Genomic DNA, 143,463 nt, shown 5'->3' with positions numbered 1-143,463 from the left:
CTTAAAGTGGTAATTGCTTGGACTTCATAGGTCGGATTTCCATTAGAATTGATTTGATGCTGACCTATCTGACCTTGATTTTGTTGTCTACTAGGGTTAGGCACTGGTTGACTAGGTAGTTCACCTTTCTTCCTATCCCCTAGAGAGTTAGCTATTTGGCTCAGACTAACCTCAAGTTTTGCAATTGCTTGCGCATGGAATTGGTTAGTCTGGGCTTGGGCTGTATTGGTCTGTTGTTGTTGCTTGATAAAATCTTGTTGTTGTTTCATCATATTAGCCATCATGGTTTCTAATTGTGAAGGTTGCTGTGGGATAGGGGCATTATAAGGAGGTACAGATGGAACCAAAGGTTGGTTCATTTGTGGTGGACCTATCCTGCGGAAGTTGTTTTGAAAACCTGGCGGACCACTTTGATGCTGAATAGGTTCATTTTGCTTGTATGAGAAATTTGGGTGGAACCTATTATCAGGGTGGTAAACTGGGCTGAACGAGTTGGGAGTGGGCTTCTTAAAGGCACTATATGAATTTAGAGCATTTGCTTGCTCGGCCTTTATGATGGGCAGATTAGGGCAGCACTCCACTAGATGCTCCGGACTGTTACACAAGACACACAAACTATATGACTCGTGTTCCACTTTCATGATGGGATTTGACTCTTTGTATGAACTCGAACTAGTGGAAACAGTAAAAGCATCAAACTTTTTACTTAAATTGTTCATCCCATTCACTAGGTTGGACATAACATTTTTGAGTTCTGGGTCTGTTTTCATTTCATAATTACCTGGTTTTCTAGACCCGAACTCATCTCTATTTACTTCCTCACCATAGCTACTCCAATTTTGGGCGTTCTCGGCTAAGTCAACAAGAAATTCATAGGCTTGATCCGGGGTTTGGTTCATGAACCTACCCTTGTGCATGGACTCAATCATGTTTCTATGTGCCGGAGTTAGTCCTTTGTAAAAGAAATGTACTAGATCAGCCTTGTCAAGCCCATGGTGCGGGCACTTGACTAACAGATCATGGAATCTTTCCCAAAGTTGGAAAAATTCCTCCTCAGATTTTTCTCTAAAAGTTCTGATGGCATCCTTAATTTTTTCAGTTTTTACCATGGGATAGAACTTAGCCATGAACTTCCTAGACAACTGTTCCCATGATGTGATGGAATTTGAAGCAAGGGAATACAGCCATGCAGCAGCACGATCTTCTAAAGTCATGGGAAACAATCTTAATTTAATACCCTCTTCATCTAAGTTTTGATTTCTAAATGTTTGACAGATTGTCAAAAACTTGTTTAGATGAATATAGGGTTGTTCACTCTCGAACCCATGAAACTTGGGTAACATGTTTATGGTTGCAGCCCGAATTTCAAATTGGGCTGCATTATTTATTGGCAATACTATACATGTAGGTGGACTAGCGGATGCAGGAGCGAATAATTCATTCAGGGTTCTAATATGTTCACCCATTGTAGAGATCGACGGTTGGTTTACAGTTCGCAGGTTATGATGAAAAGTTCTGTCAATCTCAGGATCAAATGGGGTTAACTTATCCCTTAATGACCTTCTACCATGCATACATTTTCCACAACTTAATTAGATTCAATTTTTTTTTTTTTTAAACGAAATCCTAAAAGATAAGAAGAAGGGCTAGACCAAGATGACAATCAACACCACACAATAATTTGACCCTATTAATTTTAGAGCTAAGTGAGGTTTAGTAGCTTCTTAAATCTAGTTGCATAGAGACTTATCAGGTTAAAAAAAGTTCCTGAAATTCTCTCTAGATTAGACAGCTCCTAATCTCCCTTTCAGATTAAGCTTGAGCTTACCAGTTAAGTGATCCAGTAACTAGTGACCAGGAAAGTCCCGGGGTGTGCAGTGGTGCCAGAAGGGATACACCGATACCACAATACCCGTAACAGTTCTCACTGTTGTAAAAATTTCCTAGACATCACCAATTACTAAATCCTCACTGGAGTGGCTTTCAGCCGCTTCTTTCCAAGAGCCTAATTGAGCTCGAAAACCCTAAGGCCAACGTCTAATTTGATTTTAATTTAATTTGGCTTAGGATAAGTATGCAAGGTGGTGATTTTTGGGCTAAGGACAGGTAATGACTTCCCGACCTTATCTTTTTAATGGATTTTGCCCTTAATTACTTTATGCAAATGCTTAATACTAAATGCAGCAAATAATCAATATTTTTTTAAAGTTTATGCAATGTCATTAGGTTGTACTGATTAAATGAGCAAGCAAATTTTTTTATTTTTTTTTTATTTTTTTTAAATTTTTTTTTAATTTTATGTTGTTTTTTTTAATATAGGAATAACTTGAATGTAAACTAAAACTAATCCTTATGCGTCAGTCAATCTCCGAATGCCCGTTGAATAAGCTCTGGAGATTACTCCGTGAGGAGCCCCAATAGAGGTATGATCACCTCGGGGGATTGCACCCTATCAATTACTAGCAAAAATAATATTTTTTTTGAAATTTTTTTTTAATTTAATTAACTTTTTTTTAACTTTTTTTTTAAATTTCAAATTTCGAATCACAGAATTCAAATTTTGAATTTAAATTTTTGAATTTTTTGAATTTTTTCATTTTTTTTTTACCTTTTTAGAAAACTTTAAATTTCGAATTTCAAATTTCAGAATAACTAATAAAAAACTTATAATAACTAATAATAACTACAAAATTACTAACTAAAAATAATCAAAATAAGAAAAATTAATAAAAATAAAACTTACTACAGAAGTACGTTCACTCCGGGTATCCAAAATCCGATTTGATCTTCGTGATCGTTCTTGCTTCTCGATTTGCCTCCCCGGCAACGGCGCCAAAATTCTGTTCGACCGATTCCTGTCTACCTAAAAATATGCTAGACAGATCGTTGTTAGAACCGACGAACAAAAGTTAAATTAATTTTACTCTTACCTTTCCTACTCGAAGAATAGTGGTTGTAAGAGGTCGATCCACAGGGAGGCGATTGGAGTTGCATAAAAATTAGAACGTTCACTCGGATTTGAAATCGATTTTTGAATGATAAAAGGAAAACATTATTTTGAGGATGTTGAATATTTTCTAATTGAAATTAACTAAAAGACAGGTACTTAGATTCGAAAAATATGTATTTAATTAATAAAAAAAAAGAGTTTTGGTATAAATTAAGATAGACGACACTAAGAAGATTGAAGCCTGAAACATAAATTTCATAAAAGAAAATTAAATATATTGCATCAAAGAAAAATTAAAAGATTGCATAAAAAAATAGAAATTAATTTGAATCTAGAACAGGGATTGCATGAAAGAAAATTGATGGATTTCATAAAAGGGAAAACTGATTACAAATAAAAATGGAGATTAGAGGCCTAATTCTCCTTCTATTTTGCAAATCAAATAAAGAAAGAAAAATAAAAAAAAAACAAATTACTTCTCTTTTCCCTCTCCCTCTTTCTCACGGTGGAACATAAAATACTAATTTCTCTTTTTTTTTTTTTTCTTTCTTCTTCCCAAAAGAACAGAGCATCCCCTGTTCTTTTCTTTCTCTCTTCTCTCCCAAGCCGATGGCCTCCCTCCTCCCTGGTTCTTAGCCTCCACCGAGCACACCCCTCTCTCTTCTTCTTCCCTCCTTCTTATAGCTCTTGGAGACGCGTTGGGGACGAGCTGGGAACGTTGATCACGGAGCTCGGACGCGGCTCTGGACGCTGGGAGGAGGCGATCGCACGCGGATGAGGCGGAGGGAGCTGATCTGGATGGTGATCCGTGGCTGGGGCACTGCGGGAGGAAGAAATGGAAGGGAGGAGACGCGTTGGATCGCTGATCACGGGACTGGGAAGAACGTGGATCCGGTGGAGGGGGTGGTGATTCGTGGGTTTCCTTCTTTGGATCATGGAAGGATGGGAGCGTGGAGATGGGAGGCGAGATGGGCTGGCAGCGATTGTGAGGCGCTGGGATCACGGGATCATTGCTGGCTGCGATCGACGGGCGCGAGATCCGTGGAGGCGTGATCGTCGGGAGGAGCCATTCATGGAAGAGCTGGGATTTGGGCGCTGCTGGTATGGTGGCTGGCACGCGGTGGGGACGCTGAAGATGTAGATGGCCTGGCACGGATGCAAGGAAATCTGTCTTAGCTGGGAGGGGGATCTGATGTGGAATGATCGCGGTTGATTTGGAAGGGATGCCATGGGACCGCTCCTGGGATTTTCCTTGGGAGGGATCTGATCTGGATCATTGGATGCGGACACGGAGATGCTCGCGATGTTGTGTTGTATCGTGGGATGAAGTCAGGCAGGCCCTGGAAGATGACTTGAGCTCGGGCTGCCGGGCATTGGGCTCAATCCTAATGTTAATTGGTTTCTTGGATTACTGCACTCAAACACAAATACCACGTTAATTAGTTAATTTTATTATTAATGATTAGCTAAAATACTAATTAAAATAGTCTGACGATTGCACTTTTGTGCTCTCATCACCGATGCATACGGGATTTTTGACATATTGAGCTCCTCCACCCGCGTCTTCGGACTTTGTCCTTTTGAAAGCTTTAAGTGGGCACCTAGTGGTGTGCCAACAGGTTTGGCACCCTCCATGCAGAATCTCTTGAGTACTCGGCTGATGTACTCCGCCTGAGATAGTCTGAGGATATGTTTAGACCTATCTCTGCTTATCCGCATCCCAAGGATCTGTTTCGCTGCTCCTAGATCCTTCATTGCAAATTTTCTTGACAGCTTCAGCTTCAATTTTGCAATCTCATGCATGCTAGCTCCTGCAACTAACATGTCATCAACATATAATAGCAAGATAATGTAAGATGTACCGAAGTTCCGGAAGTAGCAACAGTGATCCTCCTGACATCTCCTGTATCCTATCTCAAGCATGTAACTATCGAACTTGAGATACCATTGCCTGGGCGCCTGTTTCAAACCATAGAGGCTTTTCTTCAATTTGCAAACCAAGTCACCCGTGCCAGCTGCAATGTATCCCTCCGGCTGCTGCATATATATCTCCTCATCGAGATCTCCGTGAAGAAAAGCTGTCTTCACATCAAGCTGCTCTAAGTGAAGATTCTCTACTGCCACCATGCTCAGCACCGCCCGAATAGAACTCATCTTGACTACAGGAGAAAAGATCTCCGTGAAGTCGATACCTGCTCTATGCTGAAATCCTTTTACAACCAGCCTGGCCTTGTACCGTTTCTTCCCATTCTGCTCTTCCTTCAGCCTGTAAACCCATTTGTTTGACAGTGCTTTCTTCCCCTTGGGCAGATCCACCAAATCTCACGTTTGATTCTGCTCCAATGACTCCATCTCATCATCCATGGCCAACTCCCACTCCTTCCTGGTATCAACCTCCAATGCCTCCGTGAAGCATTCAGGTTCGCCATTATCTGTGAGCAGCAAATAACTAAGAGTCCCATCATACCTTTGAGGAGGCTTCCCATGAGTACTACGAGTGGACCTTCTTAGTTGTGGAGAGGGTGCCAATACTTCATGTTCTTGCTCTGACTGAGTCTTCTGACCAGAATTTGTAGACTCCTCTTCAGGATCCACAAAACACGGCTCAACAGGTTTTGTTTCTGATTCAGTGCTCTGCTGCATTTTCTCATTAAATACCACATCATTCCTACGAATGATCTTCCTGTGTTCGGGATCCCAAAATCGATACCCAAACTGTTGACCTCCGTATCCAACGAAAATGCACTTCTTTGATTTGGCGTCTAGTTTGCTTCTTTGATTGGAATCAACATGGACATAACTGGTACAACCGAATACTCGTAAGTGCGCCAAATCAATCTTCTTCGCTGTCCATGCTTCCTCAGGAATTCCAAATTCAAGTTTCTTTGATGGCCCTCTGTTGATCAAGTAGGCAGCAGTGTTAACTGCTTCTGCCCAAAACTGCTGTGGCAATCCAGCATGTATCCTCATACTCCTGGCACGCTCATTAATTGTTCTGTTCATCCTTTCAGCAACTCCATTTTGTTGTGGTGTCCCTGGAACTGTCCTCTGCCTGACAATCCCAGCCTCTGCACAGTAGTCCTCAAACTCTCTGCTACAATACTCACCACCGTTGTCTGATCTCAGGCATTTTAACCTCCTTCCTATCTCGAGTTCTACCATTGCCTGCCATCTCCTGAAGACCCCAAATACCTCTGACTTGTGCTTCAAGAAGAACACCCAAAGCTTCCTGGTAGCATCATCAATAAAAGTAACATAGTACTGAGATCCACCAATGGAAGAAACCGGTGCAGGCCCCCACACGTCCGTGTGCACGAGATCTAGCTTTTCTTGCTTCCGAGGTTTACCTTCTTTGTTGAATGAAACACGCTTCTGCTTTCCGAGAATACAATCCTCACAGAAGTCCATCTCAACACTCCTGAGACCCTGCAGCTTTTCCAACTGGTGCATCACCTCCAGTCCCTGATAACTCATGTGCCCAAGTCTGCAATGCCATAACTTGGCGTCCACATCTGCTGCAGCAACTCCAATAGAGTTTTCCGTGCCGTTGGCGATATAAAGTGTCCCAACCTTCTTGCCACTAGCCACCATCAACGAACTCCTGGATATCTTCCACTGATCAGCTGTGAAAATAGTCTTGTACCCCTGGCTCGCCAACTGTCCAACAGAAATCAGATTCCTCTGCAGTTGAGGCACGTGCCGTACGTCCTCAAGCTCAAGTGAAGATCCAGAAATCAACTTCACTTCCGCGCTTCCCCTTCCTTGTATGGTGCAAGGCTCTCCATCCCCTAAGTAGACTTTGCCGAAGTCTCCCTTCTCATATCCTCCAAGAAGCTTCCGTTGGGATGTAGCATGGAAAGACGCGCCCGAGTCTATCACCCAAGACTCGTCACCGGTAGATAAAGATAGAACGAGGGCATCCATGTCACCGTTTTCAGCAAGATTTGCCAGATCCTTGCTGACTCCTTCGGTGTGGTCGCCTTGCTTCCCTTTAGGAGATTTGCAGTCCCTCCTAAAGTGCCCCATCTTCCCGCAGTTCCAGCACTTCGCTCCCTTGTTCTGAGGTGCTCGAGACCTGCTGGATCTCGACTTCGAGTCGCTTCGAAATCGACCGTCCTTCTTTTGTCTTCCCCGGTTAGAGATGTTTAGTGCACTTCCAGACGACTCCGTAGCTCCAGAAGATTTCCTTCTTGCTTCTTCACTCAGAAGCACTTCCACAACGTCATCAAAGATCAACTTCCCCGTCGCCGAAGAGTTGCTCACCGCCATCACCAGGCCCTCCCAGCTATCAGGCAGTCCGGAGAGGATTAGCAATGCCCGAATCTCATCGTCAAAACTAATCTCCACTGACTCCAACTGGGCCGTGAGTCCATTGAACTCGTTGAAGTATTCTGCTACGCTGCCGCCATTTTTCATACGAAGATTAAACAACCTCTTCATGAGAAATACCTTGTTTATGCTGAGGGTTTCTCGTACATCCGCGACAATGTTACCATCAACTCCATCGTCGTCTTCTCGTTTTTGATGTTGAATGCTACTTGGGATGCAAGTGACAATCTAATGGTGCCGAGCGTCTTCCGATCGAGGACCTCCCAGTCTTTATCGGACATCTTCTCTGATTTCTTCGCTCTACCTCCAAAAGGTAAATAGAGATCCTTCTGGTAAAGATAATCCTCTATTTGCATCTTCCAAAATCCGAAGTTCGTGCCATTGAACTTCTCAATTCGCAACTTTCCTTCATCCGCCATTGCAGAATACCAACCTGGCTCTAATACCACTTGTTGGCAACGCCCTGCACCGGAACCCACTCACACCGGTACAACCACCAACGTCGGACAAGCAAAGAGAGAAGCAAACGGATAAGCACTCTCTCGCTCCCTCGACACCGGACTCAAGGATCACCGCTTCGCTTCCGCTACGAAGGGCAAAAGATTACCCCGTGGTATCAATAGGGTAAAACACTTGAGCACCGCAGCAGATTATCAAACCAAAGGAAGAAGAAATAGGAAGAAAATAGCAAAGCAAACACAAAGATGTAACGAGGTTCGGCTACAAGTAGCCTACGTCCTCCACCGCTCCAAATCTCAATTAGGATGAACAGATTACAGAGATAGCACACACCCGAACGATCACACGCGATCGCTCTACAAGAGATTCACACAGAATTCCCTTTGCACAAGAAGTAGGATCTCAATCCTCTTCTTCTCTAGAACCCTAGCCGCACAAAACAAGAGTCTCTCTCAAAATATCCTTGAATATCTCACCTCCTAGGGCTCTCATGAGTCCTATATATAGTCTCAAGACCTTCAGATGATCATAGCCGTCGAAACGCTACCAAAAAATACCAAAAGAAAATCGTCCGTACGATTTTCCGCGAGCCCGAGTCGACTCGGCTGTGGTTCGAGTCGACTCTGGCACGTCTGGACAAAACTGGCACGATCTAGGGTCGACTCGACTGTAGCTCGAGTCGACTCGACGATGCTTCGAGTCGACTCGACTGTAGCTCGAGTCGACTCTGACAGTCCAGATAGAAACATGATTTTCTCGGTCTTCTGGCCTTTCTCCTCCCGGGTCGACTCGACTGTTCCCGAGTCGACTCGACTGTTCCCGAGTCGACTCGACTGTAGCTCGAGTCGACTCCGACAGTCCGCCAGACAGAATTATGCAGAATTGATTCTCCTTCAATTCTCTTCATCACCAATGGTCTCCACATACCCCAACAGGTCAGAGGTAGTTTCGGCCTTCTATCTCCATAAGAATCTCTGCCCGGGGTGCATTGAGGGGAGTGTAGTTCTCGTACCTCCCCGAGGGCATCCGTGGCCGAGGTGGAGATCTCGGTCGAGGCGGGGATCTCGGTCGAAGTTGCGCCCGTTGTCGAGGTAGACTCCTCAACCGAGGAAGGTTCTTCTCTCGACGGAGAGACCGGTTTCTTGGATGGCCGCGCTTCTCGCGGCGCCTTTTCTGCTTTTTTGAGGCTTGCTCGGCCGCGCCCCGCCTGGAGGCGATAGCTTCCTAGGCCTTCGCGTACTTCCGAGCTTGGGCCATTATCTCGATGAAGTCGGCGGAAAAATTCTTCTCAATGGAGAAGAGAAACCTGTTAGACCGAGCTCCAATCTTCAGTGCTGACATGGCTATCGATTGGTCGAGTTCGCGGACCTCCTAGGTTGCGGCGGTGAAACGGTCGAGGTAGTCTTTAAGAGATTCTCCCTCCTTTTGCTTGATGTCCAGGAGGAAGTCCGATGTTCGCCGCTGGCATTGGCTGGCAGTAAAGTTGGTGGCGAACTGTCTGCCGAGCTGCTCGAAAGAGGATACCGTGCTCGGCTTCAGTTCGGAGAACCAAAGCCGGGCTGTTCCTCGGAGAGTCGCTGGGAAAGCCTTGTAGAGCACGGCCTCCGAAGACCCTTGCAGTGCCATGAGGGCCCGGTAGCTTTCCAAGTGGTCGAGGGGGTCAGTAGTTCCATTGTAGGGTTCCACTTGGGGCATTTTGAACCTTGGTGGGACCGGTTCATCCTCAATCTAGCAAAAAAAAGAAGACTTGGTGGTGGACTCAAAGTCACCCTCGCGCCTTGCCTTCTGGCTGTGGAGCGCCTCAATCTGGCTCTCGAGCTACTTGACCTTCCTGTCGAGTTCCTCGCCCTGGAGGATCGCCACGGTGGTCTGCTCCGGCACTGGTTGTCCCGGGGCTGATTCGGCCTCCGAAAATTGTGGCCTTTTGCCCTAGTTCTTCCCTAGCGGCTCTCTCCGGGGGGACGCTCGGGTTGAATCTTGGTAGCAATATCGCTCTTCATTGTTGGCCCTCGAGGAGCCATGGAGATTTTGGCCTTGGGACGCCGGTTCGTTAGGAGGGAACGCTGACTGGACCTGAACCTGTGGAGGTGGCATGAGAGGGGCCTCCATACGTTGCAGGCCTTGGACCGCTGCTGCCAGAGCTTGAACTTGCTGCACCAAGAGGTTGAACTGTTTTGGCTGGACTCGGGGGACTGGGTCCACCGGAAGTCTTGGCAGTGAGTCCTGGACTGAGTGTCCAAGACTTAGTGCGGGATGCTGGGAGGCGTTAGAGGCTCCTTTGCTTCTTAGCTTCATGGTCACAAACTCGAGCCCTTTCTCTAGCGCCAACTATTGCTGGAAATTGGATCCGGGGCGACCACTGGCTGAGAAGGGGTAGCTCCGGCGGGTGGCGTGTCGGCGGGCGGCATTCTCCGGGGACCCTGCAAGAAGCCGGTGGCCGGAATTTCCAGCGCCGGCCCTCCGATGCTTAAGTCAGAGGGGGCTAGAGTTTGGAGAAGGAGATAGATATATTGTCAATGGAAGTCAGAAAAAGAACTTCCTTTCGAGGGGAGGGAGTTCTCCTTTTATAGGAGTGCAGAGTTACCTGAGATGTGACTGAGCGAGTTAATGAGTTACCATCATGATTGAGCATGATCGTGCGCATTAATGGGTTTTCGTGGGTGACTGAACGTGATGGAGTGGGTCAACGAGTTGCCGTAGATGGCCTGAGATTTTGAGTAAGTTGGAGGTCCGTAGAGATCATGCGCATTTAATTGCTGTCAGTTGTTCAGGCGGAGATTGTGGGATTAGATCCCAGGTGAGGAGAGGAGGAGCTTGATCCAGGCGGAGTGGAGAAGTCGGCTTCACCCTTTGATAGGGTCTGCTTTGGACTGGAGGTCGACCGGGCTCAGCTCAGCCGAGATCAAGGCTGCGGGCTCCGAGGTCAGGCACCTTGAGGTCGGGCGCCTTGGAGGGTTACTGCCGTTATGCCCGTTTTCACGTGCCGGCAACGTACCCACGTGTTTTGGGCACTTCATTTTTCCCCCAACAATACTTGCATTAGAATGACAGCAAAAAATCCATCCGAACCTTTGATTGCCGATCGTAGATAGATAGCTAGCTAGATAAATAGATGGATAGATGGATAGATAGATATGATTGCCGGGCTTCGTCCGGCTTGGAAAACTGAAGAGCTAAATCGTGTGCAATCAACGGTCCTTGTTTCCTAACCAGGTCGTGTGCATTCAGAGAAATGTAAGATAGCCTTCCGCAAGGACATAATATGTTGCAGTCGTGTGCCATGCTAATTAGCAAATCCAAGCACGCAGCCTTCGCGGAAGCTAGTGAGGACCTGTAGACCGGAGAGGACAGGTCGTTGGTCGACGTCGGCGGCTCTTGGGCGATCACTGAGAAACGAGGTGATGTGCTTGGAAAGCAAGGCCACAATAGCCAATTTTCAGTTGGCGATAAGGACGCCGTGACAGGTACCCAACCGGTCCAGAGTAAAAATAGTGCGTTCCAGTCCAGAGTTCAGCTGCGACCTCTAAATGTGACACTTTTGACCGGCATTGTAGCCTTCTTATTTGGCATCCAAATATCTAATGATCTCAGTTGCCAACTCTTGACGAGTGTTATTACATGGAATCATAGAATACAGTAATTGATAATTGATGGCAGTTAGATCAGCAGTAGGCCTTTGATGCTTTTCCACTGGTTAAAGCGTGACGCATGGGGACATCGCTGGTATGCTTTGGTGGCCTCATACTTAATGCTTATAAAGATGTGGCAGTAGGGTCTTTGGAAGTAAAGCTTTTATAAAAAGCTGTTTGCTGTTTAGTAACTATATTTTTAAAGTATTGTACGAATTTAATATGTGTTTAGTAAACAAACTAACAAAGTATTTTTGGTATGACAATAAAGAACATTGCATTATATTATACAACAGAGCATAATAAAATATAATATATATTAATACATACATATATGATATAGTATAATATTACTGTAATGTAATATAATATTATTATAATATAATAATATAATATTGAATACTATAGCATAATAATGTATTATGATATAATGTAATATAATATTATATTTATAGTATAATATAATAATAAAGATATAAAATATTAGAATTATTAGTATAAATTATTTTTTCATAATATAACAAATTTTCTAGTTATGTGATAAAATTGGTTAAATAATTATTAAAAGAATATTTTGGATAATTATTATATTTTATCACAAGTATTTTGGTAAAAAAAAGCTTTCCAATCGGACCTAAAAGTGATTTTTTAGAAAGCTCCAAAATAAAGCTTTTCTTAAAAAAAACTATTTTTAGCTTTTTGAGAAAGTTAAAAAAAAAGTGTTTTTTGGTCCTCCAAAATTTTTGTCCAAACGGAGCCTAGAAAACCAAGCCAAAAGAAAGAATGAAAACAAAGTGTAGATATTCGTACTTGGTTTATTATTACTATGAATAATAATATCCCCAGAGATCACCCTTGTAGCAATCAAACCGGCAGCCTTGTTTCCTTCATGATAGTATGGGTTACCTTGAATGCAAAACCGGTTCCTTTCCAGCTTATGATGTCCTTGAGTAAAGGATTGCTTCCTTCATTTCCTTGGTGACCTGCATAAATTCATGTAATCACTGTAGCTAAATCTCCTTCGACCCATATTTGAGAAGCTTGAAATTGGGTCACAGCACATGTTATACCAGCTCCGGCAGCCACCAGTTCTGCATATGGAACCGAGCAAAATGTGAGCTTCTTACTAGCAGCCCATACAATTCTTGCATCCCGATTTTTTTATACAAATCTTGTAGCAGATTTGGAGCCATTAACAGAAATTTTCTAGAGCTCCCCACAAGAATCAACCAAGTGCCTGCTCCTAGTCTTAGTAGACATACAAATAAAATAATAAATTTTAGCAAATAATAAGTATTAAAAGAAATAACATCGCAATTAATTTTTTTTGCTATTAAGCCAATAATTGAACATTTGTATAACATATCCAGCATATAATAATACCAACGTGACCTAGTGGCTCTGGTACAGAATGTCATAATGTCAGAATGACAGCTTTTTTTTTTTTTTTTGGCTAAATTGACAGCATTTTTTGCATATCATAAGGGAGGTTACATAGGGACTCCGAGATTAGATGTGAGATAAATACCTTTTAACTTTCTCGAAGGCACGGATACGTTAATTTTATTTTTTTTTATTTTTAATTTTTGAAAAGAGGAGACGGACAAGTAGATGAGGAACCACCGTTGGGAGTGGTAATTTGGTCGGCTCGGATGAGGTATGAGTCGAATTAGATGCGGATCGAGTTAAAAATTTATCAATCTAAATTTTATCTATTTATTAAATAGATCAAAATTTTAAATCTGAATTCAACCTATTGGATAGATAACTTGATTTAATCCAATTAAATAGGTTAAACGGATTAGACATATTTTTAATAAATTAAATGAATTTAATCATGTTAAATAGATTAAATTGGTCAGATTAAACAAAAAAATAAATTAAATATATTTTAAATAGATTAAATAAATTAAATGGGTCTAATGGTTTAAATTTGAACTCAATTCATTTAATCAATAAGTTTAGATGGATTAACTATTTACTATCTAAATTATTTAAAACGGATCATTTATAGGTCAGATCGATGGATCGGCTCCTAAGTGCCGCCCCAGTCTGAAACCACCACGAACGGCTCAACCAACGTCGCCTTCTCTATTTCTTTCCCCTCGTCTGGTTCATAGTCTCGTAGATCACCCGCCACCATCATCATCATCTTCTTTCCACTTCTCCTTTTCTCTCTCTCCTCTGTGTCCTTCACGGCCGTCAGGTGCCGGATTCAATCGCCAGGGCGAGGCCAAACTCTCACTCCCCTCTCTTTCCCTTCTCCTGCGCCTGTTTTCCTCCTTGTTCCCCTGTTTTGCCATGGCCGATACCTGCACCCTAAGCAACGCCGGTGAGCCTCGCCTTCTCCACTTTCTCTTTTTTGTCTCTCTCTCCTTGTGCCGGCCGCCACCAAGGCGGCCGATGGGCCATCGCCAGCCGGCTGCACCTTCTCCCCCTCTTTCTTTCTCTGTTTTGGCTGGCGGTTGAGAGTGTCGCCCAGCATCGAGCACCGAAGAGGCCGCCATAGGCTGTCGCTCCTTTGTCCCCTCTCTCCTCTCCCTCTTCTTACCTGCGAACGGGTTGCCCCGCCCCCCCAAAAACCCTTTTTCTGTGGGCAGTAAGCTTTTCTCCTCTCTGACCCGATCCATGATTTTTTTTTAAAAAAAAGAATTTTCCCCATCCAGAAATCGAGATCGACATTTCCATCATCCTTTCTTTCTTCAAATTATTTCATAAATAAATGAATAAGTACCCATAAAATAAGGTTCAGATACATCCGCTATCAAATATAAGATCAATATAACACACTCCAAAATCCCACAGGGCCCTAGTGGTGAAAATATTCAATAAATGTCTATTGATGCTGCATCAAGCTGGCGTTGCAAAAGATGGTAGAAAATGGAGTTGGGCTTGCTAACCACTTGAGGAACAGAGTTTGGTTATACCATTGAAGTGTATTTCTGTTGAGCAATCTCAAACACTTCTTGACTTATTTTGTAGCATTCACTGATCATGGAAAGTTTGATGGTTGAGCAGAATGTTCATGTATGATGACTTCTTCCCCCCTATTTTATAAGAATTACTCTCTGGTATTTACATATTGACAAATAATTGTTTTAGATTCAATGTTGGTTCTGATAAGGTATTGCATACTGGATACCGACTTCCAATTTGTCATAAGAAACTTAAGGCCACTCTATAGTAGGAGGATGCAAATCTTTTGTATTTTGATTGCAAATCCAGGACTTGTATTACATATGGAACATCTGGCATATGACCAAATCTTCTTGTCCAGCTATCATTCACTTAAGCAGACTCTGTGAACTGCTCTTATTTTGATTCACATTAGATTCACTTCTCTTAGCTTTGGAATTTTCTTAAGTTGTTAACCTCCCCTGTTCTTGGGCATGTGTTCCTTGTTTCCAGTTACGGGTTGACTTCTCCAATCATTTATTGGACCAAACATGTTCTTTGTTGCATGGGCACTTAGATGATGTGTTTATTAGGGAGTTGCTCTCATCTTGGTGGCATTATTTCCTCTCTGATTATGCTGATCCATTATTTGCAAGGCGGTGGCAGTTATAGTTGAGAAATTTAGCAGTCCACCCCATGAATTTCCTGGAGGCATGTCAATTATAATGTAAGCAGTGGATCATGGTTAAATGATCGACATGTGATTACAGTTCCTAGACGAGACAGAAAAATTCCTTGGTAGGAACACTACCAAAGCTGCATATTTGGCGAGTCATATACAGTTCAGTAGTTCCAAGTGACTTTTGTTTGAGATCAGGTTGTACGAGGCATTAAAACATGCTAGTGTGGCCAAAAGTTCAGCAATTTCTTTGCAAGCTAATGCTATAGAGAGTGCCTACATCGGTCGAAGTTTAGCAAGCTATACAACGATCTGATGTGGATTGCGGAATGAGTCAGATTCCTTTTCTTAATATTCTGTGGAAATTCATCTGGCTTGTATGCCTGACCAGCAAAAGTTCAGCTTTGTAGTGGCATGCCAATTAGAGGCCTTGAGCAGGATGTTCAGAGCTAACATTGTTGCCAGATGGCCCAGATTGGCATGCCTGCAACTTGATTAATATGTTTGCTTGCACTTGCTGCTTCTTGTTATACTCTACGCAATTACTGTGTGATTGGATGGTCTTGATCCCTGTACAAGGAGAATAGACAGGTTTGCCTTTAGCTCGAGATCATGTAGCTTTGGTCTGTTGTTTAATTTGTAATAAAGGATGCAGAACACCCCAATAATGCCAGGCTGTCTGCTCTGTGTTGCTTGATAGAAGTCCCCTATGATGTTTCAGAAAAAGAATGATAGAATTTCATTTTGAGAATTGGAATTGGTTCAGCAAAACCTAATTAGTGTTGATTTTTTTTAAAAAAAAAAGCTACATCCTAACTCTGCGCCATGCCACTATGTCTAGTTCTTTAAAAACTGTATTCTTGATCGGGATTAACATCAGGAGCAACTTCCCGGATCCCCTGTGATGCTTGATTTATAGAATGATGTTAAGTATTATTTTTTCTCACCAGAATTTGGTAGCAAAGTGTTAAGCTTTTTTTTTTTTTCCACAAAAGAATTCATTAACTTGTGATTAGGGGTGTGAAAGAGTTATGAGTTCGGTTAGAGCCCCTCTGTGTCTAAAGAAATGATTAACTCGTGATTAGGGGTGTCAAAGAGTCGAGTTCAGGTGGAGGAGGTTTCGATTTTGAGTGGCATTTGTCCTTACTTTGACCCTAATTAGCAAAGGCTTAGTTTTGCAAACTCTAGCTTGGTTTGCTTGGCAGCTTAAAGTATGGGTAGCTGGTGGTTTTTAAGCCCCTCCTAATCTTAAAAAGAAGGATTAGCTTGTGATGAGGGTGTTAAAGAGCTTAAGTTCATTTATAATTTATCCACCTAATATGTATGTGTTCCAAACACAAACCCAAACCCAATTTAAACTATATATCCATATTAATAATGGAAATAAAGGAAATCAGATAGCAGGTTGAATTTGGGTAGTAATTAGGAATTCTAAAGTTATTTTGCTATACTTTTTGGGCCATCTTATCGGATTATTTGCTACTAATATCTTACTTCATTAACTATAAAACAGGAAAAAGAAGTAATAATGTGGAGATAAAAAATGTTTAAAAGAAAATAAGGTAGCTGTGTAGATTTTATTTTCATTATCTAAGCCCCCATTTAATTAAAAGATGCGAAAAGAAATTTTTTCAGAATAATCAATTTTGGCACAATATTCTTTTGCTGAAAAACAAGCTGAGTATAAATATTTACATCGCAATAATTATGTAGCACTTCCTCATAAAACAATTATATAGTAAAAGACCAAATTTTAGCAAGAGCTATTAATTATAATCACAAATGCCACGAATAAAATTTTGGTGCAACAAAATAAGCTATGACTTGATTACTCTACTTATTTTCTTGTGTGCATAGCAGGTATTATTTTGGTTTTTTTTTTTTGGCATAGATCCATTTTAACCCGAGCCTTATCTAATAAGACTTCAGGCCTAATTTGAAAATAAATAAGTAGGGCTGGAAATGGGCTGGGCTGGAACGGGCCACACCCCTATCCAAGCCTGGCCCACAATTTTTTCGGGTTTCCTGCCGGTCTTAGCCCTGAAAATTTTTCAAAACCTCATGCTTGAGCCCAATTGGGCCAGCCTGATGAGACTCCGCATTATAACATTGTATAACATCCTGTCCATCTTCCTGTGAAGCATAAGTTCCATTCTAACAAGGCAAGGCAATCAGAACATGTAGTTAAGGGAAAATTACACATGTGAACCACATCTTGATGTCTGTCTATGAAAAATAATGAATACATTGACATATGGATTTATGTTTCTTCACATGTAAATTTTCTCTCTTTCTAAACACCAAGTCAAATGGTTAAAAGATACCATATACAACAGCATTGGCACCAAACATTACTTTTACATGTTTTATCTATTTGATTTACTCGGTCATCTGTCTAATATTCCTACAATCATTTATATATAACTATCAAAATACCATTACAATATGACAAAGCATTTCATCCTTTTAAAAATATCCTGCATGCCACCCCATTTATGATTGAAAGAGAAAAAAGATGTGGCAAAAATGAAACAGCAACCACCAATTTCAGAAGGCAGGATTACAATTTTTTATAAATATAGACACCTATCACCTGTTAACTCCTTTATATCTGATATTCTTATTAAGAGCAACATTCATGTTACATAGAAAAAGAAAAGAATTAAAAGTATTGAAGCTGAAGGATCTGATAAGCATTATAAGTCAATACATGCTGACGGTGGCCCACAGATTACACAACAATTTAACAAATCAAAACAGGTGCATTAAAAACTGGTTTTTAAAGCACATTTGCAAATAACCAAGCAACTTACTACCATCATTGCAGAGTTAAGTAGGAGGATTAAGGGAAAACAAAGCAGATAAATTTTTACAGGTTCCTACAACTCCAGAATAGAGGCTTAAAGAATAATGCAATATGAAGTCAGAAACCCACTCAGCCCCTAAGCAACCCATGTTAGAAGAGCAATGCTAGAGAAGCAGCTCAGGAAACTAGTACATTTGCAAGTTGCAACTAATGATATGGATGTGTATATGCCCAAATAACTATGTCATTATCTAGCACTTGACTTCAAACCATAAACATCTGTCTGAAACTGCTGCTGACAATCCCATCCTTTTACTCAGATCTCTCTCTCTCCCTCTCGTTCTGTGTCTGTGTGTGTTCTTGATCTCAGGTATTTTTGAGATGTAAATTATACTAAAACCACAAAAACTAAATAGCATTAAACTTTCAGTTTGGTATTCACAAAATCATCAATCTAATAAAAACAGAGTTAGATATCAAGCCTTCACAAAAACCAAATAGTATTAAACTTTCGGTTTCAGAATTTCAGTCTATAAAAAGCATCCAATCTGGGGTCTCTTTTCCCCTGCAGCTAATAAAAACAGAATCTGCCCTGAAGAGGAGAACAACAGCAACAACACCATCAATAATAAGAGTACCCAAAAACAAGAAATATATAGTTTGCCTAACCATTACACTAGATTGCTTAGAGGGTGCGACGAAGGAATCCCAATTTTTTCTCGTTGTCAAAAGCCAATGTAAGGCATTGATTGGATGAATTCTGAAGCTTGCAGTTGGGTTTTCAGGAAAGTAACCTGAAAACTCTAATTTGTATTCTAAAAAATGCAGCCTTTTCTGGCTAACCAAATTTAATAAATAACATAATAAATAATAATCATACTGCTAATCTTTTTATCTCTTCGCGACCCTCTCTACAAATAGCCTTGGAATATGTCCAGCGACTAGGTCGTATCAAGAATCGTGGCAGAATTAGATGCCAACCACCATATCTGACGTGATGCTGGGCATTGAAGAAGTACCTGGCTCATAGTCTCATTTTTCTCCGAGCAGCAACCACGACGAGGAAATATGAGGGAGGGTCCCTCTCCAAAGCAAAAAGCTATGGCAGGGAGATGGTCCTTGGATTTGACTTTGGAGGAAGCTGACCAACAGCGCAAGTTGGGGCGGAGAACTTGGAAATAGATCTCCGGATCATATTGTCCCCTTCCTATTCTATATTTCTATTTCAAAATTAATTTTTTAATCTATGTTGCAGATCATTGGCTAATCGTTGGCTAACTAATAAAATAACAAGCAAGCCAAGTTCCCTGGATATCAGTTGTCATTATGCGGTCTTCTCTACCAGTGTTGCCCCGCAGGAACGTGAAGTCAAAAATTGGGGGGTATTCGTACCCGAGGTCGCGGACCAGAAATTCCACGCGGCGAGCACGGAAGTCTCGTCAGGCTACGCGACGCGTTTCGTTCCATCGCCTGCGGCAAAGCCTTTTAAGTACTCCAACGTACTCCAACGTACTCCGGTCAGGGGATCCGGACTCCGACGAAGACTCCGTACCCCACAACATCCACCATTTGCGCTTCCTCTCGACTCCTTCCGACGACACGATAGCATCGAATCTACCGATGCCTGCCAATCTTCTCCCTAAACTCCCCCAAATCCTCTTCGTCTCCGCCTTTTTCACTACCGTCTACGCCCCCTATTGGGAGAGCAAGAACACCTGGTACGAGTGCTCCACCGACTCCAACTATACCACCAACAGCACCTACCACTCCAACCTCAACCTCCTCCTCCCCTCCCTCTCCTCCGCCACCCTCTCCACCGGCTTCGCCACCCTGTCCAAGGGCCACCCCCCCGACCAAGTCTTCGGCCTCGCGTCCTGCCGCGGCGACGTCTCCCAAGACGAGTGCCAATCTTGCCTCTCCACCGCCGACGGAAACCTCCTCCAGCTCTGCCCCTCGGGGAAGTCCGCGGCCATTTGGCCTGCAAGCTGCTTTCTCCGCTACTCGAACCGCAGCTTCTCCTCCTCCTCATCCGATGACAACTCATTCAGAGAGATCCTCTACAATGTTGGGAACGTGTCGAAGCCGACGAGGTTCGTGGACTTGGTGCGCGAGCTATTGAACAACTTGACGCAGCGGGCGGCGTACCAGTCGGCGCGGATGTTCGCAACCGGGGAGGCCAAATTCATGACCTCGACGACGCTGTATGGGCTGGTGCAGTGCACGAGAGATCAGTCGGGGGACGATTGCTATCGGTGCCTGACGGTGTCGGCCGGATATATACCAATATACAGTTGGGCGAAACAAGGAGGGGCGGTCTTGGCATACAATTGCTTTATGAGGTTTGAGATCTACAGTTTCTACGACGAGTCTGTTGGGGCAGCGCCGCCACCTCCTCCATCGGCTGATACGGTCTCACCGCCGCCGGAGGCCATCACTCGACCAGGAAAAGAAGGGGGTAAGCAAGAGATTTTGTAACCATTTATTCTTTTGATAGGAGAGCTTATTCTATGCTTCCAGGGTAACTTGCTGCTACCATTCCATCAGATGAAGCTAGCTGTCTCCCCTGACATGCACAAGGATTACAGGGATTCAGATGCTAAATCATCTACCGAATTACCAGGGACAAGTGCCGATCAAAATGATAGCAGCATGCTGCCCTGGTTCCACCACCTAAACCTCACCACCAATCCTGGTGGCATCACAGTAGGCGAGATTGGAGTTAGACATCATCTGATTGACCCCTTGATTCGTGTAACAAAACCCTCAAAGTTTTATTCATCAAGGACATGGTTTAAAGCAATCGAGATGACCAGAAAACTCTCCACCTCCCTTCCATCAAGGGGGGAAGACTCGTAGCCAGCTCCTGTTCCCGTTTTATATGGGGCCTTTGCTTCCTTTTGGTCAGAGCAAGGAACCTTCCTATCCCCCCCCCCCCCTCTCTCTCTCTCTCCCCCCTCCTCTCCTCTCCTCTCTTTATTTCATCGCAAGTCGGTGCCTTTTTGCCTTCTCCCTTCCTTCTGTGGTTATTTTCTCTTTGTCTCCCGGAAGCCTTCCTTCGGGCGGAGGCCTTCCTTTTTTATAGATCATTTCAGTCAAAAAAAAGGTAAAAAAAAATGCGATAGAGAGAGAAGCGGAGATGCCTGGATCCCTGAGGCCTCTCGGATCCCCGCTGATCTCGGCCGTTCGACTTCCGTCACCGCCAACGGCCGCTTGTCGCCTTCGGACTCCTTTCCTATGCTTGCTAAAAAGGAGAGTGGAAAGATGAGAGAGATCGGAGCGGAGATATGGGAGAGGTAACGACTCGAGCGAAAAAAAAGATTGAGGGATATTTTTGTCATTAATTTTCAACCTAGGATCACTGCCCAGGGGTGATCTTGGATTTCCAACCTCAAAGATGGATATCCCATCACCGGGTTGAGCGGTGATTTGAGGAGTGGAGGTGATTTAGGATCACCATCATGAAAGATCACCGTGGTGCAACCAAACGCGGTGATCTCATCACCTCCACCCACATCACCCTTGATCCCGAGACAATCACCCCATACCAAACGCCCTCCTAGGACTAATGAAGCAAGATTCACCAATCAGTACCATTCTTTTGCTTTTCTTGCCAATCTTGCATCATAGCATACTACATCGGTACGAGATTACTTGCAAATGCTTTCTGATAATATTGAGAATGCCAGTTGGATTTATGGGTGAAAGATTGTTGATTTCATCTACACAGCAAGATGCTGTTCATAATCTTCATCTTTAATCCATTTGTCAGATGTCTTAAAACTCAAAACTAGCTGCAAATAATTGAAATAAACTTTTCCATAACTACGAGTAATTCTCTCTTGATTAAGGTTATAGTAGTATTTGAAATAGGAACATGTCTCGATTAGTCCTGCATAGGCTCGTCAGAATGTGAAGGTTAGTAAACTTATGAGGGCGAGGTGGAGAAAGCTACCCTGTTTTGGTTGGTATGAAGGAGAAAAAGGATTTGGTAGGGTATTTAGAATGAAAATTCTACTTTAAGAAAGGAATGCAAGGAGATGTTTGAGATGAAAGATCTCTTTTTATTTTTCTTTTAGTGGATTCAACTTTGATAGTTGTTGCCAATGGATAGACAAACGTTACCCTGCACATTCTTCATTTACTTTATGTCATTTCATGCTTTGTTACTTCGCATACATAATTTTGTTTAGCTAGAATTGAATTACATGTTTGGTTAAGGTGTTGCTTTAGAAGACTCAGATAAACAAAAATTACATGAAAGCTTGTATCATAACTTCATATTCAATAGAATTTGGAAAGGATTCGGTTTTTTTCCCTTTTATTGCACTATCACAAGGAGCAATCTTTCATATCTCGATAACAATTATTCACATGACATTTTTAAATGGGCACGCTATTTATTTAGTGATTTTTTGATTAATAGCAGATCACCTTGACATATTGACCATCAATGGTAGTTTAGCAGTGGTAGTTAGTGAGCAGTAATGTGATAAGTTATAAAATTCTTTTCCATGAGATAGAGGTATTTATATTTCTAAAACATTTTCATTTTGGTTCAGGAAAAAAGAACAATGCAGTGATGATTGTTCTTCCTGTTGTCTCTATGGTTGGTCTGCTGATGGTCTTCTCTGCCATTTTCGTTTGTTTGAGGAGGAGGAGAAAATTTACAACATTATTTAGTAAGTATTCTGCCAAACAATTTTTTTATTTAGATATCAAAGAAGAATATCTGTGCTTTGTTTTTTGTTAAAAGCTCAAATCCAATTCATGGTTTTATGTAAAACATATGTCAGGAAATCCAGCTACTGGAGATGAGGAGAACAAAAATGATGGATCTGTATTACTTGACTTGAGTACACTTAGAACTGCCACCAATGATTTTTCCGACACACATAAGCTTGGACAAGGTGGTTTTGGACCAGTTTATAGGGTAACGGAGTATTCTATGGGCTACTAGACTTCTAATTTATATTATGGTTGGTCTCTATTCAGTTTGAATTTAACATAAATGTTTTCTTCTGTTATTTTGATTTTGCAAAAGGGAGTTCTACCAAATGGCCAGGAAATAGCAGTGAAAAGACTTTCAGCATGTTCCGGGCAAGGGGTCTTGGAGTTTAAAAATGAGGTTGTTTGCCTTGCTAAGCTTCAGCATAAAAATCTTGTAAGATTACTGGGTTGCTGCATCGAGCAGGAAGAAAGGCTCCTAGTCTATGAATTTCAACATAACACAAGCCTTGACAAATTTTTATTTGGTATGCACGGCTTGCATCTTCTCCTCATAAGAAAAACTCACACTCTTTACAAGTTGAAAATGCCACTAGTTTTACTAATAAAGAAGTAATATGGTTAGGATTTTATGTATCACTATGCCATGTATTTTTTCACTAGCCTTTGCTATGTAAAATATCATATAATTTAATTATTTTTAGAGGTGGACTAGGATCATTTGAACTAGATTCAAGTCCGATCCGATTAGTCTTTGGTGAAAGACAAGGGTTCGACACTGATGATGTGAGCCATTGGATGTGATCACCAAAGAGTCATATGATTTGGAGGCTCTGACCAATGCATCAACTCGTCAAACACGAATATTTTGAATAACATGATAAAATGCCTATATTTGACTGCTCGCTGCATAAACTAGGGGGCTCCAAATCACCTATTTTTTGGCCTGGAAGTAGTTTACAAGTAGTAGATTACATCTAATTGCTCGGATCATTGGGGTTGAGGCCCATTTGCAGTGAGGACTATTGGATCTAACTTGAAATTTTGTTCTAGTTCACTTCATGTTTTTGCTCCTGATAGTAACAAGTATGTACATGTTTCTCTATAGAATCTAGGTTGGAAGTATGAAATATACATCCAAATCAGGCATAGGCTATAAATATCGCTATTTTAGGAACTCTATTAAAAAACTAAGTGATCTTTCATTTCCTGTTATGGTCATCATTAATATGAATTTTATTCCTTTTGCTACTATAGCTTTTTGGTTGGAGCAGAGTTCACCTTGTTAATGTCCTACTTCATCTCTAAGTGAACTTTTCTTTGATAACAATCTTGACACTAATTCTAGTAGACTTGGTAAGAAACTTGTATGAAATGCAATCATGACCTATTCACTCCTAACACGCTGAATCTTTATCATAAAAGATGGTTCCTTTATTTTATGTTAGATTGCTTCTTGGAGGCTTTGCTCTATGTCTAGTTTTTGGTTTCATACAGATGACAAGCTGCTAGGTTGTTGCTCAGCCTTCTAGTCTATTTTGTTTTTTTTTTTTTGTTGATCATTGGTCAAGGCAGTCTGGGTTTCATGTTAGATTATAACCAACACTAGTTCCACTAATGATTCCACTGTATTACTAAGAGAAGGCGAGATTTAATTAGGTAAACTTTTGACGAGTAAACTTATGTCGTTCTACAAAGTTTAAAGGAAATAAAATGTTAAGATTGTACAGGTAAGAATGGACATTAGGTTAGCCTCAATTTTGAGGGGCATATGGGGTCCTAATGATCTGTACAGACTATTACCTACTTAAATCTAATCAGCTTTCATTTTCCAGAATCTTTCTTTGTGATTCTTGTGTTGTTACTTTTTGACCAAATATTGATTTTGTTAGGTAAAGTATAATATTGCATGGAGACAAGAATCTCATGATTTATTACCTTTTTTAAAATTGATCATTATGACGTAATTACATGCACTGACTAGGTTTTCACTTCTTTGGAATAGATCCAATGAAAAATAGACTGCTAGACTGGGGAAGGAGGTACAAGATTATTGAAGGAATTGCAAGAGGGCTTCTTTATCTTCACCAAGATTCTCAACTCAAGATTATTCATCGGGATCTGAAAACTAATAATATTTTGCTAGATCAGTACATGAATCCTAAGATTTCAGATTTTGGTCTGGCGAAGCTCTTTGATGAAGACAAAACACGAGGAACTGCTAGTCGAATTGCTGGGACATTGTATGTTACAGTCCTTATTAATTTATACATTTCAATCAATATTTCCTTTCCTGTGTGATAGCTCCAGAGCATTATAAATCTTTATTATTTTGATCTTCCACTTGATTATGAGATACTTGTTCTTCTTTTATTCAAGAAGACATTGTCGCTTTAACACGACTATTATATGATGGCATGCAGTGGGTACATGGCACCAGAATATGCAATGCACGGGCACTTCTCAACAAAATCCGATGTATTTAGCTTTGGAGTCCTTGTTCTAGAAATTGTGACTGGTCAACGAATCAATGACTTCCAAGGATCAGGGCGTGCTCCGAACCTCCTAAGCTATGTAAGCACTTGATACTCTTACTCCAATCAATACTAAGATATATATACCAATGATTTAGTAGCACAAATCGCATCAGACGAGTCTAATAGTGGATCTTGATGCTGCTTGCTTGTAATGAAGGCATGGGAGCATTGGAACAAAGGGAAGGCATTGGATGTGATGGATCGAAGCTTGCATGATCAGTACGATAGGCAAGAAGCCTCCAGATGCATTCATATGGGTCTACTCTGCGTCCAGCAAGACCAAACGAAGAGACCAAGCATGGAATCGATTGTTCTCATGCTGAGTAGCCACTCTGTCACTGTTTCCGCTCCTTCTATGCCTGCATTTTTTGTTCAAGGTAGTGCAACCACCGAGCCAGATGTGGCTTCAGGAAACAGAAAGTCCAATCCGCCAAAGAGGAAGAGCTCCTACCAGCACGAGGATAAAGCCAATTCGGTTTCTAAAAATGATGTGACGATTAGCGACATGGAACCTCGATAACATGCACAGGGAAGAATTTGGTCATCATATTTTAACCGGTCTTGCTACCACTCAAACATAGTGATAGAACATTGTAATTTGGAAGGGTGTATGGCTTGTGGCCAAATTGTAATTTGTAGGTTGTTACGTGATCTCTAAAATTATGCTAGCATCTCCCCTCAAACTCAAGATAGTACTATAAGTGCCAACTTAAGTTTGAAAACTGGATTACAAATGTACCGAAAAATCGACATACTAGATGAAGAGCTGGAGTAATAGTCTAGAAGCTGACGTGATAGACGTTAGCATAATTTTAGGAATCACGTAACTACTTGTATCGCTCATAATATTTTATTTTGTTAGCGTGATTTTATATCAATCTATATTATTTTTTTTATTTGCATGATCTTGTTTGAATGATTTTAGGGATCACATAACAACTTGTATTAGTTGGTAATATTTTTCATTTTTAGTGTGATCATATATCAACCTATATTATTTTTCTTGTATAGAGTCTGTACACAGATATATATAACTCCTGAGATGTAGCGAATATGATAGAATAGAGAAATAAAATTACTTTTCTCTTTCTTTCTTCTTCTTCTAAAAATATTTTAAAATGGTATCAGAGCCACCGATCATGTAACTTGCTGCCATCATCTCTTTTGCCTTTGTTGTGGTTATCGTCTCCATGTCAAGAAGCTTTGAAGATTCCTATTGCCGATTTATCGATCTCTGTTTCCGGATGAATCAACATCCAAAAATTCTCTATTTTTTGGTAGATCCGTAGTTCATCTATTTTTCTGCAGATCCTCTATTTTCTAATAAATCAATATTGATCGTATTAGTAGATCTGCGTATCCTCTATTTTTGGTAGATTAGTACCCAAAGATTCTTTGTTTTCTAGCAGCTCATTTTCATTACTTATCTCCTCAGCTTCATATTTTTGATTGTCTTTCCTCACCTTCAGATTTTTGATTGTCTCTCCTCACCATTGCTCGACTCCATTCTCTCCATCTCCGATTTTATTTGCTGTTTTTGGCTCCTTCACCATTCAGTTTTGAAGGCAATTGTTTCTCTTTCATGGTGCCTCCGTCTACGAGAATCATCTACTTCTGATTGCCTTCTCTCCGAGCTCTATCATCGCTGCAACTATCATCTTCTATGTGTCTTCATACTACTACATCATCAGACAACTAGATTGACAAACATGTCAGTCTTTAAAGTCAGTTAGACACATCAGTCTGCCATATCGGCTTTTGAGCTGTTATGTCAATTGCTAATCGGCTACATCATCTTCTAAGCTGCTATAATAGCTTGTATTTTGCCACATCAGGCTCTATGATGCCAAGCCAGCTTTTGGTCTACTACCATATCAGTCTCTGAGCTGCTATGTCAGCTCCTAGTCTATCACGTTAGTTTTTGAGCTACTACTCCAATTTTTCATCTAGTACGTCAGTTTTTAGGTACATTCGTGATTCAGTTTTCAAACACAAGTTGGCACCTATAGCGCGCACCATCTTGAGTTTGAGGGAGGATGTTAGCATAATTTTAGGAATCACATAATAACCTGCATCATTTATAATATTTTTTTTATTAGCATGATTCTGTATCAATATATATTATTTTTCTTTGTTAACATAATTTTGTTAGAGCGACTTTAGGGATCACATAACAACTTATATTAGTCAGTAATATATTCCATTGTTATGTGATCCTATATCAGCCTATATTATTTTCTTTGTATAAAGTATGTACATGAGATGTACCGAATACGACGGAACAGAAAAATAAAATCATTTCTCTCTCTCTCTCTCTCTCTCTCTCTCTCTCTCTCTCTCTCTTTATTTTTTTTTCTTCTTCAAATATTTTAATAGAAACAAAGATATTATAGCTAATACTTGCTTTGCTGAGAGAAAATAAAGATCTAAACTAAAGAATGATCAACGATGGGAGAATTTGCCATAGCTAGTGTTCAAGCTGAAATTTATACAACTTAATTATGGTAGAAGATTTGTTGGCTCAAAAATTGCAAGTAATTTTCTTCAACCAACAAGGGGAAATTATATAACTCTATTCTATATATTAAAATAAATAATAATAATAAAAAAGCTTACTTCGTGTCCCTCAAAAGATTCGCGGGACAAGAGCAAAGTTGACATTTTGGCCTCAAATTAAAACATATGTCTCATCGGATGTTGCACTAGAAATCAAAGTTGAAATAATTTTAGGGGTCATTCATTCAGAAACGTAAGAAAAATAGCAGTCTATGGCTAAGTGTGGGCCTTAACTTTCCTCCCATCCTCATTGTCTCGATGTGAAAATCAGTAAGCTTCCATCATATCCAATCAGCATGGCGTAGTAGCTAAACTTGTCCCACTTTCTTTTGCCTCCCTATCATGAAATTTCTTTGCACTACTAAAATAACTCGAGTGGGGAGGGAGACTTGAATAAATAACTCAAGTGGGGAGACATGAACCCAGAATCCAAAAACACCACCATTTGACTAGTGTTTCTTTCTCCTTATGTTTTAGTGAAACGCGCCGTAAAAATCCCGTATCTGTTGAGCTACTGTAATCCACGTCCCAAGTTCTCCTGGCCTTTGGAAAAAGCCAGCAGTATCGTTAACTCGTTGCCATGCTAACCCAAAAGCAAGGGCACTTCATTTTTTATGAGCTGATTATTGATTAAAAGATACATCGGAGGGCTCTCATGTCCTTCTGAGAAAGGCCATTCTTTACAAACATAGTCGTGAGCTGATCCATCTCAAACACTGGTTGTGGCAAATTTTCGTTAATGTTCTCCCTATATAGTTCCCTAATCATGGTAAAAATGAAGATGAAAGAGAGTTGGGAGAGTGATCATGGTACCTCAGGTTCTCTGGTCTTCGATAGAACTACAATTGGCCGATGATAGGGAGGCAGAGGCTCCACTTGGTGACTTTGCCTTGCTTGGATAGTCGACGACTAGTGACCGGCGAACAGAGATGATGGACAAACTTCAAGAAAGACTGATCGAGGAATGGCGATGAGGGACTGCCGGATTAGATTTTGGAGTGGTTGCGGAGGCGGAGAGAAGGAGAATCGAGGATGACGAGAGGTGGAGAACGGTAAATGAGGAGAGTAGGAGAACCCTAGCCTTAGAAAGCGATAGAAAATCGGGAGAATAGACCGAATAAGAGAAGCGAACCTAAACATGGCCTTGCGATTAGCGATTAGCGGCCTCCCGTCGCCCGATCAACCCATTCTAAACCGGGCTAGGTTTGGGCCTGCATTCGGACTTTAAATCGAGCTCAAGTTTGAGCCGGGCCAATAATATAATCGAGCCGGCCCGATCTGAAAAATAAATAGGCTCTATAATTAAACCTGAATCCAACCCAAAATTTTTTGGGCCTAGACCGTAGCCCTACCCAGCTCGGTGGGCTTCAGGCCAGCCCGAGCCCATTTCCAGCCTCACAAATAAGGAATCTAAGTAATCATGATTTTAGGATCTCTCTCCAATACAATATTAATTGCTTTAAGAATAGTGGTAGTGTAGATCTTTCCATGACTTTCTCAGTCATGTTGAAGAAACCTTAGCGTTGGCTCCATCATTCAGCACAGTGCTATCGAAATCGATCTTGAGGAAGCTAGGGGTGGGAGCACCAGAGTGGTGTGAATTACAATAGATTGCTTAGAGGGTGCGTGGAAGGAGTCCCAATTTTTTCTCGTTGTCAAATTGATTGGATGAATTCTGAAGCTTGCAGTTGGGTTTTCAGGAAAGCAACCTAAGAACTCTAATTTGTATTCTAAAAAATGCAGCTTTTTTATGGCTAACCAAATTTAATAAATAACATAATAAATAATAATCATACTGCTAATCTCTTTATCTCTTCGCGACCCTCTACAAATAGCCTTGGAATATGTCCAGCGACTAGGTCGTATCAAGAATCATGCCAGTATTAGATGCCAACCACCACATCCGACGCGCTGCTGGGCATTGAAGAAGTACGTGGCTCATAGTTTCACCTTTCTCCGAGCAGCAATCACAACGAGGGAATATGAGGGAGGGTCCCTCTCCATTGCAAAAAGCTATGGCGGGGAGATGGTCCTTGGATTTGACTTTGGAGGAAGCTGACCAAACAGCGCAATTTGGGGCGGGCAACTTGGAAATAGATCTCCGGATCATATTGTCCTCTTCCTGTTCTATATTTCTATTTCAAAATTAATTTTTTAATCTATTTTGCAGATCATTGGCTAATCGTTGGCTAACTAAATAAATAACGAGCAAGCCAAGTTCCCTGGATATCAGTTGTCATAAAACAGCTCTATTATGCGGTCTTCTCTATCAGTCGTCCTGTCTTTGCCCCGCCAGCAGGAACGTGGAGTTTGCAGACCAGAAGTTTCACGCGGCAAGCATGGAAGTCTCGGCAGTCTACGCGACGCGTTTCGTTCCATCGCCTGCGGCAAAGCCTTTTAAGTACCCCAACGTACTCCGGTCAGGGGATCCGGACTCCGACGAAGACTCCGCACCCCACAACATCCACCATTTGCTCTTCCTCTCGACTCCTTCCGACGACACGATACCATCGAATCTACCGATGCCTGCCAATCTTCTCCCTAAACTCCCCCAAATCCTCTTCGTCTCCGCCCTTTTCACTACCGTCTACGCCAGCGAGAACACCTGGTACGAGTGCTCCACCGACTCCAACTATACCACCAACAGCACCTACCACTCCAACCTCAACCTCCTCCTCCCCTCCCTCTCCTCCGCCACCCTCTCCAGCGGCTTCGCCACCCTGTCCAAGGGCCACCCCCCCGACCGAGTCTTCGGCCTCGCGTCCTGCCGCGGCGACGTCTCCCAAGACACGTGCCAATCTTGCCTCTCCACCGCCGACGGAGACCTCCTGCGGCTCTGCCCCTCGGGGAAGTCCGCGGCCATTTGGCCTGAGAGCTGCTTCCTCCGCTACTCCAACCGCAGCTTCTCCTCCTCCTCATCCGATGACAACTCATTCGGAGAGCTCCTCTGCAATGACCGGAACGTGTCGGAGCCGAGGAGGTTCGAGAACTTGGTGCGCGAGCTATTGGACAACTTGACGGAGCGGGCGGCGTACCAGTCGGCGCTGATGTTCGCAACTGGGGAGGCCAAATTCACGACCTTGACGACGCTGTATGGGCTGGTGCAGTGCACGAGAGATCAGTCAGGGGACGATTGCTATCGGTGCCTGATGGTGTCGGCCGGATATATACCAAATTCTTGTTGGGCGAAACAAGGAGGGAGGGTCTGGGCATACAATTGCATTATGAGGTTTGAGATCTACCCTTTCTACAACGAGTCTGTTGGGGCAGCGCCGCCACCTCCTCCATCGGATGATACGGTCTCTCCGCCGCCGGAGGCCAGCACTCGACCAGGAAAGGAAAGGGGTAAGCAAGAGATTTCGTAACCATTAATTCTTTTGATACGAGAGCTTATACTATGCTTCCAGGGTAACTTGCTGCTACCATTCCATCAGATGAAGCTAGCTGTCTCCCCTGACATGCACAAGGATTACAGGGATTCAGCTGCTAAATCATCTACCGAATTACAGGGGACAAGTGCCGATCAGAATGATAGCAGCATGCTGCCCTGATTCAACCACCTAAACCTCACCACCTATCGTGGTGGCATCACAGTAGGAGAGATTGGAGTTAGACATCATCTGTTTGACCCCTTGATTTCGCATGACAAAACCCTCAAAGTTCATCAAGGACATGGTTTAAAGCAATCGAGATGACCAGTTGCACTTTAGGATTAAGGAAGCAAGATTCAGCTATCAGTACCATTCTTTTTTTCCTTTTTTGGCCAATCTTGCATCATAGCATACTACATCGGTCCGAGATTACTTGCAAATGCTTTCTGATAATATTCAGAATGCCAGTTGGACTTATGGGTGAAAGATTGTTGATTTCATCTATACAGCAAGATGCATGCTGTTCATAATCTTCATCTTTAATCCACTTGTCAGATGTCTTAAAACTCAAAACTTGCAAGAAATAATTGAAAGAAACTTTTCCATAACTACGAGTAATTCTCTCTTGATTAAGGGTATAGTAGTATTTGAAATAGGAACATGTCTCGATTGGTCATGCATAGGCTCGTCGGAATATGTAGGTTAGCAAACTTATGAGGGCGAGGTGGAGAAAGCTACCCTGTTTTGGTTGGTATGAAGGAGAAAAAGGATTTGGTGGGGTATTTAGAATGAAAATTTTACTTTAAGAAAGGAATGCAAGAAGAGATGTTTGAGATGAAAGATCTCTTTTTTTTTCTTTTAGTGGATTCAACTTTGATAGTTGTTGCCAATGGATAGACAAACTTTACCCTGCACATTCTTCATTTACTTTATGTCATTTCATGCTTTGTTACTTGGCATACGTAATTTTGTTTAGCTAGAATTGAATTACATGTTTGGTTAATGTGTTGCTTTAGAAGACTCAGATAAACAAAAATCACATGAAAGCTTGTATAATAACTTCATATTCCATAGAATTTGGAGAGGCTTCAATTTGTTTCCCTTTTATTGCACTATCACAAGGAGCAATTTTTCATATCTCGATAACAATTTTTCACATGACATTTTTAAATGGGAACGGTATTTTTTACTGATTTTTCAACTAATAGCCGATCACCTTGACATATTGACCATCAATGGTAGTTTAGCAGTGGTAGTTAGTAAGCGGTAATTTGATAAGTTATAAAATTCTTTTCTATGAGATAGAGGCATTTATATTTCAAAAACATTATCATTTTGGTTCAGGAAAAAAGAACAATGCAGTGATGATTGTTCTTCCGGTTGTCTCAATGGTTGGTATGCTGATGGTCTTCTCTGCCATTTTCGTTTGTTTGAGGAGGAGGAGAAAATTTACAACATTATTTAGTAAGTATTCTGCAAAATTATCTTTTCAGTTAGATATCAAAGAAGAATATGTGTGCTTTGTTCTTTGTTAAAAGCTCAAATCCAGTTCATGGTTTTATGTAAAACATCTGTCAGGAAATCCAGCTACTGGAGATGAGGAGAACAAAAATGATGGATCTCTATTACTTGACTTGAGTACACTTACAACTGCCACCAATGATTTTTCCGACAAACATAAGCTTGGGGAAGGTGGTTTTGGACCAGTTTATAGGGTAATGGAGTATTCTATGGGCTACTAGACTTGTAATTTATATTATGGTTGGTCTCTATTCAGTTTGAATTTAACCTAAATGTTTTCTTCTGTTATTTTGATTTTGCAAAAGGGAGTGCTACCTAATGGCCAGGAAATAGCAGTGAAAAGACTTTCAGCATCTTCCGGGCAAGGGGTCATGGAGTTTAAAAATGAGGTTGTTTGCCTTGCTAAGCTTCAGCATAAGAATCTTGTGAGATTACTGGGTTGCTGCATCGAGCAGGAAGAAAGGCTCCTAGTCTATGAATTTCAACATAACACAAGCCTTGACAAATTTTTATTTGGTACGCATGGCTTGCATCTTCTCATCATAAGAAAAACTCACACTCTTTACAAGTTAAAAATGCCACTAGTTTTACTAATAAAGAAGTAATATGGTTAGGATTTTATGTATCACTATGCCTGTATTTTTCACTAGCCTTTGCTATGTAGAATATCATATAATTTAATTATTTTTAGAGGTGGACTAGGATCCTTTGAACTAGATTCAAGTCCGATCCGATTAGTCTTTGGTGAAAGACAAGGGTTCGACACTGATGATGTGAGCCATTGGATGTGATCACCAAAGAGTCATATGATTTGGAGGCTCTGACCAATGCATCAACTCGTCAAACACGAATATTTTGAATAACATGATAAAATGCCTATATTTGACTGCTCGCTGCATAAACTAGGGGGCTCCAAATCACCTATTTTTTGGCCTGGAAGTAGTTTACAAGTAGTAGATTACATCTAATTGCTCGGATCATTGGGGTTGAGGCCCATTTGCAGTGAGGACTATTGGATCTAACTTGAAATTTCATTATAGTTCACTTCATGTTTTTGCTCCTGATAGTAACAAGTATGTACATGTTTCTCTATAAAATCTAGGTTGGAAGTATGAAATATACATCCAAATCAGGCATAGGCTATAAATATCGCTATTTTAGGAACTCTATTAAAAAACTAAGTGATCTTTCATTTCCTGTTATGGTCATCATTAATATGAATTTTATTCCTTTTGCTACTATAGCTTTTTGGTTGGAGCAGAGTTCACCTTGTTAATGTCCTACTTCATCTCTAAGTGAACTTTTCTTTGATAACAATCTTGACAATAATTCTAGTAGACTTGGTAAGAAACTTGTATGAAATGCAATCATGACCTATTCACTCCTAACACGCTGAATCTTTATCATAAAAGATGGTTCCTTTATTTTATGTTAGATTGCTTCTTGGAGGCTTTGCTCTATGTCTAGTTTTTGGTTTCATACAGATGACAAGCTGCTAGGTTGTTGCTCAGCCTTCTAGTCTATTTTGTTTTTTTAGTTGATCATTGGTCAAGGCAGTCTGGGTTTCATGTTAGATTATAACCAACATTAGTTCCACTAACAATTCCACTGTATTACTAAGAGAAGGCTAGATTTAATTTGGTGAACTTTTGACAAGTAAACTTAAATCATTCTACAAAGTTTACAGGATATAAAATGTTAAGATTGTACAGGTAAGAATGGACATTAGTTTAGCCTCAATTTTGAGGGGCACTTGAGGTCCTAATGATCTGTACATACTATTACCTACTTAAATCTGGCCAGCTTTCATTTTCCAGAATCTTTCTTTGTGATTCTTGTGCTGTTACTTTTTGACCAAATATTGATTTTGTTAGATAAAGGATAATATGGCATGGGGACCAGAATCTCATGATTTATTATTATTATTTTAAATTGATAATTATGACATAATTACATGCACTGACTAGGTTTTTACTTCGTTGGAATAGATCCAATGAAAAATAGACTGCTAGACTGGGGAAGGAGGTACAAGATTATTGAAGGAATTGCAAGAGGGCTTCTTTATCTTCACCAAGAATCTCAACTCAAGATTATTCATCGGGATCTGAAAACTAATAATATTTTGCTAGATCAATACATGAATCCTAAGATTTCAGATTTTGGTCTAGCAAAGCTCTTTGATGAAGACAAAACACGAGGAACTGCTAGTCGTATTGCTGGGACAAAGTACGTTATTACAGTCCTTATTAATTTATACATTTTAATCAATATTTCCTGTCTTGTGTGATAGCTACTGAGCATTATAAATCTTTATTATTTTGATCTTTCACTTGATTATGAGATACTTGTTTCTTCTTTTATTCAAGAAGACGTTGTCGCTTTAACACATGACTATTATATGACGGTATGCAGTGGGTACATGGCACCAGAATATGCAATGCATGGGCACTTCTCAACAAAATCGGACGTATTTAGCTTTGGAGTCCTTGTTCTAGAAATTGTGATCGGTCGACGAATCAATGACTTCCAAGGATCAGGGCGTGCTCCGAACCTCCTAAGCTATGTAAGCACTTGATACTCTTGCTCCAATCAATACTAAGATATATATACCAACGATTTAGTAGCACAAATCGCATCAGACGAGCCTAATAGTGGATCTTGATGTTGCTTGCTTGTAATGAAGGCATGGGAGCATTGGAACAAAGGGAAGGCATTGCATGTGATGGATCGAAGCCTGCATGATCAGTACGATAGGCAAGAAGCCTCCAGATGCATTCATATGGGTCTACTCTGCGTCCAGCAAGACCAAGCGAAGAGACCAAGCATGGAATTGGTTGTTCTCATGCTGTGTACCCACTCTGTCACTGTTTGCGCTCCTTCTGTGCCTGCATTTTTTGTTGAAGTTAGTGCAACCACCGAGCCAGATGTGGCTTCAAGAAACAGAAAGTCCAATCCGCCAAAGCGGAAGAGCTCCTATCAGCGCGAGGAAAAATCCAACTCGGTTTCTAAAAATGATGTGACGATTAGCGACATGGAACCTCGATAATATGCATGGGGAAGAATTCGGTCATCATATTTTAACCAGTCGTGTTACCACTCAAACACAGAGATTGATAGAACATTGTAATTTCGAAGTGTGTATGGCTTGTCGCCAAATTGGAACTAACGGACACATTAAAAAATTTAGTAGAGTAAGCTTGCAGGGCTTCGCAAAAGAAACCCTTGTTAAATAATAATAATAATAATAATTGGCGGATGATGTGTATAAAGGGGCGAGCACATGGTAAAATTTAGTGAAAATTGAAAAAATAATTTGCATTGTGCTCGCCATACGGTTGTGTTATTTGAACAGAGGCTAACAATCTGATTATATGGTAGTGTGCTGCGTTTTCTACTTTTTTTTCTTTTGGACCAAATTATGACCCTCTCTGTGAATACTCTGTAGTATCAATTGCATCAGACCGAGGCCTGGACAGGCTTTTGACATCAGAAACAAGATATGGACCCTGCTTTTGCTCTGCTTGTTGAGGTCGGGTTTCGTGGGATTGGCGGTGTGAAGAAATCCGCAGCCTCCAATCCTTCTTTTGCTCATCTCGGATGGGATCTATCTAAAATTCCTGTCAATAGCGCCCCCAAATCTCACTCCTACCTTGATTTGCCTTGCCAAGAATTCCAATCTAACATCTCAGTCCGGTTTTCAGACCGAAAATAGCTGAGAAATCAGTGATCGTTTCATGCTGACTAGTTGTTGGATGCAGGCTTGATTGAACTCTGTTTTCCAACTGCCTCAGGAGAAAATTGACTCACACAGCTATCATCTATGGAATATAGAAAATTTTCCCCATAAACTCGGACTAGTAATGTTTTTCTGGTTTCAAAGAAAATTGTACTAAAGTAAGATGTATCTTATAATAATTTGTCGTTTGTTTTCTTTTTGTGTAATTATTTTTGTTGCAAAAAGGCATAGCCCATGTTTATGTTAGATAAACTCAATACTAAACCTTGTGCTATGTAAAATTTAAGTAATGTTCTTTACATTATCATAGTTATTTAATACTAATCACCGCTTCATGCAACAGGCCCTTGATCAATTGTGTTACGTTCCCTACGAAGGCTTGTCTCATATCTAAGAAATTTGTATTAGAAATATGATTAGAATTGCTTGCACTGTTCATAGCACTGATGTGCTTTATATACAAATTGAGCCTCTAGATATAGTAGAATACAACAATAAAATCTCATGATTATGGAAAAGATATTAAGGACCAGATATAGTATAATACAATAGCAAAATCTTATGATTTGATACAAATACTAAATTTGAACATGATAATTAGATCCAATAATTTTTGGAGATTGATCTGAGTTGATATTACAAGATTGTGCATTCAATATGTGGTTGCTATGATATCCAATATCATATATACTATAATAGGGAAGATTGTGCATGATTTTGAGTTGTAATACTCTTCTTCAAGTTCGTGTGTGCAGATTTATAATACTCAACTTGCATAGCAAATAAAAAAACTAAACTTGTCACGGCTCAAAGTCTTGGTAAAAATATTAGCATGCTGGTTATCACTTTGAAGAAACTTGGTCTGGATGGTGTCTGCTTATAGTTTTTTTTTGAATGATATGATAATCTATTTTGATATATTTTATCCGCTCATGGAATATAGGGTTGGTAGCATTATGAAGTGCTGTTTGGTTATCACAATAGAGAGACATAGGTTGAGGGTGGTGAATAGCCAAGTCAAAGAGTAGAGTTTTGAACTAGACTAATTTACAAGTAGTAGAGGCCATTGATCAATACTTAGCTTCTGTGGTGGAGCGACAGACGATAGTTTATTTTTTTGTGCACCACGAGATAGGACTGTCATCAAGATAGTTGCAATAACATATAACAAAACGATCAGTAGTGGAACAAGTCGCCTAATATACATCACAATAATCACTGAGACGAAAGTTGTTTGAAGCAAGCATAAGGATACCAAAGCCAGGGTGAGAGGTATCTTAAGATTTGAAGAGCAACATCCATATGGAGTTGGCGTGATGCTTACATAAACTGACTAAGAAGATTGACAGCAAAGGTAATATCTGGACAAATGATTGTGAGATAGATCAAACGACCTATCAAGCATTTGTATGGTCCAAGATCATGCAAAGGTTCTCCAACATCAAGTGATAACTTTAAATTTTGCTTCATCGAGATGTGTGCTGGTTTAGCACCTAGAACAACTGCATCTTCAAAAATATCTAAGACATATTTTTGTTGAGAGAGAAAAACACCTTTATTGGAGCGTGCAACTTCAATGCCCGGGAAGTATTTAAGTGTGCCAAGATTCTTAATTCAAAATTGATTTAGGAGAAAATATTTAGTGGAAACAATGAAAGAAGGATCACTACCAATAATGAGTGTATCATCAATATAAACAAGCATAACGGTGATGTTGCCTTTGGATTTGAGGGGAAAGAGTAATTAATCGGCAACTGATTGAGTGAAACCAGCCTAAAGTAGTGTAGTAGAGAATTTGAAAAACTAGTTACGGGAGGCTTGTTTAAGACCATACAAGGATTTGTTCAGGCGCCAGACTAATTGCTCTCCTTTCTTCCCCTTTCGAAAAAAATTTGGTGGCAGCTGCATGTAAACTTCTCCATATAAATCACCATAGAAGAAGGCATTATTAACGTCAAGCTAGTACACATGCCATTGTTTGGTGGCTGTAATGACAATAAGACAATGAACCATGACCAATTTGGCAATAGGAGCGAATGTTTTATGGTAATCCAGGCCTTTAGCTTGAGTGTAGCCTTTAGAAATAAGCCTTGCTTTATACCATTCAGTACTACCATTGGAATTGTATTTGATCTTATATACCCATTTGCATCTGATGGCATGTTTGCCTGGTGGAAATAGCATCACGGTTCAAGTATGATTGAACTCTAAGGCATTAACTGTATTAGCCATAGCATCATGCCAGTGAGCATATTTCATTACTGAGGAAAAGGACTTGGGTTTTTGAGAAGAAAAAATAAAAGCTAGAAAAGTATGATGAGAGTTAGATAATTTATCAAAGAAAAGATAACTTTAGAGTGGATAGTTAGTACCTATCACGAGGTTGTTTTGGTATGGGCAGGAAAAGAATAAAGCTTGAGAGGATCAAAAATCTTGAAGCCATTGGGAAGGACGTCGAATCTTTGTGGAACATTTTGGAGGTGGATCGACGGATATTTCAGAAAGATTAACTGGTTCAATTAAATCCTGATCAAAAGTGAAAGAAGGCCAAGTAGGTGAAGACGGAAGGTCAATTGACAAAGTAGAGAGGATGGGTTCATCACCATTATCAGTAATGTGAGGAAGAATTGGTGATTGGGAAGAAGTAGAAATGTGAGATGTTTTGGCAAATGAAAAATTCACACAAATTGACATCCCTATTAGTGAATATTTTTTCCTCAAATAGGTCATACACGTGATAGCTTTTTTGGTCATAAAGATATCCTACAAAAAGGAACTTACGTGCACGAGGTCTAAATTTATTTTTAGCTTGGATATGAGCAAAACAAAGACATCCCAAGGTATATAAATGGTGGTAAGAGGATTTTTTATCAAAAAGCATTTTATGAGAAGATTTACCGCCTAAAATAGAAGAAAGAAGTCGGTTAATAAAATAAGCGGCAGTTAAAACACACTTACCCCAAAATTAGATTCGTAGGTTGGCTTGAAGTGTAATGCTTGAGCTACTTCAAGAAGGCATCTATGTTTGCGCTCAACTTTACCATTTCGCTGTGGCGTGCCAACATAAGATGTTTAATGAATAATTTTTAAAGAATTAAGAAAAGTTTGCAATTGATGATCCATGAATTTCATCCCATTATCACTTCTAACCATTTAATTTTACAAGAAAATTGGTTGTCTACAAGGGCAATAAATTTCTTAAGCAAATAAAATGTTTCATGTTTAAATCACATGGGAAAAATCTATGTGCAACATGAAAAGTCATCCATAATTGTTAAAAAATAATGTGTCGTAATATGAGATGGAATAGAATAACCTTTCCAAATATCAATATGAATAAGTTCAAAAATAGAGGAAATAACAGAAGTATTTGTAGGAAAAGAAATTCTAGTTTTTTGGCTAGAGGACAAAGAGTACAAGAATCTATTTTTTTTAAAATGTAGAAAGAGGAACAAAAATATCTTGGGCTAAAACTTTTAATCTTGGAGTTGATGGATGACCCAAACAATTATGTCAAATACTCAACTAGGTGCAACAAGCCATAGATGTAGAAGAAACTTAACCCTTGTATTAGTAAAGACCATTCTTTTCTTTACCCAGACCAATCAGCTTCCTTGTTGACAAGTCCTGAAATATACAGAAGGTGGAAAAAAAGATGGCAACGCAATTATGTGTTTTAGTAAACTTACAATGAATAGTAAATTTAAATTGAAAGTGGGTATGCAAAGAATATTTTTTAACTCAAGAGAAGGGGATATTTTAATAGGTCCTTCTTGGGTTATTTGAAATGTACCTCTAGTAGATAGTTTAATGGATTGATGAGTTGGTAAAAGTTCAAGTGATAAAAAAGATTAGAGTTGGAGCCATGTGGTCAGAAGCACCTGTGTCAATTACCCATGGCAGGGATTGTGATTTGGAAGGAATACATGTTATGTTGATGGAAGTGATGGTTTTATCGATGTTTAATATAGATAGCAATTTCACATGCTGCTTTAGTGTGAGCTAGGGCACAACAGATGGGCCAAGAGGATTTTCACTTTTCGTAACATGATTTATAGCAGAGTAGAAATTTTGGTTCCTCCATGGTGGTTCGAGTAGCCATATTATTTGTAACAAGTGTCGCGTGTGTGACCAAGATTATTGCGATAATTATAGTGTGGTTGTCCTTGACCACCACGACCTCTTTGTTGGTTATCGGAGTGACTAAAATCATGCTTGTCAAAACTTGAAGTAGCCATAGCAGCGCCTTCAAGAGACTGCATCAGTTTGATTGGTAGTGTTAATTATTTTTCTTTTTGCAAAATCATAGAAAATTTTTTACTTACTGTAGGTAGTAGCTCCATAGTGAGTATTAGGCTCCAGACAGTTGAAAAGGAATCATCGTGCCCCATAAGGAATTGAAAAACTTTTTCAGCTTGAGAGATCCGCTTCAACTCTTTCATTGCACTGCAGGTGCAAGTAGAAAGTGGACATAGATCATTGAGTTTTTCCTAATATACTTTGAGTGTGTTAAAATAAGAAACAACAAAAGATTGATCTTGAATATGCATCGAGATATCTCGCTTGATACGATAAATTTGGGTAGCCTTATCATAAGAAAAGCGCTCCTCCAGATCTTCCTATGCCTTGTTTGAAGTTTCAAAATAGACTATGTTACTCACAAGATCTTTTTGGACTCCATTCTAAATCCAGAAAAGCACCATGATGTTGCAACATTACCATGCATCAAATGTTGCTAAACTTTTGTCAGACTTCTTAAGCAAGCCATCAATAAAGCCAATTTTATTCCTGACTAAGCGAGCAATCTTCATGGCATGCCTCCATAGAGGATAATTATCACCAGTGAGGACTTGAGAGACCAGGACCATGTTTGGGTTATCTGAGTGATGGAGAAAGAATGGTGATGTTATATCAGTATTAGCATCGGAAATAATAGTAGAAGAGGTCATGATTATCAAATGGAGAATAGAGGGCTAAGAAAAACAAACACTGAAAGGATGATAGGAGAACAACAAAGAGAGGTTGACTGATCAAGAAAAAACTTGCTCTGATACCATGAGAAATTTGTATTGAAAATATAATTCGAATTATTTGTACTATTCATAGCACTGATGTGCTTTATATACAAGTTAAATCCTCAAATATAAGAGAATACAATAATAAAATTCCATGATTACAGAAAAGATACTAGGGACTATATATAGTATAATACAATAACAAAATCCTATTATTTAATACAAATACTAAATTTGAATATGACAATCAGATCTTATAATTTTTGGAAATTGATCTGAGCTAATATACTAAGATTTTGCATAGAATATGTGGCAAGTGTGATATTCAATTCATATATACTATAATAGATAAGATTGTGCATGATTCTGAGTTATAATAGTCAACGAAATGCCTCGGAGCCGAGATTTGCGGTTCTCTTGGCCGACCTGATGGCTGGCTTGACCAAAGCAGCATACAGGTCAGCACGGTTGGAAGGTCAATGTGACGAGCTCTCAGAGGCTGTTCGGGTTGGTGAAGTGCACGAGGGATCAGTCGGATGATGACTGCCACTAGTGCCTGCAGCGGTCGATGGAGATCATGTCGACTAAGTTTCCACGGAGTGTTGAAGCGGTGAAGCTGGCATACAGTTGCTACATGAGGCATGCAATCTATTCTTTCTATGATGAATCCATTGGGGCAGCACCGCTGCCTCCGCCGGTGCTGGTGGCCTATTCCAGTCCTCCATCGTCCAGAGGAAAGGAATCAGGTAATGATGAAGTTTTCCTTCTTTTCTTACCATGCACTCATGTTATGCGTTTCTTTTCCTTTTTATGCTATTACCATCAAGCAATGTTATCCATGCCAGCTTGACATGTTGGCCATCCAAAGTTCCTTAGCTAGAGTGATTTGTAAGTCAGTCAATTGTTAGCTGTAACAAACGTGTTAATATAGATATGTATGTATGCATGCATACATGTATGCATGAAACAGGATTTTTTATATCTCTGACTTTCATGATGGAACGAGCTTATTAATTGAAATTTTAGCATTTTGGATCAGGAAAACTGAAGAGAGTGATGGTCATCCCCTTTCTAAGTGCATTGGTGATCTTCTCTGCCATTTTCTTTTGTTTATCGAGGAGGAGAACATTTTTAAAATTATCCAGTAAGTTTTACGTATAATAAATCTTGCGGCATTAAAACAGGCCACATGCACTTTTCTTTTGTTAAAAGGCTGATGTGCTATTCATAATCCTACGTAAAAATATTTACCATGATTACAGATATTGAAGATGAGGATATTAAAGACATCAAAGATCTATTATTTGATTTGGGCACACTGAGTTGCGGCTGATAACTTCTCCGACATGAACAAGCTCGGAGAAGGTGGGGTTGGGCCACTTTACAAGGTACAATCTAGCCTTTACCTACTCATAATTTATATTGTAAATTGTCTCTATTCAATTTGAATCGGATAAAAATCTTCTTTATATCATGTTAAGTTTGTAATATGGCGTACTAACAGATGGCCAGCAAATAGCTGTGAAAAGACTTTCCAGAAGGTCACGTCAAGGATTTCTAGAGCTAAGAAATGAGGTTATGTTTGTTGCGAACACAGAAATCTTGTAAAGCTACTGGGTTGTTGTTTAAAAGAGAGAGAAGCTGCTCGTCTATGAATTTCTCCCGAATACAAGCCTTGACAAATTTTTGCTTGATAATTCGTGGCACTGGATTCTTATATTTTAAGAAACTACGTGGTGACAAGTCATATGTACCACGGAAACATACATTCTATCTTTATTGTTGTTGCGTGTTCCTTAGTTTGGCCTCTTATTATAAAAAAATAGCCTCGACATGTAACCACCTAGTTTTATAATTTTCTTATATTGGATATTATGTGATACTATTCCTTTTTTTGAGTAAATTATGTGGTATTATTCTGAACTGATATATTTCTTATCTTCTTAAGGTTGCCTTAACTCCGCATCTCATATATTGAATTCTCAATTTGATAATTTGATTATATTATGATATCTTTTTAGAGGATAGTCTTGGGTTCAGCCAAAACCTCTCTTCTTAAGAGAGAGAGAGCACTTCATGCTTCTCTCTAATTCAATCATTATGACATTATTATATACTTTGACTAGATTTTAGTTGGATGCAGATCCTACTAAACGTGGACTCTTAGACTGGGAAAAGCGTTATAAAATTATCGAAGGAATTGCAAGAGAGCTTCTTTATCTTCACCAAGAATCTCAGTTCAAGATTATCCATCGAGATCTAAAAGCAAGTAACGTCTTGTTAGGTCAGTACATGAATCCTAAGCTTTCAGACTTCGGTCTGGCAAAGCTCTGACTCAGAGAGAACGCACACTACAAGAAACTTGGACATTAGCGACTCTTATTTGCCGACGCTTATTCCAAGCGTCGGCAAAAAATTTTTCCCGTCAACATTTGCCGACGCTTAAAAGCGTCGTCGAACTTTTAACGACGCTTTTTAGCGTCGTTAAATAACGACGCTTAAAAGCGTCGTTAAAAGCGTCGTCGGAATCCAAAAAATCACCTCATTTTATTCCCACATCGGCAGATCTGAAAAAAAATAACTGTTTATATAGCCAAACCCAACCCCTCCGCACAGATGGAATAAAGGTACTGATCGAGGAGGTTGTTTGTATTTTTGAAGGGAGGAGAAGATGCAGACCACAATTGGTTATTTTTTTGGCAAATGGTAATTCGCGACGCTTTAAAGCGTCGGTAAAGAGCGATGCTTTAAAGCGTCGGTAAAGCGCGACGCTTAAAAGCGTCGCTAAATTGGAATTAGCGACGCTTTTAAAAGCGTCGGAAAATATTTTTTCCACTATAGCATAGGCGACGCTTTACCGACGCTTTGGAAAGCGTCGGGATGGTTTCTACCGACGCTTAAAAGCGTCGCTAATAGCTAAAAAAAGCGTCGCTAATGTCCAAGTTTCTTGTAGTGACACGAATGTGCCAATAAAATTGCTGGCACAAAGTACGTTAAAAAATTTTGCTGCTTCAAATAATAGCTTCCCATATGCCTTTCCTTTCAATCTAGAACAACTTATACTACTTTGCTGCTTCAACAAATGACCATTGCTTGGTGATGTGCAGTGGATACATGGCTCCGGAAAATGCAATGCTAGGGCGTTTTTCAACTAAATCAGATGTCTTTAGTTTCGGAGTTTTTATTCTAGAGATTGTGACCGGTCGGAGAATCGTGGCTTCCATGGATCGGGTTGTGCTACCAACCTTCTAAGCTATGTAAAGACTCACAAACTACTCCTTTGTTTTGGTACATCGGCGGTTCACATCTGATGGATGTAGGTACAGCCAATAAAATAAGAAAACAAAATACTGCGCAAAGGCATAAGCACAGCCCCATAGTCTATCAAGGAGAAACCTCCAGAGTGATGAGCCGCGAAAGAAGCAACCCAGTCTGCAGCACCGTTTGCCTCCCGATATACATGCGTGACCAGGTAGGAGTCAACCGCCCCCCAATGCTCTACGAATATTGTGGTGCAACGGCCGATCCTCAACTAAACACCTCCGTCCTCAGATCCACTCAATCACCGCGGTCGAATCCCCCTCGAGGAGAAGGCGCCCAGCGCCCAGTATCCGCTTTACGTAGGAGACACCCTCCCAGGCCACTCTAAGCTCAGTGGACACTAATGACGAGTCGAAAATCTGCCGCCCTCCCACCACTATAAGTCTGGCGTCATGATCCCTGATGACAAATTTCATGCCTCTGCAGCTCCCGTCCTTTGCTACGCTCCCATCGAAGTTTATCTTGAGAAAGCTAGGGGGTGAGAGCACCCAGGAGACCAATATCATCCTAGACGCTGCAAGAGCCAAATGGGGGCCCGACCAACCTAGTAGGTGAAGCCTCAATGATGCCAGTGATCTCTGTCGCATGCAGTAGTGCTCGATCCGCCACCACCCTTGGATGAGGGTTGTCGTCGTCGAAACTCATGCATTCGTATCCAGCCAACAATGATAGGCCAGGTAGGCACCACGAGTCGCAAACTACTCCTTTGGTCTTCACTAAAATGTGTGTTAAAATTTGGGATGCGCAAAGGGGAAGGAGTTGTTCTTTATTCTTCATTGTGATTTATGTTGGTGATTATTTGTTAAGTAGGTCTGGGAGCATTGGAGCAAAGGGATGGCTTTGCAAATAATGGATCATCGCCTAGGTGAATTGTACCATTCAAGAAGCCTTGACATGCATCCACGTAGGATTACTCTGTGTTCAGGAAGACTCGAGGAAGGGAACTTGCATGGCATCTGTTGTTCTCATGCTGAGTAATTACTCCATTACTCTTCCCACTCCTTCGACGCCTGCATATTTTGTTCAAAGCAGAGCAGCCATTGATTCAATCATTCAAATGTGATTATATACAACATGTCAATTACTGAAATGGAGCCCCGATAACAAATTGTATGAGGATTTGGAGCTTTCCAACTTTCTTTTTGTCTCTTCTATCTTGTTGTGCTCTTTTTCTATTTTTAAAACACCCTCCTTCTTCCTCAAACAAAAAGAAATAAAAAAAAAGAGAGAGAGAACAAGCACAAGAGCTCTTTTCCGAGAGAACAAGCACAGGTTTTTAACGAAGCTTGTATCAGATAGAATGTGCGTACTGCAGCATGAGGGAGTAATCTCTTTAGCTTTTCAGATTATAAGAGGAGGCAATAGTCAGAGGATGATATCAACAAGGGGGTAGGAGGTTCCAGTGGGGGTTGCTACACGGGTGAGGTTATCCTCACACCCTCCCTTCCTTTTTGCTTTAGCGAAAAAAAAAGACCCTTAAAATATTATAATAGCATAATAAGTCATCTGATCTGTTAAGTGTTAAGTATGGCTCTAACAAATATAAACAATTTTTCAGAATATTCTTAATCTTTAATATAAATGCATTATGAGACATGAGCGTAATGTAACTATATCATGATATTCATGTGGATGCATGTACATTCAATATTTGTTGCCGGCTAGTGTATCAGAATGTCAGTGCTTGTCCATGCTAGTTCATTAGAGGAATTTGAGATTCATGTGAGAGCCAACAAAAATAAAATCCAGAGTTATGGCATGAAATGATGTGAATTCTACTATATTCATATGGCTTTCACTGTTTTTTTTATTATTATTTTTATTTTTTATGAAGAGGGACGCAAAGCCACCCGGCTTTTACTAGAAAAAGAAGAGTTTATAGAAACTAGTTATAAAAGATTTGCGAGAAAGAAAAATACAAAAGAGCGGTGAAAAATTTTAACAAAGATAACGGTCTATAAGTAGACCTATTATACTATTCAACAAGTCGAACAATCTCATAAGTAATTTGAAGGATCTCTGTATCTTCAATGTGCAACTATATAAGCTCTGTATCCTAATGTGAGTCAGTTTTTTTCCAAAAAGATAGATCAACATCTCTCAACGTGCAACGCCAATGTTGTGAGGTTATTCCAAAGTTTGAGATGATGATCAAGCAGTTTCTCTGAATACAGATGCTTCCAACTGAAAAAAGTTGATAAGATTTTTTGTAAAATACAATAGGTAGAACTTGATTTCTTTAAGAAAATTCGAACATTTCGCTCTTTCCATATTTTCTAACAGATAGTAACAATCAACTGATTCACAGTTTTTTTGTTGGAATTTTTTGTTTCTTCATTTCATCCATAGATCACTAATACTAATAGGCCATCATCTTAGATCATCATTTTGCTTCACAGTAAAGCTAATTAGCGTCTGCTCATGGCACCCATGAACACGCCGCCCGGTATCACCACCCTCAAAGTGTAGCAAGGCATCCTCAACTTTGTGTCTAAAATAGTAGGAAGGCCCAACTAGGAGAAGAACACGAAGAACATTTGAAGAAAGAAACTTTTATTTAAACAAGCGGAGAATACAAGAAGCTTATTTGGAGATAGTATTACACTCAATTTGTACCTTCCTACTTGCTGTTGAGAAAATGTGCCTCGAAACTCGAAACGACTGCAAATTGAATTCGGCTCAAGTTTGCTTGAAAAATTCTGTACCAACTGAATGGAGTCGACCCCTAGCATCTAGGAGTCGACTCATGTGAAGCTTGAGTCGACCCCAGGGATGAGAGGGTCGACTCGCATCTGCCACAGTGAAGAAACAGAGAGCAGTTTTTTGGGTTGCTTGCAGGAGTCGACTCCAGTCCTGCAGGAGTCGACTCCAGTCCTGCAGGAGTCGACTCCAGCTCTGCAGGAGTCGACTCTCTCAGGAAGACAGAGCGTGCCAGTTTCGGTGCTGATACTTGGAGTCGACCCGAGGATGTCCGAGTCGACCCCTGAAAGTGAAGAGTCGACTCCTGATCACGGGATTGATTGAAACGATGGCAAGATGGGTTTTTTGACTTAGGATTTTTCATAGGGAAGTTTCCTTATGTGTTGAAAATCTATAAATAGGGTTTTTTGGTGAACCCTAGGTGAGATGAGAGCGGCTGTAGTGAGTTTCTTTTGGAGTCCTATCTCTCTTATAAGCCCTAGGTGTGCAATCTCCAACAGGAAGAGAGATCATTGTAACCCTTGCTGAATATATTGAATCTGTGCGTGTGGCCTCCGTGGACGTAACCCGTATTGGGGTGAACCACGTAAAATTGTTGTCTTTGTGATTGTTTGATTTTATTCTCTACTTCTTCTTCTTCTCGATTCGTCTTTCCGCAGTTTGGATCCAGAAAGGGAATAGTACGATTGAAGGGTGAGTGCTTTCATCTCGCAACAACTGGTATCAGAGCAACGTTCCCTGTGTTCCAATGGCTGACGAAGAAAGATTGAGGATAGAGAAATTCAACGGACAGAACTTTGGTGTGTGGAAGATGCAGATGGAAGATTACTTGCTCTCAAAGGATCTGGATCTACCACTGGGCGGAGAAGAAGCGAAGCCGACAGACATGCCGTCGGAGAAGTGGGAGCGTCTTGATAAGAAGGCGCTCGCCGCTATCCGTTTGTCCTTGGCATCGGTGATCCTCGCCAATATATCCAAAGTAAAGACTGTAAAAGATTTGATGGACACACTGGCTTCCATGTATGATGAGCCAACAGGAGCGAACAAGGTATTCCTGATTCGACGATTATTCACTTTGAAGATGAGAGACAGTGGGAGTGTTCATTCACATCTGAGTGAATTCAATACCCTATGTGCCCAATTGGAATCTGTGAAGATCACGTTCACTGATGAGGTGAAGGCGTGGGCTCTTCTAGGTCAGATGCCTGAAAGTTGGGAAGGCTTTATCACGGCTGTTAGTAATTCTTCGGGAAAGACTACAGCGAGGTTTGATGAAGTGGTAGCTCTTATTCTGAGTGAAGAGGCTCGAAGGAAAACCCTGGATCCATCAGCAAGTTCATCTGGGAACGCGCTGGCTTTTGAAGAACGTGGAAGGACTTCAAAGAAGGGAGACAGAAATAGGGGTGGACGATCCAAGTCTAGAAACAAGTCTAGACCTCTTGGAAAGTGCTGGAATTGTGGGCAGAAGGGTCACTTGAGAAAAGACTGCAAAGTGTCAAAGAACAATGGTGGTTCTGACACTAAAGCAAGTGCTAATTTAGCCGAAACTGCAAGTGAAGATGATGCCCTGATACTTTCCTGTGATATTCATCCGGAGTCGTGGATAGTCGACTCAGGTGCCTCGTTCCATGCTACTGGGAACAAGGCAATCATCTCAAACTATGTTGCAGGTGATCATGGCAAGGTGTATCTTGGTGATGGAAATAGTTGCAACATCGTAGGAAAGGGAGATGCTCAGATAAAGACATCAAGTGGGATGACTTTAACTCTGAAAGATGTGCGACATGTACCCAAACTGGCTCGAAATCTGATTTCGGTAAGTCAGTTGTCGGATTTGGGGTTTGTGACCACCTTCAATGATGATGCTTGGAAGATCACTAAGGGAGCCTTGGTGATTGCTCGAGGTGTAAGGTCAGGAACACTATACATGACAGCTGATACTGATTCCACCGTCAGTGCTGCAAATCCGACTGTTGATGCAAGGACATGGCACATGAGACTCGGCCACATGAGTCAGAAAGGGATGAAGGTGATGATGTCCAAAAGAAAATTGGGAGACCTGAAATCTGTGGATTTGGAATTCTGTGAAGATTGTGTACTGTCAAAACAGAAGAAGGTCAGTTTTTCAAAAGGAGGTAGTACCAAGAAAAATTCTAAGTTGGAACTCGTACATACTGACGTATGGGGACCAACTCAAGTGGCTTCTCATGGAGGAGCAAGGTACTATGTCACGTTCATCGACGACGCTACCCGAAAGCTATGGGTCTACTTCTTGAAGCACAAATCCGATGTATTTGAGAAGTTCAAGAGGTGGAAGGCTTTAGTGGAGAATGAGACAGGTCAGAGATTGAAGTGTCTCAAGTCTGACAATGGGGGCGAATACTGCAGTGATGAGTTTGAGGCTTATTGTGCCTCAGCTGGAATTCGAAGACTAAAGACGGTTCCAGGAACGCCACAGCAAAATGGTGTTGCAGAACGCATGAACCGCACCATCAATGAGCGGGCACGATGCATGAGGCTTCATGCAGGGTTGCCGAAGATTTTTTGGGCGGAAGCGGTCAGTACAGCAGTGTATCTGATCAACAGAGGGCCTTCAGTTGCATTGGAGCTTGGACTGCCGGAGGAAGCATGGACTGGGAAAGAGGTGAAACTATCTCACTTGCGTACTTTTGGTTGCATCTCTTACATGCTCGATACTGCAGACAATCGAACCAAGCTGGATGCAAAGTCAAAGAAGTGCACATTCATTGGGTACGGTGGTGATGATTTTGGATACCGACTCTGGGATGCGACAGATCGGAAAGTCATCAGGAGCAGAAATGTTGTATTCAATGAAGAGGTTCTGTACAAAGACCTGCAGCAACAGACGAGCCAAGGCGTCAAAGCTGTAAAATCGGAATATGCAGAGCTGGATGATGAAACAATGTCTCGAGACGATGAAGAAGTTGCTGAGCCAGTGGGAGAAGCACAGCAAGAAGAAGAACCTCCAGCTGATATCCCGATTGCTTTACGCAAGTGTAAAAGAAATAGAAAAACTCCGTCTAGGTATGCTGACTCCCTACAATACCTGTTGCTTACGGATGGTGGTGAGCCAGAAAGCTACAAGGAGGCTTTGCAGGTTGAAGCCAGTGACAAGTGGAAGCTTGCCATGGATGATGAAATGGATTCCCTATCATCCAACAGGACGTGGGACTTGGTTCCACTTCCGAAGGGGAAGAGAGCTTTGCACACCAAGTGGGTATACAGACTAAAGCTTGAACCAGATGGTTCTGAGAGGTTCAAAGCGAGACTTGTTGTCAAGGGTTTTCAGTAGAAGGAGGGCATTGATTTTGACGAGATCTTTTCTCCAGTTGTGAAGATGTCTACTATCCGGATGGTGTTGAGTATAGTGGCAGCCAAAGACTTACATCTTGAGCAGCTTGACATCAAGACTGCATTTTTACATGGCGACCTTGAAGAGGAAATCTACATGAAGCAGCCAGAAGGATATGTAGTGAAGAGGAAGAAAGATTGGGTGTGCCGACTTCAGAAAAGTTTGTACGGGTTGAAACAAGCACCTCGTCAGTGGTACTTAAAGTTTGATCAGTTTATGCTGAAGAATAAGTTTCAGAGGTGTAATGGTGATCATTGCTGCTACTTTAAGGGATTGAAAAGCTCATATATCATTCTACTTCTGTATGTAGATGATATGTTGGTGGCAAGTGCCAACATGGGAGAGATTGTGAAACTGAAGAAACAATTATCCCAGGAGTTTTCAATGAAGGACTTGGGTGAAGCCAAGAAAGTCCTTGGGATGCGTATCAGCAGGGACAGGAAGCTTAAAACGTTGAAGTTGTCTCAAGCAGAGTACATTGATAAGGTGCTGAAGCGGTTCAATATGGACGGGGCTAAAGCTGTGAGTACTCCGCTGGGCGCACACTTCAAGTTATCTAAGCAGGAGTGTCCGACTACGCAGGATGATCGAGATGAGATGAAGTATGTACCCTACTCATCAGCGGTCGGAAGCCTTATGTATGCCATGGTTTGCACGAGACCGGATATTGCCCATACAGTGGGAGTGGTGAGCAGATACATGAGCGATCCAGGCCAGGAGCATTGGAGAGCTGTGAAGTAGATATTGTGGTATCTGAAAGGAACCAGAGACTTAGGACTATGCTATGGTGGTCCTGATGTTTGCCTACATGGTTTCGTGGATTCTGACATGGCTGGAGACATTGATGGCAGAAAGAGTACTACTGGGTATGTGTTCACGCTGGGAAGTGCTGCAGTTTCATGGGTTTCGAAACTGCAGAAGATTGTAGCATTGTCTACGACCGAGGCCGAATACGTTGCTCTTACTGAAGCGAGCAAGGAGATGGTTTGGTTACAAGGTTTGATGAAAGAGCTTGGCATGGAGCAAGGCGATGCAAAGTTGTATAGCGACAGCCAGAGTGCTATACATTTGGCAAAGAATGCTGCTTTTCACTCAAGGACCAAACACATTGATATCAGATATCACTTTATTCGGTCACTCCTCGAAGAAGATTTTTTCCGGCTAGAGAAGATACATACAATGGACAACCCAGCAGATATATTGACAAAGGTGGTTATTCTTGAGAAGTTGCACATATGTGCATCTTCTGTTGGTCTTCACAGCTAGAAGTGAAGACAGAGGTTCACACACATAGAGGATGATTTGGAGATCATGTTGCTGATGGGGTTACGGTTATTTCAGGCTTGTTTCTCGGCAAGTGGGAGATTGTTGAGAAAATGTGCCTCGAAACTCGAAACGACTGCAAATTGAATTCGGCTCAAGTTTGCTTGAAAAATTCTGTACCAACTGAATGGAGTCGACCCCTAGCATCTAGGAGTCGACTCATGTGAAGCTTGAGTCGACCCCAGGGATGAGAGGGTCGACTCGCATCTGCCACAGTGAAGAAACAGAGAGCAGTTTTTTGGGTTGCTTGCAGGAGTCGACTCCAGTCCTGCAGGAGTCGACTCCAGCCCTGCAGGAGTCGACTCCAGCTCTGCAGGAGTCGACTCTCTCAGGAAGACAGAGCGTGCCAGTTTCGGTGCTGATACTTGGAGTCGACCCGAGGATGTCCGAGTCGACTCGAACTTATCAGGAGTCGACCCCTGAAAGTGAAGAGTCGACTCCTGATCACGGGATTGATTGAAACGATGGCAAGATGGGTTTTTTGACTTAGGGTTTTTCGTAGGGAAGTTTCCTTATGTGTTGAAAACCTATAAATAGGGTTTTTTGGTGAACCCTAGGTGAGATGAGAGCGGCTGTAGTGAGTTTCTTTTGGAGTCCTATCTCTCTTGTAAGCTCTAGGTGTGCAATCTCCAACAGGAAGAGAGATCATTGTAACCCTTGCTGAATATATTGAATCTGTGCGTGTGGCCTCCGTGGACGTAACCCGTATTGGGGTGAACCACGTAAAATTGTTGTCTTTGTGATTGTTTGATTTTATTCTCTACTTCTTCTTCTTTTCGATTCGTCTTTCCGCAGTTTGGATCCAGAAAGGGAATAGTACGATTGAAGGGTGAGTGCTTTCATCTCGCAACACTTGCTTGCTTACCCATGGTGAAACTCTCACAGGTATATAAGGCCTTAGAAACAGTTCTAGAACATTTCTAGAGTTATTTGGCCATATTAATAAAGAATTTTCTAGAGGTTTTTATAAACATCTGAATTTAATTTCAAGATGTTTTGCACATTTTCATCGTCTCATGCAACTCTTCAACCCATACAACATCTATCTTCCCTTTTGGACTACTTTGGTGTACCATACAAATAAATATGAATATAATCCTAGCCAAACTATGACTCAGGATGAGCCCCCAACCCTTCCCCTCATTGTAAAGTACGCGCTGATGAAGCAACTTCTCACCGAGTGGCTCCTCATCGGCCTGTCCTCTTTAGCATGCGTCAAGGTTGACCACAACTTCAACACTACCTCTCGTCATTGATTACTTCATCATCAAGCCAAGATTCCATCGAACATCTAACTAGAAGCAACGGATATCCAATGGCCACGTTTTTCAAGTTTCACTTGATGTGTGCTTGCATTGCACCTCGAACCTACTACATGATCACTTATGCACATGCCCGCAATCATGTATCTACATCTGGCTGCACCCTAGTGGCCGTTCTAGCATGCATCGATAATAATCCTGCAAATGGAATTAGTCATATCTCGTGCATAACCACAATCCTAAAACATTATGATTTATGCACACCTGCATATAATCTCATAAGCATAACCTTCATGTGTCGCTGTTATACTTGTGCTTTGATATGTGTGCATCTTTCCCTGAACACATGTACGCCTCTAGCATAAATGCTATAATATAGGGAGGAGAACAAGTGAGGATGGAAAGCTTCTCCTCTCTCCTTGTTTATGTTCGACCATTGAGTTCAGATGCAAAAAAAAACAAAACAAAACAAAAAATAAAGACTGAGGAAACCATCACATTGGGTCTACCTTTCCCGTCTCCTTCCCACGGATCTCAAAACCAAATGGGTGTTCAAAAGGTTATTGTCATGAAAGGAGATCAAACCTTCTTTCGTGCCAAAGATACAACCTCAACCCCAAAGGTAAAAGGATTGGATTGATATGCATAATGATATGGGTTCAAATTCTAGGATAGCCATTTTATGCAAAAAATATCAACATTTAGGTCTGTTCCAATCCACTCGTCCCAAGGCCCTGGATTGCTAGGACGATGATTGGATCATAGTCCTTTGTAATTAAACATAGCAAAAAAAATCAAGCAAAAGATTTCTTTATAAGAATGGGTAGACATTAGGCATACACATTGCCCCTCTAGTATTTCTGAGGGTTTGAGCAAAAATACATGTGTTACATCCATGATATAAAGCCTTTAGTTTTTTCGAAGAAAAACTAATTATTCAAGATATTCGTCAACCTTCTTCTTCTTCTTACCTTATTATACCTACCTAGGTTCAAGTTCTGAAATCGAGACCTCATTTGGTGACATTGGTATTGACTTGCCCGAAGATCGGTCAGTTGCACCTCCAGATAAATTAAATTCATTTGAATAAGCATTTGAGTCCATGCTACTCTTTCCGATGCAAAATGCCGGTCTAGAAGGAGCTTGGAGAGACACGGAGTTGCTGTTGAGCATCACAACAACTTGTGACATGGTGGGTCTATCAGATGGATTTTCCTGGACACACAATAATCCAATGTGAATGCATCTTAGCACTTCGCTTCTTGGGCAATGGTTGCCTAAGGATGGGTCCAATATCTCCAAAATTGTTCCTACCGTCCACCGCTCCCAAATCTGCATGAAGTGAATTTTTTCAGTCATTTAAGATAGAACTATATTTATATCTATACAATTGAAAACTTACATAGCTCAGTAGGTCTTGAGCAGATTCAGACTCAGAGTCGCTAGTGTTCTTTCTTCCAGACACGATCTCTAAAACAAGAACACCAAAACTGTATATATCTGACTTGATAGAATAGTGCCCGCGCATGGCATACTCTGGAGCCATATATCCACTGTAACAAAATGAGTAGAATATTTAAAATGCTCTATAATAAACCATGATTAGAATGCATAGGTTATTCAAGATTTCTACTTACAATGTTCCAACAACTCGGCTTGTGGTGCCCTGAGTTTGGTCTCCACCAAAAAGCCTAGCCAAACCAAAGTCTGAAATCTTTGGGTTCAATTCTGCATCCAGTAAGATATTGCTAGCTTTTAAGTCCCGATGTATAATTTTTAACTGAGATTCTTCATGTAGGTATAGCAGGCCTCGAGCAATCCCACCAACGATCTTGTACCTTCGCCCCCAATTTAGCTCTTCGCGCTTTATATGATCTATGTCATATAAACTTAAATGTCAATTAATTACATTCAAAAAAAAAAACCTTAATACTCAATTAAGGTCACACATAATAGAGTAAGCCCGAAGAGGGGCTGAATGTAATATGATCGGACATTTCTTTTTTCTAAACTAAGAAGAAGGGTTAACCTAGAAATGCAAATTATAGATTTAGTTGGAAGAGGAGAGCCTATATATAAACAAACATCAGAGTTCTAGATTCAATATTAACATTAATTATAGCTCTACTATATTATGGTCACTGCACAGGCTTCTAAAGAGAGCCGGTCAGATTTTTGTGGAAGATGAAATTATACCGAAGAGAATGGTATCCAGGCTTCTGTTAGGCACATATTCATAAACAAGCAACTTCTCTTGTTCCTCCAAGCAAACACCCAGAAGCCTTACAAGATTCCTATGCTGGAGCTTAGCAACTAAAACTAGCTCATTTCTCAGCTCTCCAAATCCTTGTGTAGAACTAGTTGATAACCTCTTCACTGCTATTTCTCGTCCATCAGGTAGTAGTCCCTGTACAGAATCACAAGATTAATAGGAAATATCCAGAACCAGAAAAAAAAAATTAATGATATAAATAGAACTGATGAGGATAAAGAAAATAAAGGTACATGTGATAAATCTTTATTTTGCAGGAAAATTCTATTAAGATTAGATTTAGAGAAGTTTGCAAAATAGGCTTTCATCATACCTTGTAAACTGCACCAAAGCCACCTTCTCCAAGTTTGTTCTCTTCGGAGAAGTTAGCTGTCGCAGCTCGTAGTGTAGATATATCAAGTAATAGGGACTCCACACTTGCAATCTCCTCTGGGCTAGTCCCATCTACTGAAAGAGCACAGAATTTGGAAACTATTGTCAAACATTTTCGCACTGAATCTTATGTATGGAATAAGGGTAACAAGATGAGATAATTGGAGAAAAATTTCCAAAAATAATTTTGCTTAATGAAACCAAGTCTGCTTTAGTTTTACAGGCTCATTGATGTCCATTGAAATCAATAATCAAGCAACGCATGACTTATCGCTTATAGTAAACTTTTCAGGTCTAACTCCTGCAGTAACTTCACCTAATATTTCATCCTTTCCCATCTTGGTAGAACTTAATTTAAAAAGAGCTGGATAATTTGTAAAGAAAGCATTTAATTCATGGGTTACTTACAGGGTAATCTTACAACTGGCTTCCTCCTCCTCCAGAAGCAAATGCAAATTATCGAGATCAGCAAGAATGCAGCTACTAGAGGTATTGCAATCGCAAGGACTATACCTGTGGCATTCTTCTTCTTTCCTGCATCGATAAATGACTGATTTTATCTGTATTTCTATATCAAACATCACACATTGATGATATCGAAACATGGAGCTGTATTAGTGCATCTTTGTTGTGTGTGTGGCACCTATAGAAATTGAGACCAATGGTTTGTGGGAAAATTTTATTAATTATTATTCTATAAACCATGTGGTTCTTACTTTGCAAGCATGCTGACTGGAGTGCCTCGAGTAAGTGGATCAGGTGTGAAGCAGGAACATAGTTTCAAGAAGGATTGCCATTTAAGAAGAATTCAAGTACAATTATTGTTATTATTATTATTATTATTATTTTGCCCCAAGGTTAGTAATCAGAAAGTGATCCTATGAGAGTGTTAATTCGGCGTACTCATGACGGTGTGAACTTTCTTTGGTCAAACAAGAAGAAACTGGTGCTAGTTGGCATACCCTTCAATATTTTAAAGAAAAAAGATGGCTACTTCGGCCGGTTTGTGGAAATAACACTTGTATGTTACAGCACTCATCATTAGTGCCTAGCTGTGTTTCTAATATACAATTGTTACCTTTTTATACTGCAGACCAACAAGAAAAAGCTAATCTTTACTGTTACCTTAAGTCACCAGGTGCTTCAAATTTTATTCATGATCAACCAAGAATTTATGTATTTCTAGATTAATCATTAATATCGAAGGAGATATCTCTAAGGTTTAATACACATACACCTATGTTTCTTATTCTTCGGAACTTCAGCTTTTTATGGGCTTGGTTGCTTTTCCTTCTTAGTCCTTCCTTACAGGGTAAAGTGATTTCTCACACCATGAGGGATTAAGTGGTTGCTCTCTAGATTCAGACGCCAATCTGAAATTTATATCTGACGTGTTTTGCTCCCTTCAGTTCGGGGAGGAGACAGAGAGAGCTTGTTCTTTGTCCCCCCAACTCATTTCTGTACACAATTTAATGTCTTCCGTTTCTAACGCGTAGTCGCAAGAACATGAATTGACGAGAGGAAAAGCAGTGGGAAAAGAAAACCGTGTTCTCACAACATGCTAATATTTTAGTCCCGGGAATACTGCCATTTCTTGGCATTATATCATGTTATTAAAGTATGTGGGACTTTGTACCCAAAGAAAAAAGTATGTGGGACCAAGGAAAAAAAGACGGTTGTGTGGGTGCGGAAGACTTCAATCTTCTGATTGTCTGATATTTTTGAGCTAAATGCCTCGAAAGGGCACGTCCTCATCTCTTCTAGACTTGGTTTTATTTTTACCATGAGTAATATTTTATTGATAGATTGATGACGGACTGATACGGCACTGCTGAGAAAGATGGCAGTCGCATCATTTTTCAGGCGGGCCAGTTGTCTAGATACTAGACGGAAATGTCTCCTTTCGTGGGGCATCGGAGAGGCTCAAGTCAAGCTGCGACGACCCACTGAATGGGAGACTCTACAGAAGCCTGAATCCCAGTAAAAATTTTGAAAGGTACACATGTAATTCTTTCAGAATAATTATGTGACTAAATATTCAGAAAAGTGCCAAGGAATTGAAGGAGACCAAAATTGATCTAAGAAATTCTATTACCAGTAACCAAAGTTTGTTTTTTATCAGAAACAAATAGCCCAATGAATTCGCACATTTGATAAATGGAACAAATTTCATTATAAGTAATCAAAATTTGCTTTATTAGAAACAAATAATCCAATGAAACCCACATTTGATGGGGCAAGAAAAGCCAAAATTTCAGCGGTAACACATTCTGGATCTAAATATATCAATAGATAACAAGCCATGTCCTAATTTTATTTTCCTGACAAGCAGAATTTCGAATTTATATCTTTGCAGACAATAGAAAACAGGCAAGGGCAAAGTTAATCATATCAATTAAATTATGTAGAAACATGCATTCAGGACTCAAATTGATAGGATAATAAATAGATAAGAGAACATGAAATATTAAACAGTAGAACTGGAAAGGCTGATCTATTTGCAGATAAAGTCAGAATTCTGAACTCTAGTTATAACTAAGTTCAATGGTGCTAGAAATAACAATCTTATTCCCCCTACCTGCTTGTACGGGCGGAGTAATAAGTGGAGGCGCTTGGGGGGCCGGTGCCGGTGCGGCCTCTAGCGGCGACTGAAGCCTTAGCGTCGGTTTCCCTTCGTAGAAGGAGTATATCTCGTACCTATAATTGCAGCTCTTTCCAAGTACCCTCGCTCCCTGTTTCCCCTTAAACAGGGCGTTTATTGGGTTAAGCATGCCGCTGAGGCACTGCCGGCACTGGCTCCTTGACAGGTCCCGAGTGCACTGCGCCAGCCCATATATCGTCGGAGAAGGAGGGTTGGTGGAGTTCATCATCTCCCCGGTCGCGAACATCTCGGTCGAGTTGGCGGCAGCCCAGTCGGCTACCCTGCCCATGAGCACGTTGACAAGGTTGTCGAACCGGCTGGGGTCGGTTATGTTTTGGGTGTTATACATTAAGATCTCGTTCGAGGTGTCGATGGTCGAGAGAAAGCGCTGGTTGGAGTAGTGGAGGAGGCAGTAGTCGTACCAAATGATGGCGCCTCTGGCGTAGGGGCAGAGATTGGGGGCATCCACGATGGCGGTGTCGAGGCAGGAGCGGCAGACGGAGGCGTTGGTGTCGCCGCGGCAGAGGGCGAGGCCGTAGATTTGGTTGGGGACCTGACCGAAGGTGGCGTTGGAGAAGCCACCGGAGAGGGAAGTGTTGGCGTCGAGGGAGGTGAGGAGGAGGTTGAGGTTGGAATCGTAGGTGCTGTTGGTGGTGTAGTTGCCGGTGTTGCCGCAGATTTGGTCGAGGGGGTCAGCGGCGGCAGGAGGGGAGTGGTTGAGGAGGAAGAAGAAGAGCAGAGGGCATAGCAGGAAGAGCGGGGAAGAGGAAGGAAGAGAAAGGAACATGGCGAATTGATGCTATGGTCGTGGTGAGAACTCCCAGAGACGGAGAGGATGATATGATCGGACAATGGATACTGGATGCCAACCGAGGGAAGGGAACGGTGAATTCCCCTTGTGCTGCGACCGACCAGTCCAGCCGAAATAGAGCGCTTATGTTGTTGGGGTGCGATGCGGACCAGATGGCTGTGAGGCCCTCTCGGACGCTGGGGATATACCATGCGGGATAAAGAATGTGAGATATTCTGAATTCAAATTACGAATAATAATTTTAAATAGTGAATTAAATAATTATAGTATAGATAATTTAAATAAATTAAATTACTTTATTAGTCATTAAAAGTAATATTTGAATTAATAAGAAATAAGATAAGCAATAATATCCTTCTGTGCTGTCTATTATGTTCTATGATGGCAAATAATGATCTTATAAAGATTATTTTTCTCGTCTACGAAATATTTTTTTGAGAATAAACATAATGATCTGACTTTGCTATCCTGCAGAATCTTTTTTTTTGTGGTTTTAATTTTAATTTTTGAGATTTTAATGTCATATAATAATTATTGTAAAGTTTGGAGTGATTATTGGTAAACACAAAATTATTATTGCACAACTATATTAAATAAATTAACTAAGTTCAAAAGTATAATTGTTTAATTGCAAAGGGAGATTTTGCCATCTATGACTGCATCTCTTATAAATGCATCCGATCAAATAATTTTTTTTTAACTTATAGTATCACCAACAACCTTCCAAATAGAGTAAATTCAATTGTACGCGGCTCAATTACATTTAATTATAGTTGCGAGCAAATTGAGCTGCAATACATCTTCAAATGCAAGGTTGCTTACCATTCTTAAATTATACATCTTCAAATGCAAGGTTGCTTGCTATCCTTAAATTATATTTATACATTTTGTTGTACTTGCGTTAGAATCACAGCAAAAGATCCATTTGAATTGTTGATTTTCCATTGTAGATAGATAGATAACTAGATGGATGGATGGATACGATTGGCAGGCGTTCTCAGCCTTGTGAAACTGAAGAGCTAAATCGTGTGCAATCAACGGTCCTTGTGGAAGCAAACGAGGCCGTGTGCAATCAGATAAGTGTAAGCTAACCGATTGCTTCCACGAGGACATGATATGTCGCAGTCCTGTGCCGTGCTAGTTAGCCAATCCACGTACGCAGCCTTCGCGGAAGCGGGCGAGGTCCTCTAGACCGGAGTGGAGAAGTCGTCGGTCAACGTCGGCGGCTTTTGGACAATCAATGAGAAACGGATGGAACCCGTCAAAACTTCGTGAAGTGGGGGGCGATCATGTGCTTGGAAAGTAGGGCCGCAAGAACCAATTTCAGTGGGCGATAAGGACGCCGTGACAGGTACCCAACTGGTCCAGGGTAAAAGTAATGCGTTCCAATCCAGAGTTCAGCTGCGACTTCTAGATGCGACACTTTTGACTAGGCATTGTAGCCTCCTAAGTTGGCATCCAAATATCTAAGGCTCTCAGTTACCAACTCTTGACGAGTATTACTACGTGGAATCCTATAATACAGTAAGCTTATATTGTTGGCACCAACAAATTGATTGGAGTTAGATCAGCAGTAGGCCTTTGATGCTTCTCCACTGGTCAAAGACTGCTGCATGTAGACATGGCTGGCATACTTTGGTGGCCTCATATTTAATCTTATAAAGGCGTGTGACATAAGGTTATATGAGACTAGAAAACCAAGCCAAAAGAAAGAATGATCACAAAGTGTAAATATGCAAGTACCTGAGCTAGCATGTACTCGTGGTTTATTCTTCATCTATGGAATAATCATTTACCAGGTGAAGTATAGATCAGTTGTCTAGTGAAAGCAAAGAGTGTTGTCTACAGGAGGAGGAAATTGTTTCTGCTGGATATTTTAGTATATTTTTTTTTGTTATGGCTCATATATTTTTAATATGGATATATCTATAAAAAATAAAAAATAAAAAAAGTAAGTCTTGAAGTGCTTCGGAGAACTTTTTTTCTAAATATTTATTTTTTCATGCAACCTTACTTGCAATATGTTTTGTGCACAAATCTTGTCATTTGCAATGAAAAGGATCATGCTCCAATGGAAAACTTTTGTTTCCATTGTGGGGTGAACTAACTATGCCCTAGTTAGTCTAATTGCTTTTTAGCATTAACGAATCTAAAAAGAATAAAACTATAAAATATTTAGAGCTTGTTTGAATATTTCTATATAACTAGATTGAAAGTTTTGTAGGAATCAGGTCTAACAGTTCATCTATCTCGTATTTTCTAAAAATTTATCCAGATCTTACTCGGATTTTAATCTTTAGATTGCAGGAGGAAAAAAAACTTTTGAAGATCTTTTTCTTCTTCCAATTTGGATCGGCCTATATTTAGTTGATGCAAGATAATGTTTAAATAGACCATCTAATCTACGAATTCTATAAATTTTTTATCTAAAGTTTATAAAAATATCCAAATTGTACCAAGGAGAGATGGAGAGCACATAATTTCTTTAAAAGTGGAGCGACTAACGGTTGACTAATGGTCGAAGAAGGCATATGTGCAGACAACGGATTCGTGCATGGGCTGGGACCATGGAGGTTCTTGCGTCACGCCTGAGAGCTTAGGAACCTATGGATGAATAAAAGGATGTAAGCGGACTACTGAGACGAGCATGGTCTTGTGTTCAGAAGGTCTTTCACGTCCACTCTCATATAATGACTTTAAAGGCCGCCCATTACATTATAATACATATTCAAATTCGATAGGTATACAAACAATGCCTGCCATTTAATCAGTCTCTTTCTACAATGACCATAAACTCATTTTAAAACTTTAGTGCTTATTTTTATAAGATAACAATTGAGAGCATTTTTAGTTGGCACCTACCTCTACAAGTGGCATATTGCAATTTGAGAGCATTTTTAATTAAAACTCAAGTCTACTTGCTCTCTATAAAAAAGATTTGATACTTTGATTTCATTAAAACAAAAGATATCTCTATTTTGCTCTCGCTATTTATTATTATTTTATATTATGACAACTAATAATAACTACTACAGCTTGATTTTTTCAAATAAAACCAATCAAGATACTTGGGAAGGACTGATAGCTCCAATCAAGATGCTCGATCTAGCTAACATCATCATCAGAGCTAATTGAGCAACTGTTATCACGAGATTTTCACGTCGGAAACTAGGCCTTTCATCGCCTCCTATGGGATATTTGGACCACTCTTAGCCACCGACTAGTTAGAAGGCAGAGGAGCCTAGGCTTCATTGCTCTTTTTAATTTATTAATCTTCCGCTTGATCTTTGTTCGTAAATGCTAGTAAAAGATCTTATTGAATTTTTCTAAGATGGTCTCCACCTCTACCATGCCAAAAAAAAATCTAATCTATCTAACTATATTCTGCAAATAATTGCTGTTATTTCCATTGGAATAAAATATAATTTGGAGATATTGATGCTATTGAAACTTCAAAGTATGACGTTGATGTATATAAATATCAAGTATAAACAAACAAAATGTCCATGTTATCACTACCCTCGCATATAATGTGTGGTCGTATCGCTCGCACTCTTAGCCCTCCTATACGTTGGGTTAAGACTTCGGCTTTCTTAGGGGGCCGTTTGGGTGAACAGTTCGAGCCGGAATCGGATTTTGCTCCAATTAGTTTTGTTCCCAAATTCTTAGAATTTCATTATCTTCATTCAAGTAGGTCTGTTTTTAGTATTGTACAGTCACCAATCACTATCTTACAGTTCTCCATGACAACTATTTTATTAATCCTTGCAACTCCCTGCAAGACCGAAAGATCCAAAATATATGAACTCTTTGCAGGAGCCATCAGGCGTCGCATTTTAACCATATGAAGGCAGTCAGACTAAGCAACTTTAATGGGTGCATGAATGAAATGAGATTGGTGAGGTTTCTCCTCAAGAGGGCTGTTGTTTTAGAGACTTAATCAATCACCCTTCGGAAGGCTGATCTGAAGGGAAGCATCAACCGTGTGCAATATAATTCAGTATCAGAAGCCATACCTAAAGACAACATTGAGTTGATGGTTCTACATGGGCAACTGTCATTGTTGCCAAGACGTCTCTTAGTGCTAACGCTCTTTATGTGAATATTTGGAGGATCATAAGGTTCTAACTCTGAATCATACAGAATACTTTATGGAGTTCTGGCAATTGATCGAGAGGAGTTCTAACATCTGTTAGTTGTTAATGCACGCAGCAATGAGCTGTTCAATGGCAAATCTCAAGTATGTTACACTCATTACATGTCATTGCATAGCTATGTGTAAAGTCAGTCTCCTTAAATATTTTCATCAAATGTATCAAAAAAAAATATTTTCATCAAAATAGCAAATAAAATGTCTTATTTAAATGAAGAATTATATTATGTAGCCTGATACATTGGAAGATAGACGTCATCTATTCTTGATTTTCTTGTTCTAAATATTCTGAAATGCAGACTTTGTGTTTAACTTTCTAACGTCACATTTGAGCTAGTCCCGGCATGTTGTATGACGCAACTAGTTCAAGTATTGATCAATAAAAAATTAAATATAGGTCCTATGTTAAATGATATTTATTTTACTCCAAGTCCTTTTTTTATCTTTCAGTGTTGGTGCTCTTGGACAAATATTTGAATTGATCTCGGCTTGCGTCTTGCCGGGACTAGTTCAAACCGGAAATATAAGAGAGAGCTTATAGGTAGGTCATCGCCCTTTATCCCTCCTCGTCCTGCTCCCCCTCCTCCGCCAGCGACGGCGACGAAGTCGGTGTCGGTGCTTTCCGCCGCTCTACCCAAATCAAAAGGCCTGGAACCCGACGAGAAGGGACCAGGATGTCTCCGCGCCGCCGTGCGGCATCCCCTCCGTCTCCTCGAACGCCGGAACCTACGAGGTTGTTTTATCCCCAACCTTTATCCTCTTTTTATAACAATGATGATGGTAAATTTGCGAGAGGAATTTATTTGGGGTTGGAGTTGAAAATAAAAATCCCTCTTTTGAGATCATCCTTACATCAGAGCTTAGTGCTAGGGTCAGGGTTCGAGCTCGGTGAGATCTTGTAACTTCTGCATCCTTTTAGCTGTTGTTTATTGGTCATATTAGTTCCTAAATCACTAGTGCATTGTGATGTGAGTTTTGATTCTTTCTTCTCCTCTTCCCAGCTAATGCTGCTTCTTTTTTGTCTTTTTTTTTGAGGAAACGGCTTACATTAGTTTTAGTTCATTGCTACTACCAGTATTTTTTATCTAAAGCATGATCTTTTGCTTAAGAAGCATCATAATCTAGTTGATACAGGAGAACCATTACCAAAATTTTATATCTTGGATACAACAATCAGATTTCACACTTTGCATATTATTTTAAAAGAGGGCATAATGCAGGAACAAAAATTCACAGTTGATTAATTATAGATGGGTTTGCAAGAGAAGAGATGAGGGTGTAATTAGTATAAGAAACAAAATTCAGAAGATGGGATTATATCTTTTCTGAAGAAATCGTTGGGGAAACTTAAATGCGGCCGTTGGGGATTTGGCTACTTATAAGCTTTTTAATCTGACCTCTAAGAGACAATTGAGTTGCACCAATTTCCAAACTGGTGGGTAGTGCTATCTGTGCCAACATAGCTTATACCCAAGGCTTTTTCCACCAATAATGCTCATTTCCAAAATGCAGTTCAGAGATCACGAGTATTGCACATACGAGTATCTATCTGATGGCATTTGAAATTCTGATGTGCTTAAGTGCTTTTACAAGCAATCTGTATTAGTTGATACTCATGGTTGCTAATTGTGAACTCTAATACTATAGCCATTTCCCACACTGCAAAAGCTTTTCCTGAAGTACTATGCATGGACCATCGGTATCTTCTCTAGCTAGATCAGCCCCACATTCTAGATCACCTTTATATTTTCCTTTACCTTTTCTAATGATGCTAATGTGTCAAATCCACAATCACACAGAGGAAAGCATACTGAAAACCAAGTCCATGGAGGACAATAAAAATTACCTAGTACTCGACTTTTAACATACTTTTTTCTCACTACTGTGATTGAAATTAGTTTCATCCTAAAGGTCATCCCTTGACACAGTCATCGTTAGGTGGAAAGTTAAGTTAATAGATAGAGACGGCATCTTTGCACGAGGAGTGCATCCTTCAGTTATTTGGTAGTAGAGAAACTACGGAGAGAGGTCAGGAAAGGATCACTAGCTTACTTGACACTGTTCTTCAATCCTTTCAATCCATTTCAGTTTCAGCCACCACCATCAACTTCAGCCCTGAAATCATAAATATCAAAACACCAGAAGAATTTGTGGCAGTTGTCAATCAGTGCCTACAACTCCACAAGAGCAGCAGGGTCAAGAGATTTGACCTGTTCTTCTGTCCACTCAATATGTTTTTACCTGACATAGAGAACTGGATAGCTTTTGAAGCAGCAAAGGGAGTTCAAGAGCTTGATCTGGACTTATCCATGGGCTTTGACCCCTGGACTATTACCCAACTATTTACATGCTCGCTTAAATTACCTAGCTACTTATATTACTGTGAATCACTGACATCTTTGAGTCATTGTGACTTCTGCCTTCATATCAACTTAATTGGTTTCTAGGGATGGCAATGGATTGGGTATGAGTCGGATCGGTCAATACCCATACCCACTCCTAATTAAAACACTATACCCATACCCACCCCGTACCCGTCTCGAATCTGGTCGGGTCGGGTTGGATAATTATAGCTTATAGCTATAATTAATGAGCTTATAGCTGCTATATAAATGGAAGAATCTTATAGCTTATTCTTTTATGACCCAATTTTTAATTCAGATAGAGAGAATCCTAGTGTACATCAATAACTATAACATATTCTAATAAGAAACAGTTCATACATAAGTCAAATTAATTGAAGGCTTCGAAACAAAACAAACAACAATAATTGAATGTTGTGATTTTCATAGAATATATATATTTTTCTAAGTTTCAACAATAATAAACTTCTAAGTAAAGGGGGTAAGGGATGATCGTGGTCAACGGGGCTGTGGCGGTCTATCGAGTGAACCAGAGGGAGGTGGGGGGTGAGGGAATTATGGTTATATTACATCTAGTTGGGTCTGGGGTAGGGCATACCATTATCAATACCTGATTCGAAAGCGTTTCAAGTAGTGTATCTAAAACCTATACGCATCCTGAGTTTAAATGGGTTGGGTAAAATCTGCCTCATTTGGGAGGCCGGGTTGGGTCAGTCAAGCATTTGACGGGTCAGCTAAAATTGCCATCCCTACTGGTTTCCATCACCTTCGTTCCCTCTCTCTCACACATGCAGAATTACATGCAGATACGCTCCAATTAACACTAGCAAATTGCTTGGTCCTTGAAACCTTGAGCCTCAAGACCAGCCCATCTCTTAGCTCAATCAAGGTCTTACCTTTCAACATCCAACTTCAGAGATCAGCTATCATATATTGCTGGCCAGCCCATGAAATTATAACAGTTGCTTCAAAATTCCAGACTTTCATTTACCATGTTGAATATGTCTTCGAGGACTCGTTTATTGAGATATCATCAGAGGATGCATTTTATCTCTTCAATCCATCTGAAATGCTCTGAACCTGAGCACAAATACACTGAGCTCTATCAGATCTCTCACAAGTTTCTCAGTGAGTGTGCAGCAACTTATGGGTATTTCATATCCAAAATATTGTCCATAGCTTTTTAATGTCTTTGATTCTCTGATTTGATATAATTACTACTTAGTTTCTCTGTTTTAATCAGAAGGTCACTCTATATGAAGAGGCTGATTCTGAATATTGCCTTTTCCATCGCAAGAACTCAGGGAATTGCTTCTTCTTATGAACTAAGCAGTGAAGACCTTGTTTGCATCTATGGCTTCTTTCAGCTCTGTCCTTCCCCATTCCTTGAGAAGCTCTTCATTCATGTCTGTCTCTTTTCACTGTGTGATCTCATGTTGTTACCATCTCATTGTTGTTTGCTTTCAGTATAACTCACTTAACTATATCATTGGATTTGCAGCTTCCCTCAGCATCAAGATCCCAATCAGATAAGCTATGTGATAAAGGATGTGCAAGAACTATTATATGTGGCTTTTAACCAACTCAAAAAAAGTGATCAAAATGAGGAATTTAAAGGGTGCAAAGATGAGATGAGATTGGATAGATTTCTTCTAGAAAAGGCTGTTGTCTTAGAGTATATGATATTAGTTGCACCTCCAAACACTTGTTCAGAAGGCAGGCATCAATGAGGAACTGAGTATATTAGTTCAAATTTCACAACTCTGCATTGTCAATTGTCACCAAAGGTCTCTTTTCTAGCCAACTTACTCTTGTGTGCTCATCTGGATGATGATAAAATTTTTAGTCCAACACAGAATTATTGTGAGTTTTAGCAAATTTTTTGAGCATCCTGTCGTATATTCTAATTCCTGTTCGGCAACTTTGGTATAAGTTATCTGTGCTTCGGTATCTGTTGCCTTGTGTTCTATATTTGTCTGATTTCATAAATGAATAAATAATACATGACTTACAAAGCAATCTACTAAGAATACCAATATATCTTGTGGTTGTTGTTTTATGAGATATGTTAGTGCATATGAAATAGGTAGCTTTTATGGCTTGGTTGAATGTAAGATGATCCGACATTTGTTTTTTCCAAACTAACAAGAAGGATTAAGACAGAAATGCAAATTCTAGATTTAGTTGGAAGAGGAGAGCCTACATATAAACAAGCATCAAAGTTCTAGGTTCTGTATTGATATTAATTATAGCTCTACTATATTATGGTCACAGCACAAGTTTCTAAAGAGGGTCAGTCAGATTTGTGGAAGATGAAATTATACCGAAGAGAATGGTATCCAGGCTTCTGTTCGGCGCATATTCATAAACAAGCAACTTCTTTTGTTCTTCCATGCAGACACCCAGAAGCCTTACAAGATTCCTATGCTGGAGCTTAGAAACTAAAATTAGCTCATTTCTCAGCTCTCCAAATCCCTGTGCTGAACCAGTTGATAATCTCTTCACTGCTATTTCTTGTCCATCGGGTAGTAGTCCCTATACAGAATTATAAGATTAACAGGAAATAGCTAGACCTGGAAAAATTAAAGATATAAATAGAACTGATCTGGATAAAAAAATAAAAATTACATGTCATAAATCTTTATTTTGGAGGACAGTTCTATTAAGATTAGATTTTGAGAAGTTTACACAATAGGCTTTCATCATACCTTCTAAACTGCACCAAAGCTACCTTCTCCAAGTTTGTTCTCTTCAGGGAAGTTAGCTGTCACAACTTGTAGTGTAGGTATATCGAGTAATAGGGACTTGGCACTTGCAATCTCCTCTAGGCTAGTCCCATCTACTGAAAGAGCACAAAATTTTGAAACTATTGTCAAACATTTTCTTACTGAATCTTATGTAAGGAATAAGGATAACAAGATGCGATAATTGGACTAAAAAATTCCAAAAATAATTTTTCTCTATTAAACCAAGTCTGCTCTAGATCAAGAGCAATTAATAGGTCCTTGTCCCTCAAAGAGATGACTTGGTAGATCTTACTGAAACTCTCTAACAAAAATTTAAAGAAAAGAGCTGGATGGTTTGTGGGAAGAAAGCATTTAATTCGTGGGTTACTTACCAGGTAATTTTACAACTGGCTTCCTCCTCCAGAAGCAAATGCAAATTACGGAGATCAGCATGAATGCAGCTACTAGAGGTATAGCAATCACAAGAACCATACTTGTGACATTTGTCTTCTTTCCTGCATCAATAAATGACTGATTTTTTTCTGTATTTTGATATCAACATGACACATTGATGGTATCAGGACATGGAGCTGTTGGTTAAGACGTACATCATATTAGTGCATCTTTATTGTGTTTCAAACTTGTTTGTGGCACCTATGAAAATCAAGGCCAATGGTTTGTGGGAAAGATTTTTTAATAATTATTCTATAAACCATATTGCAAGCTTACTGACTTGAGTGCCTCGGGTTAGTAGATCAGGTGCGAAGCAGAAATACAGTTTCAAGAAGGGTAGCCGTTTAAGAAGAATCCGAGTGTTTTTTTTCTTTGCCCCAATTTTAGTAACCAGAAAGTGATTTTGTGGGAGTGTTAATTTGGTGTACTCATGACAGCGCGAACTATCTTTGATCAAACAAGAATAAACTGGTGCTAGTTGAAATACCCTTCAATACTTCAAAGAAAAAGATGGCTACTCTGGCTGGTTTGTGGAAATAACACTTGTACATTACAGCACTTATCATATAGTGCCTAGCTGTGTTGCTAATATACAATTGTTAACTTTATATACTGCAGGTAAACAAGGAAAAAGTGATCTTTACTTTTACTTTAAGTCACCTGACACTTCAAATTTTATTCATGATCAACCAAGAATTTATGTATTTCTAGATTAATCCTTAATATTGAAGGAGAATTCTCTAAGGTTTAATACACATACACGTAAGATTCTTATTCTTGAGAACTTCAGTTTTTTGTGGGCTTGGTTGCTTGTCCTTTTTATTTCTGCCTTACAGGGTTAAATGATTTCCCAAAACATGAGGGATTAAGTGGTTGCTCTCAAGATTCAGATGCCATAACTGAAATTTATATCTAATGTGTTTTGCTCCCTTCAATTCAGGGAGGAGACAGAGATAGGTTGTTGGGTGTAGGCACATTAAAAATAGCCCCTTTTCTTTTTGTCCGCCCGCTCATTTCTGTACACAATTAATATCTTCCATTTCTACTGCGATGTCACACGAACATGAATTCATGAGAGGAAAAGCAGTTGGAAAAGAATACCCTGTTTTCACCTAACATGCTAATATTTTAATCCAGTGCATAGTGCCATTTCTTGGCATTTTATCATGTCACTAAAGTATGCATGACAAAATAGCCGGACAAAAAAACTGAATGTACTAAGTCCAGTGCATGGTTTTGCTTTGGGATTATTCTGGGCATCCTCATGACTGATGTGGTGAAATGGCGGTACACTAAAAAAAAAAAAGTATGCATGACCAAAGAAAATAAGACATTTGTGAGGGTGCGGAAGACTTCAATCGTCTGACTGTCTGATATTTATGGTGTATATTTGGGCTCAGCCAAGCTTAGTTACTAAAGCATTGTTGACTTAAATGTCTCAAAAGGGTCCTGCTGAGAAGATCTTTGTCCTTCATTGTTTTATTCTACCATGAGTAATTTTTTATTGATAGATTGATGACGGACTGATACCGGACTTTTGAGAAGGATGGCAATCGCGTCGTTTTCAGGTGGGCTAGTTGTCTAGATAGTCGACGGAAAGGTCTCCTTTCGTGGGGCATCGGAGAGGGTCAAGTCAAAGCATCCGACGACCTACTGAATGGGAGACATTTCAGAGGCTTGAATCCCACTAAAAATTTTGAAAGGTGCACATGTAATACTTTCAGAATAGTTGTGTGACTAAAGATTCAGAAAATTGCCAAGGAATTGAAGGAGACCAAAATTGATCTAAGAAATTGCATTATAAATAATGAAATTTTGCTTCATTAGAAACAAACAAAACAATGAAACACACATTTGATGGGGCGAATAAAAGGCAATTTCAGCTGAAACACATGTTGGATCTAAACATCTCAATAAATAACAAAACATGTTCTAACTTTATTTTGCTGGAAAACAGAATTCCAAATTTATATCTTTGCAAACGATAGAAAACAGGCAAGGGCAAAGTTAATCATATCAATAAAATTACGTAGAAGCATGCATTTACGACTCAAATTGATAGGATAATAAATATATAAGAAAACATGAAATATTATCTATTTGCAGATGAAGTCATAGTTCTGAAACCAAGAACGGATGGGTAGGTCATAAACTGAACTCTAGGCTGAGAATGACAATATTCCCCCTACCTTCTTCTCCGGGCGGAGTAACAAGTGTTGGTGCGGCCTCTAGCGGCGACTGAAGCCTTAGCGTCGGTTTCCCTTCATAGAAGGAGTATATCTCGTACCTATAATTGCAGCTCCCTCCAAGCACCCTCGCTCCCTGTCTCCCCTTAAACAGGGGGTTTATCGGGTTAAGCATGCTGCTGAGGCACCGCCGGCACTGGCTCCTCGACAGATCCCGAGTGCACTGCGCCAGCCCATATATCGTCGGAGAAGTAGGGTTGGTGGAGTTCATCATCTCCCCGGTCGCGAACATCTCGGTCGAGTTGTAGGCAGCCCAATCGGCTATCCTGCCCATGAGCACGTTGACAAGCTTGTCGAACCGGCTGGGGTCGGTTATGTTTTGGGTGTTATACATCAAGATCTCGTTCGAGGTGTCGATGGTCGAGAGAAAGCGCTGGTTGGAGTAGTGGAGGAGGCAGTTGTCGTACCAGATGATGGCGCCTCTGGAGTAGGGGCAGAGATTGGGGGCGTCCTCGATGGCGGTGTCGAGGCAGGAGCGGCAGACGGAGGCATCGGTGTCGCCGCGGCAGAGGGCGAGGCCGTAGATTCGGTTGGGGATCTGTCCGACGGTGGCTTTGGAGAAGCCGCCGGAGAGGGAAGTTTTGGAGTCGAGGGAGGTGAGGAGGAGGTTGAGGTTGGAAGCGTAGGTGCTGTTGGTGGTGTATTTGCCGGTCTTGCCGCAGATTTGGTGGAGGTGGCCGGCGGAGGCTAGAGGGGAGTGGTTGAGGAGGAAGAAGAAGAGCAGAGGGCATAGCAGGAAGAGCGGGGAAGAGGAAGGAAGAGAAGGGAACATGGCGAATTGATGCTGTGGTTGTGGTGAGAACTCACAGAGACGGAGATGATCGGAGAATGGAGACTGGATGCCGACTCAAGCAGGAAACTGTGGAGTCTAAAACGACACGTTGGGAGGAAAGGTTGAACTCCATCAGTGGTTGACCAATCTAAGCGAAATAGACCGTTTATGTTGTGGAGGTGTGATAGGGATCAGACGGCTGTGAGGCCCTTTTGGATGCTGGGATATACCATGCAGGATAGAGAATGGGAGTAGTTATACAACGCACCGATGAATAATGTGAGTTCGGGCTTATTCGAATGATTTTACCTCTTTTCTTAGTAACTAAATACTCCAAATTCAAATTACAAATAATATTCTTAAATATTTGATTTAAATAATTATAGTATAGATAATTTTTTCTAACAAATTATATAATAATATCCAAAAAAATGAATTAGTATATATTTAGGTTTTGTTGTGATATGGTTCGGATTCAATGCACACCAGAGTTGTAACTGCCAGCTTGACCGACTAATGGTTAAGTGACATGTAATGCATACGATCAATGTTCGAACGGATCTTCGAACGAATAACGTGGACTATTATAGCCTGACGCAATCTTGGGATAGTAGACAAGAAAGAATGTAATAGCTCGTCTGAGAATATCGTGGTCAGATTGTAGCGAACTTTTGCCCTCCTCCCTACATAAATTAGGCTAGGGGACCCCACGTATAAGATCTTTCATCTTACCCATAGCGTGCAGCTCATATTCTTAATCTCTTCTTTTTTTTCTTAAATTATATTTCACCAAAGCTTTGCCTAACTTAGGCACTAGAGGGTCCCCTCATCGGACGAGTTTCGGTAACTCCTATTTGTCTTTCTGCTCGCATGTTGGATCCTACAACAACATACCAACCTTAACCATGCCGACCAATCATCGTCACCAACATTAGCTCTACTAACTTTGTCAAGTCAGGTTTTTGGCAGCAATAGATTGGTGTCGTGTGTGGAAATGAGAGGAAGGAGATCTAAAGCCATAAAATTCAAAAGGAGCAACCACCAATCTACCACTAACCAGGTTTAGCTGGAGTCCAATAGTACCTAACACAGCGTCCAAAGATCTTAGTCCTCTCAGCTGGCCTCTAGAACTGTCAACACTGGGCAATTCAACTTTTTTATGCAACAGGTGCAGGCTCTTACGATGATGGTGCAAAATCTACAGCAGTCGGGCCAACCAAGCAAGCACGGCCCGGTGTAGAACAACAACCATTACCCTAAGAACTCTGGATGGGGCTGAGGAGACAGTCACATGAGCTCCCACTCTGAGATGGGCTCCAACTCTAACATCTCTTCATCATGTCGGCCAGCAAAGCCTTCCAGGAAAGAACCTTGATCATAGGATCGAGAAAATGAACAACAAAAATGAGGCATTGAAGGGGAAGAAAGCTGAAGCCGGGGATAATTTAGAGATGATGATTGAGCTCCCCTTCTCTAGGGAGATTATGGAGGAACCTCGAACAAGGAGATTCAAGATGATCCAATTTGAGATCTATGATGGAACCTCAGACTCGATGGACCATCTCGAAAGCTTTAAGGCATTTATGGTCCTACAAGAAGTGGCCGACATAGTCATGTGCCAAGCTTTATGGCTACTCTCAGAAAAGCTACTCGACTCTGGTACTCCAAATTTTGATTAAGGGTTGATTCATTCATTCAACTAGCTCAGCTGATAGTTCGACAACATCCAGTTCAAAATTTTTTTTGCCAAGCTTGACATCTACCACCGACTCATCTCGGTCGGCCATCCATAGGCCAACAAAGAGGTCAAAGTAACTAACTGTTCTATTTTGTAGGGCTTGAAGACTAGGCTTGATTGAACTAAAGGCCTATAGGAGGACGAACTGCCTAGTATATTGTGGGCCTACCATACCACTCAATGGACACCAACCGAGGAGACACCTTTAAACCTTGCCTTCGGCATGGAAGTGGTCATTTCCGTGGAGATAGGCTTACAATCTCATAGCGTAGAGGCCTATGATGAGCAAATAACTCCGACAAACTCGGGGCTTATCTTGATCTGCTCAAGGAGATACGAAAGCAAGCTTAGATCCCAATGGCAACATACCAACAACAACTTGCCCAGTACTACAATTTTCAAGTTAAAGATTAGCTATTTCAACCTGAAAATCTTATGCTCCAAAAGGTTGAGGTTATAGAACAAGTAGAACGTCCAAGGTAGCACCAAACTAGGAGGGGCCGTATGGAGTAATCAAGGTCGTCAGTCTTGGCACCTATTGACTTGCAAAGTTGGACAGGGCACCTATACCACAAACTTGGAACTCTAACAATCTCATAGTGTACTATCAATAAGAATTGTAAATACTGAGTTTTGTATCTTTTACTATTAATGGTCAATAAAGTGTGTTTCAACTCTCCTTCAAACACCATCTTACAAAGCATTAGAAGTAGGATGTATCCTCGAGACTATCGATCTACAGACCTTAGTATCATGAGAGCTAAACCTCTGAGTACTCCCTTCTAACAAGTCGACAACCTCTGGGTCCTTGGCATTAGGGTAGCAAAACCTTCGAGCACTCCTCGCTCATGAAGCTACAACCTATAGGTCCTTGGCATCATGGGAGCTAAACTTTTGAATACTTCTGGCCAACTGATTGACAACATACATGTCTTAGCATTAAGAGAGCTAAATCTCTAAGTACTTTTGGCCAATGAAGCTATGACCTATGAGTCTTTGGAATCATAGGAGTTAAACCTATGGGTACACCCAACCAATGAATCTATGACCTACGAGTCTAACGTGGCAGGGGAGCTAAAACTCTAGGCACTTCTAGCTTGTGAGTCTATAATATACAAATCCACGGTGTTAGAGAGCTAAATCTTCGGATACTTCTGGCCTACAAGCCTATGCCCATAAAGAATGGAAGTCTCCAACCTTGGCCTAATAGCGCTAAGAAAGGGGGGCAAATGTCCGACGACCTACGAAGGACACTCCCATACCTTGGTCTTAGAAGAGCCGACCTAAATGCCTATCGGGATGATTACGCGCTTGCTTGTTCCTAAAGTTACTTCAGCTTAGCCGTGCTAACTTCGGCATCCATAAGATGACCTCAGACACTTGAGTGAAAATCCAAGTATCCAAAAAAGAAAGTGAGGTATGAACAAAAAGATTGATTTTATTAATGATTCTGATTACAAAGTGGGTCAGCTTGATGACTGAGCATCCTTACGAAAGACTTCATTAAGAAAAAACACTACAAAAAAAAAGTCAAGCTGGATGTGCTTCAGTTGTACTAGGTCGATCCCTCCAGCAAGGTCACCTAGCTTAGGAAGCTACCCTCCACCTCATCCTACGCCTCCGCAGCAGTGCCAAGAAGACTAAGAAGAAGACCTCATGAAGGCCTACTCCTTAGGGCCTAATGTGGGATCCTCAATTGCAGTAGGCAGAGGAAGGTCAGCAATAGGCTGAAGGAGATCAGTAGTGTTCTCTTTCCATTGCTCTTGCTCCTTAGCACCCTCCTGCTGCTTTTTGGCTTCTTCCTCTAGCTCCTCAGCACCAACGTTGCTATCCTCTGTGATAGGGCTAAGGCAGCTTAGGTCGACCTTAGGGATGACCCTCGCCATCTAGTGCTTGCAATCACAGAAGCCATGCAAAAAAGAGTCAGCCAAGTTTGCAGTGAGCTCCTGTTGATAGGCCTTCGAGGCCTTGTACTTCTCCATAGCTCGGAGGGCCTCTCCTCAGGCATAGTTGCCTACAGCCCTTTCTTAGCCTCGGTAGTTTGGAGTTAATCTATCTCAAGCTAGCCTTCTACACCCTCCAACTTGAGTTCCATGGCCTTCAATTTGGTCTCGGACTTGCCACCCTCTTCCCAGCCTTGTGCAGTGCTCGCTTGAGCTTCAGAGGAGACTATTGGAGAGTTCAGTACCTCTTCTATATCAGCACGGTTAGCGATGAGACGGAGTTGAAAGGAATTAGTGGACCATAGCTTGGAGCTTACCTTAATGACTCCCTTGAAGGCCCCCTCAAATAAGGCACTCACCAAGCCACTCTCCATCTTCTTTTGGTCCTCGGGGAGGACAATTCCACCTCGGGCTCAGCCCAAGGATCTTCAATTGTGCCCCCACCTGCTTGAGAAGTCAAGGCAGCATAAGTTTTTTTGGTAGGCAAAGATGACCCGCTCTTTATGGCCTTCCACTTAGCGGCAATAGCCTTTTTCAACAAAGATTTGTCCAGGACTATATCTACACAGAAAAGATGCAAGTTGGATAGCTCATCAATTATAGCTTGGATAACAAGAAAGGCTTCACTTCTAGCCAACTTACTCTTGTGTGAACATCTGGATGATGTTAAGATTTTTATTCCAACACATGCAGAATATTATTGTGAGTTTTAGCAAATTGCTTGCAGCATCGTGTCATAATTCTAATTTCTGTTCGAGAACCTTGGTATAAGTTATCTATGCTCGAGCATCTATTTTTCTTATATTCTATATTTATCTGCTTTCATAAATTAATAAAAATAATATATGACTTACAATGCAATATTCTAAGAAAACCAATCTATCTTGTGGTTTGTGATATGTTAGTGCATATGAAATATGTAGCTTTTATGGCTTGGTTCTTGCAATTTAAGTTCAGTCTGCTGCCAAAATAATGATAGAAATTTGTGGCCTCTCACTTGATGCAGTCAATAAGAAGCCTTTCTTGTATCTCTGAAATTGTATTACTTCGGAACATTTTACAAGTATTGATACTTGGTGCCATAACTGGCCTTCCTGAAAATACTTCAAGCTTTGGTAATTGACAATTGAGTCCAGTCTCATCAGTCTACTTTGGGGTTGTTAAGGCCAAAATTGCCATGGACTTCAAAATGCTAATCAGAAAATACTAGGCAAGAATATCCCACCAAATATTTGAGCAGCTGAAAATTCAGAAAGAAGCACAACCTATCGGAGGTTATCCCAAATTTAGCTAAATATTTTTCCTCTGATGTTTAATAAATAAGATTTAGGGAATAAGAATTGCCCTGCCTTATTTTTTTTGGTTGAAGAGATTTACCTTCTAAGTACAAATTCAGACACTAGTTTTTAATTCGTTGGGTGCATCAATGAAATGATAACAACATAATTTTATTAATTTTTTGATCATTCTTATTTTGAAAATATGATCGCATCCATCAATGTACAGAACCAGATGTTGGTCATCCGAAAACACTAAATCTTTCCTAGAGCAAAGGAAAAAGAAAAAAGAATGTAAGAAGTTTGATTCAGTGTTGAAGCATCACAAATCCAGGAGCTCCTACTCCTCTGGACAAATCCTACATCATCTCACTCCATGACCTCAAGCCTTCCCGGTCTCTTTTCCTCTCACTTGTATCCACATTTCAGCTCTTCCTTGTGGCGATTTCTTTGTCATTGTAGTGATTGCCACTCCCTGTCTCTCAGAAATCCATCTTGCTAAGCTCTGATATTACAACCTCTAATGAATTTGTCTGAAAAATTCAAGTACTTTGTCCAGAGAGGCCGGAGATGAGGAAATGCTATGTCCAACCAAGGCTTAGCTCTGCCATTGAAGTGGATGACCGCTGCCATTTCTGCATCGGCTGTGGTGGTGTTTTCTTGGTATCCAAGGCCCAACATGTGCCAGTAGGGATCAATAACATGAACATGGCCATGAAATGCTATTAAGCCAGGCGGTAGGGTCCCCAACTGCCATAGACTTAAGTCTGATTTCAAGTTCTAGAAAGAGTGAAAGAGACATCAATTAGAGATATAGGTGCAACTAGGAAAAGAAAATGATGAAGAAGAAACTGCTTATAAGCTCTAATTAAGTTATAGAAGCTTTAAGCATACCTTTTGAAGCCAGTGATGGTAAGTCTGACTTATGTTTGTCTTCCTCCATGCATCAAGATCGAAGATATTCATACCATATGCCCAAGCACACTCGTTGGGGTCAAAACTTTCAGAAATTAAAGGGTGGGAGAAGTTTAAGTAGTTCTTAAATCTCTTTGACATCACAAACTTATCAGCTCCTCTGCATGTCTCGACTGCACCATTTACTTTGCCATGCAGATCGATGTCCCAAAGGGGCGAAAGATCGGCTTGGATGACAACATCATCATCAAGAAAGACAACCTTGCTAAGGCTTGGAAACAACTGCAGTGTTCATGTAGACATCCAATATTTATACGTCGTAATTCAAAGAAGTGAATCCATCGAAGTATAAAATCATATTATGAAAAGATCTATGTGATTAGCCATTCTCGTTTTAATTGTAAGAGAATTGAAAGTCGCAACTAGGAAAAAATTCATCAGAACTAACTTGTTTGGCAATGGGTTGGGCTGTCTGCGGGAACAAACATTAATCAGCTCTAACTTATGACTACAAAAATAAGCCAATAGACGAAGCTTCTTGGTTTAAGCATGCCTTAGTTAACCGTTAAACTATGTTCTAATAGTCTGTTGTCTCCAAATGCTTGGGATCCCCTTTTTAATTAGCAAAAGGGATCGAGCCGCCTCCATGTAAAACGTGGAAGATTAATTTTTGAACGTGCAGTAGTTTCCACATCCAAAGCTCACCAACCAGGAAATTGATTTACTTTTCTCAACTTCCAACCAACTTTGATTTTTATTTTTTGAGGAAAATGATGGCAAAACCACCAACCATGCATGTCACCAAAAGCTGAAATATTACCAACAAAAATAACAAAAAATAGAGGGGTCACCTACTCCAACTCTCATACCAACAAGTTGAACACCATCAAATGAGTAGTCAAAAAGTTGATGATTTTATTAAGCCCTGCACACTTGTACGTACCTAATCAGAAGCATTTCCAACCATTGTTTTGATGCGGGAATGTCAAGCATCCTTTGATGCCGAAATATTATTTTCTACGAGCCCTCATGCCCATAAATTGTGTGGATTACCTTCAGAATTGGGCCTAGTCCATCTAAGACGAGCCAGCCGTTGTTTGGGTCTAACTGGTCTCCTAAGTCATGACTCATGAGGCGTGCACCCAGATGCTTGCAAGTTGAAACAAAGTAACACTTGCTTTATACTGACCTCAGGCAAATGGATGCGAATGTGGTTCATGACGGACTGATACTTCGGACTCAAAGCCTGCAACTTGGCCGCCACCTCAACAGGGTTCTCACTAACATTGGCCACGATCGCCGATGACCCTCCTCGGAATTGTGAGCGCGCCGCCCGGTCCTTCTCCATCGCCTCCATCACCGGGACCCTCCCCCTCGCGAGCCAATCGAAATGGTGCAGCCCCTTCACCTCGATGACCGCCGGTTCCAACGGGTGCAGCGAAAACCAGGCCTGCATGGGCGCGTACGTTTTCCGGTCGGTGATCACGTGGAGCACGACCGAGCTTGGGTGGAGGGAGGCGGCGACGAGGGAGGCGGCGACGACTGCAGTGGCGAGAACGTTGTCGGAGGCGAGGACGAAGTGAAGGAGTGATGGGTCGACGAGCGCCGGTACCCGCTCCGGGGCTGGGAGCTGGAGCCGGGCCCCAGCATTGGTGGAGTGCTCCTGGGCCAGCCTCAGAGCCAGGCAATGGAGCTGCTTGGGGATGCTGGTGGATGCCACATGGCGGTAAAGATACTCCTGGATCTTGGCAGTCCTGGTCCTTTGTTCTAGAAGCGATATCTGTCATGGTCAACGTCATCGTTCAAAAGTCAACGGTCAGCATTTTTTTTTTTTTCAATTTTTTTCTTGCTTAAGGGCCTCTATATTTTGGATTAAGAGTCAAGGTACCATGGATTTGAGCCTTAAGGCAAAGGTTTTGGCATCTGATCTGTTGCTCTTCATCTCTGCAACAAAGTCTTCTAATGTTTGAGGAATGTCGGATCCTGGCTCAGGTTCTTCGATTTCACCTTCTTCAAGCACTCGATATATTTCCTCAGGAACTTTCTGCAATAATAAATAATTTTGTTTCTTCATGTCGAATTTTGAAGAGAGTGAATTTTGATGTTTAAGTTTTGATGATTTGTTACCAAGGATTCAAGCCTTCTGCCCCATATTCTTGGGCCTACCTTTTTGCCTACACATCCTGCAACATAAGCCAAACAAATAAAATACCTTAAATAAGCACTTGACATGGAACAAATAAAGGATACGCGTTTTTGTTCAAAATAAAATAAGTATAGTAAATTTAGTTCAAAAGAAAATAGGTAACAAGGAAAATGTGGCCTTAGGCATCTAAAAAGTGTCCATTAAATCGATTGCAAGGGGAAAAGTTTCTTTTTTGTGGGGCAGAAATCCTTTATGTTGAAAAAGAAACTAGATATTGCCCAACCTTGCTTTCTATGAGTTATACGTACTTAGCAGTCTAACCTTTGGTCAAAGAAAGATAAAAGAAAACAGGAAAAGAAATGATGACGAGCTACCCCGCCTATATGGAATTATTTTTTACGCCAACTTTTCAGGTCCCATGTTCTCTCTTGCCCACCTTCCTCACCAACTTAGATGAAGACCATAAACCTAAGATGACTACGTACATATTTTAGCATCAGCTTTGCTAAGGGCTGTTGGAAGTGTGTTGACTCAAAAAGTGTTTTAGGTCCTATGATATTCGATTCATCTTGTGACAGGCCAGAAAACTTTGAGAGTAATCCGTCAATTTTTGGGTTGGTGGTATCATCAAATAATTTACACCAAAAGTTAAATGTTTGCTTAAAATTTGGACATCATGAATCTAGCATTGCCATCGTAGGCAAGATCTTTGCGCCCTTTAAAAGTACAAGGTAACAGGGATACAGGGCCCTGATATTGCTCAGTCCTAACTACTGCTTAAATAGATATCTTATGCCACATCAATTTGCTACCCCTCTCTCTCTCTTTCTCTCTCTCTCTCTAGATTGGACCAACGATATACCACGTCCGTAACCCATTGAAGTGATTTCAAGGAAGAGTCTGTGTCAAGATAAAAAGTCCATTTTTATCTTCTGGGTGTCTTGCTAGCTAATTTTAGGCATGTTTACAGCACATCCATTGATCAGGTCAAGTCCATATATATGTAAGAAAAGCTTGATTGTTATTTTCATAGCTACTTTTGGTGGAAAGAGGCATGACATAAGCGCTGGAATATATTATGGGGTTAGCCCCCCATTAATATATAGCATTAAACCCTCCGTACCTTGGTGATGGTGAGATTCATCGCATATTTTTAATATAACCACCAAGAGACTTTACCTAAGCCTATCTGATTGATGGTATTAGTCCTTAAAAACAATTGTTGTAATTGATGTGAAGATACCAAAACTCATTTAAAACTTCAGAACTGTAAATATCTTCATTAAAGCGGAGATATACATGTTTGAGAAATACAGCACAGTTTTTTGGTTAAATAACATAGAGTGTTTCCATGCATTCAATGTTTATATTTCTCAAAAAACAAAAGATGCCTACAATGTTTGGTTGCATGCAAGAAGCTTAACGTAGGTTCAATTGGATGGACGTGTTCCATGAAATACAATACTTTTTACTACAATTATAAAATACAGCAACGCTGAGTTAGAATTTCACGACAAAAATATGTTTATTGGAGGAATGTAATTTGGCAACTCGTCATGGAAACCTTACTAATTATGACGTCTTCTTGAAAACTTCATGCATGCACACATAACGCAAGAAAAAAAAGTCACGAGAAACCCCTACCTAAAGAGGAGCACTCGGTCTCTCCCTCGATCGTGTCTATTGCCGTCAACACGAACACAAACCGGAGCAATAACGTGACAAAGAGCAGTGAGTAGAACACCATCCTATAAGAAAGCTTCCTCGGCGCGACCTTAACCTTGATGAAATCCCTCACCCCCTTCCCTGGGAACACCGTCACATGCCTCATACTCGGCGATATATGAAGCTGCATGGCAACTCGAGAGAAGTGAGCACAACAAGGCAAATCAACCTGGTTCAGATCCTCCTTACGAGACCTCCGGGGACCTGGATTCACTTACAGATGCCCATGAGGTAGAAGAAGAGGTGATGGCTCTGGAGATTGTAATAGGAGCAAAGTTCTGGTGCTGAGGTTGCTATCCACCACCTAACTTTGCTTAGCACCTGGGCTAATGCTTGTGCTGTTGTAGGGAACAAAAGTGAGGGCGGATTCGGAGGGGGTTGTTTGAGAAAGGGACTCAGGATTCGGGTGGTTCGAGAGTGGTTTGGTGAGAAATTTTCCATTAATTAGGAGGCTTTGGATCTTCTGATGAGCAATCTATTACATCTTCTGAGCCTTTTGCCTTAATTTTGAAGTATAAAAGAGAGGTATATATTAATGAAATTAGAATAGATGGGAAGGTGCTATCTGTGTTTGGAAATATAAATTTTTGTTGGTTCCTTTACCTTCAAATAAAGTTGGGAAGGAAAAGTGACCAAACAGCACTCCTCAACAAAGACAGGGACAACCCAACCAGGAGGCAGTAGTTTTTTCTCCAACAACCCCGTCTGATTCAACTCTAGACCGGACCTAATGGAGGCAGGAAGAAGTACAAAAAATGGGTTGAAATTAAGGTAGACATAACTTGAGCTTACAATTAGAAAACATGTAAAGCATGACAGAAACATCAATAAGCCAACAAATAGAACTAAAAATTTCATGAATAAGTGAGGGACATATCAGACATGAAGCAGCATTAGCAAATTAAGAGAAGTGAGTCCAGACTGAGTGACAAATAAGAACTTTTGTTGAGATCGTCCCTTTATTCCCAAAGGCCAATCAATAATATTCTGCCAACTTGCTATGAACTGTGAACTATGAAGGTCTATAGGCAGCGAGCACCGCTCAGACCCTACAGTGTATCACATTGCAAGCAACTGGCCAATCCAAACTAAAGCCTTACGGGGGATAAACACCCTGCCAACCCTGATGGAAGAGGGACTCGCATTCAGGTCTCTAATACAACCCACCAAGAGGTTTAAGCGGAATGCTAGGCTCACACATTCAATGTAAGGTCCATCAAGGTCGGGAAAGCTTTTCTATGCCATATTTTATACTGAATATATAGTATGCGCAGATGCGATCACGAGCAATAATCATGGTTGAAAACAACTAATGCAGGGATCACAGGCAAGATTAATTTTTACATGGAAAAATTACTGGGAGGTAGATGGATGGATATAAATGATTGGGCCTAAAACTTAACACGGCTTAAGTTTTTAAGTTAATTTGAATTTCGATTTTTATATCAAGACCTCCTTTTAGTTGGACTCAAACTTCCCTAGCTCTTCTCCATAACAAATTATATCAGAGCCAATAGTTGACAATCCTGGGCAAACTTCCATCTAAATAAAAGTGGATGGTCTAACCTCCCTTCTACGTACTCAAAAAAAAAAGAAGAAGATAATCCGGGGCAAACACTCAAGCCTATAAAAAAGCTCGAATTTGTAGTTCTTATGAAGCATGGTAATATCTAATTGATGAGTCGTGGTGGCCATGGTGTAAGACGTGGTGCATGCAAGATTGACAGGCTCTTAAGTTGAAGTGATAACATGTGGTTCATGCGAAAAAATTAAAAATGAGCGTGGAACTCGGAGAGTAGTCGTGGATTGGTCTGAAGGAGAGTTAAAAAAATTGGCTCCGCATGAAGGAAGAAAATGCTAAAAATCACATGTGAGGTTTAGTCCCAACGGATCAATTAACGGGAGGTAGAAGGTAGTCGGATAGATATATTTCATTAGAACCAAAATTTCATGGCTCGAGTTTTTGAGTTGAATTGAGTTGCGACTTGTATATCAAAACTTTCTCCTGGCTGGAATTGAACTCCCCATTTCTTCCCAACAATTAGAAGCCAAAAGATTGTTTTATCAACTAGGAAACATAAGTTTTAGAAGCAAAGACCAAAATCACTGGATAATTTTTTTTTTTTTTTGCTGGAGCGGGTGCATCATACCTAGCGGGTACGAATACACTCAAAAAAGTCAAAAGATAATAAGGCCCGGAGTGCTCCGGATAGATCCTCCGCTCTCAGCTATAGGGTCTCACCAAAATAGTTAGCCACATATGAGGCTAACCAATCGGCTGCCCCGTTAGCCTCTCGGTACACATGTTTAACCTGAACGACCAACCCTCCCCCACACCATAGCCCTAATGTTCCTGAGTAACAGGTGGCTCTCACCCACACCACCTACACTCTGCTAGATCCAGCTAATAACTGTCGCCGAGTCGCCCTCTAGCACTATAGCGCATGCCGGCAAGCAACATTGGGCATGCCTCAAGCCAAGCCAAGTTGCCTTCAACTCTGCCCTCGGGACCGATGTGTCAAAGATCTGGCAGCCACCCGCCGCAATAACTCTGGAATCCGGGCCTCTGATAATGAAGCCCGCGCCTCCCTTGCTCCCACCATCCAATACATATCCATCAAAATTAACCTTGAGGAAACTCGGAGGTGGGGGCTTCCAAGTAAAAAACACCGTGCGGCATGCTCCAAGAGTAAAGTAAGAGCCCCAGGTATTCGGAGCTGTCAAAGGTCTATCCGAATGATGCGACTGAATAACCTCAGCTGCCTGGTTCCAAGCTCGCTCAATGACGATCCACGGAGGGGTACAGCTCTTGCCAAATGCCCACGTGTTCCTGGATAGCCAAATCTGATACGCCACATAGGTCACTACTGTAGTCGCCTGCCAAGAGGGTGGGGATGCCGCCAACCTTTTGGTCATCTGCAAAAAGGACGTCGAGTCACGCCAGCCTCCGGGGGAAACCCTGGCAATCTCCCAAATCCTCCTCGCACGGTGACACTGGAACAATGCATAGTCCACTGACTCAGCTGCCTGGCAGAAGGGGCACTAGGGATGGATCTACATACTCCTACTGCTTAGAACTAGTCGCGTCGGTAGCCTGCCCTAGGCAACCTTTTAGAGAAATAAGGCCACCCGGGGGTGCAGACCGAAACGCCAGACCCAGGCACAGTCGACCCCTGTGTCCTGCGCACTCCGAAGAAGACTGAGTACATCACCAACCCTGACTCTAGATCTGCATGTCGAGCTCCATACCCGTATATCAAGGCCGAAAAAGCCTGGAACTGGTACAGATCGGATCCTCCCGGGGCATCGATGCTAATCATGGTCGGCCACCGCCCTACTGAAAGTGAGTCCACCCAGGAGTCTGCCACCGCGTCCACGCTCTATCCATCACCTATCAACCACCTGCAATGAGACAAAATCCAAAGCACATAGCTGTTGATCTCCCGCCACAAGGGGGAGCACCGCCGCCGCCTAGCCGGAACCTCGCCAAGCCGAGCCGGACCATATTGCGATGCCATCACCTGACTCCAAAAACTCTGGGGCTCCAGGATGAATCTAGCCGCATGCCGGGTGATCAGAGCGTCTCTCCTCGTCAATAGGGACTGCACCCCCAGCCCGCCGGCTCGGGTTGGAAGACAAATCGACTCTCAAGCAACAAGAGGTGCACCCCGTGGCCACCACCAAAAGACCCCCAGATGAACCCCAGGATAACCCTCTCGATCCTCGACAGCACTATTCTCGGGACGACGGTGTGGGATATGAGGTAGACTGGTACGGAGCATAGGACTGATCTGATTAATGTCACTTTGCCCATCATGGATAGCGACGTCGCTCTCCAACCCTCCAGCCGCTCTTGGATATGCTGCACCACCTCGTGGCACTCGGGCACACGTAGTCTTTACCCGGAGATCGGGACCCCTAAATAGCACCACGTCCCCTCCTGCTCTCCCATCGCAAACAATGCTCGGATCTCCTGTCGAAGTCGCAACTCCGTACTCGGACTAAAAGAGATAGCAGACTTGTGGAAGTTCACCTGCTAACTAGATGCTTCACAGTAAACCTCTAAAATCTGCTTCAACGCTCGCGCATCCCGCATCCTAGCCCTGCATAAAAGAAGACAATCATCAGCAAATAAAAGATGAGATATAGCGCGCGCGGGGGGGGGGGGGGGGGGGGGGGGGGGGGGGGGGGCTGGACAGCTTTTCAACATGAAAATATATATTTTAATTCATATGGAGACCTAATAAGCTTATCAAGGAACTACACTAGTATCATTTTGCAAATGAAGAAATTTCTCTTAGTTTACTATTCTTTGATGAGATTCCCTTAGTTGCAGTCAGTCAGAATATTTTATATTGTCAAAATCTCAAGATACCTAATGATCAAGAGTTTCAGTCAAAAAAAAATTTATCAGAATTCTGAACAACATTCTCTTAAGGAAAATATCTCAACTCCCTCATGTTTCAGTAAGAACGGCCAAGTAAGTCAAATATGTGATAAAGATATGCAGCAGAAGTATGGTGGGCTGTTCTTCATATTATTCATATCAAAATCAACCGAGCAATAAGAATTGTATTTGGTAAGATAAATGCAGTTGCTCCAGTTATCCCTTTTAGTTGTTGCAAAGTGAGTCTTTCATCCCTTTTAGTTGTTGCAAAGTGAGTCTTTCGTAATTTAAGTATTTTATGGTTTTTTTAAATTTTCTTTCTTCAATTATTCCTTGGTTTAAGACTCAGATTCTGACGCCAGATTTTTTGCAATTCCAAGGTTTGTTCAAGGGCAAGTTAAAACATAGCTGATATGCATGACGCCAAACAATAACAAATGCAAGCTATGTTCAATTTTTTTGCGTAGCAATCGTGCAACGTCTCCTGACAGAAGCAAGCATAATTTTTACTATATAATATGCATGATAAAATAATATATCAATAGCGAAGAGTGATGTCACTGAACATTTCAATACATCAATAATTAAACAAATCAGGCCCCATTATGAAAGTTGAGGTCTAAATTTAGATGATTTATCAGAGTTGATGGTCCCCCTTAAGGAAAGTTAAGGTCTAAATTTAGATGAGTCATCAGAGTTGATGACCATAAAGCCTGATGGTTAGGCTCTCACAACGCCGTCTCTAGTGGGCAAACGACACCGTTTTCTTTCTATTTTTAGGTCCTACATTTTGTCCACCAACTTCCAAAGTAGCTAATTTCATTGCAAGGTTGATGATTGAAGTTCTTGAACCTCCTCAAGGCCTCTTATAAGCCAAAGACTAATTTGAGGTTCTGCTGAGATTTTACCTGAAGGTCCATATAGATGACAAACATTAAGTCTAATGATATTTTTAAGAAACTTTTGATGGTGAATTAAAGGCCTTTGCGTCAGTTTAGTATCCCTTTGCATGAATCTGTGGCTAATTTACGTTCATTGTTGGAACTAAACGTTATGGAAAAGCTTTTCATGCAGCAGTAAAATAGCATAATGCAGAAAAATGTTACGTTGAACATGGTACGGAAAAATACAATTTAGAAAACAATGTCCACGGGTAATTACTCTGAGAAACAGAGTAAAAAGTAGTCGAGCTGAAGTCGGGAAATCCGTAGCTTGAGTGCTGCCTGAGTCGAGTAGGGTCTCAGCCAAGCTTGGCTTGAGCCTGAATTGAACCCTGTCAAGCTAAGTCCATCCCAAGTCATGTATTGTAAGCATGTCTGAGCCTGAAGTCAACTTGTTGGTAAAGGCTTTGACATCATCAGTGCATGACAAATTTATTTATCTTCTCGTCAATACATGGTGAGAGATTTAATATGATCCACGCCATCTATTTTCTGGAGTGTCTAAAAACAAAATTGTAAATGGTCTAAAAAGACATGTAGAATGCAATGACCAATGTAGATTAACTTAGATGATCCACCATGTATTAAGCATAACCACTTCATACCTTTAGAACGTTAAAGCTGCCTCAAACTAATTGAAACAAAAATTATCTTTACCAAATTGCACAAAACATAACCATCAGAGTTAATCCATGTTCTTTGAAATATTAACTAGCCTACAAAAATTCTTACAGTTTCATTCGAATTTCTGCCAGCAACAAATTTCTTACAGAATTCCTGAGATGGTAAAGATCAGAGATCACCATCTGCAACCAACAGATCTCACAAAATCTAACACACCAAATGGTTTATCAAAGATGAAGCGAAAACCTGAATAGACTGCATTAGATCTTACAATAAAGTACCATACAGACTACGGTATAGGATACAGTACAAATCACCCCAATGTCACCATCACATGTAAAATTAATGGCCCCAGGGGAAAGTCAGATATCATAGGCCTTGTACCCTCGTAGTAATTTTGTTGTGCATATTTAAAAATAGAAAAATTAGCTCTTCCACAAACACGCTTTAAGTTACAAATTGTAGCTCTGACAACATCCTTTCAGATCAATGGACCTTTAATCTACAAAACACCAAGACAACCATCTGATGTAACATAATCCTGACAGGAAAGTCAGGGAATCTGAACCTCTAAAGCAAAAATGGTTCATTTTAGTTTTTGGTGGTGGCAGGATAAAGATGATATAGTATCAAGTTCAAAAATTTTGTGCACTCAGACATAAAAACTTAACAAACTGGAGCGCACGTCCCAGCTTCATCTGGTTGGGTGGTCAGCATGCAAGAATATATTTTGTGGGTCATGACACCTTAAAAGTAAAACTACATAAGAAGGAAACAATTTTACATGTGATGGCATATTAATCAAAAACTTACATATTAGCCTCAAGCTGAAACACCAAAGAACTGCTCCAAGCTTGTCGAGGTGAAAACATTAGAAGCTGTACGTTCAGGTCTGCTTGGCGAAATATACAGTTCATATTTGATGAACCTCTGAAATCATAAAGCAAAGCAAACTTAATATGGCTAAACAATGTCACTTACGGCAGCGAAAATAAACTGTGCACTTGGTTTCATAATTTGTACTTGATTTTTCAGCAAGAAACAAAATATGCACAAAATATATTGCATGTATATCCAACTAATGAAATTCATTATTTTCATTCAACATGCAACCAACCCTATGCAGATGTTTGAGAGAGGAACACATCCACAATCTGGAAGCTTAAAACTGTAATGGAGTCACTTACAGCCAATGGGAATATGATCTCAGGATTTGAATCAATATGCCAATCAGGTTCCAGTTGCCGCACAAAAGATGAGCACCCATTTTCAGTGCTGCAAAAGAGAACCTGCAGATTTGACATATAATTAGCAGAAGCAGATACAACCAAAAGTTTAAATAGCAGGTCCATATGAAACGAGTATAGTAAGGTCTTCATAATTTGTTGCTAGACCAATAATGGCTGTCATACTGGCCATGGCCTGCACATGGTATCATGCTGGTATTGATCGGTACTATCAAGCAGCAACTCCAGTAACTGAATTACAATGTATTTGTAATTATCAATCATCTAGAAATAACAACATGATGAAGATGTTTAAGAAATATAAGAAGTACCAAAATTATATTGGAAAAACTACAGGACATATATGGAATTTTACTTTTCTTTAAACCATATCTAGCAATCAACAAGACTAGCTTCATAAATTTAACAATTCCTTTTCTAAATTGTAGTATTGCAGAAAAGCATATATTGACTTACTATAAAATCCTCTTTTTCACTCAAGTTTTTCCCTTCTCTCTCCTCTTCTCTCTTCAATGTTAAAATAAATGATTAATAAAAAAAAGCTAACAAGTTGCTTAAAAGATCATTTTTAACATATGAAGCATAGGCTCTAAGACTTGAACAAGTTTTAAAGAACTTGGATGACACAAATTAATAGAATCCCTACCAGGCTGCATCCACAATCCATAGGCCAAGTTAGCAGGTATCCACCTGTACTCATCAATCTTTCCCATGAACAAGCCAGAAAAGTTCACAGGGAAGCAACATGAATATTGGCCAATTCGTGGTCCATGCTACTACCCTATTTACATCTTCACAGTATCTTTGCTTAAAGAGATCAATAATAAAACTAATACTGTAATCATGAACTATATGAAACTTAATATAAATGTACTAAGAACTTTTAGAGCATAAAATTAAGGACTATTAGGCTCTTGGAAGCCTGGAGTAAATCGGCAGGTAAATAAAAAGCTTAGGTTGCTTGTAATCTAAAGTGGAACAGGGAATCAAAACAAGGGGATGAACAGGTGCTTGATTCAATAACATGTTTGACACTATAATGTAGTTGCGATAACAACAGCAGGAGACTTGATGGAGAAATAAGGATTCATGAAGCCAAGCAAATGGGAGGGAAGACGCTGGATTATTATGGTTATGATCTGACTCAAACAAGTTGAAGCTCAAACTCTGCCTTCAACAGTCATATGGTAATGATACAGTATAGCTGTGTGGAATGTGAATCTTCAACAATTAGGCACTTGCCAACCACCTTACTCTAACATCTTGACAGGCTGAGAGCCTGAGGAAAGGTAATTAGCGGTCTTCTGTGGCAAACAATGGTAGTCAGCTGCAAACAATGACAGGCATTCTTTAGCAACAGACATTAGGCAGCAGGAGCCAACAAAGGTGCGAGGCAGCTACATACTCCAGGTGCTTTTTTTATGAATCTCCTTTCCTCTCCTCTGCCTATTCTCTTTCCCATCTTCCACCCCTGCCTGATTCTATCACATGCCTCCACACCTTCTTCTGCAGCTCCCTGGCCGCTCACATACCATGTTCACAGTTTTGTACCTTGGAAAAGCCAGACTTATTTTCTGAAACAATTTCTAACAGTTGTATGGTTGAAGCATAATGAAAAGATTATACGTACTTTATTTAAAGTCAGATTTCTCAATATTATTCTTCCTATTCCTTCAACTTATATATTCTTATGTTATGCAGAATTTATATAGTTAAAGCAAAGAAGTACATTCTTAGCCCCCTATACATGCGAATTCAAGCTACATATGTGAATCGCTTTAAATTAATAACAAATTCTCAAATTATGTGATGCTAAATTGGTTGAGTAATTTAAAATTTGGGGAACAAACTTGAGATTTTCCTGGGATCAAATCAAGATCATTGCACAATCAGGTTAAAATATGCATCTGATGCAAGTATTGATGGCATTGACCATATTGCAATTTTCAGGAAGGCAAATATTTAATCACAAATTTAAGTATCATTAAGGGTCCACATTATACATACCAGATTATACCAGTAAGGTTACCAAGAGGACCCTGCACTGGTACCTTACCAACACATGGTATTTAACCTCCATTTAGCTGTGCCGGCACCAGAAGCATACCATATACCAGTAAGACACTTACCATATCAGTCCATATTGTACCCATAAGGTACCAGTACCGTTATGGTATTAATACTTCAAAGATTTGATTCCACATTAATTTTGTCTAAAAGCATTATTTGATCCATATAAATGTATATGGTGACTTTTGTAACATCACAGTGCGCAATCTGCATCAAGTATGACCATGCAAACTTATGTGCATGATATAAACAGGACACAACTATGGTGTTGCTCGAGAATACTTAACGCCATCGCAATGGAAGATCACTCAACAACCTCACTCTTGATAAGTTCTTCAGAATCATATTAAAAGAAAACATGTATTCTACTATATAACACCAACTCCTCTAATATGACCATGTGTGAGGCATGCCTGACCAACCCCGCATTTCCCATCCCGTGTGGTTTCCATATTTTTAGAGCATGTGTATTAAGCAAGAAGTCGAAGGTTTCATTCCTTGCTCTAGCATTTATTCTTATATATTTAACTAAATTTTATTATTAAAAATTAGAACTACACATGCATGTCACCTGCCATACTCTAGTATGACTTTAGTAACAACTGCACGTCAAAAGAGAAGATATGTTAGTGTGGGATATAAATATACATCACAGGCATAAAAGTTAATAAGGTATATTCAAAAAGACAATTCAATCATAACATTTAGTCTTTTAAAAAGATGATACAATGAGATATAACTTAAAAATTAAAATAGTGCCCTAAAAAGAAATCATAATATAGGAGATACTAAAATGATCATAATTCCACTTCAAGTAAAACAAAAGTTATGACCAAAAGAACATTCTACTAGAGACACCATCAACAGGAGAAGATGTCCTACCTTATCAGTAACCAGACCACCAGATGTAAAAATTCCAGCATCCTTCAAAGTTGACAGAACCCTTTCCTGCACCATTGTATTTGTGTGAAGAACAATCCCTACATTGTTACCAGTAAACATGTATAGTTGACTTAAAAACTTTAATGTGCATGGCCTAAAGGCTAACATATAGATTTTTCATGAAAGCTATAGATTCTTTAATTATTCAATACATCTAGAAGTACTAAAATTTGCATAAAGAATGTTCTTCTACATAAAATGCAGAGTTTTAGAGACATATTTTGAATCCTTACGTATGGCAAGTTTAAAATATGCGCACCTCGCTTTCATCATCGAGAATCCTTTCCATGAGATAAAGATCACAGTATTTTGCGATCTCCAATAATACTTCTAGCACAGAAGATCTCACAGTTGCATGCTTCTGTCCATGATACAGCAACTATATTTCAATTATTTCTTTTATAATCTAAGATGAAATAGAAACAGAGAGTTATTCCTTTACCACCTGGATCTCCTCTGGACTAGTCTCCTCAAGAATTACACCAAGCAACCGACAAGTGACCTGAAATTCACAAATACTAGATTATGAATGCAGAGAAGAGCAAATAGAAGTGAATGCATAATCTTGATATCTCATATATGCTTACATGTGCCTGTACATGAATACTGATTTTACACGTTATACAAACTACATCATACATCAAACGAAAGCTAACTGAAAATTCAATGATCCTCGAATCAGCATTTGGTCAGACTACTATTGAAAAAAGAGCTTAAAAAAATATAAGAATTAAATGCATCATATATTTCTACCTATCTGGAAAAGGTATAGAGCTGCAGATAACTCTACAAGTGATCAAGCAAACAAGGTTATGGAGGAAATGTTAGGCAGCCTTCTAGGAAAGCAGCAACTGAAACCCTTGGTGCACAAGATTGTAAGAACTCTCCAGGTGTCACCATATAGTTAAAAGAGATAGATTTTTCAATAACTAAAACAATTCAGATGTCATTATAGGTCCCATCAAGAACTCTCTAACATGGCCAACAATGTTGGGTGAACTATCTACTTGCTGCAAACAAAAAGATTGCCACCAAAGTGTACTTGTGAAGATCAACAAATAAGAATTACGTAAAACAGGACCAACTTTGTCCAAATTGTGAAATTAATACAACTTAAAGAACAATTGAATTTTTTACTAATCGAATGCATCAATAGTATCAAACTGTAGAGTGTTGCAATTTCCAAGCATTCTGTACACAACCGGTAAAGGCATGACTTCTTATTCTTTCATAAGTTTGTTGACATACCAATTTTCAGTACCTCCACCTTCCTTCCAATCACAGAGAAAGAATGCATGTTCCATTATACTTCAAAATGCATCACCATATTAACTCTATTTGCAAAGCAATTGAACCATATTCAAGGATTATAACTTCAATTTGAACAGTGAAAAAGACAAATGGAAAATGTCTTTTACACATAACAAAAGAAAAAAGAAAAACATAACTGTCTAAAATGGCAATATAACTGCTAGAGATCCACATGTTACCACTGATCTTGGGAATTTATCAAACCAAAATGCATCTCCCCCATGAATATATATATATATATATATATATATATATATATATATATATATATAACTCCTAAGCAATATTGACTTTTATAAGTTATTTTTGTCACGTAGCCAACTTTGTCTCACTCATTCTCATAACAGCTATATTACCATAAGCATAACCATAGTCATCAAGCTTTCTCCCTGCTATTTGCATTGTGTTTTATGAATCCTTATCTGCCAAACTTTCCTATTAAGGGTAAAGTCCAGGGTTATTTTAAAGTTTTCTTTGGTGCATCTAATATCTAAATTTGTCGCATGTTTTGATCTTCCTTTTAAAACTAGCCCTTAACCTAACATCAATCATCCACCTCTTCCACCTTAGCTTGGGACTCAGAATGACAGTGTTCTGGTGATAGATAAAAATATATAATTTCAACATAAAAGTTAGTGACCTTCGTTCCCAACAGTGAGCTGTGGTGATCAAAGCCTAGCTAGTAATGGCCAAAAAGCTCCAACTGACCTAATATAATGTTAATCATCCTTCTAGTGGATGGAATCAAAAATTTGCATCCTACAATGGAAATGAAAACCCCAAGGGTGAATATTGCATAATCAGGAACTTTATCCATGTTTAAAAGTCTAAGTAGAGTGATACTATTTGTCTGGAAACGTTCTTGATACTTATTTCTCTTTTTACTTCCATTAGAGTGTATCTTTCCGAAGTAGCTCATGAAAACCATTTAATTCTGTATTTGCACATTAATTTGGCAATGATCAAATATTTACTGTCAAAGAATAAATGATCATAACAAAGTCAAACAAGTAGTATAGAATGTATATATAGCAAATCATAAGGGTGCTAAGTTCTGTTCTGGTGAAAAGTGTAAATGAATACGGAAAGTATTATTGGAAAATTGATCAGATAAGGAAACAAATGCATCGTACGGTAACATATTTGGCATCCAAATTTAGCAATCCCTTAAGGCTGAATTGCAAACTAGTTAGGATAAGTTCAGCATGAGCAACCCCACATGAATTTCGAACAAGCCTAACTTTAAGATTGCCTATGGTAATTACTTAGTTAAAAATTTGTTGTTGCACTCCAAAAAAGAAAATCCTAACCGGTCATGCAGTTAAAAAGATTGACAGACCACCATTACTATTTGAATCACTGTAATCAAATCAAATCCAATTTTGCAAGACTGAGACCCAAGGAGAACCAAGTTTAGTCTACAACATGTAATTACCAATAGGTAAATGGTTTATCAGACACAAGTCAGATGGAGATCTTTTTGAATTCAAATTGCCCAACCCATTAGTAGCCCTAATAGCCGCACAAGATGTTTTTTGATTGCAAAGTACCAAATTAGAGCACAAAACCTTGAATCTCATTGCTCCTAGGGTGAAGTAACTCACATGTATTGTTATGCATGATGTTGCAAATATTGACATCTAGAAAAAATTAGGAGACTGGATTCAGATTCAAAAAGAAAGCATTAGAGATGTTATTTATAATGGTCAAGCTGAAATAAACCTGGTCATGTTCAATTGCAAACAGCAATTTCAGCGGTCATCATTCAAGCTCTTTCTTGCATAGTAGACTGGATGCAGTTATTGAAGGATAAATGCTCCTGTGGAAGAGAATTGAACCCCATATGCTGAATAAATGATCAATGCGTATTAATGGAAGACACTGTTTGTCTCATTGTATATGATCTTTTCCCCTCAGAAACAAATATTATTTAATAAAATAATTCTTCCTTTAAATGTAGCATAAACACCTTTGTTTAGCTCCTTGAATTTTTTGACCAATACAGTGGTAACAAGCCACCATCAAAGCTTGAACCCTGGACCTCCCTCAAGGGCAAGCCTTAGGAGAGGGATGCCAACCAACTGACCTAACAGCTGTTGGCTTAGCTCCTTGAATTTTTGTTATCATTAAGAATAACCATTATGCTTTATAGATTTCTTTGTGCTGAATTTACTAATTATACTAGCAACCATTAGCTTGATTTCATCTCTCATAGCATGAGAGACCTTTTCTTGAAGTTTAGATCTTAAAAGAAACAACAATCCCATAAAGATAAATAAAGTTTGTAGGTGAAGAGATGGGGTGGCCAAACTATGTCACTAAGTTAGTTGTTTGCCTAATAATCGAATTTTCTAAAAACATTTCAAAAATCAACAGAAAGCCTGAAAACCTTTATCTGGATTAACTAAATGTTAGATCAATAATCCTTTTCTTATGCTTTTAGTAACTAGAAGCAGGTCAGTTGAGGGTATAGGAAAGCTCTTAGAAAAATTTAATAAGAAAATGCTTGGAAAGCAGGTGTAGGGGCATGTTTCCAAGGAGTTTCAAAGGCATGTGCTCCACCCTAAATGAATTCCTGCTATTAAGTGCCAGTGCTTAAACTTAATCTGTCACTGATGTTGTTCCCAAGCTTACTTAAGAAAACTAATGGGTTGAGATCAGATTCAAAGCCATCTGTACAGATTAAGCCAATTTGTGAGACATCAATTTGAAGATGGATGCAAAGAAATAATGCAAACCTTAGGTATACGGCAAAAAGAATGCTGTCTATGATTATAATAGATCGATAAATAAAACTTAAATCTCATTGTAAACATAATTTTATGTAGAACTCCTAATATGGTACTACACCAAGCTTCATTTCACAAAATAAAAAGATTCCAATCAAGAGCTTAGTAATTCTAAAATATGTCACATATTTTTTGGTACATAGTGAGTCTTGATTATGCTTTTGTTTATTCAGCAATATTAAGTAAAAAAATTAACACATCTCAACTATCCATTAAACATATCTCATCCATTCATACAAGGCATAGTCGCTTTTCTTTACAGACCTACACTACACAAAAGCTTATAGGATGAAGTTTAGAAGACAAATTCATCTTCTAGACATTAATTTTGCATAATGAACTTTTCATTATTTACATATTAGGGCTTATCCCAATGGTTACAACACTTTGCTTAAAAACTAAAGGTTCCAGGTGCGAGTCTTGGGTGGTGCATTTCTAAGAATTTGAACTTGTGTAATTATAGTACGAGTGGGTCTCCCTCCCTCTCAAAAAAAAAGAATGTCATTATTTGCTTTCTATGATGCCTTCAGATACATCCCCTTCCACTCATATACCGTTGCAGTACTCGTAACTTATCTTTCCATAGGGTCATGCACAAGAAGACATGATGCTTTACAAGAGTGGTGAAAGATTTGTAGTACATGAAAACTTTCAGGTATATCCAGCATTATTTGAGAACCTAATGTACTTATGAACCTGACCAGTGGACAAGTAATTCAAGTTACCAAACTCATGGGATCACATTGAATTCGCATTACCATATGAACCAACTCAAATCTTGGTCTACACATTGGGGGTGGGGGAGGGGGGAGATGTGAATCACACTTTAATGAAGAAACTTGATAGTTAACTGATCCAACCTCAGTTTTATACTGTATGAGTACTAGATTTGTTGTTGTCATAATGGGTATGCAGCATGTTTGAGAATTTAATTTACTTTAAATTATGAGCCTGATCAGTGGGCAAGTAATCCAGGTTCTATAACTGCATGATCACGACTCATTAGCATTACTTTATGGACAATCTCAAATCTTGGTTTTATGTAACACGAGGAAAGGTGATAAAGAAAATGAGACGTCAATCTCTTCCTCTTCGTCAGAGATTAGTTATCCAAGCTTATTCGTTAAACTATTCGAGCCTCAATTTTATTTTGTGCAGGTACTAGATTTGTTCTTTCTTTAATGGTCCTGCAGTATCTGGTATAAATTTGTGCAGTAAAGTCCTCATCTTTCTTCTCAAATAGGCACTTATTAATAGCACATACCCTTGTTGTACTGTATGTCAAAAAAGTCAAGCTCTAAAGCATTTTGTTGTTTGTAGACGACCTTTTCCTGGTCATCCAAATATTAAGTTTTAAGAAGAAACCCCATGAGCAGAGGTGGGGACTGCATCTTTCCATGATACAAATAGTGAATAGGTGCAACCCCAAAAATCAATTATATGTGCTGGTATTAGGTACGAGATAGATGGAGCCGAGAAAAAAAGAAAGAAAGAAATTACCTTCCTCCCTTCACAAAGTCTTTGCCTTACTAATTGCCCCAGGGTCAGCTGCAAATTAGAGGGGTGAAGAACTTATTTCTAAGACAGTCAATTTAAGTGTTATAGGTTTAAGGGGGAAAGAGAACAACAGCATACCTTAACTGGCGGGATAAATTCATCAGCTACATCTTGCACTCCTAAGTCCCCAGAAGATGTGCTAGCTTCTGAAGATTGCACGATCATGTTTGCATGTAAGCTTGCATTAGCACGAGCAGGCAATGGACCGGGCTGCTTCCGTTGCCTTCTTTGATGGTTGGAAGGAGATCTCGACAACTTCCAAGCAAAGATAATTGCAATGGCAAGAGCAGCAAGAGTTGTGATGGAACGAAGCTTCTGAGACAAGTAATATACAATAAATAATTTCATTATTCCAACTAATCAACCTTCCGTAAATAGATAATAAGATTGGTTCAATGAGATACATGCTTGTGTGCAACATATCGAGCATATTGTTTTTTGGTAAAAAAATCTGGCACGCTTCTGACAAAAACTAAATTATTTGAATGACAAATATTAAATTGTTAGTCCCAAACAAAGATCAAGCATAGTACCATTTGACCATGCAATCAATTAGAGAAAATTTTGAACAAATCCGTCAAGATTAAACACTCTCCATATTATTTTGATGAGTCAAGAAGACATCATCATCATCATCATCATCATCATCATGATATGGCGTAATCCTTTTAATAAGTACAAAGCCTAGCAATTCTTGACGAAAATTCAACCATAGCCTATTATTCCATGTATCATCGGATTTAAAGCCAAATTTTGCTAAACCAAGGCATCTCCATCTTTATCAATCATCTCCACGCTGGACACCTAACACTAACCCCAGCTATCATCCACGAGAAAGTCCGGCCAACAGCATCAAGAAGCAAAATTACCACAAAGAAGCACAAACCCCAACAAATCAAAGAATCCATTCTATAATCCCCAAGTACACAGAGAATAGCAAGTTTCCAAAGCAATCAAACATGAACATATCCAATTAAGAAGATAACACCAACCCAAGGACACAAAATGAAAGCGAAGGGGCATATCAGGGACCAAGAACCTCGCGATGGACGTGGAAGGGAAGACGTTCCCACACCTCCGCGAGCGATTCCACGAACCTCTGGATCAGATCGACGAGTTCGTCCCTGCCCGAGTCGGCCGCGGGGGAAGTCAACGCCGCCATAGTGGAAGGTGGTGGCGCCGCCGCTGTCGCCGCCGCGTCAGATAAACCGAGGAAGGACGTTTTTTTTTTTCGGCGCTCGCCGTGCGGCAAACCCTACAAACAGGAAGCTCCTCCGGGTCTAGCTCCGGAGACAGAGAGAGAGAGAGAGAGTAGGATGGGAATCTGGGAACCAGCCAAAGGAGGCCAACACGTGAGAACGCACGATTCTCGGTGTATATAAAGAGGAGCAGGGCACAAGTGTGAAGGGTGTTCGGCCTCGACCAGCTTCCTTTTTCACCAAAAACAATAAAAAAAATAAACTTCCATGGGGTATGATGTGACATCTGAAATCACATCAGATATTATATAACCGTCAAAATGTTATTATGCCCCTCATAACGGTGTAATAGGCTTTTTATTTACAAGAATCTTTTTCTATTTTTCCGTCTTCCTCCAAGCGCAAACATCGTCTTCCAAATCTGACTTCTGACTTGTAAGAATATAATGAAATGGTAGATGAAAAAAAGGTTGATAGACGCAGGCTCTTTTTTTTTTCCTACAAAAAGGTCAAGCCTAATTATCGTTAGAAGTTTGTAGTGCAAAATAGTGATACAGTACGGTATGATATATGTTCACCAATCTAATCTTACTATAGTCTGATCTCGACAATCAACCGAGATGATAACTTCAGCAAAAGCTGAGCCATCTACCATGATAGCTAACTGAGTTGCTAACCTCGACATTAGACGAGTTATTGACTTGAACTATCGTGCCAATCTGAGCAGACGAACTGACCCGCGATAGAGAGCCCACGTGTCTTCAATTCAAATTATATTAAAGGTAGTTAAAATCCGTTGAGGGCATGATTATGATCCCACCATTTATAGAATATGTTGCAAGGTTGCTACTGGTCGATTTGCGCAAATATCTATAGTGCGCATGGGCCATTACTAAGCAATTAAAGCCTACTTCTATCCTACTCAGTAATAGATATTAACTTTTGCTCTACATAAATAATGCCTAGAGGGGATCTAGGTACATTTTACTAATCTCTCTCCCCCTCTATAACTCTTTCAAATCTTTATTTTTTTTTCAAAATTTCTGTCTAGCTTAAACATCGAAAAGTCCCTCGCTAGATAAACTCTAGCAAGTGGATTTCTTTTTCCTATTTTTAGGTCAAATCGCTAGCACCAGCCTTTCTATCTAATCTCAACTACCATAAAATCGTTCTCTAGCTCATCTCTTCGTCTTGCATCATTTTCGACCTCACCACCTTCAACTTGGACTTCGGCGGTGATACAACCTATAGTAGTAAATATGAGAGATAAACGTGAGTTAATGAGTCCGGGGACGTGGGGGATTGGGCAAGCTAATATGGTGCCAACCTCCCTGCTTGATCCTGTCGGAGGCTTTGAAGGACCACTTGAGTGTTTGCTTCAACCCAAAACACTAGGCCTCGAGCCAGGGGCAAGTTTTATTTCACAAAGAGCTCAGATTTCAGCTGCAATGGCACCCTGAGATTGAAGCACTGTCAAGAAGCTGCTACTTTATTGAGTGTCTAAATTGACGTGCGATATAATTCACCCTGCATGGATTTGGATTCATCACGCATAACTCATAGCTCCCATCCTGTCAGTAAGTAACTCTATCATTTGAATATCCATGGGGCCATGGGCAAAACTCAATTGTAATCCCCACCAATGTGCCTGTGGAGGAGACATGCCCAACCACCCATGTCTCTACTCTCCATGCTTCGCATACACATCCTAAACCCTAAACCCTAAACCCTAAATCCTAAACCTCATCAAATATAAAGCCAAAAGTTTCAAACCTTTGCTCTAGCATTTTTTGTTCCTAGCAAGGAAGCCGCGCTACACTGCAGGCTGCAGCTGTAAATTAATATCATTTTTTATTATTTTATTCTATATTTTTTATTCATCTTATAATTTTAATTTAATTTTAAGATTTTTAAATATATTTTTTGAGTCTTTTTTATGCATAAAAATAGATATGCGGATATCCGCATAAAAAAGTACGGGTCCGACCCTTTTATGTAAGTGACCTCATAAAAAAAACATTAGGGCATGCTTGCATGAAAAAAAATTGGTGATGGGGAGATGCTTTTTTTTATGGAAACATAAGAAAAAAATAAGGGAGAAGGAGCAACCTCCAGCTGCGCATGCTCCAATTCTGACTTCTCCACCATTGTCTCAAGTGATATTTTTACCCTGCCTTCCTCCCTCTGTATTTCCTCCCCTTTTTCACCATATTTCTTGGTTCCTCTCCATTATCCATGCCAGAACGGTGAAGTAATCACCATCCTCACCACTGGCTCCTCACTCTTTGTTCCCTCTCCTCTTTTCCCACTATCCCTCCCCACCGGCTGCTCACTCTACTCCCTCTCCTCTTTCCCACCATTGCTCACCACCAACTCCTCACTCTGCTCCCTCTCCTCTTTCCCACCATCGCTCACCATCGGCTCCTCCCTCTCGGATCAATGCCAAAAAGGCGAGATCCACTTTCTTTCTTTACTAATCCATGTGATCCATCCCTTTCCGGATGGAATTACATTTTAATTATTTCTTAAATCTAAGTAATCGTGATTGAAGGAAAGCTTGAAGACTCAGTGGTTTTATTTTTATTTTTTTTTCAGCAATCCATTTTTTTTTTCAAAACTCAGTCTAAAAATAAAAATTCGTGACTCTCTGCCGGCATTGTAGCTGCCAATATCTTTGCAGCAGCCATAACAGCTCGCCCTCAACATTTTTGCATTTAGATGAATAGAACAAGCAAACAAATACAAGGCATGCCATGATAGAATGTATGGGCACACTCTCATTTAGCTTCAACAGCATGCAATTAGATAAAGGGCAGAGCATAACAAGACAGAAAATTTGAGAGAGAGAGATAATGGATTAAGGTTTAGATGTGATAAGAGAGGAGGAGCTAAATCCTACCTCCAGTTATTTGATATCATGGTCTCTTATGCAGAGCTGAGGGCCATCTAGGCGGGTCTTCGACATGCTCGGTAAGTGCTACTAGCTAGTTCAGTCATCTTGGAGGATGACTCGTGTACGATCATCAGTTGGATGCAGAGATGTCTGAGGGCTACTAATTATGACCATCTTTTGCTTCGAGATAACTGGATGATAATGCGAGATAGAGGGACCATACAGGCTAAGCATGTATTTAGAAAAGCCAACAGAGCTGGAGATTGGGTGGCCGCCTATGTGGTTAGCCATACCGATAGTACCTTGTGGAGAGTTGCCTCGGAAGCTCTGTAATATTCTATTTTTTAATTTTATTGGGCGCATTATGAATTACCTGCCTTAGTAAAAAAAATTTAAAAAAAAAAAAAATCTTACCTCCAGTGATACCCACGAGCAAAGGCTGGGCACAAACCATATTGCCAAGGAGCACCGTAATAATGGGAATGTACCTAAGTTGGTCGCCATCCACTGGAGCTCTCCATAAGATCCCATTGCGGATGCCACCCAAAACGCTATTGTCGTCCAAGAAATCCTAATCGACAAAGTAGATGCAATTTCCTCTGCACTGTGGAAAATGTTTTGCCCGCAGAAAAAAAAGGTTATTATTTTCTCGCAGAAACAATTTATCATCACCCAAGCTTCTTACTTCCAATTCCTTTGATGGTTGCTTGTCCAAATCCAATCTGTAAACTCTGAACCTCGCTATCTCAAAATGCGCATCATGCCGTTTCGGTAATGTCGTACTGTCAACAAAAGCTCCCCGGACATTGAGTCCACCAAGTTATACATTTTTCGTAAAACGAAAGGGGATTAGTCTAGTTTCTGATGCAGCGCAGCTAAGATCACATATCACAAGTTTTCCAGAATACTCTACGGCTTAGAACTTCCCCCTGTAGAATTTGATCTCGCTGACTGCACAGGAGGAGGAAGGCATGTTGAGGAAGGAAGGCCCGAGACACACCGCCGCCTGCTCGATAAAATGCCGAATCGGCAAAATTATGGAGGATAGCGAGCACCGCCGTGTCAACAGGATCTGAGGACCGGAAGACCTTCTTGATGCTTCCGAATCATGGGCCGGCCCACCTTCTTCGCGAATTATGTATTCCCTGCCGGATCTCGAGGGGCGGAAAGCGACGACGTGGGAGAGAGTGACGGACGGGAGACGGATTTTGGCGCGGGTGACAGGGTTTGAAAGGGCGACGGCGGGGCACCAGTCGGTAAGCCACTTGCCGTGGGCTCCGGGGAGATGGAGAGTGCGGACGGATCGATCGGACATGGAGAAAGAAGGAGAGGGTGGGGTTATTGATCTCCACGGGTGCAACCGAGCCAAACTGCTTGCGAGCTGCTCGGGTTTGGACTTGGCTAAGATCGAAGTTATAGCCGACCATACATATTTTTCGAGCTAAGTTTGAATAGCCAAATGCTTAACCAGAACCTAGCCAAATGCTTAACCAGAACCCAGCCGACTATATATATATATTAATAATATTATATATTTTTATAATATATTATTAATTAATATCTTAAAATATAATAGTACATTTTATTTAACTATATTTTTTTAATTACAACTAATGCTCTAATCGAGTTCAGATTTAGCGGCTCAAATAATCTTCGAGTTGAATCATGCCAATTTTCAGTATTGTATTTTTTTTTACAATCTTAAATTGTGGTTGAAGATCAAATATTTCAAATTTATCAACTCGATTGCACTCTATGAGAGTTGGAAGAGAACGCAACTGAGGGCAAGCCAAAACCATTCTAACAAACCAAAAAATAAAACTATTTTATTTAATAAAAAATTAAGGAAAATACAACATTGGTTATTATACATTATTTTGTATGAAAATTATAATAAAAGTCATTATTTCAATAATTTTTAACACTAAAAATAGAAAAACAAATAAAATGAATAACTGTAATAATCAACAATAATTCCGATGAGGGCTTGCATCACACAACTTGGGCCGCACGGCTCCTACCCCAACTTATAACTTCCCATCCATGATACCCTCTAAAATTTTCCCATCCATGCTATCCTTGATCGTTATAATCATTATAATAATCAATAACAACTTTTATTACAATTTATTACAATTTTGATCACTATAATTTTTTTAATAATCAATAACAATTTTGATGAGACATTCTCACCATTCCTCCCACTATTTATACCATTTCCCATCAGTAAGAAGTATCACAGAGGTGGGAACTTGAGTAGCCAAACAGCCTAATCAAACGCAAGCAATTTTTTTCTCTGAAGAACAAAAGAAAAACAAAAAGGCTAGAGCAATTCCTCACCTCCAGCCCAGGACTCGAACCTGCTGGCACCTTTATTGCCGCCCAGATCAAGTCGATATGGATATTGAAGCGATTAGAGATCAAGTCATATATTGCTCCAACAAAGAAACCTCTTCAACAGAGCATGTTGTAATCATTCGACATGTTAATAACTTCACCAATCACCCTAATCAAAGACTTGAAATTGTTGACACAACATAGTGATTTGTTAAGCACCCAAACAACTTATCGAAAACATGGTTTAAAAATCATGGACAAACAATGTGGTGATGACAAGCACTAGACGAGACCCTGTACCAAACAACTCTTCAACCCATAATCCTAATATCGAAAACCTTGGTAACCCTTCAATCACAACATGCATCAGTATATATTCTTATAGATACTGAAACACATATTATGTCCATTGTCATTATTTACACATTACAGATGCTTATTGGAAATGTAATCAAGAAATTGCATCATTTACAAATGTTTGGCAGAAATTGAATCCCCAACTTCGCAAAGTCAAGTGCTTCCGCTTCACAGTTGGACCCCTCTTACTTTGCTTTACATTGCCACATGTATGTACATATGTATGTATGTATAAACACAAGTTAATATCTCAGGGTAGATAAAAGAATAGCTGCTACACACCTGAGAAAGATCTAAGCATTCCATAAGCCTCTCTACCCACTGACCTGTTGAACACAACCCAGAATTAGGAACCAATCTAAATCAGAACATTCACATTATAGAAAGGCACTATAATTTGAGACAATTGATGTTCAATCACCAAAATACACATTGATGATCCACATTAACTGGTAACAATTATATTAAAGATCATCATAAAGATGGCAATATTAGTTTTGTGATTTTCGTGTAACCCAGAAAAAAGATGAGGGCAGAAATCTATTGCTTAAACAAAACTAAAATTAAGAGAAAGGTTCCTTTGGTGCAGAGAGAACCATTTAATTACTGTTACACGTGTGTTTCAACATTTATAGCAGAAACAAAAGCTTATATTGGCTTTGAGTTCATACTTTTTCAGGGTTTGACAAAACCAAAATTATTGACTCTCTCAAGTCAGAGGCTGAGGGAAATAACCCCTCTATTATTTTAAGGAAAACTAATTGGTGCCACATCATATATAATAGACCACATTATGCATAATAGATATGCTGAAACAAGTCGATACACCAGAACCAACCATCAATGTTCCAAAAAAAAAGAAAAATAGTCTGCTATAAACATTAAACACAGAGAACAAATACTAAGCAAAAAGGGCCACAGCAAAGAAAATAAGAGACAACTCGACCAAGTTAAGAAGTGTTTCTGTGAGGTTCATCAGGGTGCCAAGTACAACTAACAGATAGATGTATGAACCACAAATCACAGAAGAAGCAAGCAACGGATCACATTAATTAAAGAAACTCGGGAAAATGGCAACTAAAATCTGAATCTCAAAGTTTGGAAGATCAAGAAAAAAATAGCATAAGAAGGACCTCCTGCTGTGAGAGTCAAAAGTTGTAAAACTTACCAATGGTGCAAGAGCACAAAAAGCCTAGATTTTTTTTCCAAACTAAAAAGAAAAAAGACATCACGGTTTGGCCAGCAAACACTAAACAACAAGAGAGTAACTATGAGAGATGACTGCCACCTGGGTATCTCCTCAACCACACTAAGGGAATAAAGTAAGTCACGAGCATTGCTAATACAACTCATGGAGGTAAGATGGATGCAAAGTAAGGCTATAAAATCTCTACAATGACCTCACCTACCCCTGAACTAGGGAATCAACATTACACTAGTTAGGAAGGACTTGCAGCGAAGAACCACCTAAGAATTCGCAAGAAAAGCAGTTAATCTAAAGACTGGAAAAAGAATCATAGCCGTCGCATCACATGCAAGTTAAATATAGCCCATGAAACTTTTGACTTGACAGTTCATAGATGGAGTAAAAAGAAAAAACATTTTAAAAATCTGTTGAGAATTGACCGCAATTTGAACATCAAATGGATACAGTATGCTCTTTGTTTTCCATAATTAGTTGTACCAACCTGCTACAGGCAAGCTACAAATGATTTCAAACCAGAAAAATGTTAAGACAAAGACACAATGTTTACCTTAGTCAATGTCATTATCATAATCCTCGAAGTGGGTTTCGGTCTTCAGGTTCTCTTTGTTATCTACAGACTCAAACTGAACCTCCATCTTCAGGCCCTCACTATAATTTACAAAGTCAAGTTGAGTTTTCATGTTTGAGCTATCCATATGGTTATTTACCAAGCCCTCCTTAAATTCTTCTGAGGATTGATTCCGACCATTCTTGTCAATGGCATTGGGAAGCTCAGTCACTGCAGTATTTTCAGACATACAGTCCGGCAAACAACAGCTGCTTCTGCATGAGAGCACTCCTCCTTCTGCCGGTCCAGATTTTTGGCGCAGCAGTGGGCTATTTCTGTTCATATCAAAAGAATTTACCCTAAATAAAGGACAGAAAAGGGGAAAAAATGCTCAAGAAGCAGGATAGAAGTTTGTAACTAGTAATATACATATACTGGTGCCGATCAACATTAACAAAGACAAGAAAGAAAAATTAAGGGTTTCAAGATGTAAAAATCAAACATTCCACAGAAAAATGGAACAAAGAACAACACAACCTTTATGATCGAAAGCAATTTTGCAAAACCAGCAAAAAGGAACTCTATACTATAACAAACACATATATAGAAAAAGAAAAGCAAACAACTGGGAGCATTGGTAATGAGAGCCTCATAACTGAAAATATTAACTTCAGATGTGTAACCTGACGGTCTCATCAAAGGCCACAAAAAGATAATTTAGTATCATTTCCGTTAACACTATGATGGATAAAAGAGAACCATTCAGGTTAGACAATAAATCATGAGAGTGAAATTTGAAACATTGCCATAAGGGTGGAACTACAGTATCCATAAAAGTGTGCTCAGAAGCTAACGTTGGGGTTCTCATAAATTAAGAATATGGACTTCTATATAGTTATATTAATTAATACATTAACCTACTATATGTAACATAAGAAGCAAAGGACAATATAATATAAAAATTAGCAATGAAGTGGCTAGTTTCTATCACAGTTCAGTCCATCTCATACTGGAAACTATGACAGAAAAAGAGGGGAAAAAAAGGGCGGAAGCACCACTAAGTACCTCTCTTATTTCATCAAATAAAGATGCTTAGTAAACCTGAGCACTCCCATAATGTTACCTAACATCACCGTCATCTCTCCCTACATCAGTGGTGTTAGTAGGTCCAAGATCCCTGAAGTATCTACCAGCAAAACAAAACACGTACTCAAATGAAGTTGCTTAGTAAACCTGAGTATTTTCATAATGTTTCCCAATATCATCATCTCTCCCTACCTCATTGGCGTTGGTAGGTCCAAGATTCCCGAAGTATCTACCAGCAAAACTAAAACATACGTACTCAAATGAAATTGGGCTTTTAGGTTCGTTCATGCTTAACTACAAATAACATATAGGGACTTCTCCTTCAAGAAGCAAAATAGAAACCCACCCCACCACTTCCTCAATAATATCCTGGTGGTTGCAAATGTTTACCATCTCCATCCACAAAACCCACCCCACCATGCCGGACATCATATTCCACAACTCCCCAAGATAACAAAGTTTCTATAATCATATTGTTACTGGAGAAGTCCTAATGTTTTGATACATGTAGCAGAAAGATGGCAAACCAAAACCTGTCACTTGAAAAGAATAAAGAGCCTTTGGTCTACTCTTCATCTACCGGCAAAGTCCAAAATTTCACATAAGAAGAAAACAAAGGCCTTGACCGGGACTGTCCACAAGAGTTCTTTTGCCACAATAACGACACCACTACTTTCAACACTGAACCACTACCTTCAACGCTCAACCACTCCACAAGCATTCTTTTTCTTTTTAAAGGATAGGGGTCAAACTAAGGTTCGCCGTCTTGGTACTGGATCCCATATTGGTACCACGCTGGTACTGTATCAATATGCCCAGTATAGGGGTCAGTTCGACGTACCGAGACTCGTTTTGCATGTACAGAGTCTCAATTTAGTACTAGCAATGTACAGGATGCCCACTACAGGGCAGTACGCACCAGTGCGGCTATCTATAATGCAAACCATATCATCAATGGTTAAGTGTTCTTAAAAGAAAAATCATATTTAAGGCAAATAATGAAATAATGATAGCACTACATTAACTAGTCTAAACATGTAACAAAGTAATTTAAAAAAAAAAATGCATGTATCAAATCAACATCAAGGTATTTCTTAGGTCCTCGCGACTATAAAGATCCTCGCGACTATGGCAGGGCGGTACGCTCTGCTCTCTCGCAATCTCCATAGAGGTAAGCAGCATATAATTTATATATGACCTTGGGATTATAAGAGTTGGCTAATTTCCCTATTTAATAGAGAAGAAATTGCTCATATCACATGCCATGAGAAACTAGCAAAACGGAAGGAACTTAAAGAATAGCCAAAAATGAGGTATTTGATTGACAATTGAAAACACATGCAAAAAAAAGCTCAATATTCACATGACATAAATATGAGTTTTATAAGAATATCTAAATATTGCTACTTGTTAAAGGTTATTGCATGACTGCATTTTAACTAATACGTGTTCCTCAAGTTAACTGTAAATAAGTCAAGTCTCATACATGGAAGCATACTCTACACAGAATGCAAGCTAGTTTGAGATTTTCCTAATGTGTCAAGAGTTAGTATTCAACAAAGCACAAGCTCTTACAAATCTACTTGAAAAATATCATAAGCCAAATTACTCCCCTCGGTGAGGGGATGAAAGTGTTGTGAGGCACTTATATCAACATTATGTTTAAATTTTGGCTTTGACTTATATTTTGTGCCTCACGGAATGTACTAACATTAAGTCATGCATTCTTTAATTTCCCTCCAAACTCCTTCCAAGTCTCAGCAAACTTTGGAGAGTTGCTTTTTAATTGTGGAAACTTCACCCACAAAACTAATGGTAGGTTCCTGATGTGACAACCTATTTTCTGGTACTGCAGCAAACCTCTCTTCAACAGTCTCTTCAGCTAGAAAAATGCACCAATTTATAGAGTTCAAAAAAGACACAAAATTTCAGCAAGTATAAATTACAAAGAACATAAACATATAACAAAATTGGTTTTTCCAGTTGCTTATAAACATCCTACTATGCAGTTGACACATATCCGAGCTCAGTCCTTCAAAACAGAATGTGTTATAGCCATTTCTCAATGTTTAAATTCAAATAAGGTTCTTTCAAACAAACAGTTTTTTCCAGCTCCTATGGTGCAAAAAACATAAATAATTGTAAATGGGACGGAAAACAACACAGATAAAATATAAGAGGGCATCAAACATAATTCATGACAAGTAAGAACAAGGATACTCTATAGGGCCAGAGTGTACCTTGATTGCCGGAATCTGCATGTTTGGATATGGTCAAAAACTGGTATAAGATCGTTTGACCTAGATTCAATTGTGCGGGTTGGGATCCTTTCTATCTCAATTTCCCCAGACAACATATTACTATTGTCTGCTTTAATATTTTCATCCATCATCACTTGAAAGCGTATCTGGAAAATAAAACTGAACTAATGAAACAAAGGAAAAGGAGATTCTTGTCTAAAGATCAAAATCCATCAAAAGAACAAAGCATGCTGCAATAAAAAAGTTATGCAAGTACCTCAGACTTCGCCCATAATGGAACATGGTCTGCGTGCATCTGCAACTCAGCCTCAGATATATACAAGTGATGATTTTCTACTGCACTGAGTTTTACTTTCATATCTGTAGCACTTTCAGCAGGATAGATACTAGTTACCTTCTTTGTGCCTTTCTGGAGAAGTTTAGTGCTTTCTCCATTTCCATGATCACCATATATATCAACATTGTCACTTCGATCTCTCCTGCCCCGCTTGTGACAAACATCCCACTTCTGAAGTGCCTCAACCACTAACTTTGCATCAGTTTCTGGTGATGATCCATGAGAAACAGTGCTTAACCCTGACAGATCAATGCCAGAATCCCCTCCACTGGACTGACGCAGCATATACTGTATAATAGAGCCAGAAGGAGAGAAAACAAGCAAGTAATATTTTGTCCTTAATGAGCTGTTATCAGAATAAAGACCAGAACCCTTGCAGTTATGGAAAGCTGAAGCAATAGCCCCAGAAAGGGGACTGACTCTGCCTGTGGCAGCTGCAGCAGCACCAGCGACAGCACCTTTCCATCCATTGCTCCCGTTCCTTATTCTGCTTGCAACTGATAATGTGACAGGGGGGCGAGATGCAAAAGGCCTCTGCTGGTTATGCTTTATTGAAGATGAGCTATGTGGCCAATGAACTGCTGCCTTAGTTGCTAAATCAGTTCCACAACTGATACTTGTAAAATTACTCTCACTGAACTGAAGGTTTGTAGTCCCTTCAAAAGGAGATATTGCAAATAAATGACTAGTTCCTCTTGAGGAACTGATCATTATCCATTGGCTGTCATCACTGAAACTTATGTCCTGTATAACCTGACGTACGCAACAAATAGAAATTCTAATTAGAAGTCAGCAGGCATATTTCAAGGAAAATACAAAACAAATGGTATGCATATCTACCGCATTTGTGATGCCACGTTGCAACCTGTAAAGATGAATGTATGACCCATTTGCATCAGATCCAGATGAACTTCCACATAGAGAAGGCATTATGCGGAAAATATTGATGTTGTGACCATGAATAGAAGCTGTCACTAATAATGTCCCACTAGGATCAAAGCATAATGCAGAAATAGGACTTCTATGTGCTTTAAACTGAACCACAACTGATTTAGAAACAATATCTCGAACAATGACCTGCAGATGTTAAGAAAATCCAGCCATCACAATGCAGAACAATAACTATATAGACTTAAGCTGTGAGAAATTAAGACAAAATCATATCTGTTAGATAGAGAATCTTCTGTTCAAGGAAATAAGGTATATATCAAGTACTACATAATTTACAATTCTTTTGCTGAACTTGGAGGAAGCAAGAAATAGAACAGAATGTCGAGAATCAAAGAGAAAACAGAAGATTCAGAAACTTCAGCCGAAAATTGCATACCGTTCCAGCATATCCTGTGTCTGACAAATGCCCATTAATGGTACCATTAATTTTTGGGCCAGAGCTCCCGTGTCTAACTGAACCATTGCTATCAGGCAGAAGTTCCAAGCAGTACTTGGACAGCTTCTTATATCCCATATCTCCAAGTGTCACTATGCCAGCAGCAAGTTGCTTACTTGATTCTTTTGCATAGTGTGCCACCAGACTTCCATTTGAAGGAGATGTTGACACACCTGTAGTAGGACTCAGGTGTTGCGGGCTGACACGGCCAGTATTTGAAACTGCGACTGGACTTCCACTATAGGCCAACCACCTAGGACCCACAGCAAGAGGTCCATAGCCTATACCTCCACAGCCAGGAATTCCAGAAACTATAGGGTAAGTAAGAATAGTATATTCTCTCTCCAGGGTTGCAGCATCAAAACAATGTATCTGAAGCACAATTTCCTTTCTTAATACTATATTTTTGCATATGTTACTTTGTCAAAAAGGAAAAGTCATTCAAACTGTAATGTGTACCTGGGAGGCTTGTGAAATGGCAACAACTCGAGGACTGCATCTTACTGAGTAGATAGCAGTCCTGAACTTCAAGACATGCACATAATTATGCATCCTTAATGAATAAAAGTGGACAAATGTTGGTAATGGATTGTCATTTCCCAGCTCCTGGCAACCACCAGCACTCCCATTGCAAGAAGAAGCAAATCCATCAGCATTGTTTCCATTTCCAGAAAATGGTCCATTTCCAGCAACAACCAGTAAGGGACGAACATCTGCGAATTTATCTTCAGTTCCCTTTGTTGAAATTGGCTTCTTTTGCATTTGCAAAACTGAAACAGGACCATCATGTCTGGATGCTAGCTGTCTTACATCATCTGCCTGCTCAACATCCCAAACCTGAAAACCAGACTTATAAGCCAGCAACAGAACCTGCTGCAGGACGTCACCCTCACATTCTAATTGGTCAAATCCAGCCCAGTGCACCTTTTCACCAATGTCAAAAATTGTTAATAAAAATGTGGATGAAATAGTGTTGTACCTTTCAAATGTAAGGGACTAATTCAAAATACACATAAACAAAATTTGAAGAAAATGTTTCTGATAGTTTAGTAAACCTAAATTACAAAGCTAAGAAAGTACACATAAATAAGATTTTTCCTGCATTAAAAAAAACAGAAAATCATCACAAAATGATGTCTTTAAAAGCTAAGAGAATAAACTTCATTGATTGTTTAAAAAATACCAAAAATTATTAGGGTCTAGCATTGAACATTAATTCTACAAGTGAGATATTTGTCATTTCTTCCCTCAAACTGCTCAGCGCCAAGTATTAGTTACGGCAAATATTGAAATGGAACAACTATTGCCAGGTTCATTCATCTCTCCGGCCATTAGCTAATTCAACAGAGTTTTCAGTAATATTAGTGCATAGTTTACAAAAGCTTGCCATACCGATCGGTACACACCATTGTACTATACTGGTACCGAATCAGTATGCAGTATGAGAGGTGTACCGAGGCGTACCCATACCAGACGAACCAATACTCTAATAGGAAAGTAACCAATAGATATATGTGGTACCTAGATTTTTGGATTGATAGTAACCAATATCCGCAATCTCTGTATTGTGCATCATATCGGTATCTTATCGGTTCCATGTACCGTACCGGTACCTTATCGATTTCGTATACCATACCGGTACCTTAACGGTTTCATGTACCGTATTGGTACCTTATCGTTCGGTATAGTACGATCTATATGATATACATCCCGTACTGAAACAACCTTTTAACTATTTTTTTTTATTTTTTTTATCTTGGTACGTCTCAGTATGGGTTGGTACACACCTCGGTATGCCTCTAAACGGAGTGGTACACTTCAATACAGGACAGTATAAGATCTGTATTGATTCAAACTTAAGTTTCGTACCGATTTCCATTTGGTATGGTGCGGTATGCCTCATACTAGGTGGTATAGGGTGGTACAGTAGACTATGCTGGTAACTGATGTTTTCAACACCCGATGCACATACTATAGTATACTCATGTTTGTGCAAGCAAAGATCAGATGCTTTGGTAGCTCATAGGTCCATATAATGTTTCAAATACACAAAGCAAAACCTTATTATATTTGATTAAGTATACATGGGTAACTATGTCAATGAGATGGACTAATTTATAAATTCTAAGATCATGAGGGACTGATATAATAAAAAGAATGCTGATGAAATCCATGAAACAGACATCAAGCTTAAGTAAAACACAAGCAGTGTTGCATGGACATGGATTCAAGAATTGGACTTGGACAAGTGTCCAAGTGTCTGACTTGGCAAGAGGGAAAAACGAAGATACCAGGATATATAGAAAAAACTAAATTTAATTGCATTTTATATTTATTTTTCAATATCATATAAAAATATTAGAATATATATTATTTGTTAAGTTCATTCACTATATGTGTTTTTCAAACCTTCTACTTTGTTAAGAGATACAAGAAAAAGGATATTTTGCAAATTTAGCTCTCTCTCTCTCTCTCTCTCTCTCTCTCTCTCTCTCTCTCTCTATATATATATATATATATATATATATATATATCCTAGACTAATCCTTGAAAAGGAAAAATCAATTTCAACATTATTATGATGGATTGAACTGATTATTGGAAGAATCAAATTATCCATCTATATGTAAAATCTGGAAAAAGAAGCTTAGTATCCAAGCTCTAACGCATATCCAACTTGGAAATGTATCTGACATGTATTCTTGGTAATTATTTTAAAAAATTTTATTGTACAGTTCACAAGAATTTTTTTCAGATTGCTACATTGCAATTTAGTCTTGTAAAGTTTCTTAATATTTATCTTTGAGTCACTTGTTAATACTAAAGTAAATCTTAAGTTTACATGCTACAAAGCACTCTAGGACAAAACATAAGGAAGTTTCATGAAGAAAATAAAAAATGAACATAAGAAAATTGGAGAAATTTCACTTCATGCTTTTGCCAGGTGGCTCACAACAAAATCATGAATATTAGCTTTTGTTACAAATGATTGCTTTCGAGTATACCCACACTATTAAATCAACAGGACAACAAAGTAAAAGATTATGACTTCAATAACATAATGTCCACATATTTTCTCAATGAGTTTCAAACAATCCGCACAATTAATTTTGGAGGTTTCATCACTAAAAGCCCTGTTCACGTTTTGCAATCGAACATTTTGCAGTTCATGATCCTGGAAAGTTAAATTGTTTATTCACTGTGTTCTTATATAAATTGTATATGTATTTCTGTACATGCTTCTCTAGTGGCTGGAAATCAACTAATCTTTACAAAAATCAAGTGTCATGACAATTGCACCCGATGACAAGCACAAGAATTGACATAACCGCATAAAACAAGGATAACTAAAAAAAAAAAAAAAGAAGAATAAATTCAAAGTTGCGAAACAGACACAGCAAAACCTGTGATATCCTTAAAATTCTCACAAGATATGATGTCTGGCCAAATGTTTATTATTTTCCATGAAAAAGTTATAGATATTTATCCACTCACCAAAATTTAATCCAACTACTACGAATAAAAATCTGGCTCATGCATGCAGTCATCCATTGCTCGTAGTATACCAACTCAGCCCATTAACAAGGCAGTCTTAATCATTCTAGTAATAATTTCTCCGTCAAGATTTACGTATAAAACAAAGTATGCCATCAAGGTGATTCCCTTCTGCAAACTCATTTAATATGCAATAAAGCCACACGTAGAGAAAAAGGAAATTCTTTAAATTTCAGATAAATAGAGTCAATCAAAAAGGGAAACCTTAAATTTTTAAAGAGAAGGAACCGCCTCGAGTACCTGATCAAGTCCGGCATCATCACGGTCCGCAATGGAGGATGCAACAGACGCCCCTGCCGATCGGACGGTGGATGCGACCGTCGAGGCTCCCGAGGAGACAACCCTTATGTAGTTTGACAGCGAGCGGAGAGAGAAGAAGCCGCTGTTGCCCCGTCCGTTCCTCGGCACAGCACCTCCCTGAGGCCTCTGTACATCGTTCCTCATCCCCCACCCCCGAACCCCTCCGAGAAGCCGAGAGAAAGAAGCCGAGAACTAAACAGAATCCTAGCTTCAACAATCCGGTGGCCTCCGATCATAACCCAGGCTGTTTCTTTCGACCTTATCAAAGAAGAAACAGCCCAAATCCTTCCTCTAGGTGATCAAGTTCTCCATCAGAAGCTCACCCTTCAAAATCTCTTCCCAAACCCCTAGAAACAACGCACGATCAAAACAAAACAAAATCTTTCAATCGAAAACGGATTCCAACACCAAAAAAGAATCCAAATGATAAAAATCGAAGCTTTCTGGATGAATTTCTCAAAAAACAAATCGATCGAAAAGCCAAACAAAGGAAGAACAAAGATCAATTATCGCGTCTCCGGTAGCAGAAAAAGAAGCGATTGGAAAGGCGAGGTTATTTATAATTCGATGAGAGGAGAAGAGAGGAGAGAGAAAGGAAGAAGGGATCGCTTGTAATCAGATAATGAAACAATGACTCGCCGTTTGCGTCTTTCTCACTTTGTTTTCCGTTATTTTCCTCACCTCCCTATTCCCTAATCTTTCGCGGTTTCATCTCCCCTGCTGGATTAGAGTGAAAAAGAGTAAAAAAAAGCAAAATAAAATATAAAATAAAAAGTAAAAAGAGGATTAAGTGGGTTTGGTATCGCCCTTTTCCCCGCGTTAAGGGTTTTTTTTTACGGACGCTAGTAAAAAAACGGTGAGTGAGTTCGAGGGGAGAGAGACGGAGTTAAAAGGCATATGCTTACGTTTTCCGCTTGAAGCTTTTTGGTAAAACGAACCGTCAGGGGAGATTAACGTTGGAAGAAACGCACGGTTGACTCCGTTTCTCTAGTTTAATTAGAATTTAGATATGGGAGCGGCGTGGGCGAAACCGTGTTATGGACGATTCTTTATTACTTCCCATGCGGATGAGTAGGATAGTCGTCAAAGTTTTCTTGGTGGTTACGTTAAAAATAATCTGAGGTTGGATGATGGTTTGATGGACGTTCGCATAGTAATTATATTGGGGGTAGGAACGAACTATTGACTGAAGAGAAACGGATCCGAGGCGCAGCCGTGTTGTTTCTCGGCATTAGACGAACGCTTAGGGGATCGCGCCACCGCCGGTACACGAAACTAAGAAACTTTGGTTATCGAGGCCCGGTTAATATAAATAAAGGATTAAGAATAGGATAATGCCTTCCCATCGATAAGCGAATCTTTTCCGGTATATCCTATGGTATCCAACCTGTGGAGTCTCGAAGGATCTGGTCCGTACGTTTAAGAGTTAACGATGATGAAAGCGTGATTCGGGTACGGAGAGAGGATTTGTTGCGGTGTTTCGCAGGGCTGTATAAAGGTTAGTAGGTGAGAGGATCTGTCCATAACGAGGGATGGATAAAGTCTAGCTTGGAAGTTTCACGCGGACTTTTTATCTTTATACGCGGTGTGCGGTGACCACGGATACATGGATGGGTGGAGATGCCTGCGGGGACGGGTCTTGAAACCAACTTTTGCGGGTCACAAATGGACTGTGTGATATCATCCTCTAGCCCGTTTCCTCGTCTCTTTGAGCAATCTACTCTTCCTTGGAGCTCGATGGCAGGGAAGTGCTCGAAGACAAACATGTATGGTTGCTGATAATGTTAAATTTTTCATCCATGACAACTCAGGATCAAAGTTGCCTTTATGAAAAGTTAAGTGCCGGGCTATCTATGGCTTTATACTTGAATCATTTCTTATAACACGAAAAACAGCAAATTGGATGGTAGCGAAATTGAAGGTCCATGGAATAAATTCACATGTTTTGAAATGGAATGGCCTTGGTCCGGCATTCATATTGCAAACTAAGTTATCCTTTAAATTGTGCTAGACTTATGGCATGCATGGATGATTTATGTTCGTTGCATACCTCAAGGCGCAATATCCAATCAGTGCTACATTCAACAATCAAATCATCCAATAGTTGAATCTAACATAATCCATTCTTATTAAGAATATAGACGACTCCACCTGCATGCAGTAGTAATACTTTAATATATGATCTAGAAGGATCGCGAGACTCAATGGACCACTTTGGCCACTATAAGTAAGGATGGACAGGTTCAGGAGCGATCCGCTACATCGAGAAGCCGAGTCGTAGGCCAAACTTCAAAAGTCCATAATTTAGTCATATTATGTCCAATTGAGATGATCTTTTTTTTTTGTTTTGAAATTGAGTATTTTTTCGATATCTACAACTTTGAGCCAACCTCCTAGTTAAGCCGAAATTCTATCGTTTAGCCCCCAAAATAGGTCGGTCAATCCGAGAGTTTTTTTTTCGGGTGAGACTTTGACCAAGCGTAGCTCACTATTCAATAAGAATTCGGCGGAGCAATAGAAGATAGAGTTGATATAAAAATCGAGATCTACCTCCTCGAGATTTTTCATTTTTTTTACTAGAGATGTTTATTTAAGAAAAAAGAGTTCTACTACGATTAGAAAATGGAATCTGGCCCAAATTATGTTAAGATGGACCTCACATTATAAATAGAAGGTATGTACCTTATTTTTTTAATCATCAGTAAAAGAAAAGGAGACTTAAAGCCCTACTTTCAATATTCGTCCATCTCTTTTTAGGTTTTTTTTGAGAGATTCGAGTTAAGTGGGTTGAAAAAAATCTTCCTTCTTCTGGATCGGATCAAGTTGGTATTAGAGTTCTAATCTTCTATATTTATGAGAGTCTCTGTTCATGGTCTAGATACGTGAACAATACAAGCAATCAGGAGAAGGGCTATCTGTGCTTCAAGTATATCGAAAGACAAAGACAAGTATGGTTGCTAATTGATCTAATGTTCTCTTCAACATCTGATCCGTTGTTGCCCTCAATTAGGAGCTACGCTCTTGGTAGATTGTCTGCCTTTCTACATTCAATCTTCATACATCCCATCCCTCCACAATCATAGTAACAAAGATTTGATCCACTAGTTTAACGCTTGTTGATCGCCCGGGAGTAGGTGGATCATCCTATCACCACAAGGTTGAGATTTATTTGAACATCAGCTATGCATGCCTCTTGTAGTCCATTACCTTGAAAGTTTTAATTGTATCTTAGTGTAGGGGCATGCCATTGCTTTGCTACTTATTTGTGGTGATAGCACAATAGTACGCGCTCTTGAACAATCCACAAGGAGTGAAAGCTGTGGGTATCCTAGATCATCCATTACCTGCTGCTCCTTGATCTGCATCAACTGGTTCCGACTGATGACTTGATACAACTCCTTGGTGTAAGCATCTACAGATTTGCTGCCTTGCTGAAAATTATGGAGGCATTGGTCCAAGCACTAGATGTACTTGAAGGACATAAATTATGCACTCAAGTTTTTATCTGACATTGGGTTTGCCCCTCGGCTTGCAATTCCTTAACCACTCCCACTAAGCAAAAGCTTAGCCCATTAAACTTAAGGCGACCATCTTCACCTTTTTCTCTTTCAACACATCAGTTTATTCAAAGATGCACTTTGCATTGTTCAATCAATCAAGAAATTCCTCGGACTATAGTCCTCCTGCATATTCAGACAGATCCATCTTGATGGCAGTATCCCATCATCGATCTGATTGGTTTTCCAGATTAGGCTGATTAACTTAATCACCCTACTCTCACGATGCACTTGATATGGAGCCCCATCACGAGACAACTTGTTGAAGTTGGACAATTTTGCGACACAATCATCTTCATTATGATTAACTTTCCCCCGTTGACCTGCAGTAAATGCATGGTCAAGCTTTTAGACCAGCAGTAAACCAGCAAGTCTTCTTGATTCTTCCATCTTGATATTTTAGATGTCACATTATCATCACAAATACTATAGACTTGCTTATTTTTTCCACTATTTTCTGTTCATAGGCTTTAAGACACAAACAGTTTGAAATTTGACTGCATGGATGCTGAATGTTGTTCGTATTTTACAGAAACAGGATCCTATGATGATGTTATATATGCTTTGCAGGAGAAAAGGGGCTTAGGATGAATTTGTATATCCTTTAAGGAAAGAAGGGGATTAGGAGTTAGAATGGATGCTAAATTCATGAATTTTATTACATTCATTACATCATTTCTCTGGTTCTGCTTGTTTGGAACATGCCATGCATGCTAAATGCAATGATTTGTTACTGAATTAACTTTGATATGGTAATTAGTTTACACATGAATCTATTGATCCCGATATATCAGTTCTATTTACTTAAAAAAAATGCTTGACTTCTTTGTTTATGAGATAAGCAGAGAGCAATGAGCTCATATGTATAATAAACCTCCACAAAAAAACATCTACATTTCATGCATGGGAGTGCAAAGGTTAGTAGAATTTGGAATTTGTCTTTGAACTCAATGATCTGTCTCTTATCTAAATTTCCTAAGTTGATTTTATCAATAATTAACATTCTTCCCAAACATGCTGTGCTGCTAACACTAAACCTCTTGTTGACTTTCATGCGTAATGCTCATAAGTCATAACACATTTCCTATAAGATGTGAAAAGTATGCTTTCAACCACGACAACAATAAGTAATACTGAAAAAGAATAACGATGATGCTGATGACAACAAGGACATTAACAAAACAATGTCAACAATAGTTATGTAAGATAAACACATTAACATAAATAAGGATTTCGGATCACTTACAGATTTTTCTTTTTGATTCGATTCACTGATCAAGGAGTGGATTTTACCAATGAAAATCTACTGTTTTCCACAACCTAGATGCCCAAGTCACTTTCATGAGAATCTCATAACCACCCACTTTTTAAATGAAGCCTTATGCATAACTGTCAATAGACAGTTTCAGGATTGGAGAGATGTCTATGGAAAGACATCTCTTTTGGACATGAGATCATGTCTTTTGGTTACCGGTTTGGTTGAACCATCATGGGTGGACCAAACCTGTTTTTCCAACATCTCCCACTCACACATGATGGGTTCAACAGTGTGAGTTTTAACCATTACGAAGAAGTCTTTTCTCTGCGACTTTCATATAGGCAAATAGATCGTGCGACCAGCATACCAATAAAAAAAATAACGAGCTCACACCACCATACATCTGTTAGGAATATATAGTAGTTCAGTAGAGTAAGTATGCAGTACCCCAAAATATTTAAGTCATATTTCAAGTACCTCATGATCTCACTTTAACTTATCACATTATTTGTTTTCTGTTTTGTATTCACAATCATGCTTTAACACGTAGTCAAGATGATTGGTCGACCAGTGAATACAATAAAGAAATGAGACACAAAATGATCTTCCTTTCTATCTCGAATCTCTTAATTGTAGTTTAGTTGCTTTTCCAGATATGTCCCAATAAATCGAATCAAGCATGATTGCAGGTAACATTCCAAGATAGCATACACTGAACTAAATCTCAAGAAACAGTAAAAGTAATAAGGGTACTAACAGAGGTAATTATAGCCTCAGGGCTCACACAACGAGAGAGAAGAGATCAATTCTCTCGTTAACCTTATTGGTCGAATTATGCACATGTGGTATGAAGCGCATGTTATGGTATTTTTCTCCTTTTTCATGGAGCGTATGTTGATTCACATTATATGAAATACCATACAAATGATAGTTCAGACACACTTAGTGTCCAACTTGAGTTCACCACTCTACTTTCTTTCTCATCATTACTACAGAACTCACATTTGGCATTTAAAACAGACAAGGTGATTTGTGGGTTTACTCACCTTCGGTCACAAAATATTACATAGTGACCTCATCTTGATTTACTATCAAGGCGACATTAATTTTAAGCTTGAGCTCATAAATACGTTATGCTTAAAATTGTCTCATCTCTATCAACCACAAGTTATAGAGGCGATTGCCCGTGTGAGAAGGCCAATCTAATTTCTGTCCAACATACATTTCTTTAAATGAACTAATCATATGCACTAAGCATTAACGCATATATATATGCATATGTGTGTGCTTAAAAAAATAAGAACTTAGCATTAATATAAATACATACATGTAAATCCCAATAAGAAATTAAAATATCTCATTATTCAAACCATTATGTACATCAAAGTCTACGAAGACCTAAAGATTTCACATGTCTCATAAATACATCTCTAGGAATAGATTTAGTAAACGGATCTGCGATCATTTGATTCGTAGATATGTACTGTATGTTCACTTTCTTTTGTGCAACCATGTCTCTCACAAAGTTATACTTTGTATCAATATGCTTAGTCTTTGAGTGATATTTGGGATCTTTTGTATAAGCTATCGATGCTTGGCTATCACAATGTACTAGTACTGGATATGCAGCATTTTTCATAACCCCCAAATGATTACGAAATCTCTTTAACCAAACTGCTTCTTGTACTGCCGCTGAAGAAGCTACAAATTCAGCTTCCATCGTGGACAAAGCTATACAAGTTTGTTTCTTACTACTCCATGAAATTGCCCCATTACTTAGTAAGAAAACATAACCAGAGGTTGATTTTCTTTCATCCAAATCACCTCCCCAATCAGCATCTGTATAGCCTTCAAGATGCAAATCATTTCCTTGATAACATAATGAATAATCTGCAGTACCTTTTAGATATCTCAATATCCTTTTGACTGCTTTCCAATGGTCATGGCCAGGGTGTGATTGATATCTACTTACCATACCAACTGCAAAACAGATATCTGGCCTTGTACACATCATTGCATACATAAGACTTCCAACTGCACTGGAATAAGGAACTCTTTTCATTTGCTCTTCTTCTTGTGGAGTCTTCGGGCACATTCTTTGGCTTAACGCTTCAGCTTTTGCAATGGGAGTATCAATGGGTTTACAATCTTGCATATGAAACTGTTCAAGAATTTTCTTTATATAAGGCTCCTGTGAAAGAGATAATAACCTTTTTGAACGATCTCTTTCAATTTTAACCCCAAGAATATAGTTAGCCTCTCCCATGTCCTTTATTTCAAAATTCGTGAACAACCAATTCTTAACTGATGCTAAGAATTCTTTATCATTAGCCGCCATTAGTATATCATCCACATAAAGTGATAAAATCACAAATTTGTCTTTGGATCTTTTAATATAGACACAGTGGTCTTCATCAATCATGGCAAAATCATATGATATGACAGCCTGATGAAATTTTATATTCCACTGTCTAGAAGATTGTTTAAGGCCATAAATCGACTTCAAAAGTCTACACACTTTGTGCTCTTGGCCTTCTTTAATAAAACCGATAGGTTGTTCCATATAAATTTCTTCTTCCAATTCTCCATTGAGAAAAGCTGTTTTTACATCCATTTGATGTAATTCAAGATCCAAACTAGCTACTATGGCTAAAATTATGCGAATTGAGGTGAATCTCACAACAGGAGAAAATGTCTCTTCATAGTCAATCCCCTCTTGTTGTGTATAGCCTTTTGCTACAAGGCGTGCCTTATATCTTTCTATTGTGCCATCTGCCTTGCGCTTTATTTTGAGAACCCATTTGTTCCCAATTGCTTTCCGACCTTTCGGAAGATCAACCAATTTCCAAACTTGGTTTGATCTCATTGACTCCATTTCTTCTTCCATTGCTTTCATCCATTGCTCTTTTGCAGGACATTTAAGAGCTTCATCAATATTTCTCGGTTCATCTTCCTCTTGAGGTGTAACAAGAAATGCTTCTCCTTCAATCTCAAATCGTCGATGGAGAACTAATCCACGGTTACTTTTTCGTAATTGAGATTGTTGTGAAATAAATTCATCATTTCTTGAATTTCTCCCACTTGAACCAGATGTTGTTGATGGATTTTCAAGATTTTTTTACCAATTGAGTTTGATTAAACAAATTATCATGGTCCTCTATCTCAAATAAAGATAAACCTTTATTTATTTCACCCTGATTTGGAAAATCATTTTCCAAAAATGTGGCATTACGAGATTCAAACTCAGTAATACTTCCATTGTCAGTGTTACCAACGAACACATATCCTTTGGAGGTTTCAGAATATCGAATAAAAATACTCTTTTTGCCCCTTGGACCCAATTTTCCATATTTATGAGAAGAATCATGAATATATGCAGCGCATCCCCAAGGTCTTAAATTACTTAGGTCAGGTTTGCGACCGGTCCATAATTCATAAGGGGTGGAAGTTACTGATTTTGAGGATACTAGGTTAAGTACATATGCAGCTGTTAATAATGCATCACCCCAATAGGTGATCGGCAAATTAGCTTGTGCCATCATAGACCTAACCATTTCCAATAGGGTTCTATTTCTTCTTTCCGCAACACCATTTTGTTGTGGAGTACTAGGAGTAGTTAACTGTCTACCTATTCCCTTTTCATCACAAATTTGTTTGAACTGATCAGACAAATACTCACGTCCACGGTCAGTTCTTAATACTTTGATTTTTCGGTCTAATTGATTTTCAACAAAGTTTAAATATCTTATAAAGCAATCTAATGCATCAGATTTGTGAGATATCAAATAGACATAACTGAAACGTGTATAATCGTCAATAAATGTGATGAAATAAGAAGCCCCATGTCTTGCCCTTACATTCATCGGCCCACAAATGTCAGAATGAATTAATTGCAATGGAAAATCGGCTCTAGTTCCTTTACCAAATGGTTTTCTTGCTGTTTTTCCTGCTAAGCAATATTCACATATAGCTAGATTAACCTTTTCAACAGGGCCTAATAATCCCTCTTTGGCTAATCTATTCATTCGTTATTGCCCAATGTGATCTAACCTAGCATGCCAAATATTTTCATCCATGTTTGGATTACTAGTAGATGTAATAAAGGAAAAAACAGTATTTATTACATTACACATACTATAATCAGTATCAAGTACAATAAAACCATTTAGTACATAACCAGATCCATAATAAGTTGTCCCTAGCAATATGTCTACACCATTACCATGAAAATTTAAGATATAGCCAAACTTAAGTAACATAACAACAGAAATTAAGTTTCGCCGAATATCTGGAGCATATAATACATCATGTAGAATTAAGGGTTGACCACCTCGCATATTCAATTTGCAGGTGCCAATCCCCTTTACTTCAACTCTTGAATTATTTCCCACATATATCCATCTTGCTCCTTGTGGAATTCGACGATATTCCACGAAAGCGTCTCGATCTCTTGCTACATGGTCTGTGGTCCCTGAGTCTACAGTCCACAAAAGATGAGATTCAGCTAAGAACACAGAATTTGAAACATAAGACATACTTATATTTGTGCTAAGGGTTTTTCCTTTCTTTGCCTCGGAGCATTCACGAGCAAAGTGACCCTTCTTGCCACAGTTGTAGCATCTCAATTTTGCTTTGTTCCTCTTAAAAGGACGCTTTCTTTTACCCGGCTGGCTATGCTTGAGCTTCTTAGAGGTCTTGCCATTACCATTGCCTTTCTTAAAATGACCACTAAAATGCTTTCGCTTGAAGCCCGAAGCTCCTTGCGAATTAGTGTTAGCCATATACACTTCATTAGTGGTTTTATTTGCCTCAAGACGGTCTTCCTCCAATTCCAGATGACGACCAGCATCAGTGAAAGTTCTAATGCTTTCATTATGGGTTAAGTGAACTTTCATGTGCTCCCAACTGTGAGGCAAAGATCGAATTATAGCTTGAACTTGTTGTTCATCAGTTAGCACATGTCCAGCATCTCGCAGTTCACTTATCATGTTCGACATTTTCCTTAAATGCTGCTTCATATTATTATTAGTGCGTTTCTTATATGTGTCGAACTTGATGGTCAGCTGCCTAAGTTTGGTGACAGAAGTTCCACCAAACTTTTCTTTTAATGCTTCCCATATTTCCTTTGCCATCTCAAAAGGCCTGAACTCTCGCATGATATCATTTTCCATGCTACTCAGCAATGTAATCCGAGCAATTGAGTTCTTCTTTTTCCAGGCAATATAAGCCTCCTTATCCTTTATGTGTTGAACCGTTATTCCATCCTCAGGCTCATTCATGGTATGGTTTAAGGCTTCCAGCGCCTCTTGTTCCTCCAATACATATTGGATTTTCATTTGCCATATTTCATAATTTTCACCATTCAATTTCTCACCCTTATTAAGTTCAGCTACTATATTCTTAGATGCTAAAGCCATTGCAGAAAACTAAATTTCTACATAAAGACAAACATGCACACAATTAATGCCAAGCACAACACATATTTTTCTTTGCCACTAAACACAAATAAAATTAATGCTAATTCACACAATGGCATGGAATTGAAAGTTCACTATAAACATTAATTTTGATTCTTAGCAAACAAAGTTCTAGTTCTTAAGACAAATTATATAGTAAGTCTTAGAACTCCCACTTAAAACATGTATACTAAAACATTAAAAATTATATAAACATGGAGACATTTATTATCATAAAAAAATTAAATAATTAATACACAAGTAAAGAATATAAGTCATTCTAGCTTCGACTAATTTTCAACTAGTGATTTTGCCATCTAAGAACCCGAACCCTCCTTGGAATAGTATCCTCAATTTCTTTTTGAATCATAGTTGATACTATTTGTTCGATCCAAGGAACCATTATTCTACTAATGGTATGACCTCCAGCTACTGTTAAAATTCTACTAATCTCATGCATTAAGTACTCTTTTATAAATGCTCTCACCAATTGAGCATAATCTCTCACTGTTAAGGAATTCCAAATATCTCTTAGAACTTGTTGCCATGATCCAAATAGAGAATCATACAACACTTGGTACCGTTGATGTTGACATAACGCATGTCCTAGATGAATGATTTCTTCCATCATATAATAAATAGTTTGTACATGTAAAATCATGTCATCATTAGGATCCATCCTTATAACCCGTAATGTGTGCAACAAATCTCTAAGCCTCGCCCTTTGTTCCGGGGTCCTTGCTGCCCTCGGAACCCTCACTAAGAGTGGTACTCGTGGCATTATTTCCTACAACAAATGTGGAAAAAATGCTTAGGCATAACACTGAAATATAATAATACACAATTAAAGGATGCGAGAACATTCAATTTCAAAATTTCCAAATGTCACACATACAATCACGGTATGATTGGAAAAATTTCAGAATTTATTTATTTATTTATTTATTTATTTTACTCATAAAAAATATTTTCCTGTAATTTTAACTCATTTTCGAATATAAATAATAATAATAAAAAATTATTTTATATTCGAAAAAATATTTAAAAAAATTACAGAAATTAGAAAATTAATTATTATTATTTTGAATCCAACGGTACAAACTACGTCTTATTATACTTCTCCAGAAAATTGGTGGCCCGCCCATTAAACTTCCACCGTTGAGAGCGGGAGGTGTTCGCTGTTATGTGAAACCAGCCTCACGCAGTCCCCTCCGCTTAAGGAGAAGCGTGACCCAAGCTTTTGCTGAGGCCACGCATCCCACTACCCAACTTGGACTGGGCGAACCAGCCCTTTGCACCAATTGCACCCAGACTCGAGGACGAAACCCAACGTCCAAACCACCAAATGCCCCCGTTTGGGTTATAAGCTCCCACTGCCTTCTTTGTTTAAATATTATATTCTTCCCAACGTAACCCATCTCTCCTCCTTTCTCTTCTTCAGGATGTTTGGATGAAAAAAAAAAAAAACAGTAAGAAGAAGATGAGGAGGGGAGAAAAAAAAATGGTTTGGGGCAGTTGGGCTTCCTTTTTTTTTTTTATATGAGGTGGCCGCGTGGGAGACGCCATCCGTGAGCCGTTTAGAGGCCGCGCCACTGTGCAAAGGGAAGGTCTTCTTCACATGAAAAAAAAATTTGCAAAAACAAGCCTGAAATTTTCGGGCCTTGTTTCTCTCTCCATAGTGAACGAAATTAAGTGTATTATATATGGATAGAAAGCTTGTTTCAAGGGCTTTCCATTGATATAAGTTTCGTTTCCCAAAACAAACTGTGGAGAAAGTTATCAAGTTTCAAAGTTCCGGGTTTTTGATCTTTATGAATTTATATCTCTCAAACTACTGCACCAAACATCACCAAACTTTCCAGATATCATCTACATATCATATAGTATCTTCATGCAAAAAATCACGGTCTAACTCTATGTGTAAACTAAACCGCCATTAATGGCCATTCAAGGTGGTGAGTGCGAGAGCAATGGATTTAAGATATTAAAACATATAATATCCACTCCAAAACATTTCAGAAATCGAACAAACATGCTCTGATACCAATGTAAGATAAACACATTAACATAAATAAGGATTTCGGATCACTTACAGATTTTTCTTTTTGATTCGATTCACTGATCAAGGAGTGGATTTTACCAATGAAAATCTACTGTTTTCCACAACCTAGATGCCCAAGTCACTTTCATGAGAATCTCATAACCACCCACTTTTTAAATGAAGCCTTATGCATAATTGTCAATAGACAGTTTCAGGATTGGAGAGATGTCTATGGAAAGACATCTCTTTTGGTGAGATCATGTCTTTTGGTTACCGGTTTGGTTGAACCATCATGGGTGGACCAAACCTGTTTTTCCAACAAGTTATGAATAACAAATGATGATAGTTTTAATGATCGTAAATGCATTGGTATGCCTATTAATTTAATACTGCCTTTGGATCATGATAATTTATAGGAATCCATGTCAAATTAGTACTTCCACCAAGTGTGGCATGGGACAAAAACTATTAGAATGTGACTGACTTGCCTCTCTGGCCAATTCTGATGCTTGCTGGTAATGTGAATGGTCTGATTTTACTCTGAAGAACCCAGATAAACTACTCCCCTCCCAAGCTTGTGTACAAGTTCATAGCACCTTTATATCTCCTTCCTCACCTTTAACAAAGAAAAATAACCATCATATCATTTATGATAAATTTTTCTCCCTTCATAGAAGTTCATGCACAATCAGTCTTACTCAACCTTGTCTTCACTTGATATGGTGAACGTAAATATAAAAGTAACTCATCTCAAGAGAAAAACCATCTACTGAAATAAACTAGATAACAATACAAATAAATCAACAATAAACGAATGCACTGGAAATACATGCACATTTTATGCTTTTACGAACTACTTCTGCATGAGAAAGCAACTTTTGCTTGCAACTATCTACTTCTGTCCTAATATAAAGGCACTCTTATAAAGGATTTAATGTTGGACAAGAACCAAATGCAAACTTGGTTCCGTGCAGCTGACCACAAGCCAGCAGGATGAAGCTTATTGTTTTGTTGTCTGCTCCCATTCAAGTAAAGGAAAAAGAAAAGAGGCAGCATGAGCAGATATGTAAAAAACTTTGCAAGCACAAAGCAGGGAAAAAATGGTGGTTAATTAGTACCTAAAGGAAACTCCATCTATGAATGAGATTCCATTGTGAAGATAGTAAAAGTTCAGTCATATGTTTTCCAACCATCCATGTACCGATAAACATTTTGATAAAGCTTACATCCACTTACCTATCTGTCACATGAAATCGACAGTTGCGGTAAGCAGTTCCTTTCCTTACGCGAGGATGGTAGGTGGTGCTTTGGAGATGAGAGGAAGGCTTTCGGCTGTAGAGATAGAGACTGTCGAGTTTGGTTTTTTGGCAGGTTGCTTAGGCTTAGATAAATTTCCTCTTCTTTCTTAGATTCGGAATTCTTTCGCTTTGGCCATTTCATACCTAAAAGCATCCTTTTCTTAAAAGTCCATATATCCGCTTACATCTCAGAGATACTGCTGGTATCAGTTAAATAATTTCTATCAAAAAATTGAATAATTTATTTTCTGATGGTCCATCCACTTACCTATCTGTCACATATTTTGGCCATTTCATACCTAAGAGCATCGTTTTCTTAAAAGTCCATCTGCTTACATCTCAGAGATACTGCTGGTATCAGTTAAATAATTTCTATCAAAACTTTAATTAGTTATTTTCTAATCGTCAAGCACTAGAAATAACTTAATAATTGGTGACTGGCCCATCTATATTTTATATTGCAGCTCATTGTGAACAGCAAAAAACCAGCTTAAGATACGGAGCGGATAGCTTTCTTCTATGATGAAATCAGAGGTGACTTGACATGGCTAAGTGCGAGAACTAGAAAGAAAAAGACTGAAATTTATATAATCAGAAATGTAGGCCTTAAGTGAAAACATCTCATCCCTCTCTTCCTCTCTCTCTCTCTCTCTGTGTCCCATTCCTTCTCTCTTCTCTCTCTTATCTCTCTATTTCTCTCTCTAAAAGATCGAAACAAGTAAGAGAGATCCCAACCTTGATTCAATCTTTCTCTCTCTACTTGATTTGTAGATCCTAGACCGATTTACTTAGTCGTGACTTGGAGCCTGCTCAAGTCCATTTTGGATTGCTTAGGGCTTTTTAATTTGTACTTAGATTTTGAAATAGTGAATAACAAGTAATTTATACTTCTTAAACGGTTTTGATAGGTGCAACGGATTTGCCGAACTGAACCTAGTGATCCTTGGGCGAATAGAGGTAAATGACCCTGGCACAAATCTTATTAATTTCAAATTACTGATTAATTTTTAATACAACATTTTGAATTATATTTGACATGATTGATCGTGTATTTTTAAAAAAATTTAGGTTCAAGCATATGATTAGAAATATTCCATGTTCTTGGCCAAATAGCATTCTTATTGAATACTTCATTATAAATGATTTACGTATGAATTATGATTATAAAAATTGCATGTTACTATGAAAATGATATATATGGCATGATTATGCATTTTAACTTTTGCGATGCTATTTAACATTTTCAACTTATGTATAAAAGTATGATTTATGAAAAATATGAAATATTTTACAAGCTCTCAGATAGCTATAACTGCCTTTAGAAATAGAGACCAACTGACACCCAGGAGCTAGCATCCAATGAAAACAACTCTCTGCCAACGGGTTAATATTAGTAACAAATATGAACTATGATATTTTATCGATTACAAAGACAACCCTGTCATAAGTTATAATGACCATAGCGCGAGTATCTATGAGCACTATTTTGATTAAGAGTATAAATAAATAACAAACATTTGACAATTATAGATATTTTTAATTGCACCTTCAGCTTTACGAACTTGTATGATTTGTGCAAACATAATTGGTTTTCTATAATAGTTTGTTATGAAATATTTTATTTTACAATATAATTTTACTTTCCAAATGATGTATTGAAATATATAAAAATTTATACTTGATCCAGTAAGGTGGTGCATGGTTACTTATTGAGCCGCAAAGCTCATTTATCTCTTTATTTTTTTTCCAGATAATTAAGATTGCTAGGAGCATGGAAGATTAAATGAATGAAGGATGAAAGAATAAAGCTCAAAGCATAATTGCAAACTATCAATAAATGTAGTTATGACTATAAATTTTCTTCTCTTTATTTAGCAAATGGAATTGGACTAAATTTATTATTCTATAATTTTTTATGAAGAACTTTTTATTGTGGGCTTCGTGTTATTGTAGGCAACACCTTACGGTAGCACGGCCATGTCCTATTCTAGATTTGGGATGTGACACTGAGTGCAAATGAAGACGCACAAAGAAAAGGCAAAAATTCCTTGAGTGGGCATTTACATCAGTGGAATTCCTTCATTGCAGCTCATCTTTGTTACTTTCCACTTTTCTTATGCCTTCCTTGAACTATAGATGTGGGATGGGATTCTTCCAAGAAATTGCCTTATTTTAATGCTTGTATGCTTATTTGATCTCGCTAAAAGAGTTTTTCTTGCTTCAACAGATAACTGCCGAGGCATTGAGCCTAAGCCCCTAGCCTGCAGGTATCCCAAAACCCTGTCAAAGTTGGAAAAACCTTTTTTCTCCTTTTTTTTTTTTTCATCTTCATGAATTGTGTCATTTCATCTATGTTTATCTTCGGTTTAGCGTCATTTCATCTGACATGGAGTTGTAATCAGGCAATCTACTAGCCATTTATTTATCTAACAGTTGTTACATAATCAGATTAGCAGACATTTTCACTATTCATCCAACTAAAATAATATTTATTGACTTGAATTTCCATGTCAGTATAGAAATAATGTTTACCCTATGAATGATGATATAATTATCCACTCAGTATAGAAATAATGTTTACCCTATGTTGACTTAAACATCCATTGCTTTTCATTTACAAATTATATTAGCCACTCAAGGTTTACTACTACTATCTTCATCATCATCAACATTATTATTAAGGAACGGATTGTAAGCCCCATCAAGGACCGAACAATAGAGATTATAAAGCTTTGAAAGAGTGGAATATCAATCTAATAGTTCTTTTTGGATTTGAGGATTGGGGGATAGGATGTAAACCTGCTTTACATTTTGGGAACACCTGGTCTACAACCTTGCTTCAACCGTTATTTCTGAGAAAATATCTTGATCTGACTAGACATAAGCAATGCCAAATTTAACACCAAAAAATATTACTAGCAAAGTTGCAGTATGCAGATATCCGATCAAATTCAGCACCAAGCACACTACCGCTTTTTTCTCAAAAAAGTAACCAATGCTATAGAAAGAATAACAATCATTATCTGCCTAATTTGTATGCAATTTTGATTACTTGAGAATTAGTACATTATTAAATTTTGATTTGTGCCCATCTTCACAAAACAAAATATTAAATTTCAATTGGCAGGTGGTTTGCATGGATATGAGGAAAATTTGTCATATAATGGCTCTTATTCTCATATCTAACGCGTTATTTGTATATAGTAGATTGACGCCAGTGCCTGATTCTAGTATTTGACCGTGGGAATCTTTGTCGCTAGCGACATATCTAAGAGATTTCTGCAGGAACAAGGGTAAAAAGCGAAAATGAGTCCAAGCAAATTCGAAGCAAGAGAAGCCAGCCAGCATGAAGTGCGGATGGAGTCGTCGTGGGAAGAACATGAAGTTGTGGAGATAGAAGAGTCGTGGGAAGAACAAATACTAGGTAACATAAACAGGTACCAGCAACGCAAACCCCCAGCTAAGCCAAGCATCTTCAGAATCCCCCAACACCTGCGATTAGGACATGAGCAGGCCTACGAGCCAGAGCTGGTCTCCATTGGTCCTTACCATCATGGTAACCCCAGGCTTCAGGCTATGGAGGAAATCAAGTGGCAAATACTAGGCCATCTCTGGGAAACTTCGAAAGATGACGTCCGCCGGTCTCTGCAAATTATGCAAGACAAGGAGGCGGAAGCCCGAAGCTACTACTCTGAAGTAATCAACATGAAAAGCCGCAGATTTGCGGAGATGCTGCTGCTGGATGGCTACTTTATTATCCAACTATTCACCCCCTGTGAGAAGATGGCTGAGGAGCTCCGCGATCTGTTGGACAACAGTGTTTATCTTCAATCCTCTCTCCATCGAGATTTGCTCCTGCTCGAAAACCAGCTTCCATATTTCATCTTCAATGTTCTTCTTAGCGTCCTAGACATACAAGAGGTATCGAGCGTCGCTATTCAAAGAGTTTTTATTATAAAGTTGGACATGAAGTTGCCGGGATTAATGGTACCAAGCGAGGACTCCAAGATGGCTCATCTTCTCGACTTGCTCCACCAGAGCATTGCATCACCCAATCCACGGGTCGAATGGGTCATTGGGCTCATCATGGAGACCTCTGGTCCCCAGTCCCTGCAGCAATCAAGATCAAGATCAAGGTGTCCCCTCAGTCTACAGTTCCTGCAGAGATCAGGATCAAGACCACCGTCCCCTGTTGGTGTCCCCTCCGCGACAGAGCTTGTGGAGGCTGGAGTCAAGATCAAGGTGAGGAAAGAAGGTAACTTTCTAGACATTTCATTTGACAAAGAAAATGGGTTGCTAGAAATTCCAGCCATCCGCGTCCAGGATTCCACGAATCTCATCTTCCGAAACCTCATCGCCTTGGAACAATTCAACACGGATTTCGGCATGAAGATCACCTGCTACTCCATTTTCATGGATTCTATCATCGATACTGAAAAAGATGTGGCGTTGCTTCGCCAGGAGGGGATCATTTGCTGCCGTCATGTCAATGACAAGGACATTGCACTTCTCTTCAATGAGCTTTGCAAGGACATTATCTTTGTTGCCAGTCAGAATTACTTTGATCTATTGTGCATGGAAGTGAATGATTACTGCAACTCGAGGTGGAACAGATGGCGGGCAAGACTAATGCGTGATTATTTCAGCAATCCATGGGCAATCCTCTCGGTGATCGCAGCTGCTGTTCTCCTTGTCCTCACCATTCTTCAAACGGTTTTCTCCGTTTTAAGTTATACTCGGCAAATCCATAGCAGCGACAAGCCTCATCAATAAATAAGATTTTGAAGTGACGATCTAAGATCACCACAATCATCGATATCAAAATAAGTGAGTTCGAAAGTATATGGTTAGCCTTTTGATAGAATAAATTTTCCGAGCCAATAGAGTAGAGTGGGTGGCACCTCCATAGAGTAGGTCTAAGGTTCAAACTTAGCAGTAAGCTGTGAGTTGCCTAACTAAGAATGTCATGAATTGATCATTGGATGCCAATTTACTTTTAAATTTGGGTTGCTGTAATTAATTTGTTGCAGAAGTGTGATAATTCTTAACGAGTCAAAAATAATGGTTCAATGGTGATTCCTGTTCAAATTTCCGAACCATTTAAGATTTTATCGACTGGTTGACCAAAGTGCTTTCGTCATGGCAAACTATTGACCTACAATTAGGGGTGGCAAAATATGATCCGACCCGCCAACCCGATCCATGTTCGACCCGCTATAAACAGGTTTTGGTTTGGCCTAAACAGGTTCGGATCGTAAACAGATTAATCCGTTTAAACTGTTTATTAATTGGGTCGGATACATATTTTAAATGTCTGACCCATTTAACCCGTTTAATATATGGAAACCTGTAGATATATATATAAAAGAAAGAAGGAGGTGAAATAATTCTACCGCATATAGAACCTGAACCATAAACCCTCCCCTTCCCCTCCCTGCATCACCCTCGGGTTTGGGACCTCATGTTGTATCTTTCGATTGATCTTTGTTCACCACGCCGACTATTTGGATTGCACAATAGCTGCTTTGAGATCCATGCAGACGGATGAATGAAGAGTTCAAATTCGATCGGCTGTTAAGAGATCAAACCCTAGCTCTGGCTCGCATATCCTTTTCTGCTCTACGATGGGGATCGAACCCTAGATCCATATCTCCGCTCCGCAATGGGGATCGATCTCTTCGACTCCTGCAATTCGGGCACCGAGGACGTCGATCTCTCCAAGATCGAGGTCGATAAGCAGTACGCCCGGCGATTGGAGCACAACAAGAAGCGGGAGACTCTCCAGAGGTATGAGGAGCTCAAGAAGCATGGCCTCGCTGGCAACTCCGACGACTCCGACGAGGACGAGTCCTCGTCAAACGATGGCAAGGACGATCCCGTCGACTCCGGTAAGAGGGACCTCCAGTTCTTCGATGCCCTCGTCAGGGTTCGGAAGAAGGACCCCAACGTCCTCCAAAAGGATGCAAAAATCTACTCCTCCAATGAAGAAGAGGAGGAGGAGAAGTCCAAAGCTGCAAAAAAGGAGAGACCTTTGTACCTGAAGGACGTCATAGCCCAGCATTTGATCGAGGAAGGACCAGAATTTGGTGGGAAGCTGCTGAAAAATAACCCCAAGGTCTATAACAAGGAGCAGGAGGAGGGTCTCAAGGCATTCCTGGAGGCGGCGGAGAAAGAGGAAGGGCAACTTTTTTTTAGATCGGGTTACCTGTTTATTAAACAGGTAAATGGGTCGGGTCGGGTTATCTGTTTGATAAATAAGTCGGGTTCAGATTTATGATTTTCTGACCCGACCTGCATCTGACCCGATTCGTTTATGTCCGACCCGATCCGATTGCCACCCCTACCTGCATTAAGCATGCATATTGACTTGGACGATTGGCACTGCAAGAGCACTTTCTCTTGGCACTGCTCAGTTTGGCTACAATACATGAAAAATCCTTCACCGAACAACCTATGTATCAAACAAAAAAAAATAATGAAAATAAAAAAAGAAAGAAAGAAAGAAAGAGAGAGCTTCACCCCACGTCATTAAGGGACTGATGCTCGATGCTACAACACCATCATTCATTACAATACATGCATGGTGTTGTTATGGTTTGGTTTCCATGCTTGGGAGCCTTAGCATTACTCATGATGCATTTATAATGCTTATTTTTATTCTTATATCTAGTCAGAAGAGGTCAACTTTAGATCAAGACCAATGCAGGATGGTGATTATATAGTACCATCAAGTAATAGTTGGGACTTCTTCCAGGGATTTCTAGGTAATCGTATACTATTTGTTTGTTGTATTCATCAAAAAGTTTTAGGTGTCATTTGACCTAGTCAACAGTAGCCTGCATGGCCTGAAACTCATCTTCGTCAATTCATTAGGGTCAAGTGTTGTTGGAAGTAGTTATGACCTCTGTAGTGTGGATTAAGTGGTAGGGAATGGAGTAACCCTCCAAGACCAAAGGAAATTGAGGGTTAATCCTCATGTGCAGTCCATATACTTAATTGCATTGGAGCATTAGTTAGGTATCAAAAGAAGGCAATAATATGCTGATCAGCTTGTGTCAATAGTTACATTTCTCTCCTTAGAAACTAAAGATTATTCTAAGTTCGAAACTTGGATGGCATACTCCTGAATAGTTGGACTTGGGTAATCAAAGTGGGAGTGGGTCACTCCCTCATACAAAAAAGATATGTCGATCAAATAGCAAAATGGGATTAGCTAACCAGCTGATGAAAAGTTAGGCAGATCTGGAAATACAACGTAAACATGCTCACACAGGTCAGAATTCCAGTAGAGGCCAATTGTTCAAAATTTGTACTTTAGCTGCCCTTGGAACAAAAGAAAGGAAAGAAAATAATAAACCACTAGTGATGAGGATGAAGTAGTTTAGAGCCAAAATTCCAAATTACAAATGATCAACTTAGGCCAAGCTATTTCAGCCGATTTGACCCACTAGCAGCAAATGCCATTTTCAAATGAAAAATGCTGCGTACTCATAGTGTTCTCTGATCTAGTTTTCTATCGGCCACTAGGGGTGAAATAGAGAACAATGCCCTTCAAAAACCACCTACCGCAGTTTGGTGCTCATCCTGGGTACACTACGGGCACTCGAAGCAATGTTCTTCCATAATGCAACTATATTACATTGCTTCCGGAAGCGTTAGTTGACTAAGAATTGCTTAAATCTATCCTCAACTCTCCCAACTGGCAAGTACACGATGCCTAGTTAGAAGGTCACCCTCAAGAAAGAAGAGGGAAAGGAGCAACAAGTGAAAGAAGAGCAAAGGAGAAGTATTGCCACGTCTCCGTCATGGATATGCATGTGAATTGGGTGGAATCCTTAATAGAGAGAGAACAAAGGTCTCCACAGCACAAATAATCCAGACGCATTAACCATCTCTGGAGTGCCTCCCTAAGCAATCAGTTGGTCTCCATCATCCCCTACGATCATGAGTCCAAGCAGCATGAAGGCCATGAAGGACCTCAGATGGCAGTTACCAGACCATCACCTTTCGAGAACTCCCAGAGTTCGAGTTGTATATGATAAGCCACTACTCAGATGAGATGAATATGATGAGATGAATTTTCTGGAGATGCTGCTGATCGATGACTGTTTCCTCATCCAGGCATTCGCCCCTAGGAATTTGACAGCAAAGGACCTCGAGTTGCAGATGAGGAACAATACATGGTTCCATTGCCTTCTTTATCAAGCTCCCGTATGTCATTATCGATCCCATCCTTGATGTGCAGAGGACAACAGGGTGGGCGAACATCCACCTTCAAAAAGTTGCTCTTTCTTTCGTACCAAAAAGCTAGCCAGACAATAAGTTGGATCGATCTTTGGTTCCGTTTTTAAGGTATCCAAGACCTCTCCAACGCACAATCTTTAATTGGTTCCATTTTTAAGGTATCCAAGGCCTCTCCAACGCACAACTAATATTTGACTAGACATACGCAGAACAAGTCCTTACATAGGCACTGGTAGCCTCTATATGAAAAGAGTTTGACTAAATACACACTAGCACAAATCTTTACTCATGCCCCGGTACCCTGGATAATGAAACAATGCAATTACAAACAAAACAAATATAACTATAATCACCATGACTGGGTCTCTGTAGGTTTGTAATGACCCAAAGACCTCGCCAAGAAATACCGGTCAGAAAGATTTTTAACATCCCTAACCCTGCTTAATTCAAGATTACCCCAACATACACCTCACATCGGACATACACGCATTTATGGGTTCTCACAATTCTAAACCAGATCTTCTAGGTAGAGCATTTTTGTCTACTTGTTTTACTACATCCTGAATCAACATAGATGTGATGCATGGTATGCCCGAAACTTGCTCGTACACAAATTAAACTTTTTTAGCCTCCATTATCCCTTCAAGCTTCTCGAATTGCTTATATTACTATTAATAAAAATCTAAAACCTTCCTCAACAGCATCCAATCTAATTTTCGGATCAAGCCTTAGCAGCAGGAATTTTCTATTTACAGTGGTGTACGACCTTCGGAATCCCTTTCGATGCTCGTCCCGTATATTCTTCCTAATAAGTGTTTTCTCAATTATTTCTTTTTTGGGAAACCCACATCCCCTTCCTATAATCGACCCGCTTCTAGTAACTATGGATCAAGCTAGGCCCACTAAGATGTCACTTTGATGCTCCTCCCTCTACTTATCTTTCTCCCTCAATCTCCAACCAGATTTTCTTTATGTCCATCCTTCTATGTATCTCACTGATTATTTCAGGTGCACAGATATCTTCCATCTCTGCCCTATCTCGTACTGCAACTTATGCTGAAGTGGGTTAACCCAGTTGACTCACGGTTGACACGAAATCAACAAAATATATCAGAATGGAGGAAGAGGGGCCCATCTATTTGTTGATGTCAAACAGGAAAGGGAGGAGATGGTGCAGACTATAATGGAAGGGATTATGGGAAGTTTGAAATAAAGTATATACAAAAACGTCTTTTAACAAGTTGCGGCAGCCATGTGGGTCCGCCCGCCATGAGACACAAGTCTTAGTTCCAGATGTAGGGACCCATTTTGTTTCTAGGGGGACAAACGAGCTGCCGCTGCTACCCTCACGTCGCCCTCCCGAACGCTTCGAGTCCCGCACCATCTTCTACAATAACTCATGACTAGGCCTAGATAGCCAAGCCAAGGAGTATTCCTACGGGTTGTTACAACCCAGCCGAGATCGCTAATCTCGACTCCAATTTCTTTCCGGCGGCCGCGATTCCCCCCTCTCTCTTGCTCTTGGACTTTGATCCCAGCTCTTGATTTCGGAATCGATCCTTTTTGAGGAGGATTTGGATGATCTCTCGTGATTGGTTTTCATATGCAGGCTAGAAATTAGAAAATCCAACGAGAAGATGGATGGGGAGTTTTCTTGGTGCTGCCTCTGCTCCCCTTAGCAGGTATTTGCTCTCCCTCTCTCTCTGCTTTCTCGCATATCGTCTTTGATGAATCTTTGGCAATTTTGTGTTCTTGAATGGCCAAATTTGACGAGATGCGATTAGTTCTTTAATGTTTGAAGAATGTAATTATGGTTTGCTCTTCTTCAATCATGAGAACATTAAAACGATTATGTAACATGTTCGCATTTTATTTGGAAACAAACTATCTAGGAGCGTGATGAATGTATACCTGATCTACATGTTTAGTTTTATTTTTGTGTTGATGACAAAGTTTTACATCATGTGTTAATGGTTGCTGTTTGTATTGATGACTTACATTGTCTGTAGACTATAAGCAAATTTTGATCTTAACCAAAAACAATTTTCAAGAAATATTCAAGACTTTTGGGTGATGGCGTGGAAGCTGTTTCTCTATGATTTGGATAATTTTGTCTATTTTTTTTTTATCTCATACTCGGATTAAGATTCCTTCAAGCAAGGTGATGGCAGCGTAGGGGCTCCGGACATAAGATTTTAGTACTACTGTAAAACAACTAATGGCAGGGAAAGAACTTTGGCCAAATAAGAAAAGCTAGCAAGATGAGATCAAACTTTTGAAGATATTGTCTTGGAGCATCGAGTAATAAATTTGATGCTTCTTAACAGGATGAACCGTACTATTGCGTCGATCGATTTGGCTCAGCCATCAATGACGGGGGTAAATCTGTGGAGGTTTCAGCGCATTTCTCCCTTAAAATAATAAGAGAACACGATGCGAAAGCAAAGCGATAGCAGCATGAGTACGCCAAGAAGCGATTTAGAGGCCGTCCGATTGTACAGAAACCCATAAAGGAGAGCAAAGTTCTGGCGCATATCCACAGACACATTTCGGTCACTCCAAGCCGACAAAATCGGTACTTACGGACTGGCTTACGTACGCTGATTTACTGTTTCTTTCTGTTTCTTTATTCTAAAGTTCTGCATGATTTACTTCTTTTTTTTTTTTTCTTTAGTCAGTTGATCGCTGTCGACAGGTTCTAACTTTTTCTCTCTTTGGCTTCTTTTTTTTTTTTGCTTTCTGTTTCTTCTTTCTAAAGTTCTGCATGATTTACTTCTTTTTTTTTTTTCTTTTGTCAGTCGATCGCGGTACGACTAGTTTTCTTTTGTCTGCATTGGATATCACAATGGGACAGGTTCTTTTTTTCTTAAAAAAATTGAAAGTTTTAGAAATTCCCAAGACCCGGCTGCAGCTCAAAAGAAATGAGATATGAATAAGATATTTATATAACTATGTTTATATTTATTTTATCTGATGAGTATGAATGTGCGCATGAATCGAATATTTAGTAAGGCTCTGCTTTACCCCTGTGACATGCAGAGAGCAGTTCTTTTTTTCATTTTTTTCAAGTTCTTTGGAAATGCATATGAAATAAGTATAATTTATCTATTTAAATAGATAAATAGATAGAATAAATTTGGAAACGAAGACAAAACTGGACCTTAATCGTACAGATTATATGGTAGGTTATATGTAATCTTGGTTACTTGAGAATTAGTTACAACTATAATAAGAGTTATTCTTAACCATTATAATCAGAAACAGCAAAAGCTTACTATAGAAATAATGAAAATTTTTGATTTGTGTCTGTTGGGGAAAAAATGGACCACCCCATAAGTACAATTAAAACACCCAAATCCGACAAGATAGAATAAATTTGGAAACGAAGACAAAACTGGACCTTGCGAATCGTACAGATTATATGGTAGGTTATATATAATCTTGGTTACTTGAGAATTAGTTACAACTATAATAAGAGTTATTCTTAACCATTATAATCAGAAACAGCAAAAGCTTACTATAGAAATAATGAAAATTTTTGATTTGTGTCTGTTGGGGAAAAAATGGACCACCCCATAAGTACAATTAAAACACCCAAATTCGACAACAAGCCGAGCTCAGAAGGCCGAGCTCATCATGCAGGCCGAGCCGAGCTCAGAAGGCCGAGCTCATCATGCAGGCCGAGCCGAGCTCGGAAGGCTGCCGAGCTCATTCAGGCCGAGCTCAGAAGAACGCCGAGCTCCGAAGGCTGCCGAGCTCAGAAGGCTGCCGAGCTCATGCAGGCTGCCGAGCTCATTCAGGTCGAGCTCAGAAGGCCGAGACCAGAAGGCCGAGCTCAGAAGGCCGAGCACAGAAGGCTGTCGAGCTCAGAAGGCCGAGCACAGAAGGCCGAGCATAGAAGGCTGCCGAGCTCGGAAGGCTGCCGAGCTCATTCAGGCCGAGCTCATACAGGCTGCCGAGCTCAGAAGGCTGCTGAACTCCGAAGGCTGCCGAGCTCAGAAAACTGCCGAGCTCATGCAGGCCGCCGAGCTCAGAAGGCTGCCGAGCTCAGAAGGCTGCGAAGCACAGAAGGCCGAGCTGACCTCAGAAGGCCGACCTCGTCGTCCACATGCTGCGGTCATGCCCTGCAGCAGCCTCACCGCACCATGCTTTACTTGCCGGCCACGCTACGACATGTCAACCAGGGACCATATTCTGCTACGACTGTCAACGCCTACCATTCCCAAGAATGGACTGCACTGCGCGCCACAAGCAAGCTCTGGCTGCACGCCATCTCCTCCCATGACGGGAACGGACCATCCACGGCAACTCATTACTTCCACGCCCACGTCGAATCGTGACGGTAACCCATTAATTCGCCCAGTCACATCACAGGTAACCCTGACACTCCCCCTATAAAAGGGGAGCTTCTCCCTCTAAAAGGGGGCTTCTTCCTCCCAAGGAAGGGCTGGGGACTTTTACTTACAGTCCATCTCCTTCTTCAAAATTAAGCCCCCCTCTGACTTAAGCATCGGAGGGCCGGCGCCGGAAACCCCGGCCACCGGCTTGTTGCAGGTCCTCCGGAGAACGCCGCCCGCCGACGTACCGCCATCCGCCACTCTCGCTGGAGCTCCTCCTCCTCGGTCCGCGGCCGCCCCCGGGTCCAATTTCCAGCAACAGTGTCCATGCTCACAAAACAAAATATTAATTTTTTATTGACATATGGTTTGCACCTATATTATATGTTAAATAGTTGAACATGAAAACTCATCATACAATTCTTTTTCTCCCTAAAAAAGGGAGAGGAAAATATGTCATATAATGGCTCTTATTCTCATATTTGATGCATTATCCTTATATAGTAGATTGAAGTCGTCAAATGCCTGATTTGAGCATCTGATAGCAGGAATTTTTGTCAGCATATCCAAGAGATCTCTGCAAGAACAAAAGCAGAAAACAAGAATGAGTCCAAGCAAAATTGAAGCAATAGAAGTCAGCCAAGATACAGTTGTGAAGATGGATCTAGTATGGGAGAAAGAAGTATTGGGTAACATAGAAAAATGTCTGGGCAACACAAATGTCCGGCTATGCCAAGTGTCTTCAGAGTCTCCCCAATTCCGTGATAAAGCAATATGTATGCCTACGAGCCAAAGCTGGTCTTTGTTGGTCTTTACCATCAAGGTAATCCTAACTTTCAAGTCATAGAGGAAATCGAGTGGAGAATACAAGACCACCTCCTCTCGAAAGCTCTGAAAGATAGCATCCATCAATGTCTAAAAAAAGATGCATGACTTAAAGGCGAAAGCCCGAAGCTACTACTCTAAAATGATCGACATGGACAGCCACAAATTTGCGAAGATGTTGCTGCTCGATGGCTATTTTATTATTCAACTATTCATCCACTATAATTTGATGACCAATGAGCTCGGCAATCTGTTGAACAATAAAATTTGGCTTGAAGTCTGTACTATGAAGCAAAAGCAAATCTTGAAGGAAACAAACTTCAAGCCAAATATTGTTGTTCAATGAATTATTTAGCTCCTTGGTCGTCATATTATAATAGATGAATAGTTGGATAATAAAATAGCTATCGAGCAGTAGCATCTTCACAAATTTTGTGGTTGTCTATGTTGATCACTTCAGAATAGTAGCTTCGGGCTTTCACCTTCAAATCATGCATTTTTTTTGGGTACCGGTGGATGCTATCTCTTGGAGCTTTCGGAAGGAGGTGGTCTGGTATCCATCATCTATCCATGACACGAAGGCTAGGGTTGCCATGATGGTAAGGACCAATAGAGATCAGCTTGGGCTCATAGGCATGCAAATTGCTTTGCCGCAAGATTGGGGGGACAATACGATTGGCAACAAATAGCTAAAGTAGCAATACTTAAGCATTTGCTCTAGGATATTTTCGACAGAGTATTAGAATATTTTTATACGCTGGACAAAAGAAAATGAAATGTAACACAACTACAATGGTTCAAGGATCTGAATATTTGGACTCTTTTCTCTTTATATATAGCTTGCTGAAAATTGATGTTGAAGAAAACGAAACTTAGAGCGCATGACCATGCATCAGCAACTGGCTTTCTTTCTCTCATTCTTTTTTATGAGGCTTGGAATATAGAGTAAATGAGAAGGAATTCTAATTGATGAGAGAGAATGTATCATGGAGCAATCTTAATATGCAACCAATTAAAAGTTTGAATCTTGATTTTCTACCTATACAAATCTATAAATTTAAAATTTCATATTGATTTGCATCAATTTCACTTTATAAGTTATAGGGATTTATTCACTATTTATTGATACATTAGCCATATCCCTTCCAATTAACCCATGACATAGAATACCATTTTCTGTTTATTCTTTTCTCAATGTTTTTCTTTAGCCCCGCATTACGGGGTGCTTTGCTTGTCGGCCTCAATGAGGTCTTTTGTGGAGTAGGCTGCCAAGGATTTGTTTGCAAGTTGCCAAAATGTGTACAAAATTATCATTCAGTACCTTAATGCTAGTTTGGTCCAAAATTGAGTTTTTCTGTCTAGTCTAGAAGCAT

At 39.7% G+C, this 143,463-nt stretch overlaps 8 protein-coding genes, 2 long non-coding RNA genes and 1 pseudogene across 20 annotated transcripts; 5 read left to right on the top strand and 6 right to left on the bottom strand.

The window, feature by feature from the left end:
• Positions 1 to 19,169: 19,169 nt before the first annotated feature.
• LOC148702516 (cysteine-rich receptor-like protein kinase 15) lies at positions 19,170 to 26,099 on the top strand. Its single transcript, XM_088704427.2, has 7 exons — positions 19,170 to 20,202; positions 22,307 to 22,426; positions 22,541 to 22,677; positions 22,789 to 22,999; positions 24,478 to 24,715; positions 24,896 to 25,046; positions 25,167 to 26,099. The coding sequence occupies exons 1-7, from the start codon at positions 19,368 to 19,370 to the stop codon at positions 25,527 to 25,529; spliced, it is 2,055 nt and encodes a 684-aa protein (XP_088560553.2). The 5' UTR covers positions 19,170 to 19,367; the 3' UTR covers positions 25,530 to 26,099.
• A 3,486-nt stretch (positions 26,100 to 29,585) lies between these two features.
• LOC108510788 (cysteine-rich receptor-like protein kinase 10) lies at positions 29,586 to 35,953 on the top strand. The gene is made up of 7 exons (XM_088704428.2): positions 29,586 to 30,910; positions 32,281 to 32,400; positions 32,515 to 32,651; positions 32,763 to 32,973; positions 34,446 to 34,683; positions 34,870 to 35,020; positions 35,141 to 35,953. The coding sequence occupies exons 1-7, from the start codon at positions 29,905 to 29,907 to the stop codon at positions 35,501 to 35,503; spliced, it is 2,226 nt and encodes a 741-aa protein (XP_088560554.2). The 5' UTR covers positions 29,586 to 29,904; the 3' UTR covers positions 35,504 to 35,953.
• Positions 35,954 to 45,069: 9,116 nt separating this feature from the next.
• LOC149752880 (uncharacterized) lies at positions 45,070 to 45,681 on the top strand. Its single transcript, XR_016396465.1, has 2 exons — positions 45,070 to 45,206; positions 45,340 to 45,681. It is a non-coding gene; the product is annotated as an uncharacterized LOC149752880 (long non-coding RNA).
• An 8,300-nt stretch (positions 45,682 to 53,981) lies between these two features.
• LOC103714842 (cysteine-rich receptor-like protein kinase 6) lies at positions 53,982 to 59,490 on the bottom strand. The gene is made up of 7 exons (XM_008802272.6): positions 58,410 to 59,490; positions 56,240 to 56,365; positions 55,773 to 55,906; positions 55,384 to 55,594; positions 54,825 to 55,062; positions 54,590 to 54,740; positions 53,982 to 54,519 (listed from the first exon to the last, which is right to left on the bottom strand). Exons 1-7 carry the CDS (start codon positions 59,257 to 59,259, stop codon positions 54,169 to 54,171), a joined length of 2,061 nt encoding a protein of 686 aa, XP_008800494.3. The 5' UTR covers positions 59,260 to 59,490; the 3' UTR covers positions 53,982 to 54,168.
• A 4,505-nt stretch (positions 59,491 to 63,995) lies between these two features.
• LOC113463233 (uncharacterized) lies at positions 63,996 to 69,464 on the top strand. Its single transcript, XR_015968843.2, has 3 exons — positions 63,996 to 64,169; positions 67,104 to 68,995; positions 69,107 to 69,464. It is a non-coding gene; the product is annotated as an uncharacterized LOC113463233 (long non-coding RNA).
• Positions 68,006 to 72,132, bottom strand: LOC103714841 (antimicrobial ginkbilobin-2-like protein). 6 transcript variants are annotated; one of them, XM_039119242.3, is made up of 4 exons: positions 71,168 to 72,132; positions 68,918 to 69,040; positions 68,508 to 68,641; positions 68,006 to 68,372 (listed from the first exon to the last, which is right to left on the bottom strand). In XM_039119242.3, exons 1-3 carry the CDS (start codon positions 71,994 to 71,996, stop codon positions 68,511 to 68,513), a joined length of 1,083 nt encoding a protein of 360 aa, XP_038975170.2. In that variant the 5' UTR covers positions 71,997 to 72,132; the 3' UTR covers positions 68,006 to 68,372; positions 68,508 to 68,510. The 6 variants fall into 6 exon arrangements, with proteins under 6 accessions (XP_038975170.2, XP_017700155.3, XP_088560557.2 ...); XM_017844666.5 differs by having other exon boundaries at positions 68,006 to 68,334; XM_088704431.2 differs by having other exon boundaries at positions 68,006 to 68,334; positions 68,508 to 68,638; positions 68,918 to 69,067; positions 71,168 to 72,131.
• A 4,972-nt stretch (positions 72,133 to 77,104) lies between these two features.
• LOC103714840 (putative galacturonosyltransferase 12) lies at positions 77,105 to 82,243 on the bottom strand. Its single transcript, XM_008802271.6, has 6 exons — positions 81,660 to 82,243; positions 79,997 to 80,052; positions 79,758 to 79,913; positions 79,059 to 79,649; positions 77,849 to 78,151; positions 77,105 to 77,734 (listed from the first exon to the last, which is right to left on the bottom strand). Exons 1-6 carry the CDS (start codon positions 81,868 to 81,870, stop codon positions 77,453 to 77,455), a joined length of 1,599 nt encoding a protein of 532 aa, XP_008800493.2. The 5' UTR covers positions 81,871 to 82,243; the 3' UTR covers positions 77,105 to 77,452.
• A 3,459-nt stretch (positions 82,244 to 85,702) lies between these two features.
• LOC103714839 (ubiquitin-conjugating enzyme E2 enzyme activator PEX22-like) lies at positions 85,703 to 98,960 on the bottom strand. 4 transcript variants are annotated; one of them, XM_088704426.2, is made up of 9 exons: positions 98,648 to 98,960; positions 97,687 to 97,923; positions 97,552 to 97,599; positions 92,397 to 92,453; positions 92,211 to 92,330; positions 91,892 to 91,957; positions 88,880 to 88,981; positions 88,506 to 88,622; positions 85,703 to 85,843 (listed from the first exon to the last, which is right to left on the bottom strand). In XM_088704426.2, the coding sequence occupies exons 1-8, from the start codon at positions 98,768 to 98,770 to the stop codon at positions 88,515 to 88,517; spliced, it is 861 nt and encodes a 286-aa protein (XP_088560552.2). In that variant the 5' UTR covers positions 98,771 to 98,960; the 3' UTR covers positions 85,703 to 85,843; positions 88,506 to 88,514. The 4 variants fall into 4 exon arrangements, with proteins under 4 accessions (XP_088560552.2, XP_088560549.2, XP_008800490.2 ...); XM_088704423.2 differs by lacking the exon at positions 85,703 to 85,843 and adding an exon at positions 87,927 to 88,194; XM_008802268.6 differs by lacking the exon at positions 85,703 to 85,843 and adding an exon at positions 87,927 to 88,194 and having other exon boundaries at positions 92,211 to 92,312.
• A 5,374-nt stretch (positions 98,961 to 104,334) lies between these two features.
• Positions 104,335 to 115,866, bottom strand: LOC103714838 (autophagy-related protein 18f-like). Of its 3 annotated transcripts, none has more exons than XM_008802266.6 (8): positions 115,015 to 115,866; positions 111,679 to 112,143; positions 111,160 to 111,591; positions 110,673 to 110,909; positions 109,752 to 110,585; positions 109,475 to 109,641; positions 106,149 to 106,483; positions 104,335 to 104,720 (listed from the first exon to the last, which is right to left on the bottom strand). In XM_008802266.6, exons 1-7 carry the CDS (start codon positions 115,216 to 115,218, stop codon positions 106,150 to 106,152), a joined length of 2,673 nt encoding a protein of 890 aa, XP_008800488.4. In that variant the 5' UTR covers positions 115,219 to 115,866; the 3' UTR covers positions 104,335 to 104,720; position 106,149. The 3 variants fall into 3 exon arrangements, with proteins under 3 accessions (XP_008800488.4, XP_088560543.2, XP_088560547.2); XM_088704417.2 differs by having other exon boundaries at positions 106,149 to 106,507; positions 115,015 to 115,768; XM_088704421.2 differs by lacking the exon at positions 106,149 to 106,483 and having other exon boundaries at positions 104,422 to 104,720; positions 115,015 to 115,768.
• Positions 115,867 to 126,433: 10,567 nt separating this feature from the next.
• Positions 126,434 to 126,713, bottom strand: LOC148715501 (signal recognition particle RNA; annotated as a pseudogene).
• Positions 126,714 to 131,784: 5,071 nt separating this feature from the next.
• Positions 131,785 to 133,457, top strand: LOC103714863 (UPF0481 protein At3g47200-like). Its single transcript, XM_008802298.5, has one exon. The coding sequence runs from the start codon at positions 131,991 to 131,993 to the stop codon at positions 133,455 to 133,457; it is 1,467 nt and encodes a 488-aa protein (XP_008800520.4). The 5' UTR covers positions 131,785 to 131,990.
• Positions 133,458 to 143,463: the final 10,006 nt, after the last annotated feature.

Source organism: Phoenix dactylifera, chromosome 9 (assembly GCF_051530095.1).
Source record: "Phoenix dactylifera cultivar Ajwa chromosome 9, Ajwa_hap1_PhDact_Kaust_v1.1, whole genome shotgun sequence".
Lineage (NCBI taxonomy): Eukaryota > Viridiplantae > Streptophyta > Magnoliopsida > Arecales > Arecaceae > Phoenix > Phoenix dactylifera.
Note: the sequence above shows the minus strand (reverse complement) of the source record. Positions and strands in the feature narration are given on the sequence as shown.

Bases quoted from the DNA above. Each gene is read 5' to 3' on its own strand.
- LOC103714842 (XM_008802272.6), bottom strand. From the start codon at position 59,259: ATGTTCCTTTCTCTTCCTTCCTCTTCCCCGCTCTTCCTGCTATGCCCT. The intron at 55,595-55,772 runs GTATGATGAAAG...GATTCTGTACAG, and splicing joins GCTTTGGTGCAGTTTACAAG to GGACTACTACCTGATGGACG. The intron at 55,063-55,383 runs GTATAATTTCAT...TATATGACATAG, and splicing joins CCTGGATACCATTCTCTTCG to ATCATATAAAGCGCGAAGAG.
- LOC108510788 (XM_088704428.2), top strand. From the start codon at position 29,905: ATGGAAGTCTCGGCAGTCTACGCGACGCGTTTCGTTCCATCGCCTGCG. The intron at 32,401-32,514 runs GTAAGTATTCTG...AACATCTGTCAG, and splicing joins AAAATTTACAACATTATTTA to GAAATCCAGCTACTGGAGAT. The intron at 32,974-34,445 runs GTACGCATGGCT...TCGTTGGAATAG, and splicing joins CCTTGACAAATTTTTATTTG to ATCCAATGAAAAATAGACTG.
- LOC103714863 (XM_008802298.5), top strand. From the start codon at position 131,991: ATGAGTCCAAGCAAATTCGAAGCAAGAGAAGCCAGCCAGCATGAAGTG.
- LOC148702516 (XM_088704427.2), top strand. From the start codon at position 19,368: ATGCCTGCCAATCTTCTCCCTAAACTCCCCCAAATCCTCTTCGTCTCC. The intron at 20,203-22,306 runs GTAAGCAAGAGA...ATTTTGGTTCAG, and splicing joins TCGACCAGGAAAAGAAGGGG to GAAAAAAGAACAATGCAGTG. The intron at 23,000-24,477 runs GTATGCACGGCT...TCTTTGGAATAG, and splicing joins CCTTGACAAATTTTTATTTG to ATCCAATGAAAAATAGACTG.
- LOC103714838 (XM_088704417.2), bottom strand. From the start codon at position 115,218: ATGAGGAACGATGTACAGAGGCCTCAGGGAGGTGCTGTGCCGAGGAAC. The intron at 111,592-111,678 runs GTACACATTACA...ATTGTGCTTCAG, and splicing joins CCATTTCACAAGCCTCCCAG to ATACATTGTTTTGATGCTGC. The intron at 110,910-111,159 runs GTATGCAATTTT...TAACATCTGCAG, and splicing joins ACACAGGATATGCTGGAACG to GTCATTGTTCGAGATATTGT.
- LOC103714839 (XM_088704426.2), bottom strand. From the start codon at position 98,770: ATGGCGGCGTTGACTTCCCCCGCGGCCGACTCGGGCAGGGACGAACTC. The intron at 91,958-92,210 runs GTGCGCATATTT...ACAATGGTGCAG, and splicing joins TTCTCGATGATGAAAGCGAG to GAAAGGGTTCTGTCAACTTT. The intron at 88,623-88,879 runs GTAAGTGACTCC...TTATGATTTCAG, and splicing joins AGATCATATTCCCATTGGCT to AGGTTCATCAAATATGAACT.
- LOC103714840 (XM_008802271.6), bottom strand. From the start codon at position 81,870: ATGCAGCTTCATATATCGCCGAGTATGAGGCATGTGACGGTGTTCCCA. The intron at 79,650-79,757 runs GTACCTTGACTC...TGACCATGACAG, and splicing joins CCTTAAGGCTCAAATCCATG to ATATCGCTTCTAGAACAAAG. The intron at 77,735-77,848 runs GTATGCTTAAAG...CACTCTTTCTAG, and splicing joins ACCATCACTGGCTTCAAAAG to AACTTGAAATCAGACTTAAG.
- LOC103714841 (XM_088704430.2), bottom strand. From the start codon at position 71,996: ATGTTCCCTTCTCTTCCTTCCTCTTCCCCGCTCTTCCTGCTATGCCCT. The intron at 69,068-71,167 runs GTAGGGGGAATA...ATCAAAATACAG, and splicing joins TACTCCGCCCGGAGAAGAAG to AAAAAAATCAGTCATTTATT. The intron at 68,642-68,917 runs GTAAGTAACCCA...GTGCTCTTTCAG, and splicing joins GCCAGTTGTAAAATTACCTG to TAGATGGGACTAGCCTAGAG.